At 42.1% G+C, this 144,179-nt stretch overlaps 1 protein-coding gene across 1 annotated transcript; it reads right to left on the reverse strand.

Annotated features, from left to right (window-relative positions):
- Positions 1-27,348: 27,348 nt before the first annotated feature.
- On the reverse strand, positions 27,349-106,448 carry LOC134204860 (twitchin-like). Its single transcript, XM_062679670.1, is given in 28 exon segments — positions 27,349-28,304; positions 28,369-28,671; positions 28,733-40,696; positions 40,755-41,060; positions 41,129-41,410; positions 41,474-44,137; positions 44,338-45,228; positions 45,294-46,187; positions 46,395-46,697; positions 46,873-46,890; positions 46,893-48,281; positions 48,365-49,418; positions 49,485-49,610; positions 49,750-50,078; positions 50,081-50,119; positions 50,289-50,439; positions 70,182-70,220; positions 70,550-70,666; positions 70,734-71,767; positions 71,836-72,243; positions 72,246-72,461; positions 72,984-73,285; positions 88,755-88,958; positions 89,251-89,386; positions 90,443-90,584; positions 90,662-90,824; positions 91,422-91,443; positions 105,981-106,448. Coding segments are annotated over 28 exon segments (24,435 nt in total). The 5' UTR covers positions 106,291-106,448; the 3' UTR covers positions 27,349-27,675.
- Between the last annotated feature and the right edge of the window lie 37,731 nt (positions 106,449-144,179).

A 144,179-nucleotide genomic window follows, 5' to 3' on the forward strand; every position in this document is an offset into this window, starting at 1 on the left:
CGTTAAATATCACGAGCGCGGCGGTAGCAACACCTAATCAGGGAACCAATTCAATCAAACGACCACCTGCCACACAAGGGAGCCAGTCTCCTTCGTTCAGTATCACCACAGACAAACCTACATAATATTTGGGATATGTAAAAATAGACCCTGAGATATGTGCGCGGTTTTTAAACCGAGAAAATTGGTTACGTTACGTCACGTGACGAAGAATGATAAATTCACTTCCCCTTTTCTCGGCAGCACTTCTGGTGGAAAGGCAAATTTACAGTTAATACCGGGATGGAAATGAAATTCACCAGACATTTAATAGAAATACTGTTCATGCAGTGTTCAAACTACTCGATAGTTGATTAAAAATAAGAAAATGATCTGCCATTCAATGTTCAACCATCCTGGTTCAAATAGTTCTCTCAATAAGTATCCGTTGAAATGATGGTGGTTGCAAAAATATCCGGATTAAGATATTGCTGCATGTTCACCTAAACCTAAAATGCTGTGACATTCATTACACGCAGAAAGTTAGTAAGTATATGCCCATGGCCTGAATCATACTTGGAGCTTTAGAAAACTTTGTCCCTGAAAATTGTGGAAACTTATCTAAACCACTACACTAGACTATGATGATTAAATACTTTCCATTTAAGATATGCAGCTTCATAGGTAGAAGGAAAAAAGTTTCATTGAATGAATTTGACGAATTTTATCCAATCAGATGGTGATTGAGAAGTGCCAATGTACGACGACCTTATTCTAGTAGCTACGTCCATTTGCCTGTGCAAAGTGCATGTGCTCATATGGTGTGCGCCTGGTCAGTCATGAATCTTTCGAATAATGGAAGGGGGCTGATTGTTGGCAGCGTTGCTATGCTAATCATGATCATTGAAACCAGTGTTTATGATAAAATAGTAACATGCTACTGCCAAAGCTTCTCCCAAATCAGATCACTCTCAGGTGGGTTTATAGCACATAAATCCATAGTCATACAGTAGCTGCAAGCTGTCATGTTAATACGCGTGGAGCAGTGATGAAGTAGCTTTGAGTTACACCAGCAATGTGATTTAATACAGATATATTAAATAGAACCGTTAGTATAACAACATACAATAAAAGCGACATGATGAATTTTGAATTGTAGATGTGATTGTAGTCTCATTCAATTACTACGTTACTGAAAAAGTAACCAGCTCAATTTTGTATGTACATGAGGATGGCTCAAATTAATTAGCTTAGTTTAGAATGACTGTACACATCAATAGTTACTACTCCGTGATTGATCTGAACTGGTGCAAATTGCACTTTGATGAAGTGCACGTTTTAGCTGCTCGCAAATGTTGATCAATAACGGCACCGGCCAAGTCCTCATAGTCAGTTGGGAAAGTGAGGGAATGCTAGTGTGTGTTTATTGTTGCTACTAGAGATCGAGAATACCTCTGCATCTCCAAAATTACCACGGGAAGGTAGTTTTGTAAGTTACCCAACTTAATCAGTAACATAGATCGGGATTCACCATGGAAAGTAATGTGACCTATGCAACTTCTATACAACAGTATAAGCACTGGCTTATCTTGTTCAATTGTTCATCCTTCGCGAGGATGAACAATCAATCACTCAAAGTAAGCGATTGTTCATTTGAATTTTGGATTAGGAGTTCGCGTCATAATTTCTATAACGTAAGGAAAGTAGAAAAGAACGGAGATTAAAATTCAAAATAAGGAGATATTCACGGCTGTTCAACCACTTTGATGGTAATCGGAAAGCTAATGTCAATCAGCAACTCTTATTTTATCTCAGTTTGAGGTTAAATAAGAAAGCCAGACTAATTTTGTTAATTTACGTTTATTTCACATATCGTTTTTTATTCGTTACATTCTTTTGTGTGTGTATTTATTTATTATTACCATTACCGGAGTGACCTGTGCAATACATAAAGGTCTTCTCCATTCAGCTCGGTCCATGGCTGCACTTCGCCAACCGCGCAGTCTACGGAGGGTCCGCAAATCGTCCTCCACCTGATCGATCCACCTTGCCCGCTGTGCACCTCGCCTTCTTGTTCCCGTCGGATCGTTGTCGAGAACCATTTTTACCGGATTATTGTCCGACATTCTGGCTACGTGCCCGGCCCACCGCAGTCTTCCGATTTTCACTTTGTGAACGATGGATGGTTCTCCCAACAGCTGATGCTACTCGTGGTTCATTCGTCTCCGCCACGTACCGTCCGCCATCTATACCCCACCATATTTGGTACGCAGCACTTTCCTTTCGAAAACTCCCAGTGCACGTTGGTCCTCCATGGGCCACGTCCAGGTCTCGTGTCCGTTGAGAGCTACTGGTCTAATAAGCGTCATGTAGATTGTCAGTTTGGTACGGCGGTGAACTCTATTCGATCGGAGCGTTTTGCGGAGTCCAAAGTACGTACGATTTCCTGCCATGATGCGTCTCCAAATTTCTCTGCTGGTATCGTTATCGGCGGTTACCAGTGAGCCCAAGTACACGAATTCTTCAACCACCTCGATTTCGTCACCACCGATAGAAACTCGTGGTGGGTGGCTTACATTGACCTCTCTTGAGCCTCTTCCCATCATGTACTTCGTCTTCGACGTGTTGATGACTAGTCCAATTCGCTTAGCTTCGCTTTTCAGTCTGATGTAGGCTTCCTCTCAAAGTTACGTGCCATAATATCAATGTCGTCGACGAAACCGAATAACTGGACGGACTTCGTGAATATCGTACCAGTCGTGTCAATCCCTGCCCTTCGTATTACTCTCTCCAAAGCGATGTTGAATAGCAGACACGAAAGACCATCACCTTGCCGTAACCCTCTGCGCGTTTCGAAGGGACTCGAGAATGCCCCTGAAACTCGAACTACGCACATCACCCGATCCATCGTCGCCTTGATCAACCGTATCAGTTTATCCGGAAATCCGTTTTCGTGCATTAGCTGCCATAGCTGGTCCCGATCGATTGTGTCATGTGCGGCTTTGAAGTCGATAAATATATGATGTGTTGGCACACAATTCGCGGCATTTCTGTAATACCTGACGTACGGCGAACACCTGGTCTGTGGTAGAGCGTTCACCCATAAATCCCGCCTGGTACTGCCCCACGAACTCTCTGGTAATTGGTGTTAGTCGGCGGCATAAAATTTGGGAGAGTACCTTGTAGGAGGCGTTCAGCAATGTGATTACCGTGTATGTCCTTACACATATCGGGCTGTGACACGTGGCCCTTACGTGAAGGGTTAAATTCTCATAGAACTTTCGTGCGTTATTAGCGCGGTACAGTTGCTCCGTATCTTGACGGTTCGATCTTGCTGCGGACGTTTTTTCCTCCGAAAAATCGAGTTTTGTCTGTTCCGCGCCCGTTTGTATCGTACCTCGTTCGCCCTCGTGCGGTGTTGCAGCAATCTCGCCCATAATGCATTCTTTTCTTCAACTAACTGCTCACATTCGCTGTCATTCCAGTCGTTTCTTTAATCTAGGGGCCCCGTGCCTAGTGCAGCGCAACGGTTACGGTGCTTCCAATGGTGGATCGAATATCTCTCCAGCCATCTTCAAGAGACGCTGCGCCTAGCTGCTCTTCCGTTGGGAGTGTCACTTCCAGCTTCTGCGCGTATCCTTGATCTAGTCTACCGTTTTGTAGCCGCCCAATGTTAAGCCGCGGCGGATGACTCCGACGCATGTTGTACACCGTCGAGAGTTTTGAGCGCAGACGTACTGCAACGAGGTAGTGGTCGGATTCAATATTCTCACTGCGGTAAGGGTAGCCCAAAAATTATCCATTAAAGCAGATGAAATTATGCTTAAAAATTGAAAAATGTTCCTGAAAAAACTGATCTTTTTTCCTTAAATTATTGAACAAATTACCTTGAAATATATAAAATGCTTCGTAAACATTTGAAAAGTGTACCGTAGAACCGAAAAAATGTACCGAAAACAATTGAAAATGCTCCTTAGAAAAACAAAGATTTGCTATTAATACTACGATTTATTCGCTAAAAAACTTACGCGGATACATTCGTGCAGAAAATCGTTGTAACTAAATTTTCAAATGGCTATACCGTGCAAATTCAAACTTCGGACGCTTAAGCACTTTCTGATATATAATCATCCTGTTTACTTACATTATTAATCACACTGTTTAAACCACCATTGCAATCATAAAGTAAAGTATTCATCTTTGAACTACGTATTTAATATGTACAAGATATTGCGAAGAATATTTGCAATTTATGAAAATGTCCGGCTTCTGTTTGATTCAAACCTCGGACACCGGCGGGGTTAGATTCATATTTCGGACACAAAGATTCAAACTTCGGACACCTGATTACACAGTGACGGGAAGAATAATTGAAAACAATTCTCACTGCACAGCACAGACTGTCTTTTAATTATTTCGTTGCATTGTTTTAACATGTCCTATTAGAATGTAACTATGCTAAAACAAGTTAAAACTATTAGTCCTTCCTACCCACCTTGATGAAACATTTCGATGAAATATTTCAGAAAATTTCCCATACGAATTGAAGCGTCCGAAGTTTGAGTGTGTCCGAAATTTGATTCTCCACGGTATCTCAGTGAGTTTTCAACCGATTTTCCCAGTTTTTTCACCAACCTCTTAGCCATCTCTTCTAGTTTCTGGACATTGCAAAATATTGTATCTAAGGGGTGTTCAAATTTTCACTAGAGCTGTGGGAGTAAAGCAACGGATTTAGAATAATGCGATTTTGGAGATATACTTATATTTCATTACCAAAAATGATATCTATTCATATAGTGATGATGAAAATGATAAAATAACAAATAAAAGACATCACCTGGAACATAAGAACACATTTTGAGCATCCCTACTATACATACGATGATAATTCGGTACCTTTGGGAACCACTTTATACTACAGAATGTATGAAGCTTCAGAAAATGTTTTCAAGCATGTTGTCTACTGTGAACTTGTTAAAATAAATGTAAACTATGTACGAAACATGTGTGATAATAAATTATGATGTTCTAGGATCTCCGAACTGTCCTGGAGTTTGAATCAAATGGTCTACTGAATCAACCAAGGCTTCCATAATGCCCCCAGCCGCAGCATCAACCCAATTATGTCCCCAGTATTTGTCAAATCCAAACATATGAGATGTTGTAAGATCTCCAAATTGTCCTGGAGTTTGAATCAAATGGTCTACCGAATCAACCAAGGCTTCCATGATGTCCCATACCGCGGTATCAACCCAATTATGTCCTCCGAGTATTTATTTTCCACTTTCGTCTCAAATCCAGGCATTTTAGTTGTTGTAAGATCTCCAAATTGTCCTGGAGTTTGAGTAAAATGGTCTATAGAATCAACCATGGTTTCCATGATGTCCTCTGACGTAGTATAAACCCTATTATGTCCTCCGAGTATTTTTCTTTCACTTGCATCTCAAATCCAGGTATTTGAGATGTTGTAAGATCTCCAAATTGCCCTGTAGTTTGAGTAAAATGGTCTATCGAATCAACGAAGGCATCCATGATGTCCCCAGCCGCGGTATCAACCCAATTATGTCCTCCGAGTATTTATCTTTCACTTGTGTCTCAAATCCAGGCATTTGAGTTGTTGGAAGATCTCCAAATTGTCCTGGAGTTTGAATCAAATGTTCTATAGAATCAACCAAGGTTTCCATGATGTCCTCTGCCGTAGTATAAACCCTATTATGTCCTCCGAGTATTTTTCTTTCACTTGCATCTCAAATCCAGGCATTTGAGATGTTGTAAGATCTCCAAATTGTCCTGGAGTTTGAGTAAAATGGTCTATCGAATCAACGAAGGATTCCATGATGTCTTCAGCCGCGGTGTCAACCCAATCATGTCCTTAGAGTATTTGTCTTTCACTTGCGTCTCAAATCCAGGCATTTGAGATGTTGTAAGATCTAGAAATTGTCCTGGAGTTTGAGTAAAATGATCTATCGAATCAACTAAGGCTTCCATGATGTCCTCTGCCGTAGTATAAAACCTACTATGTCCTCCGAGTATTTGTCTTTCACTTGCGTCTCAAATCTAGCCATTTGAGTTGTTGTAAGATCTCCAAATTGTCCTGGAGTTTGAGTAAAATGGTCTATCGAATCAACCAAGGCTTCCATGATGTCCTCTGCCGCGGGATCACCCCAATTATGTACTCCGAGTATTTGTCTTTCACTTGTCTCAAATCCAGGCATTTGAGATGTAAAATATCTTGCAGTTTGAATCAAATGGTCTAACGAATCAACCAAGGCATGTCCCCATGCCATGATGTCCCCAGCCGCGATATCAACTCTTTTATGCCCTTCGAGTATTTGCATTTCACTTGCGCCTCATATCCAGGCATATGAGATGTTGTAAGATCTCCAAATTGTCCTGGAGTTTGAGTAAAATGGTCTACCGAATCAACCAAGGCTCCAATGATGTCTCCTGCCACGGTATTAACCCAATTATGTCCCTCCCTTATTTATTTTTCACTTGCGTCTCAAATCCAGGCATTTGAGATGTTCTAAGATCTCCGAATTGTCCTGGATTTTGAGTAAAATGGTCTATCGAATCAACCAAGGCCTCCATGATGTTCTCAGTCGCAGTATAAACCCTATCATGTCCTCCGAATAATTGTCTTCCACCTGCCTCTCGAATACAGGCATAGGAGATGTTGTAAGATCTCCAAATGGTCCTAGAGTATGAACAAAATGGTCTATTGAATCAACCAAGGCTTCCATGATGTCCTCAGCCGCGATATAAACTCTTTTATGTCCTCCGAGTATTTGCATTTCATTTGCGTTTCAAATCAAGGCATTTGAGATGTTGTAAGATCTCCAAATAATGCTGGAGTTTGAGTGAAATGGTCTATCGAATCAACCAAGGCTTCCATAAATTCTCTAGCTTGTCTTTAACTTGCGTCTCAAATCCAGGCAAATGAGATGTTGTAATATCTCCTAAATGTCCTGGAGTTTGTATCAAATAGTCTAGCAAATCAACCAAGGCTTCCATGCTGTTTCCAGCAGCGGTATCAACCCAATAATGTTCTCCGAGTCTTCAAGTTCCATTTACGTCACAAATCCAGGCATATGAGATGTTGAAAGATATCCAATTTGTCCTGTAGTTTGTAACAAATGGCCCACCGAATCAACGAATGCTTCCATAATATCCCCAGCCGCAGTTTCAACACAATTATTTCTTCCGAGTATTTGTCTTTCACTTGCGTCTCAAATCCAGACATATCATATGTTGGAAGATCGCAAAATTATTCTGGAGTTTAAATCAAATGGTCTATCAAATCAACCAAGGCTTCTATGAAGTCCCTAGCCACGGTATCAACTCAATTGCGTCCCCCGAGTATTTGTCTTTCTCGTGCGTCACAAATCCAGGCATATGAGATGTTGTAAAATCTCCAAATTGTCCTGGAGTTTGAATCAAATGGCCTACCGAATCAACCAAGGCTGCCATGTTGTCTTCAGCCACGATATCAACGCAATTTAGTGGACATAATTGTTTTTAAATTACTTTCCAAATGAACCACGACTTACAAATCAACCCTACCTTGAAATATGTCTCCAGCAGATGTTTTTATCCAATCTTCCGAGTCCATGCACATGTTTGGTATATAAAAATGCGATGTTATTACAGTCAAACCTCCATGAGTCGATGTTCTATGACTCGATATCGACTCATGGAAGCAAATTATTCCATACTAAAAATTATTTTCTGGGTTACTGTGATGGTCCCTGCAAAAAGCTTTTCAAGGATGTTTTATTCCACATCTCGATATTTCCATGAGTCGATGGTCCTCTCAATATCGACTCATGGAGGTTTGACTGTAGTCCCCAAATCGCCCTGGATGTAGATTAAGTAGTCTGTCAACTAAATCAACCTCGCCTGGAACTATGTCTCCAGCGAAGGTATGTATCTAATCATGTCTTCCGAGCTCATGCACACATTTAGTCGAGTCAAGTACGAGACACTAAAGAAGGCCTCACGTATCTGATAAGTTACAATTACAAATTGTCTTATGACAAGTGATTACCCAAATCATGCAGCTAGGGATGACAGTGTACCGGAGTGTGAGATTTCTGCTGCCGTGACTGGTCCTACGTAGTACTTAACGTACTCCTCCCAAAACAACACGCTTTACGATGCCTCTCTAAAATGTTTTCGATTTCGACCGAAATAAACCAGGTAGTAGGTGATCTCTCCTTTCTTCCGTTTAACCAAGACACCAACCTTTTTGGATTGTTTCACCATTCTCTTCATAACTTTTGAAAGCAATGACCGTCGACTAGAGTGTGCCAATTACAGAGGGATCACCCTTCTGAACTCGACGTACACAATTCTTTCGCGTATTCTGTTTAACAGACTGACACCGCTAGAAGAGTCCTTCGTCAGCGAATACCAGGCAGGTTTTCGTGAGGGTCGATTAACGACGGATCAGATGTTCAGCCTGCGGATGATCATTGATGAATTCCGGCACAGTACGAACAAAACCTGTAAATTTCCGTTCAAGTAAATGTAACAAATCTGCTCCGTGCTAAATAACATAAAGTTAAAGGTTGCTTTAAATTTACGCGTGCTGGTATTTTACAGTTTTTTACTTATTTTTATTGGAATACAAAAAATGGAGCAGAGCATAGGAATCGAATTTGGGTCCGCAGAGTGAGAGCCCAACTTGTTAGCCTCTCGGATATTTCCGCTTCATGATTTCGAGTCGATCAAAGTGTAACAGGTAAAGCGTTTGTGTGATTCAATAATTCTTCATCAGACAGCTTGAATTTACATGACACGGAAACTCCTTCGAGACGGAATAGTTTGAGACTCAGTAAGCTGAATGCATCACAGATTTCTCGCCGAAATGTTCGAACACCATTGAGTTATAGCGATGACAAGCTGCAACAGGACTATCATATTATTGGGATATCCGAATATATACATTTGGTAAACGCTTATGTTAATGAATTAGATTCCAGCTGCGGTCCGCAAGAAATCGAATGGGATTTGTTTTGATTTGTTTTGACAGTCACGTGCTCGTTTACCAAGGTTTCCGATAGAATCATGTAAAATTAAGATATATTGAATTGAGACATCAATGATTTTATCATTTACATCACAGACTCTTAAAATTATGATCTGTTACACATTATGTTACCGAATTTTACATTCAATTGTGAATTCCATCGTGCCTAATTTTCATAATATTTTACTGTGGGGAGTAAAACTTGCAGACTTACCAAAGTTCTTGTTGATGTATCGGGTAACCACCCCCTCCCCCTATTTTTTGGCGATAATGGACATCAATATGCTTGCCTATACGTTCCATTCTAGTGTCATTCTACGTTTACCTTGAGGACACCATTACTAGGGCCTGATTGTACCAATTTGATCAATGATGATCGGATTTAACGAGACGTGCCAGAAATTAGACTTCGGCTGACAAAGTGATGTTCTTGAAATTGAGGTTTTAGAGTAAAGATTCATTAAGACAAACATACACTGTCGGATGATTATTATAATAATAATAAACAATAAACATCATAAGTAAAGTACAAAATCTCATATGCCTGGATTTGTAATGCAAGTTAAAGACAAATACTCGGAGGTCATAATTGGGTTGGTAGCGTGGCTGGGGACATCATAAAAGCTTTGGTCGATTCGATAGACCATTTGATTCAAACTTATGGACTATTTGGAGATCTTACAACATCTCAATTGCCTAAAACTGCGACGCAAGTGAAATACAAATATTCAGAGGACATTATTGAGTTGATGCCGCGGCTGAGGACTTCATGGAAGCTTTGGTTGATTCGGTAGACCATTTGATTCAAACTCAAGGACAATTTGGAGATCTTACAACATTTCAATTACCTGAAACTGCGACGCAAGTGAAAGACAAATATTCAGAGGACATAATTGGGTTGATGCCGCAGCTGGGGACTTCATGGATGCCTTGGTGGATTCGTTAGACCATTTGATTCAAACTTCAAGACAATTTGGAGATTTTACAACATCTCATATGCCTAGATTTAAGGCGCGAGTAAAAGACAAATACCCGGAGTAAATAATTGGGGTGATTCCACGGCAGAGGACATCATGGAAGCCTTGGTTGATTCGATAAACCATTTTGCTCAAACTCCAGGGCAATTTGGAGATCTTACAACAAATCTAATGCCTAGATTTCAGACGCAAGTGAAAGATAAATACTCGGAGGACATAGTAGGGTTTTTACAACGGCAGAAGACATCATGGAGGCCTTCGTTGATTCGATATACCATTTTACTCAAACTCCAGGACAATTTGGAGATCTGACAACAACTCAAATGCCTGGATTTGAGACGCAAGTGAAAGATAAATACTCGGAGGACATAATTGGGTTGATACCGCGGCAGAGGACATCATAGAAGCCTTGGCTGATTCTATAGACCATTTTACTCAAACTCCAGGACAATTTGGAGATCTTACAACAACTAGAATGCCTGGATTTGAGACGAGAGTTAAAAATAAATACTCGGAGGACATAATTGGGTTGATACCGCGGTATGGGACATCATGAAGGCCTTGGTTAATTCGGTAGACCATTTGATTCAAACTCCAGGACAATTTGGAGCTCTTACAACATCTCATATGCCTGGATTTGAGACGCAAGTGAAAGACAAATACTGGGGACATAATTGGGTTGATGCTGCGACTGGGGGCATTATGGAAGCCTTGGTTGATTCGGTAGACCATTTGATTCAAATTCCAGTACAGTTCGGAGATCCTAGAACATCATAATTTATTATCACACATGTTTCGTATATAGTTTACATTTATTTTAACAAGTTCACAGTAGACCACATGTTTGAAAACATTTTCTGAAGCTTCATACATTCTGTTGTATAAAGTGGTTCCTATAGGTATCGAATTATCATCGTATGTATAGTAGGGATGCTCAAAATGTGTTCTTATGTTCCAGGTGATGTCTTTTATTTGTTATTTTATCATTTTCATCATCACTATATGAATAGATATCATTTTTGGTAATGAAATATAAGTATATCTCCAAAATCGCATTTTTCTAAATCCGTTGCTTTACTCCCACAGCTCTAGTGAAAATTTGAACACCCCTAGATACAATATTTTGAAATGTCAAGAAACTGGAAGAGATGGCTAAGAGGTTGGTGAAAAAACTGAGAAAATCGGTTGAAAAACCACTGAGATATAGCCATTTGAAAATTTAGTTACAACGATTTTCTGAACGAATGAATCCTAGTGTTAACTAATGATAATTGCGCAGTATATTGATAAAAGAATTATTGTGAAATAGTTGAAAAAGTACCTTTGGAATTGGCTGTCATAAAGTAGAATCTTATGCACCATTGTATAGCCCCTGGAGTATGAAGCTGATTGTTTTGCTTGGTAACCCTATTCAACAGAAAAATGCTCTGAAAACTAAGGAAAATGCTCCCTAAAAAGAATAAATACTCCTTAAGGTGAGTTACGGCGGCGTCCAAAAATGGCAGCCACAATGGCCGTGCTATCTCTCACCTCTCGTTTTTGCTCGCACAAATGTGAATATTTAGGCGGTTAGCACATCTGGAAACCATTTTTTCATGTATGCTGCAAGTGAGCAAAAGTGAAAAAATACTTTTTGCTTTTGACTGTCGTTCACTTTTCAAGTTATGTGCCCTCAAAAGTGCTATGTAGATTTGAAATTGGGCTCCAACGCGATTCACCTTAAACCAATAAAAAAGCTCCTTAGCCTGAGAAAATGCTCCTTGAACTAAAAACAGTGCTCCGTAGAAAACATGAAATGCTCCATAAACTTATACAAAATGTAATCTTAGCCTACAAGCAATTTAAAGCATTGTTAAATAAATTGTGCACCAGACTGCTCACAGACAAACAGACGTCCCATACAACTGCACAACGCATAAATATGCTTGACGATACGAATTTCATTTAAATCACATTGCATAGGATGCTAATAGGTTAATTCATCAATTTCCCTGTATAACCACAAAAACTTTCTGTCAGTTACGCCCGCTCAGTACATTGGACTCTCGCTCAAACTCAGGGTCGGTTCTTTCATACCGGGATAAGCAAGATAAAGGAACTAGTATAAGTAGATGTTTCGACGGCAAATGATTTTATTGAATAAAGTTCCTAACAGCCCTAACTGCCCTAGCTACAACCCTACCAAATACAATCTACTAACGCCGTGTGTGGTGTTAGTGTTTGGGCCCGTTGAACTGGCAGTCACTGGGAAGAAACGTCGTTGACCGGATCACATCCACGTGGTATACACGAGTACCAGCGGCTTGCTGGATCCAATCGTCCTCGGGGTAGCGCTCGTTGATGAGGATTCGTTCCTGCTTCCGTATTCCAAAGGGGGGGGGGTCTTCTGACCGGGCCGTTGCCACGCGGTCGACTTGGATTGGCTCGGTACGTTGAGGTTAACCGGCTCACCGGTTTCGGTCAGCTTATTGCTTATTGCTGTTTTTAGTTTTAGGAGCATTTTCTCAGGTTATGGAGCATTTTTATTGGTTTGTAAGATTTTGTTTTTCTCATTATAATTTCTTTTAATAAATGTCTTGAGTTTGAAATGAATAATGAATTTCCCTTAGTGTCACCATTAGCATACAAGTCATATATGTAAATATACATGTGCTGCCTCCTATCTGTGAGATTGTTTATTTCAAAATATTCGGGCAAGAAATAAAGTACTAAAATAACTTGTTGCGTAACTTAAGGCGAAACACTTGGTTTAAATATAATGAATGCGCAATTTCCATTGACCTCCAAATCAAGGAATCAAAAACGAATATCGATTAAGAAAATCAAAAACTCGCTCTCCAAAGCTGACCAATGCGGAAAGATTACATTATTCTTTGGTACAGCACTGGCGTGAATACACGCTTTATTCTGGTGGAGTATTAAGTTGAGCTCGGACGCATTTTGGCCGAGTTAAAAGTTTTGGAAAGCTTAAAGATTATTAAAACTATTATAATATATTCTAAATTAACTACATTCGGAGTAAGTCTGCGCGAATTATAATTGAACGATCTTTATTAAATGATTATTTATATTACAAAAAAGTTTCAGAAATTGAATTTTAAGAGTTTCTAAGTACTCTGAATAAATATAAAAAGTGAACTATTGGGAAAGGAATTATCAGGTAAGCTAGATTATATTGGTGAACTTATGAAGTGAAGCTAAAAGGATTGCGTTGTTTAGGCGTGTTGCCCAATCAACGTGGGCTGCAAGTTTGAGTTGTTTGAAAACCCTGCGTGGTGCGACGAGGTAGAGATGTCCTCGGGCTTGGTGGAGTCAGAGCTTTTGGTTGCGAAGCTCTATGCCTCACGTCTTGGCTATACGAGCGATCACGGGGCTTTTGAGGACTCGAACCACTCACTGTGTCCGATCGTTTCGTCCAATTTTGGAAACCGTGACTTGATTTCACCACAGGTGTCTTTACTGCCGCCGTGTATATCTTGGTAGCTCGAATAAAATGGAGTTTTGAATTTACTAAGAGTCTCGTTTTGCTTCAACCAGAGACGGTCGTCACATGTGGTTTATATTTAATCTAGGATTAGCTTTTCATTGAGAAACTGTTGTAACCATTCAGTTCTGGAGATTGGCATTTTGAATTAATTACTATTTTTTGTCTTATTGGTTGGATGTTGGTCGAATCGTTTGCGTTCATTTGTGCGGTTAATTCTAAAAAACTGTTCCAACCTGCCTTGAGAAGGGTTGTCTTTTGCCGGGGTATTTAAAAAAATGTTAACGGTCCCCCAGATACGAAGGTGGCGCTTAAGCCGTTGGCTTTAAAGAAAAGAATTGAACGTTTCAGGTTTAAGGAGTATTTCTTCTTTTTAGGTAGCATTTTCCTTAGTTTTCGGAGCATTTTCCTGTTGAATAGGGTTACCAAGCAAAACAATCAGCTTCATACTCCAGGGGCTATACAACGGTGCATAAGATTCTACTTTATGACAGCCAATTTCAAGGTACTTTTTCAACTATTTCACAATAATTCACAATTCTTATATCAATATACTGCGCAATTATCATTAGCTAAATAGCAAATCTTTGTTTTTCTAAGGAGCATTTTCAATTGTTTTCGGTACATTTTTTTCGGTTCTACGGTACACTTTTCAAATGTTTACGGAGCATTTTATATATTTCAAGGTAATTTGTTCAATAATTTAAGGAAAAATGATCAGTTTTTTTAAGGAGCATTTTTCAATTGTTTAAGGATAATCATGATTGTTTCATGATGCATTTACCATTTTCTCGCGTACGTTCGTGATGTCGGAGAAGAATTTACGTCGATTATAACGTGGTCGATTTGGTTTTCCGTTACTCGATTATGGGATTTCCATGTGGCCTTGTGGATATTCTTGCGGGGGAAGAAAGTGCTTCGGACTACCATCCATAACAAATGCAGCTTCAATGCGGTCGATTGAAATTCGTTGACGTTTTCCCGTAATTAGCAAATCGAAAATCTTTTCTCCTCGCTCTAGAGCCTTGAAAGGTCCTTCATATGGCTGCTGCAATGATTTCTTCACCAAGTCCACTTGTACAAACACGTATTAGCAATCCTGTAGTACTTGTTGTTTGAAAATCTTAGGTTTTGCATGATGAGTTACCTGCTTCGGTTTCATATGATCATAAATTCTATGCAATTCCTGAGCGTAATCGCTACGGTCTGGTTCCGTTCTTGCTTCATCGAATAATTCGCCGGGTAAGGGGACCGAAGTTTGTGCAGCACCGAAATCCGTCCACCTCATGAGATATCAATGAATTAAAGATAATCGAAGGTGATTAATATATAAATAATTTATCTTATCTAATTCATTTACTAGTAAGTTAAATTTTTGGCCATTGAAATAGAAAGTAGGCTTAGGAATTAAAATAACAAAAATTAAAAACAGTTCGCCGTCCTGTAAACGCGGAGTTTCAGGCGCCATTTGTTCGCGTGTTGATTACGATTGTACCAAAAGAGCCTATTTTTAAATTGCAATTTGCAATGAATAAATTAAGTTCATCGAATTACAAATCAAAAGGATCTCTGCGCAAGGTGTGTATTATACTATTTACAGTGATAGTCTAGTCAATTGTGGTGCTTTGATTTAAAAATTAAGTGAACAAATAGCTGTACGGATTTTGATCCTTTGATTCGAAATCCGTCCACAGTGGACGGATTTCGATTCAGGAGGTGTTGATTTACTTCATTAATTTATCATGGTTCTCATAGTTTTTTATTGCGTAAAAGTGAAACACTTCAAAAATAGAGATCCTCTTGCAACTGAATCAACGACGAACGTCTCATTCACATTTGATTCAAATTTTCTAGATATTGTAACATATAACGAAGTGCTTAAGTGTACGGATTTTGATGCCCCACTGTATGCGCAGTTGTTGACCATAAACTAGCTCTGCTACTGAACAGTTAAAATCGTCCTTTACCGCAGTCCGTATTCCTAAACGTACCAATGGAAGTCTATCCGACCAATGCTTAGCATCCACACACAGACTTAAGCAGACTTAAGAGTCCGACGAAACCATTCCACAGAAGATGTTTTAGTTACAAGATGTCGATATTGTCGCTTCGGTTCCCTTTGTTCTGCTGTCCGGAACATGTTGGATACCAAGCTGTCAAATCGTATGGATTTTCCCTTCTTTGACATTTAGCTCGCCTATCCTCGCCGGCAAAAGATGTTCCGGACAGCGACGACAGCGACAATCTTTATCTTGTAACTAAAACATCTTTTCATTCCACCATTCCGTTTGACTGTGGGTGATAAGCAGTTGTACGCAGGTGTTCCGTTCTCATAATGATGTTAAGTTCTCCGAATAAAACTGATTCAAATTGTCTTCCTTGATCAGTAGTTATGCGTTGGGGTACTCCAAAACGAGCTGTCCACGAGGAGTTGAATGCTCCGGCAACCGTTTCCGCAGTAATGTCCGCGATATGTACTGCTTCCGGCCAGCGAGTAAATCTGTCGACCATGGTGAGCAAATAACGAAAACCATTTGAAGGCGGAAGTGGGCCAACTATATTTACGTGAACGTGGTCAAATCGAGATTTGGGAACTCGCCAATCGGTGCTGTTGTGTGTCGCAAAACCTTTGAACGTTGATAGTCAATGCAGTGCCTGACAAATTCATTCACGTCTTTGTTCATTCATTCCCAAACAAATCGGTCAGCAACGAGCTTACGAGTGACACGAGCGCCAGGATGTGCCAGTCGGTGCACAGCATTCAGTACAATCTGGCGATGTTGTGGCGGAATATAGGTCGAACTTTACCTTCAATGGATACGTAGCAATAAATCGGAACAGCACAATTTGGAAGCGACCGTTTTTCAAGTTTAAATGACGACGATCGTAGTAATTCTTGTAATTCTACGTCAGTCGATCCCCGATGAACCTGAGTCGACCATTTCCATTTGTGACAACACATCAGCGATCAGGTTATCCTTTCCGCCTATGTGACGATTATCACTCGTAAATTTGGAAATGAATTGCAAATAACGATCTTCATGTGGCAGTCGGGCGGAAGAGTTGGATGACAATGCGTGAGTCACTGGATGATTGTTGCACTGGAACGCAAAGGTGTAACAATAAAATGTTTCATAAAACTATTAACTACCGTGTAAAGCTTATGGTATCTTAGACCCGTTTACACCTTGAGCGCCATCTCTAAAATGGATGAGACATCTGAAGCTTTTTATCAAAGTTTACTGATTGTTTCGCGAGATCCCGTGAGTACCTCCACAAGTAATCTCATTTAGCTGACCACCGAGAGAATTTAAAGAAAAACCTATTTGAACTGGACACTCGATTTTATTTAAGGAACTACTACCTACTCGTATCGAATCTATACCAGCGGTGGTAGAAAAAGATTCATATAGGCAGCAAATAACAAGGCAGAATGAGATGGGGTGTTACCATTGCGTTCACTAATATAGGTACGCAAATTTCGGGGGGTTTTTATAAAACTATTTTTTCGCCTTACGTTTTATTCTTGTTCGAATAAAGACTCGACAGTTAAAATTTCGCCAAAGTTTATGCCGCAGTTTAAAGATTGTAATTTCTATGAATTGTAGTGCCGTTCAGGTGAAACCATATTGTAATAACTAGAAAATTATTATAAATAAAGTAACTGTGTATTTCCCTAATTAACAAGGAGATGTAAGGTAAGAAGATGTTTTAAAACCCTATCCGTTATACTTGATGCTAAAAGTGTGCCAATTCGAATGACCAGGAACATCCCGCTGGTCATCACGGGTGTGAGTTTGGGATGGAGAGGACCGGACGAGTTCTGTGATCTGGGAACCCCTGTGCACTGTTGCAGCACCCCATAGAGCCCCATGTCGACGCTCACGAAAGCTTCCCACCGTCACGCGACATCGTTAACTGTGCAGCCACAACCTAGACAGAGCTTGCTAAGGGATTGCATCGATGTGCTTTACTACAGGTGTGGCCCAAACCCTAAAGTAGTATTTATTCAACGAAAATTCGCTCTTTTGTGAGAGAAACTCTCAGCTGGGTTGCCGAAGATGGCCGAAGGCGACCGAATGTGACGTCACGTCTGGCATACTCAGTACAATTTTTATAACAGACGTGACGTTTCACTCCGCCCGCCCACTGTGGGTGGCGATGTTTACATTATTTTTTCGACTAATACAGATATAGAGGACTTTGGCCCACACCTTTACTGAAGCACATCGGGATTGCATACTACGCGGAGAACCCATCGCACGAACAGTGCAAGGCACCAACGTTTCAAAGTGTGCCCGCTCTACGCTATAAGCAACGATATCATCGCGAAAGTGCTGTGCGAGTACGAACCCAACGCACCTGTAGAGACCCGGAGCGCAAAGGTGCGCGGTGTAGTGCACCTTCTAGAAGCGTGAATTTTACTGCATGGTAACCTGCGCATGCTGAACAAGACCACATGGCCGAAGTCGTCGTGGGATTCGCTGTTCCCAGGATTTTGGGCGTAAGCGGAACCGTCTCATCAAGGAATAAAGGAAAGTGCAACGAACATCAAGGTCAGAGATTTCATTGTAACATTAGCTTTAAGATTCAAAAATTAGCCTAGGAAAACAAATAGTGGTGACGTCACCTTCGACCTAGCGTTAGGCCTCTGTAAATTGAATGAGAGCATTAAACGGGATTTGAAATCCTACACACTTAGTTTTTATTTCTGCAGCTCGGCAAAAATGCGCACAGCCGTGCGCCAGCAAAATAAAAAAGACTGATATTCCGGCAAAAAGGACGTGTGTTAGCTGATTTTCGGCAAATTATTTGCATTTTCAGCAACTTTGACAGTAATTTCAGCAAAAATATGTTTGCCAGGGTACGGCTGTGCGAATCTCGGTAAAAGTTTAACATTCTGCTGATATCCCAGAAAACAATTAAGTGTGTAGGCCACCACCCATTCGAAGGTTGACGAGTTATGCGATTTGAATCGACACTGGTATTTTTCAAAAGTATCTCATTGGGCCTTACCCTTAAGGTAATGTGCTTGCTTGGTCGAATTGGTTCCTAAGTAAGTGATATCAGTTCACTTGGGTATAATTTTGAACCCTTTTTGTGGTTAGCTAAGTGCTTATGAGTGTTTGAGGAAATATTCAACCTGCCCTAGAAAAGAGCCTCTGCCGGGCCATTAACAGCCTCAGCTGCCTTCACCATTGGTGAGTGGCGCTTAAGCTGCTGTAGGTCATAAACCTAAAGCATTCGTTTCAAAAGGTTTGCTGAGCAAACGGAACCTACTGTGTAAGGTGAACGCAAGCTGTAAGACGGAGTAAACGGGACGCTGACATGTTGACTTTGGTTTGCTCATGATTAGCAGAAGATTGTTATTAGGATTATTATTTGATTGAATTCGGAATAGTTAGATAATACTAAATGAGAATACAATAAGTTAATGAATGTTTGAGTTCATCTGATTTGCTTGTTTTAATTAGGTATACTTGTTGATACGGAAAGAAAGGGTAGCGAAAACATTGAACAATAGTCGTGACTTACCGGTGTTTGTAGTAGGGTAGAGGATCAGACGGAGGTCGTGTTTTGAATTGTTGAACCCTAAACTATTTGTAATTCCTGACATTAATTTGAATTACCTAAACTGAATTTAATAAATTTATAGTTTGCCGAACACCATACTTCAAAAAGCGGTTTTACAATTCTTCCCCGAACACCTCCAAACAATACTCAAAAAATACACCGTCAGGATAGACTTCATTATCCTTGCTGCGAGAGAGATGATCAGTATGGTGCAGTGTGGTCGATGTCTGAAATGGCACCACTTTGCATGTGTCGATGTGGACCAGTGTATAGCGGAGCTAGTTTGGTACTGCCGTATACGTGCCTTGGAGAGGACGTATCCGCTCGGGAATCAATAGGACAGCCAGGTGTCAGGCGTGTACAACCCCTTCGAGCAGCAAAAAAAGGAAGTACTAAAGATAATACCGGTAAGTCAAAGGAGAAGTTAGAACAGAAAGCTTCCGCTCAGAAAGTTATGAATAAGCACCAAGAAGTTAGTCAGCCAGGAACATCTACTCCATGGGATGTAAACAATTTCGAAAAACATTTGAAGAACCAACCACCGCGTTTGCTAGCGAATAGTAAGAAATCTCGTTCCGAAAACCACAAAAGTGTCAATAATTCCGTTAAAAGTGATAAAACTAAGTGTTCAAAACACGATTCAGCGTTGATGAAAATTGAATAGATGAAGGAGAGAAGCCGTCCAGAAGCTTTGGAGGAAGAGAACCAGCTTCAGATATTGAAGGTAAAGCAGAAGCAGCCAGCGGCGTGATTTGGAAGAACTACAACAGCTATAAAAACTGATTGAGGATTCCAAAAACGATGAAGAGCTTCAAGATAAGGACGAAATTTGAGGACAACGGTTGAGACAAGCTTCAGAGGACGGTAGGAGTGAATTGTCATCAGTTTTGCCAGAATCTACTGTGCATGATGCCACAGGAGTTGGACGACGATTCAACACACACCGACTGGAAGATGACACGGTGAAACGGTCCTTCGTTGAAGAATTGGAGACGCGTGCTGCAGATATTCCGGAAGCTGGCAGCGTGGAAGACCAATGGACCGCCATCAAGAATGCCTTCATCGCCACCAGCGAGAACAATCTGGGCGAACTACGCACCCAGAAAAAACAAAGGAACCCCGATGAGGCCCGGAAGAAGAAAGAGGAGCGAAGAGAAGCCAAAACCGCGATAGAGGGATCGAAAGCCAGAGGAGCCAAAGTCTTAGCCCGTCAACGATACGCGGCTCTTGAGAAGAAAGGTAAAACGCTCATGTCGACGGGACAAGCGAGCGTGGGCAGACTCTCTGGCCGACGAAGGAGAGAGAGCCGCCGCAACCGGGGACATTCGCCTCCTCTACGGTATCTCACGATGCTTAAGCGGGGCGAATATGAATGCAACGATGCCTGTGAAAGACGCGAATGATCAGTTATTGACCGACCCAACTGACCAGCTGAAACGCTGGTTCGAGCACTTCGAACAACTTTTTCAAGTGCCAGCCAGGCCATCACCACCTCGGCATGATCTGCCTAGGATCCGACGTATAACACGCGTCAATACCGAAGCTCCATCACTGCTAGAGATTCAAACAGCCATCCACAGCATGAAATCGAATAAAGCCCCAGGGGTCGACCGCATATCAGCCGAAATGCTTAAAACTGACCCCATGACATCCGCTCAACTGCTGCATCGTTTGTTTCGTAATATCTGGGACACCGCAACTTTCCCGGTCGACTGGATGCAAGGTATCTTAGTAAAGGTGCCCAAAAAGGGTGACCTGACTGTATGCGATAACTGGCGAGGCATTATGTTGCTGTGTACCGTTCTCAAAGTTCTGTGCAAAATTATCCTAGTCCGGATTCTGGAGATGATCTTTGCGACTCTCCGGCGGCAGCAGGCCGGATTCCGTGCCGGAAGATCCTGTGTGGACCATATTGTCATGCTCCGCATTATTCTGGAGCAGGTCAACGAATTCCAAGAGTTCCTTTACTTGGTAGTCATCGACTACGAAAAAGCTTCCGACCGTCTCAATCACGAGAATATGTGGTGCGCCCTGAGATGCAAGGGGGTTCCTGAGAAAATCATCGGCCTCATCGAAGCACAGTACGAGGCCTTCTCGTGTAGAGTGCTGCACAATGGGGTCCTGTCCGACCATATCCGGGGCGTAGCTGGTGTTGGGCAAGGATGTATTCTATCACCGTTACTGTTCGTCATCGTAATTGATGAGATTCTGGTAGATGCGATTGGCCGTGAACCAAACCGCGGGCTGTTATGGCAGCCTATAACTATGGAGCACCTATAAACGACTTCGAATTGGCTGATGACGTTGCACTCCTCGCGCAACGGCGCTCTGATATGCAGAGTAAGCTCAACGACCTTGCCGAGCGCTTCTCATCGGCAGGTTTAGTCATCAACGTCAACAAAACCAAATCGTTGGATGTAAACACTTCCAGTTTCACAGTAGCCGGGATGATGTGCAAACGGCGACTTTCAGAAGGTGTGTCCACTGTGGCCGCTTGAGTTGGACACCAATCTAGTTTTTTGAACCAGCAAACGAGCATGGTTCACGACACTGGTGCGCATTTCTTCCATATTTTCGGTGATACCAGCAGAACGTTTCATTTGATTCTCGTCGAATCCGTGATGATGAACGGCTACGTGATAGACCGGTCTTCAAACGTCGAACTTCGGCAGTAAGCGCAGCGATCTGATCTTGTAGGAAACTTAGTTCCAGTCCTGGTATTACAGCGCCTGACGTCGAGCGAGGCAGAGGTGATTGTGCCAGAATTTGACAATGCCAACATTTCGTCTGCCATTTCTGCAAATTTCGGAAGGACATCCTCGCTTATTGTCAACACAGGTTTGATTCGTTCGGGTATCCGTTGTAGAAAGAGCACTTTCATGACATCGTTGTTGATGTGCATTCCGCCGGCTAATTCCTGCATTCGGGCCAGCAGATGTGTTGGACGCATATCCCCCAGGTCGCAAATATTCAGTAAGCGTTCCAATCTTCCTTGGGTGGAGATCTCGAAGCGGGCGATGAGATGATCCTTCACTGCTTTATATTTATTCGCTGCCGGAGGGTTTTGAACCAAATCCCCAATGTGGCATATTACGGACTGGTCAATTGGGCTGATAATGTGATAATATTTTGCCTATCAGCACCACCACACGCTTGTGCTTGGACGTCCACCATTTTGTTTTTGCAAAAACCGAAATGAGCGACGAGGATTTTTTATCACAGCCGTTTTTGTTTTTTTTTTTTAACTAATTTTATTTGCTAATTATCTAATACATGCATTCATCTCTTAGACTAGGTGTTCCGTGTTTTCTTAACACTATCATCCTTATTTGCTATGTTATATTTTTAATTATTGTTAATACATTTCAATTGCCTCTGGCAGTTAGAATTTTTCCTCTGGTTGAATTGAACCATGTAGGAATTACAATGTTTTCAACTTAAACTAATCTTAACCTATTTTATACTAAGGGTACAAGGAGTTAATCGTTGAAATAGAAGATTGTATTGCAACGATTTTTATCTAAAATTGGAAATTATTCTATTGAACATTTGTTGCAATGTCTCAATATTAGAAATTCTATGAAGTTCATTGGTACTATACCACGGAGGCAACTTCAGAATCATTTTCAAAATTTTATTTTGAATCCTCTGAAGTGCCTTCTTTCTGGTAGTGCATCAACTAGTCCATATTGGCACAGCATACAACATGGCAGGTCTAAAAATTTGTTTGTAAATCAAAAGTTTGTTCTTAAGACAAAGTTTTGATTTTCTGTTTATAAGTGGATATAGACACTTAATATATTTGTTACATTTGGCTTGAAGGCCTTCAATGTGATTTTTAAAAGTTAATTTTTGATCTAGCAGAAGTCCTAAATATTTAGCTTCGCAAGACCAATTAATTGGAACCCCATTCATAGTGACAATATGTCTGCTAGAAGGTTTCAAATAAGAAGCTCTCGGCTTATGTGGGAAAATTATAAGCTGAGTTTTGGAAGCATTCGGGGAAGTTTTCCATTTTTGCAAGTAAGTGGAGAAAATATCCAAACTTTTTTTGCAATCTACTACAAATGACACGAAGGCTACGCCCTTTGGCTGAGAGACCTGTGTCATCTGCAAACAAAGATTTTTGACACCCTGGTGGTAAATCAGGTAAGTCAGAAGTAAAAATGTTATACAAAATGGGCCCCAGTATGCTGCCTTGGGGAACACCAGCTCTTACAGGTAATCTATCAGATTTAGAGTTCTGATAGTTTATCTGCAGTGAGCGATCTGATAAATAATTTTGGATCAGTTTAATAATGTACAGAGGAAAATTAAAATTCATCAATTTTACAATCAAACCTTCATGCCAAACACTGTCAAATGCTTTCTCTATATCAAGAAGAGCAACTCCAGTCGAATATCCTTCAGACTTGTTGAGCCGAATTAAGTTCGTAACTCTTAATAACTGATGAGTGGTTGAATGCCCATGGCGAAAACCAAATTGCTCATCAGCAAAAATAGAATTGTCATTAATATGAACCATCATTCTATTTAAAATAATCTTTTCAAACAGTTTGCTTATTGAAGAAAGCAAACTGATTGGGCGATAACTAGAAGCCTCAGCTGGATTGTCCGGCTTCAAAATTGGAACAACTTTGGCGTTTTTCCATTTATCTGGGAAGTATGCCAATTGAAAACATTTGTTAAATAAATTAACCAAAAAGGATAAAGAGCTCTCAGGAAGTTTTTTGATAAGTATGTAGAAAATACCATCATCACCTGGGGCTTTCATATTTTTAAATTTTCTAGTAATAGATCTCACTTCATCCAAATTAGTTCCCAACGAAGGGTCAAAAACATTATCTTGGTTGAGAATGTCTTCGAAGCTTCGTGTAACCTGATCCTCAATTGGACTAGTGAGACCTAGACTAAAATTATGGGCACTCTCGAACTGCTGAGCAAGTTTTTGAGCCTTTTAACAAAATTTTGTTTCCCTCTTTAAGCGCTGAAATTAGCTTTTGAGGTTTTTCAGAATTTTCAATACTTTCCAAAAGGGTTTCGAGCTGGAATCCAACTTCGAGACATTCTCAAAATTGGTATTTCTAAGAATAGCGAAACGTTTTAAATTTTAATTTTGCAAATCTTGCCAAATAACTTTCAACGCGGGATCGGGAGTTCTTTGGTATTGCCTACGTCTCACATTTTGGATCAGTAGCTGAAGATCGTCGTCAATGATAATGGAGTTGAATTTAATTTCACATTTAGGAATTGCAATGCCTCTGGCTTCGACAATTAAATTTGTCAAAGATACGAGCGCATTGTCAATATCACTTTTGGTATCCAAAGGAATATTGACATCAAAATTCCTATCGATATATGTTTTATATAAATCCCAATCAGCTCTATGATAATTGAAAGTAGAGCTGATTGGATTATAAATGGCTTCTTGTGAGATTTTAAATGTCACAGGAAGGTGATCAGAGTCAAAGTCAGCATGAGTTACCAATTGGCCACACAGCTGACTTGAATCCGTTAAAACTAAATCAATTGTAGAAGGATTTCGACTGGAAGAAAAACAAGTAGGGCCATTGGGATATTGAATAGTATAATATCCCGCAGAACAATCTTCAAATAAAATTTTGCCGTTGGAATTGCTTTGAGCATTATTCCATGAACGGTGTTTGGCATTAAAGTCACCAATTACGAAGAATTTTGATTTGTTGCGAGTCAGAATTTGAAGACCAGCTTTCAACCAATTCTGTTGCTGCCCATTGCATTGAAAAGGCAAATAGGCTGCAATGAAGGAAAATTGACCAAAATTTGTTTCAACAGAAACACCCAAGGTTTCAAAAACTTTGGTTTCAAACGAAGAAAATAATTTATGTTTGATACGTCTATTAATGACAATGGCGACCCCACCACAGGCGCTGTCAAGACGATCATTTCTGTAGATAAAATAATTTGGATCTCTTTTAATGGAGAGTCCGGGCTTTAAATAAGTTTCTGTTATAATGGCAATATGCACATTATGAACTGTTAGGAAGTTGAATAATTCATCTTCCTTGCCCTTTAGAGAGCGGGCATTCCAATTTAGAACTTTCACAAAATTATTTAGATCCATTAAAACGGAGTCCGATAACAATTTTTTGTGTGTACTTTATACCAACCTGAACAGCTTCTGGAATGGTATTTGCTTTGAACATTGCATCAATCATGTGATGCAATTGTTCAGTTAAAAAATCAAAATCGGAAGCAGTCATGCTACCTGAATCGGCAACATGACCGTTATTTTCCGTTGGGACATGGGTATAAACCTCATTTTGAGAAGAGAAATTTTGACTACCAGCAGCGATGTTTGCATACGTAGGTACATTCGAAAAATTGGAATTTACTGAAGTGCTTGCTACCCGTTGACGAGCGGCAAAATTTGTTTGTGAATTGTGGTGGGTATGAATTGCTCGACCGGTAACTGGTTTTGAAATTTGAGCGTTTGAAAAATTTCTACCCGTCGAATCTGGGATCCGATTGGAATTTCCCGTCATCAATTTTGCACGGGAATTCAAAACTTTTTTGCGTGAAGGGCATTCCCAGAAATTGGATTTATGATTGCCCCCACAATTTGCACATTTAAATTTATTGGAATCTTCTCTCACAGGACATGCGTCCTTGGCGTGAGAGGTTCCACCACAAATCATGCATTTAGCATCCATGTGACAATGTTTGGTTCCATGACCCCACTTTTGGCACTTACGGCACTGGGTGGGGTTTTGGAAATTTCCCCCAGGCCTACGGAAATGTTCCCATGTAACACGGACATGGGACATAATACAGGCCTTTTCCAAACTTTTCATATTATTTAGTTCACTTTTGTTAAAATGAACTAAATAAAATTCTTGAGAAATGCCCCTCTGGGAAGTACCAGAGTGGGATTTCTTTTTCATCTTAATTACTTGGACTGGTGAAAATCCAAGTAATTGAGAAATTTCAATTTTAATCTCATCCAGTGATTTGTCATCACTGGGGAGACCTTTCAAGACGACTTTGAACAATCGCTCAGTTTTGTCGTCGTATGTGAAGAATTTATGGCGCTTCTCAGTTAAATAGTGAAGAAGACGTTTGCGATCGTCAAAGGATCCCGGCAAAACGCGGCAGTCACCCTTCCTAGCAATCTGAAATGAAACCTTGATCCCCTGAAGGTTACTCAAAATCTCATTCCGGAAGCCAGAAAACTCGGCAACAGATACCACAATTGGCGGAATCCTTTGCTTTTTCGCATGAATCGAATCACCTGGGCTAGAGGTATATTCGATTTGCTCAATTTCATCATTAATCAAATCGAACTGATTGGAGAAGAATTATTTCCGATATTAGAGTTAGAAGGAATATCTGAATTCTCCAGCTTCCTTCTATTTTTTCCGCGCTAAGGCAGGACGGTCTTGAAACCTTGTTTCTTTGAAGGAAGTGGAGAATTCAGAGACCCCCCCTTCCTCTTGTTTTTATTAATGCTCATGGCTGAGCGTGGAGACGTGACCTTCTAAGAGGTTTTTTCCCAGAACGGTGTCCCTGCAGGATTACCACCGCTTGTCGGAATTTTACTTCCGCAAACGGGTCCAACGTAAAACGAAGGCACGGGTCCTTGCAAAGATCGTAACGGGATCAGTGGGTACAAATAGCGCTAAGAAGCACCGTTGAAATTAAAATAGCTTCGGGTAGTATTAAAAACTTCTTTCCGCAAAGAGAGAAAGAACCGCACAGCACGAAAGCACGATGCGGTCTGACAGCCGTTTTTGTAATCGTTTTCTTCGACGCTGTTATCGCTTAGCTCATTGCGGTGCATCGACGGTGGTTGTTGGTGGAGTACTCTTCCCTTGACCATGTGACCGTTAGGTTACTGTCACGGCTTGCGATCGACGGGTGGTGACAGGAGTTCCCCCTGAAGTATTGCTTAATTGCGGGCCGGGATGATACAGAAAAGAGAGATGGTTTTTGTTTTGATGGGGCGGTAAACAAAGTCTATTACGATGCTGAAAGCCTCTTTAATAAAGAAGAAAAAAAAAGTCTATTACACCCACCATCCCCACACTACCCGAGATAACCTCTACGTGTGCCTTTTTGCATATTTCCGATTGCCCTTGTTCTAGAAGAAAAATATGTCTTAGTTCATTTGACATGAATGATCGCCCAAATGAACGTATTGCCGTTAACAATGGGTGGAACATCAGTGAGCACAGCACATGCCGTCGCTTCGGATCGTCGGTGCTGACGTAAGCGAATAAGCATTTTTGATTGTGATATTATTGAAAGGTATGAAAAATCCAAACTTATTTACAATTAACTTTTTCGATTTTATTATTTTTATGGATTTTCGTCATTTTTATATCAACAATAAAAAATTCACTGCCTATGTCTCAAAGGGTTCATACGCGGTTCATACGGATTTGAAAGTCAAAAAATAAATAATACTTTACAAAAATATTACTTACAAATGGAGACGCAAAAGACATTCGGTTTGAGCTTATCCAAAAAATATCCATTAGACTCTAACAAAAAATTCAAGTACAAAAAAAATCTTCTCGTTTACGTCTATCTAACTAACTTCCTAACGGCCTTACGAACTAAACTAGAGCTTACGAACTCGTGGAGGTTCCCTACGCACTAACATTGACCGAGAATGAGGCCAGGGCGTCTCCTTGGCGTGTCACCGCCCGCACCTGGTACTGGCCAATGTCCTCGAACGTACACTTGGCAATGGTAAAGGTGTATTTGTTGTCCTTCTTGACAAATCGGTACCGGTTGGAGGATTCGTTGATCGGTTCACCGTCCTTGTACCACTCCAGCTTGGAGGGCGCATCGTACGTCTCGCAGGTAAACACGGACTTCGCCCCATCCAGCACACTCAACGAGGCAGGGAATTTGGCGAAGGTCGGCTGATCTTTCTGCTCGCCCTGGGATAGCACCGTAATGGTACAGGAACTGAAGCTTTCGCCACCTTTGTTGAATGCCTCGCACGTGTACGTGCCGGCATCTTCGGGGAAGATTTCCGGGATGTGCAGCGAGTACGCATCGCCGTCGTTCACGTATTCAAAGTCGGGTGTGTTCTTGATTTCGCGGTTGTCGTGCAGCCAGATCACATTGAATGGATCCGGGCAGGTGATGTTACACTTGATGATGACCTCCGAACCGTCCTTATAGTAGCCGGATTCGGTGTGTTTGTTAATGACTGGGGCCTTCACAAGGGCACCCTTCTTGTCACCAGCACGGCCTGAGCCGGCACCTTCTGCAATAGAATAAATCACATATGGTTAGTTAGCAAATACGGAAATATTGTTCCCAGAACTTACTCTTCACATCGAGCTTGCATTGCGTGGCCGTTTCTCCCATGGAGTTTTTGGCTGTGCACACGTAGGTGCCCGAGTCTTCAGGGAACAATTCGTTGATTCGCAGGCTGGCAATGCCCGATTTGTACTTAATGTCGATGACGTCCGACGACGTCACCTTTTTACCGTTCTTGGTCCATACAATCTGTGGCAGTGGGTCTCCACTGACGTGGCAATTCAATTGTAGAGGTTCACCGTCCGAAGCGATTACGTCCTTCAACTCCTTGGTGAACTTTGGTGGATGCATCAGAGAATCCGATTGCAGAGCTAGAATAAACAAAACAAATTCAGATCGCACGTCAAAAGCGAGATAAAATGATTCGCTTACGCAACAATTCGCGGGTGGATTGCCGGGATCGTGCGTCCGGTGGTCCCAGCGACTTCGTAGCGCTTGGCAATGGTTTAGGTTCCGGCTTCTTCACCGCTGGTTTCTTGGCTTCCGCCTGTGGTACTTCCGTCTGGTTGCGGCGATCTTCAACGATCACGACGCTACTGGTTTCGGCCTTACCCAATGGATTTATTGCCACGCACTTGTACTCGCCAGAGTCTCCAACCTTGGTGTCGATGATCTCCATGGTCACCACGCCATCCGTGTGAGTCATCGAGTATTCGTAGCGGCTAAGTTCTCGTCCGTTCTTGTACCACTTCACGGTGGGGACTGGTTTGCCACTCAGACAACACAACAGCTTGCAAGTATCTCTGGTCTGCATGACACGCGGACGCAGCGCGAAAGTGAACACTGGAGCAGCATCCGATTCCTCCTGCCATAATGGTCGCGGGCTTGGCTCGCGTTTGCGGACTGTGTGGGTTTCTGGTTTGTAGACTGGTACCTGTTTCGACATCGGGTGAACGTTCAAGAAGATGACTTCCTCGCGAGAGCCGTAGTGGTTCTCGGCACGGATGATGTACTCGCCACGATCATCCAGCTTGACGCGATTGATTATGAAGTAGTAGTCATCGCCGGCGTAACGCTTCATGAATTTCACCGACTGCTTCAGCTCCTGGTTGTTATGATACCAGGTTACAACAGGAGTAGCCACACCAATGACACGGCAGTAGAATTTGCAGCTCTGTCCTTCGTAGCAGAAGGCCGATTGTGGACGAATAACGAATCGAGGAGCGGCTTGGCGACGGTCGAATGAAGTCTCGTGGATCTTGTACTTGGTAACCAGAAGCTTACGCAGGGCCGAGTATTCAGACAGTCTACCCAGCGGAAGGACAAATGATGCCCAGTCGTCGTACTTTCTGCGGATGTGATCGCGGATTGTTTTGTACCGTTCGATCGAGATCAACGACGTCGAGCTGTTGTAGCTGTCACTCAACCATGAATGCATCAAACACTCGTGAGCAGTCATACGCTTCTCAGTATTCTTGATCAATAAGCGACGGATGAAGTCCTTACATTCCTCTGACACGTCCTTGAACGCGACTTCGTCAAACTCCCAAGTTCCCTGTTTGATGTTCTTCAAAGTATCAATATCAGTCTCGCCAGCAAACGGCGACAAACCACTGATCAGCACATATGCCAACACACCAACGGCCCACATGTCCGTGTAGAAACCAACTGGTTCGCGTTCGACAATTTCGGGAGCGGCAAACTCGGCTGTGCCAGTTGAAATCTTGACCATTTCGTTGGGATTCAAACGCGTTGCCAGTCCGAAGTCAATCAATTTCACCTGGTTGCTATTTCTGGTCTGGCACATCACATTCTCCGGCTTGATATCCAGATGGATAATGTTCTTCTCGTGCATGTATTTGACGGCTTCGCAGATCTGTTTCATGTATTCGATAATTTCCTGTTCGCACATGCGGTAACCTTCGGTGGTGATTCTCTCGAACAGCTCGCCTCCCGACAAGAACTCATAGATCAGAACAAACTCATCGTCGTCTTCAAAGGCATCGTGCAGGTGGATCAACTTACGGTGATGCAGCTGGTTCATGATATCGATTTCTTTGCGAATCAAATTACGTTCCGAATTCTGTGACACTGGAATGAACTTGGCGGCGAAGACATTTCCAGTCTTACGTTCACGGCAACGATGGACCACACCGAATGCACCCGTTCCAATTTCTTCCAGAATCTCATACAGATCGTATACACTCTTGTTTGAAATCTCCACTGGTTTCGGATGATATTTGCTGTAGATGTCGAACACGTAGGAGTCGTAGTCCGAGATTGGTTCTCGCTTGCCTTGACGCTTCGGTTTGCCGTTTTCGTCCAGTTCGTACTTGACACGCTTGGCAGGCTTGATACCCAGGTCCTTCAGGCTAACCAGTTCAGTCTGATCAGATGGCTCCGATCGTCCGTACACATTCTCTGCAAACGCGCGGAACTCGTACTGATGTCCGGGCGAGAGGTGCGGGATGATGAGCTGATTGAAGCGAGTAGTTCCGGCCCGAATCCATGTAGACAGTGGCACTTCTCGTTTCTCCACAATGTAGTTCGTAATGCTTGCGCCTCCGTCCCAAGATGGTGGCAACCAGCTGAGCGTGACATGATCCAATCCAATTTGGTCCACAGTGAGGTTCCTTGGCTTGTCTGGACAATCGCTGATCTGAATCTTGATATCGGCGGTGTCCTGTCCCAGTTCGTTCTCGATTGTGATCGTGTAGGTACCCGAGTCCAGCTGTGATCCATCGCGAATGGTCAACACAGTGTGACGTTCACGAGTCTCAATGTGATAGTGGCTGCCAGATTCGATCTGTTCTCCCTTGAGGGTCCAGTGACAACGTGGTTTGGGGAAGCCAGTGAACGGAATCTTAATTTCGATGTTTTCGCCATTGTCGAAGAAGGCAGTATCGCGGAATCGTGGTGGAACGTTGAGCTTCGGTGGGGATTTGATGATGAGTGAGGCCTTGGTAGACTTGACTCCTCCCTTGTTGATCGCACGGCAAGTGTACTCATCGGCATCCTCGCCAAATACGTCGTTGATAGCCAGATGGTGCATGTCTCCGTCGCTGTACATGTAGTACCGAGATCCGGAGCAAATTTCGCGAGCACCCTTGTGCCATGTGATCTTTGGACGCGGAACTCCGGTGATTTTGCACACAAACTCTACGTTTCTGTTCTGTACGCAGGTTAGCGTGTTCAGTGGCTTCACGACCTCTGGAGGCTTGCATACATCCGGATCCTCGGCCTTCACCAGTTGCGAAGCCTTCGAGAATTCCGAGCAACCGACTTCGTTCTGAGCGGCAACACGGAACTCGTAGAATCGACCTTCGACAAGATTCGGGCAGTTGATCGTGCAAATAGAGCAGGACACGGTATTGACGCGCTGCCAGGTATCCGTTCCTTGTTCGCGCTTCTCGATCCAGTATCCCAAGATGCGAGTACCACCATCCGAGAATGGTTTCTCCCATTCCAGATTGACGAAATCGCCTCCAACCTCGTGGATGATTGGAATACCAGGTGGCGAAGGCAGATCATATGGTCCGCGTGCCTTGATCGGATCAGATCCTTCCAATGGAGCACCCATTCCGTTCTCGTTAACGGCCGACACACGGAAGAGATATTCCGAGAACTCGATCAATCCCTTGATGATCAGCTGTGTTTCCTTAATGTAGTTCGAAACGATTAGCCAGTGCTGCGATTTGATATCGCGACGCTCAACGACGTAATGCGTGATCTTGCGACCTCCATCGTACTTCGGAGGCTTCCACGAAACGGTGCACATGTTCTTCGTAACGTGACTGATCAGTAGCGGTCCCGTCGGTGGTCCAGGCAATCCAGTGACATGAACATTTACATTGCACGATACACTTCCACTGTCATTCTTGAAGTTAACCAAATACACTCCCTTATCGGCATCTTCGACATCACGGATGTAGATAACTGCGTAGTCATCGAAGACTGTGTATTTGATGTGTTCGGTTTCGATGAGCTTCTCACGATCCTTGGAAATGTTAACCTCCATTGGTTGGTCTCCGCTGAAGCCAAGCTTAATCTTGGCGTTATCTCCCTTAATCAGGTACACATCCGATGGAATATTGACCAATTTCGGTGGAACTCCAATCTTAACAGCAGCCGTAGTGTGGACCGAGCCGACAAAGTTGATAGCCTCGCAAGTGTAGTCGCCTTCGTCGCGGTATGTAACATTCGAGATGTGCAACGAGAATACACCGTTCTTGCTTTCCAGAGCAAACTGTCCACCGTGCGTAATCTCTCTTCCATTGCGCAACCATCTGCAGGTTGGTTCCGGCTTTCCGTGAGCTTCGCAAGTCAGTTGCACAGATTTTCCAAGCGGTACCAAGCTGAACTTCAACCTCTTGACCCATTCCGGTTTCTCGGTATCCAACTGTTCACCAATGCGAACCGATCGAGTTTCAACCGATGGTGGTGAAACTCCATAATTATTGACAGCGTAAACACGGAATTCGTAAACTCCACCCTCAATAAGGTTCGTAACTGTGAGCTCCGTAACAGGAATATTCGACTCGTTACATTTAACCCAGCGTGCTCCTCCAATGTCGCGACGCTCCACATAGTAGCCGGTGATCCTGGAACCACCATCGCTCGCCGGTGGAGTCCAGCTGAGATCGACGAAGCTCTTGCCAACCTTAACGATGGCCGGGGCTCCTGGTGCCGACGGTGGTGTAACCTTTCCATGAATCTTGAACCGCTTCGACGATGCCGACGGTTTGCTCACACCAGCAGCGTTCTGAGCACGGACACGGAACTCGTACTCTCTGCCCGGCATAAGATTGTACACCTGGTAGCTGGTGTCCTTGATGAGGAAGTTGCACACGATCCAGGTGCTGTCGGTGACGTCGCGGTATTCGAAGCGATAGCCCTGAATACGAGATCCACCATCCATGAGCGGTCGTTCCCAGGTGACGGTAACGTAGCTCGTATCCCAATCGGACACACGTGGTGGATTCGGTGGGTCTGGTACCGTAAATGGATACCGAGCAATGATCGGTTCTTCCAAGATAAGTGGATCGCTGATGCCGTACTGATTCTCGGCACGAACCCGGAAGCTGTACTGTTTGTTATTTTCCATACCCATGTTGTCGTAGTGGGTTGATCGGACGAAACTGCTTGCCTTGGTCCAGTATCCCAGTGGTTCGTAACGTTCGACGATGTAGTTCGTAATCGGACTGCCACCGTCGTCCAGAGGGACCTTCCAGGACAGCGTACATGACTCGGGAGTAATTTCCGAAACTTCAAGCGGTCCAATCGGTGGTGTTGGTTTGTCAACCACCAACACGCGGCACGAAGCAGTGTCCTTGCCAACGCAATTGACCAAATGGATTGTGTAGCTGCCACTGTCCAAGCGTTTCGAGTTGTCGTTCTTGAAGACGGCCTCCGTATCGGTGACTTGCAGTTCGATCCTTTCGTTTCTCGACACCTCGTTGCCATTAACCAACCAGAATGCATCGGGTCGTGGTGAGGCTGAGAACGGAACAATGATCTTGAACGGATCGCGAGCAATGACCAGAATGTCGCGCATTCCAATGTCCGAGGTGATCTTCGGAGCGGAGAAGGCAGCCGTGACCATGATCGGGTCCGACGCAGAACTGAACGGAGACTGTCCTGCCGCATTGACGGCAGCAACGCGGAAGATGTATTCGCGATTCTCGCTGAGTCCCGATACCTTGCACATGAGATCCTTGAGCGTGCCCTGTTGAACCTTGGTCCAGGTGCCTTCGGCAGCCGGTCGCTTCTCGACGATGTAGTGCGTGATCGGTGAGCCTCCGTTGCTGGCTGGTTTGGCCCAAGTAATGGTGACGGAGTCTTCGGTGGTCTCGACACGGGTCGGAGTTCCAGGTTGCGTTGGAACATCGAACGGATGCTTGGCGATGATGGTGTCGGATTGAGCCGGCTCTGACATACCGTACTTGTTTTCGGCGTAGACGCGGAATTCGTACTGCTGGTTGACGCGCAGGTTGCGTATCTTGAGATAGGTGGTCGTACAGTAGCTGCTGACCTTGGTCCAGCTGGAGGCGTTCTTTTCCTTCCGTTCGACGACGTAGTTGGTGACGGGAGAGCCACCATCGTCCAGGGGAGTGTTCCAGCACAATGTCAAATGTTCGCCACCGTACGATTCGACGGCAATGTTTTCCGGTTTGGATGGTTTGTCCAGAACCTTGACGTTGCAAGTTCCGATGTCGTAGCCAGATGGATTCTTGAGCATCAGACGGTACTGCTTAGAATCGGAGCGTTTGCTGTTGGTGACGACCATGATAGCGGCTTCATCGGTAAGCTGTTGATGGACGCGAGAATCTGAGTCATCCAGCTGGTCGTCGTTGGCGAACCAGGTGGCAACCGGTTTCGGGAAAGCCGTGTACGGGATGTGAATGTTGAAGTCTTCTCCTGCACGGACCGTAATATCCCGAACGTTGCGCAGATCCATCATTGGTTTGTTGGGCTGTTCCTGTAGAGTGACCGAGATACTTGGACGCGATGGATCTGACGAACCGATATCGTTGACGGCAATCAAACGGAACTGGTATTCCTTGTTCTCTTCCAAGTTTTCGACGCGGTACGATTGGTCGCTGCACAAATCAGCCAAGCTGTTGGAGTCCTTCCAGTTTTCTTCGTCCTTGACACGATACTGAATCAAATAGCCCTTGATCTTTTCCTTGGCATCCTTACGTAGCGTACGCCAGGACAGGGTGACATTGTTGCGGGAGATCTTATCGATCGACGGTGGATCCGGCTGATTTGGTCGCTTGCGTTGGTATTGTGCGGTTATTGGATCGGTCGGTTCACTTGGTTTGCTGACTCCAACGTCATTGACGGATTTCACACGGAACTCGTAGCGGAATCCTTCCATCAGATCAGGGATGGTGTAAGTAGTGTTGACAGTTGGGTAGTTGTTGACCTGCACCCAATCGCCAGTACCACGTTCACGTTTCTCGACGATGTAGCCAACGACAGGGCGAGTTTGCACTCGCGGAGGCTTCCAAGAAATGGTACACGAGCTCGGAGTGTAATCTTCGATCGCTGGTTTATCGACAGCCTGTGGTGGATCAGGGCTCTTCGGCGAAATGGTTTTGCTTTCGGTTGGATCCGATGCTCCGTAAATGTTCTCGGCACGGACACGGAAGATGTACTCATGGTTCTCGGTCAGATGCTTGATAGTATGCGCACATCGAGGAACAGTACCGTAGACCATCTTCCAGTTATCGGATGGGAATTCTTTGTACTCGATACTGTATCCGGTGATATCCGAGCCACCGTCGTCCTTTGGTGGATCCCAGTTGAGGGTAACGGTGTCTTGGGTGGTTTCCAAGGCGAACACATTTCGTGGTGGTTGTGGACGATCGACGACGATGACTTCAAACTCGCGGGTATCTTCTCCGTATTGGTTCGACGCCTTGATCTTGTAGGTGTCCGAATCCTTGCGTTCACTCTTCTCGACGCGGAACACGGTCTGTTCGCTGTTGGTATCGATAGTAGTGCGAGATGTTTCCGGTACCTTAACTCCATTACGGAACCATTCGACAGTCGGAATCGGAGCGCCAACCAACGGAATTGTGATGATGATTGGTTCTCCAGCGCGCACCTTGATCGTACGTTTGCCAAAACTGTCAAGATTGAGTTTGGGAGCCTGTTGCATTGGTCTGGCCCAGCACTTGCTTGATGGATCGCTAGGTTGGCCCTGTCCGGCAGCATTGACGGCCGAAACACGATAGTCGTACTGATGGCCCTTGATGACTCCTGTATCTGTGAATTCGATATTCGGAACCGGGTACTTGTTGGCCTGAATCCATCTTCCAGTAGCCGTATCTCGTCGTTCAATGTTGTATCCACTGATTCTTGAACCGCCATCACTGATTGGAGGCTTCCAACTGAGCGTGACAAAGTCATAATTGCTATCTGTAATATCCGGTTTCGTGGGAGGTCCAGGAGCGACGAACTGATCCTTGGCTACAACTGGGTGCTTGCTCATCAAACCATCCGAGCGTCCCTGAAGGTTCTCGGCCATAACACGGAACTCGTACTTGTTGCCCTTGTTGAGGCGAGGCACAACAGTGTGGGTGTACTTTGGACTGACATAGGCCACAGCCGGTACCCAACCTCCTCCATGGGTAAGATCCTTCTTTTCCACCACATATCCAGTAATTTCCGAACCACCATTGTCCTTTGGAGGCTTCCAGGAGATTGTAACACTCTTCTCCGTGATTTCCTCGTAGTTCATAGGACCCTCTGGTGGATCTGGACGGTCCAGCACAGTCAGGCGCAGGCTTCCTTCATCGGTTCCGCTGGAGTTGCTGATCTTCAACTTGTACTCCCCAGAATCGCCGCGATTGCAGTTCACGGTGTGAACAATGGTGTGGTGTCCAACGGCGGTCATCGTCGTGCGCTTGTCACTTTCAACAGGCTTTCCGTTCAACGTCCAAACAACTTCCGGTGCCGGTTCTCCCGTGAAGGTCACATCCAAGTGGAAGATTAGACCAGCCTTGACGACCATATCTCGCAGAGGAGTAACGATCTTGGGGGCAATGAAGCGCGATCGCGTAAGCACAGCATCCGAGGCATCGGATGGTTCGGATTCTCCAGCGGCGTTAACAGCAATGACACGGAACTCCCATTCGGTTTCGGTGGCCAGATCTGGAACCTTGAGGTTGCGCTGAATTCCGGGCACACGACCAGCGGTACTCCAGTACGGACTGTCCTTCTCTTTCTTCTGCACAATGTATTCGGTGATTGGAGCACCGCCATCGGACTTGGGTGCATTCCATTCCAAGCTGACCGAATTTGCATCCCAATCGACAACCTGTGGTTTTGGTGGTTGCGATGGCTCTTCGAAGTCGTTCTTCGCCACAATTGGATTGGACGAATCCAGAGGTTCCGATTCACCAATTTCGTTCACGGCCTTAACTCTGAACGAGTAACGCTTGTTGTGAATCAATCGAGAAATTTCGTTCACCAGCGAAGTGCTCATACCGGCAGCAGACCAGGTGCCACGGGACATGTCCATCTTTTCGATAACGTAGTGCGTGATCGGGCTGCCGCCATCGTCCTTGGGCAGCTTCCATTCCAGATGGCATCCTTCGGTAGTGATGTTCGTAATTCTGAGTGGTCCTTCCGGTGGCGATGGCTTATCCAAAACGGTCACATGTCCTGAAGCCGAGTACTCACCACATTCGTTCTTCACAATCAGCGTGTACATACCGCAGTCTTCACGGATCGAGAATGGAATTTCCAAGGAAACCTCATTGTTGTACGCTTCTCGGATAACTCTCTGCGATTCCGGAATTACGACACCATCGCGCTTCCAAACGGCCGTCACATTCGGCGAAGCTTCAACTGTCACGTTGTAAGCAATCTTCTTACCCACCGGAACGATCAGATCCTTCAGAGCATTCTTATCGAAGTGCGGTGGTACGAAGCGAGACTTGCAGACCACTGGATCCGAAGATTCGCTTGGATCGCTAACACCAGCCTTGTTGACTGCGCAAATACGGAACTCATACTCCTCGTCCTTAACCAAATCGGTAATTTTAGCAGATGGCTTGAACAGCTCAGTGAACTCTCCAGCGAATTTCCAGTCACCATAGCGAGGCTTCTTCTCCACGACGTAGCTTGTGATCGGAGCTCCACCGTCCTTCTTGGGTATGCTCCATTCCAAGCTTACGTAGTTATCGCTCCAGTCCACAACCACCGGCTTGCCAGGTTTGTCTGGTTTGGCGTACGGATCCTTGGCTGTGATAGGTTGAGATGTGGTCAATGGAATAGATTCACCCTGTTTGTTAACGGCGCGGACACGGAACTGGTACGAGTGACCCTCGATCAAATTGTCCGGACGGATCTTGGTGGAAATCGTTTCTCCAACCGGAATCCAACGCAGTTGATCAGTATCCAACTTTTCAACGACATAATGCAAAATTTCCGAACCGCCATCGTCTTTCGGTGGACGCCACATAAGCGTGACTCCAGTCTTCGACAGGTTTTCGTGACGAATGGGGCCCTCTGGTGGGGCCGGGACGTCCAACACAACCACATTCACATCAGCAATGTCAATGCCGTTCTTGTTCTTGGCGGTAAGTGTGTAGACTCCACTGTCGGCTCGCTTGACATCCATAACACGCAGCTTGGTTTTGTAGTCTTCGTAAACGACCTTAATGCGATCCGTGTTGATGATCATATTGTCCTTGTGGGTCCATTCCTTAGCAGGGACTGGTTCACCCTGAACCGGAACATCGAATTCGAACGTGAGTCCCGCTCGGATTTTAACATTGTTAAGAGAGTAACGATCGATCTTCGGCGGTTGGTTCTTGCTGCGGGCAATATGCGAATCTGTCGGCTTACTTGCTTCTCCTTCTCCAGCACGATTGATCGCCTTAACACGGAATTGATAGGCGGTTCCTTCGATAAGATCGGGAACCTTTGCCGTGACGGCGTCACCGTCAACTTCAGCGCACTTTTCCCAATCTCCCGAGTACTTGCTCAGCTTCTCAACCACGTAGCCGGTGATCGGAGCTCCTCCGTCGTTTTCCGGTGCCTTCCATTCCAGTTCGACGTAATCCTTGTCGTAGTCCGTGATGACGAGGTCCTCTGGACGCTGTGGAGCACGGAATGGATTCTTCGCGACCACGGCATTGGCCATCGACAGTGGCTCGGATTTACCCATTTTGTTCTGGGCTCTGACACGGAACTTGTACGAGTGTCCTTCGATGAGACCGTCGATTTCCGCCTTGCACTTGTTGCTGCCCGAGTCACCAGCGTACACCCAGGTTCCCTTAGCTTCGTCCAGCTTTTCGACGATATAGTTATCGATCGGTAGACCACCGTCGTCCTCCGGAGCACGCCATTCCAGGATTGCTCCATTGGCAGTGATCTCCTGTACCTTGAGTGGTCCTCCTGGTGGGCTCGGAACGTCCAAAACAGTGACGAACACATTGGCCGTATCTTTGCCATTTTCGTTTTCAGCCTCGATCGTGTAGGTACCCGACTCGCCGCGTGTAGCCGAACGAATGGTTATCTTGGTGTTGTATTCGTAGTCCTGAATCTTGAAGCGTTCGTTCTGTTTCAATTCGCGTTTGTTTAGCAGCCATCTTGTCGTCGGCACAGGCTCTCCAGTAACCTTGACGTCGAACACCACATTATTACCCGCCTTGATACGTACATCGATCAGGTTGGTACGGTCGATCTTCGGTGGTTGATTCTTCGGTTTGCAGATGATTGGTGGAGTGGCGTTGCTTGGATCACCTGGACCAGCTTTGTTGACAGCACGAACACGGAATTCGTATTTCTGTCCTTCCATCAGATCCGGAACATCAGCATTGGTAGCATCGGCAGGAACTTGCATCTTCTTTTCCCACTCTCCGTACTTGTCCTTAACTTCAACGACATAGCCGGTGATCGGAGATCCACCGTCACTGACCGGCGGCAACCAGGCCAGTTTGACAAAATCTGGACCCCAATCGGTTGCTTTGCAATTCTGCGGAGGCGATGGTTCGTCGAACGGATTCTTCGCAATGAAGTCTCCAACTTGTTCCAAAGGCTTGGACTCTCCTTCAGCGTTGATTGCACTGACACGGAACTTGTATTTCTTTCCATTTTGCAGTCCACTGATGTCAGCATTGGTTTCTACGCTACGAGCATGTGGAACCCATGCGTTCGCGTCCTCATCGAAACGTTCGATCTGGTAGTATTCGATGTCGCAACCACCATCGTCGCGTGGTCGCTTCCATTTCAACTTGCAGGACTCCTTTGTGACGTCCGATACTTGGAGGGGACCCTCGGGAGTGCCTGGCTTGTCAGTAACAACCACCTGGACACAGACCTGATCGCGTCCGGAAGAATTGGTGGCAGTGATTTCGTAATCTCCAGAATCATTGCGGTTGGCTGGGCGCAGAATAAATTTGGAATTGTAATCCGTATTGAGGATCTCGAGACGTCTATCACTGGAAACGGTTGCTTTGTTGATGCGCCATTCACACTTGGGTGCTGGCTCACCGGACACATGGACGTCAAACTTGAGCATCGATCCAGCGGATATGGAAATATCCCGAATCGTTCTGCGGTCAATCTTCGGTGGAGCGAACCGTGGTTTGGCGATGAACGTGCGACTGGCATCCGATGGATCCGAGTGTCCTGCCTTATTGACTGCAATGACACGGAACTGGTATTCGTTTCCTTCAACCAATCCTCCGACGGTAGCGGTTGGGGTTGAAGAAGTGGTTTCGCAGGCTTTCTCCCAGATTGGGCTGTACTTGTCCTTCTTTTCGATGATATATCCGGTAATCGGACTGCCACCATTGTCTGGTTCTGGCCACTTGAGTACGGCGTGGTTCTCAGACCAATCAACGACCGTCGGAGCGCTGGGCGTATCGGGAACGGCTGTAATAAAATCGAATCATCAATATCTCCGCCTTGATAGCACAAAAATTAAACTTACAGAAGCTATCCTTCGCCAAATAGGTTCCAGCCGACTCCAACGGGTCGGATTCACCTTCGGCGTTGACGGCCTTGACACGGAATTTGTATCGATGGCCAGGAACCAGACCCTCAACCGGGAACTCAGTGAAAGGCCACTCGACCTTACCGGCCGTCATCCAGATACCGTTGTCCGGATCGAACTTCTCGATTACGTAGTGATCGATCGGAACACCACCATCGTCCTTCGGTTTCTGCCACTCCAGTCTGCAGCTGTCCTTTGTCATGTCCTTAACCTCCAGTGGGCCTTCCGGTGCGCTTGGTTTTGCTGTGGATTTTCAATTCACAGAGTTACAATCAATAATTAAACAGCGAAATAGTAAAAAAAATACTCACATCTCACAGTCACCGTGATTTCCACTTGGTCGGTACCGAACTTATTGGTTGCCTTAATTATGTATTTGCCAGAGTCACGACGATCCGGATTCGAGTTGGCAAACTTGCTGTTGTACGGCACGTTGTCAATGGTACGCGTGGTCGTAACTGTGACCATGCGATCATTGATCGTCCAGTCCACATCTGGTGCGGGCTCACCGGAAATTTTGACATCAAAGCCGAACGGCTCGCCGATAGCCACGCTGAGGTTCTTCAAGTTGCGACGATCGATCTTCGGAGGTACTGTTCAAAAAGATATGAAAAATAATGACAGACTGTTCCAAGAGTCTGAACCATAATACTTACGCTTCCTTGGTTTGGCAGTGATCGGTTTGCTGTGGTCGCTCCAAACGCCGGGACCAGCCTCATTGACGGCGCGAACCTTGAACTCGTACACCTCGCCTTCGTTCAGCTCCGTAACCTTGGCTTCGCACTTGTTGCCAATGACCTCGGCAGCCCTGATCCACTTGATCGTTCCGTGCTCGCGTTTCTCCACGATGTATTTGGTGATCGGAGAGCCACCATCGCATACCGGCGGAGTCCAGCGGAGTTCGATAAAGTTGCGGTCCCAATCGTAGGCTTCCGGTGTGCCTGGTTTTCCAGGTTCGTCGAAGGGGTTCTTTGCCACCATGAACTGTTCCGTGGACAGTGGCTCCGAGACGCCTTCATCGTTAACGGCGGACACTCGGAACAAGTATTCTTGTCCTGGTTCCAGGTTGGTGACGTCCATATGAGTGTCGGGAGTGCGTCCGACAGGAACCCATCGTCCGGTTTCCTTATCGAACTTCTCCACGTTGTAGTGATCGATTGGCACTCCGCCGTCGTCTAGTGGTGGGTTCCATTTGAGCGAGCAGCCTTCCTTGTGCACGTTGGAAACCTTGAGAGGTCCTTCGGGAGCGGTTGGTTTGTCCAACACAGTAACGGTGAACTGATGCTCGTCGAAGCCGGATGAGTTCTCAGCCTTGATCTCGTAGGTACCGTTGTGGGCACGAGTTACGGCTCCGATCGTCAGCTTGGCACGGTAGTCTTCAAATTCAACCCGGACTTCAGCGTTATCCTTCTCAACACGAGCCTTGTTCAGCAACCAGTACTTGGTCGGGGCTGGTTCACCACTAATCTTACAAGCAAGACGCAGTGATGGACCTCCCTTCAGTGTCATGTTCTGGAGCGTAGAACGATCAATGCTTGGTGGAGCAAAGCGATCCTTCACCAGAACTGGATCCGACAAAGGTGAGTACGGACTTTGTCCGCCTTTGTTTACGGCCTTCACACGGAACTGATAAGTGGTGCCTTCAAACAGATCCTGAACCTTGGCCTTAGCGACTGGTCCATCGGTTTCCATTGCTTTCTGCCATTTGGTACTGTTAACGTCCTTCTTCTCGATAATGTACTTTGTGATGGGAGCACCTCCATCGCTTTCTGGTTCAGCCCATTCCAGAAGGACGTGCTTTCTTGACCAATCGGTGGCCTTTGGTTTTCCAGGGGCGCTTGGTGGGTCATACGGATTCTTAGCCCGGGTGCTGGTATCGGTTTCCAATGGTTCGGATTCACCCTCGCTGTTGACAGCCTTTACGCGGAACATGTAGTCCTTGCCTTCTTGCAGTCCGCTAACATCTGCCTCAGGGAATCGAGACTCACAAACCTGGATCCACCGGCCACTGTCGACATCCATGCGTTCGACGATGTAGGCCTGGATTGGCTCACCGCCATCATCTTCAGGTGGCAGCCAAGACAGTTTGCAGGTCTCTGCCGTGACATCCGACACCTTCAGTGGGCCCGTACACTTCGAAGGTTTTGCCAGCACCACCAATTCCATCTCAACAGTGTCTGTGCCATTTTTGTTCTTAGCAGTAACTTTATAAATGCCTGAATCGGAACGTTTCAAGTTTCTAATAATCAAGTTAGTCTTGTAGTCTTCGTTATCTAGCCGGATGCGTTCTTCCTCCTTTCCGGTGATGGGCTTGCCCTTGAGCTCCCACGTGATCGTTGGTGCTGGTTCACCAGTGACGTCCGCTTCCACGTTCAGAAGCTGGCCGCTGCGGAGGAGCTTCTTGTCCAGATTCTTGCGATCGATTCTTGGAGCCAAGTTGCGCGGCTTAGCAACCACGCTATCGGAGATATCGCTCGGTTCTGAGGGTCCAGCTTTGTTGACTGCAACCACCCGGAACTCGTACTCGTGGCCCTCTTCGACATCTTCAACAGTGCCACGAGTTCGATCACCGCTAACGGTAGCTGCGTCCTGCCACTTACGGCTCGACTTGTCACGCTTTTGGATGATGTACTCCGTAATCGGAGCGCCACCATCTGACTTCGGTTTGGTCCACTCCAAATCGACAAAGTCTTTACCCCAGTCAGTAGGCGTAGGACGGCCCGGCTTACTTGGCTCGCTGAATGGATCCTTGGCAATCACCACGGTCTCCATCTCCAGAGGCTCACTGTCACCTTCTTTGTTGAACGCTTTAACCCGGAACTTGTACTGCTTGCCTTCCTGCAAGCCGGAAATGTTTGCCTCCGGAGTACTGCTCTGGCCACAAGGGATCCATTGTCCCGTCAGTGGGTCCAGCTTCTCGATTTCGTAGCCTTCGATCGGCATACCACCGTCGTCCAGTGGAGGCTTCCACTTGAGCTTGCAGCCATGCTTGTGAACGTCCGTGGCTTCCAGTGGCCCTTCGGGTGTTCCCGGTTTGCTAAGAATTGTAATCTCCACTTCAGCACGGTCCTCACCCTGCGAGTTGGTGGCCACTATCGTATACTTTCCAGTCAGATTGCGGCGACCACGTACAATGAAAAATTTGGTATTGTAATCGATGTTGTCGATCTTGTAATCCGCATCGGTGACGACTTCCTTATCTCCGTGGAACCATTTGACGGTCGGGGCAGGCTCACCCTCGATGTCGATATCGAACTGTACCGACAATCCAGCCTTGACGGTGATTGGCGTGAGATTCGTACGATCGATGCGTGGGCGCACTAAACAATAAAAGAGAGATTAGAATACAGATATGTCGATCCAACGCAATCGGTTGAAGGTTACACCAGAACCGATTGGTTCGAACCACACAAACAAAGATCTAAGTCTAACGAGTTCAGTAAATAGTAGACTGATATTAATATCTCTTTATTGAAAAATATAAAAAGTAAAAATAAATTTAATTCAGATTTATACTCACGGTAACGGTGCTTTACAGTATGGAAACCAGTTGGATCAGACGCCTCACCAGTACCAGCCTTATTGATGGCACTGACGCGGAACTGATAAGTACGCTTCTCCGGCAGATCAGTAACCTTAGCTTGACACTCCGGACTGTACGTCGTCAGCGCTGGCTCCCATTTCGTATCACCACGCTCCTTCTTCTCAATGAAGTATCCACTGATGGGAGCACCACCATCCGAGATAGGGCGTTTCCATTGAAGCACAACACTGGAGTTATCCCAATCGTTGATAACCACATCGGTGGGAGCTTTCGGCTTATCGAACGGATTCTTCGCCACCGTGTATTCCTCAGTTTCCAGCGGCTCGGATTCGCCTTCATCGTTGATGGCCTTGACGCGGAACTTGTAGTGCTGTCCTTCCTGCAGTCCGGTCACATCAAACTCTTCGGCATCTCCCGGAGCCTTTCCGATCGGGACCCAGCGGCCAACCTTTTGATCGAACTTCTCCAACTGATACGCGGTGATTGGTTTGCCGCCGTCGTCGTCCGGTTTCTTCCACTTGAGTTTGCATCCGTCCTTGGTGACGTTCTTCACCTCCAGAGGTCCCTTCGGTCTACCCGGACTGGAAAGTACTGTGATTTCGACCTTCTCCTTGTCCATACCGTGCTCGTTCTTCGCGATGATCTCGTACACGCCACTATGCTTACGCATGCTGTCCTTGATGGTGAACTTGGTGTTGTAGTCTTTGTTGATGATTTCGTAATGGTCGTCACCAAGGATTGGTTTCTCCTTGAGCACCCAAGTGATCTCCGGCTCTGGCTCACCTTTCACATTGACGTCGTAGTGAACCATCTTGCCTCCGCGGACCACAATCGGTTTCAAGTTCGTGCGATCGATACGTGGTTTCACTGGAGATGAAAAGTAGTTTGATGAAAACCTTCCGAGGACACCTGTAAACAAAACAAATACTTACACGAACGGTGCTTGACCTTGTGGGTGGCCGTTGGATCCGATTCGGGAGAACGTCCAGCCTTGTTGACCGCAACGATACGGAACTGGAGCTCGGTGTTCTCCTTCAGATCCTCAACCGTAGCCGTTGTTTCATGTCCGGGAACTTCCTTGACGTCTTCCCAATCCTTGAAGCGTTCCTTCTTCTGAACGATGTATTGAACAATTGGAGCACCACCATCGGACTTCGGAGGTGCCCACTTCAGCTTCACGGATTTGTTATCGAAGTCCACAATCTCCGGTTGACCCGGTTTCCACGGTTCGTCGAATGGATTCTTGGCAACGACCTCGTCCGACTCCAGTGGTTCGGATTCACCTTCGTCGTTCACACCGAACACACGGAACTTGTACGTGGCTCCCTCATCCAGACCGGTAATATCGGCTTCGAGAATTTCCGGTCCACCCTTGACCGTACCGCAGCGCACCCACTTGCCATTGCGGTTCTTCAACTTCTCGATCTTGTACTCCTTGATTGGGCAACCGCCGTCGTCCAGCGGTTTCTTCCATTTCAGCTTCAGACCCTTCTTGGTAACGTTGGAAATCTCGAGCTTGCCCTGGCACTTACCAGGAGCACCCAAGACCACCAGCTCTATCTCAACCTCATCCTTACCGGAGGCGTTCTGAGCCAAAACTTTGTACTTGCCAGTGTCGGCACGCTTTGCTTCCTTGATCGAGAACTTGGTGTGGTAGTTGGCCGACTCCACCTTGATGTTCTCGCTCACGGTAAGCGGAATGTTATCACGCCAGCTCCAGATGATCTCCGGTTCGGGCTCACCCTTGACGTCGGCTTCCCAGCTCATAGACTTGCCCGCCTTGATGGTGAGGTTCTTCAGGTTGGTTCGATCGATGCGAGGTTTCACTGTGGAACAAGTCAACGATTTAGAATACGGCACCACCTATTTCACGACACTCTTTCGCGGCAAAACTTTAGAACCGTTTTGTTTATTCCATCAATGCTACTTACGTGGATTCGTTTATCAAAGCAAAACCCGATTGACTGATATTGACAGCTTAATACTAAAGGTACAAATTGGACAGTTCGACACAAAATTCCCCCCTGACTTACGGTTCTTGTGTTTGACGGTGTGGTTCTCGCTCGGCTCGGAAGGCTTGGAAGTGCCACCCTTGTTGACCGCGCGGACACGGAACTGGTAGACCACCTTCTCCTTCAGGCCGTGAACCTTGAAGACGGTGTCGGGAGTAGAGGTTTTCGCACATTCGCCCCAATCCGTCATGAACTTGTTCTTGCACTCGATAATGTAGTGCGTGATGGGCCGTCCGCCGTCCTTCTCCGGAGCCGCCCACTTGAGCTCGACAAAGTCCACGCCGTAGTCATCGACGGCCGGTTTGCCTGGTGCTTCTGGAGGATCTGTTTACGTTTCGTTCATGGGTTAGAAGAAAGGGTTAACATATGCACACAGTCCGACAAGCTGGCAAGCTAGTCTCACAACTATATCAATGAATGGTTTCTAACAGATGGCACACAGATAGATTTAAGATTTCATCATTGAATGGACGTTGATCGAACAGCTCAGTGCACTTACCATAGGGATTGACCGTTTTACCGCAAGCAACGTCTCCAAAGGCGTTGATTCACCCTCCTTGTTGTAGGCCTTAACCCGGAACTCGAACTTCCTTCCTTTCTGTAAATGCTGGAAGTCGAAGGTGAGTTGATCGGGGCCGCATTCGCCGGCCTGTAGCCAAGTGCCGTTCTCGACGTCCATCTTTTCCAGCAGGTATCCAGTCAATGGACAACCTCCCGTATCTACCGGTGGTTGCCAGCTGATAACCACGTGGTTGGCTCTTGCCTTTTCAATCTTAATCGGACCAATGGGCTGCGTTGGAACGTCCAGCACCAAAACCTTAGCTGCCGTTACAAATTCTCCGCTACTGTTCTTGAGCTTCAGCTTGTACGTGCCAGAATCGGCACGTACGGAATGTCGAACGTTAAGAGTGGTAGCGTACGCTTCTACATCGATTGTCTTGCGTTTCTCCGAATCGCAAATGATGAGAATGTCGTCCTTCTCCCAGACGACTTCGGGTTCCGGTTCGCCTCCGTACTGTACATAGTACCGGATGGTCTGGCCCTTTTTCAAAGTGATCGGCTGGATGCCGTCACCTTCAATGAAGGGTTTGACGTAGCGATCCCTGATCTTCAGTGGTTCGGTGTTATTGCTTGGTTTGCTCTCGCCACCCTGATTGGTGGCCTTCACGCGGAACTCGAAGGTCTCTCCAACCGGCAGGTTGCGAAGCGTAGTCGTCAGCTGAGTGGGACCAACAGTTTCGAATTGCTTCCAATTGGCAGCCGTGTACGGTTTGTACTCGACAATGTAGCTCTGAATTGGTGCCCCACCGTCCGACTTGGGCACCTTCCAAGCGAGATCTACAAACTCCTTGTCCCAATTGGAGATCACCAGGTCCCTCGGTGGATCTGGTTCGTTCCATGGGTCCTTGGCTATGATGTCCTCCTCCATGCTGCAGTAGTCCGATTCGCCCATTTTGTTAACAGCCTTGACACGGAATTTGTAGTGTCGAGTAGGCGTAAGATCCGTAACGGCAAATTTGGTCTGATCCCCGGGCACATCTTCGAGTTTGTCCCAGCCGGATCGTTTGAATACATCCTGCCGTTCGAGAACGTACTTGGTCAACGGAGCACCACCATCGTTGACGGGGGCCTTCCATTTGACCACACACCTCGTCTGGAAAATGTTGGTACACTCGATGTCTTGCGGTGGTTGCGGTTTGTCCTGAAATACAACATTGGTGGTATGCTCCTCAGCGCCGGTAGCATTTTCCAGCACAATTTTAAACTCGCCCGAGTCCTTGAACTCGGTCTTTTTGAACTTGAGCACGACCTTGTCATTCTCTACAACTATATCAACCTCGGCCGGTGAAACCGGCTTACCATCTTTGAACACCTTAGCGGTGACCTTAGACTGACGCGATTCACCGGCTAAATAAAAAATACAATAGATATAAGACGGCAATTGAGATATTGCAGTGGTGTTTCCATTGTTGCGGTTTTGCGGTACTTACTCGTGAATGGAACCTCTATGACCTTCTCCTTCTTGGCCGGTGTTTCCACTTTGGGTGGTACCTCGAATTTCGGTTTCGTTTCCTTCTTGTTGACCTTCAATGTGCACTTGCTGGTAAGCGGTCCACAGACGCAGGTGATCTCACCGGCGTCATCCAGTTCCAGCTTTTTGTAGATCAGCTTCCACGTTCCGTCACCGGTGGCGACAATGTCGATGCGATCGCTCTTGACAATTTCCTTTTCGCCGAGGAAGAACTGTACGTCAGCCTCCTCGTCTTGAACTTGCATTTCGAGCACGCACTCGGTCGTTTCGTCCCCGGTGGTATCCTGCAGCTTCTTCATGAACTTGTTTGGTCGTTTAACAAAGATTTCTGCTTCGGTTTTGTCGGCATTGCTAACACATCGGTACATGCCACTGTCGGTCTTTGCAACGTCCTTCAGCACCAACTTGTGCTTGCGACCATCCTTGATGATCTGAACCTTGTCATTTTCCACGATTTTCTCGTCTCCCTTGAACCATTCAACCGTGCCGAGTACGTGGTCTAACTCGCAAGCCAACGTAACCGTATCCTTGACGAACAGCTGTTGGCTCTTGAGCACTTTGGTGAACTTGTAGTTGTACTCCAGGATCTTCAGCTTGGTTTCGGTTTTGTCGGTCTGCTTCTCGATCTTACAAGTGTAGGTTTCGGCATCATCCAGAGTGGAGTTCTTGATAATTAGAGTAACCGTACCGTTCAGGTCCTTACCGATGACGTACTTTTCGCCATCATTTTCCAGCTTGGTTTCGCCCTTCCACCAGGAGATAGGAGCCAACGAGTTATCAACGGCACACTCCAAATGAGTGTCGTGCGTGATGAAGCCCTTCTCGTTTTTCTTCAACGTTTTGGTGAATTTGTACACTGGATCTGCTTCCTCAACGGTCAGATAGGCCATGCAGGAGATTCCGGCAATTTCGATTGTGTACTTTCCGCTGTCTTCAACCTTGGGATTCAACACAACACAAGTGTACACATCACCCTCATTCTTGAACTTGTACTTGGCACCGGTGAAGATTTCCTGCGAAATGAGAAGCGAAAGATTAAGTCTCTTAAGACAGGAACTTATTGAACGATTTAAACTTACGTCTTTTCGCAGCATCCATTTGGCCTTGGCATTCGGTTTAGTGAAGGCACATTCGAAAACGACCTTCTTTTCGCGGCCTTCCTTGCAAGTGATGTCCACCAGTGGCCTAGAGAAGGTATCTTGTTTCTGAAATTCACAAACATTAGCTTAATTGACGATCAACAAATACACAGAACCACAACACAAAACAAAGACAACGAGTCGTCGGATTAGTCACAGTGTTTCCCGCAGTCCTTGTTCCTGTTTTGCGGCAGCAAACACCTACTCGTTCCACTTTCTTCAGCTGCGGCTTCGGTTTTTCAACCTCCTTCAGGTCGATGACCATCTCTTCCTTCTCCTTGGCCCACTTGGCATACTTTCGCTTCTTCAACATGGCGCGGAAGTCCATGCCGCTGGAGTCGGACACGTACAGCTGCACCTCGGCCGAATCCTCGCCGTGCGGGTTGGAAACCACGACCTTATACTTGCCTTCGTCGTTCGGTTTGACCTTTCGAATGCACAGCGTGATGGTGTTGCTTTCGCCATCGGTGTGATGCTTGTAGCGACCTCCATCGATGAGCTCGGTGATGCCCTTGAAGAACTTCCACGTCGGGCGGGATTGCCCTCGACCTGAACCGAGATGTAGCCGGTTTGATCTACAGGGTATGCAAAACGGAAGTGTTGTGATCGCTGAAGATCTGACATGCGAAAAGTAGCGATTCGAATTTGCAAAAGTTAGCAGCGGCGATAGCTATCAGACTTGGGAAGCACTAAGCACACTAAGCAATAAGCGAAGAAGCGGAGCACTGTTCGAAGGGAACCGACCTTCAACGGCGGAGTAGCTTTCCTGGAAGTCGACGATGGCTGCTGCTTTGCCTTCTTCGCCGATGGCTCGCAACGGTGTCGAAGGTAGATTGATCTTCTCGTCCATATCTTGAATGCTCGGGCGTCGTACATCGATTGATGGTCGTCGTTTCTATTGGACGCGCAGGGCAACCGCAGAGCGAACACCATGATGTTGTGCCAGGTTTTATTTCAAAAATTGATATTTATAAAGATCGGATATTCCAAGCCAAAATAAAATTCCCAGATCGATGGCGATCGGAGATGGTGGCAACGCAGACGAGCGCGGCATTGGAACCGAACCGATCAAAATGATTGTGATGAGCGTCGGATTGGTGAAAAGGAAGAGGAGAAGACATTTGATTTAATACACATTTTTTACGACGTACATCGAATTGCTACTTCTAATCAAGAAATTCTTTCATCTTCGAGTAGGATCATAAAAGCAATTGGTTTCTTCCGCACCATTTCAGAAGCGTGCAATTTTTCGAACGATTGACTTCAAATTAACCTTTCAGCGTGTAAAACAGAAGCGGTCCATCCCATTCGTGATAGACGTTTTGTGGAACTTTCCCTGGACGAGCCCCGCCTGTGCAACAACCGACCAGCTGTAGTCAGCCTTGAATTGGCACCAATAATGCACACCTTGTCAACTATTCAAACACATATCGCTGCAAAACTCATCGCTCAGAATCGGTAGCCAAAATACCTCTTCAGGGAAAATAAATCATACCCGATCTATGCGCCACCCCGCTTGACCAGACCACTTTCTCGCGGCGAATTTTAACGAACGTCTTGATTCAAACGCGAGGGTATGCGAATTAATTTATTTTTTGTATTACACGAAAAAAAAGGGATTTTGTGGGGGGTTGGTGATGATTTATTGATAATTCACTTTTGGCAATAAAGAGTCATTTGCCATTAGCTATAATTGATTTTATCTTCTGGAAAAATGGTCGTCATTATCTTCGCGTGATTCATTTTTCAGAACCGACCTGGGATCCCATTGATCTAGATTCAACCGGTCCTTGCCAAAAGAGTGCCATATGCAATCAGGAAACAAAACGAATCAAAATACCGCACACCCTCAGTTATTAGCGCATTTGTTAGGGAAATTTTGCGCTAATTTTAACCTACCGCGTCCAGATGGGCAACCAATCGAGGAGATCATGGGGAGCGGCGTAATGCTGCGCTGCAGTGCGGTAGAAGGGATCGATTTTTGGCAGCGACCAATGCGCTGCAAAACGGCGCTCCCTAATGATGATGGGAGTTCGGGATCGGAAAGAAAAATGATCGGTCGGCAGTTTACATCGTCGAACGATTATGTGCACTCTGTGGAACATTGCGCCGTCTTCGGAGTGAGTGGTTGATTGACCGCGCCGCAGGACAAAGTGAAGTGAGCGAGGTGAAAGTGCAGAAAGTTCCAATTGATTCGGAGTTCATTTTTGGGAAGGTGCTAGTTTAATGGAAATTCCAGGAAGAAAGTAGTGCAAACGAAGGAGCCGTGCATCATTATTGGTGAGTATTCAATCGCTTAGATAGGTCATATTTTTAAAAGATGTTTTGACAGCTATTTCACACTGTGCAATTTAAAAAAAAACGAGAAAAATGTTGTACATAATGTCCGGAGCTCATTGTTGTACATAATGCCTTCCGGGAACTTTTTCCAAAAAAGTTTCCAATTTTAAACTTTTGTTAAACTTATCATGATTTAAAATGAACTACAGCTTAGTAAAACAAAACATTTTTGTATATTTGAAATTTGCAGCGTGAAAGTCTAAGTATTTTAAAAACCTCCGTCACCATGCGTTACTGATTTGTTATATTTTACGTATCATGTAATTATCGATTACTTGAAACCATATTGGACTTTTTTATCGAAGCTGGTTAAAAACCGGAAATACGTATAGAGATGTGCGTCAACACATTTTGTAACATTTTAATTTACAATAAGTTGTCGTGAATATTCAGAAAAACAAAATGAAAGAATTTTCTAATAATGTATAACGTACTTTGTGGGTGGTCCCTTTTTTGCTGGCGTCTGTCATTCTACTGTTTAGCCCATGGCCAGATCGTAGCCAGAATGCCCTGCACACTATTTTTTGTTTCATACTGCGTTTCAGTGACAGCGGCCTATATTGACGATGATGACGCGCTTGTCGCAGGCTCGCTTTTCTGCGGGTCCGCGACGTTAGGCATAAGTACGTTAGGTATAAGGACGTTAAACATAAGTACGTTAGGCATAATGGACGCTAGGCATAACGAACGTTAGGCATAACGTCCATTATGCCTAACGTACATTATGTCTAACGTTCATTATACCTAACGTACTTATGCCTAACATACTTGTGCCTAACGTACTTATACCTAACGGTGTATACCCCTTTTTTGCAACCCAAAATATTCCATTGCAGATGATCAAAGATTTATTTAGAGCAACTGGTAGCAACCCAGCATGAATTGATTTGGGACCAGTTCTGGGTTGCTACCTTGGGTGCCGAATCCGTACAGCACCGAAATCCGTCCACTTCGTGTGATATCAACGAATTAAAGGGGGTTTGAAGGAATTAATTTTTGAATCACTTGTCTTATCCTGATCTTATACTTGACAGTTAGCTTTCTGTCCATTGAAATGGAAAGTAGGCTCTGAAATTAAAATAATATAATTGAAAAACAAATCCCCACCCCGCAAACGTGAAGTTTCAGGTCCCATTTTGTTAATGTGACCAGCAAGCGTCCTGCGAAACGCGGGACGCCTACCTGGATTGCGTCACTGGCTTGAAGATGGATCCTACAAAAGTGCATTTCGCATAGATTTTGGCCCAAAAAAAATGAAAAAATATTTGTAAGGCGGTATGAATTGTAATAAATTTGTAAAACGAAGTTGAAAAATGCAGCGTCCCGCGACGTCTGGTCACATTATATTTTGTTCGAGTATTAGACATGACTGTACCGAAAAAGACTGTGTTTAAATTGCAAATCGCAATTACTAGAGTTAGATCAGCAACATAAATATCAAAGGGATCGCTACTCAAGGTGCGTATTGCGCTATGAACAGTGGCAATCAGATCAATAGGTCTGCTTAGGGAAGATCGGGTAACCAACCCCGGTGGGAACTATGGTCGTATGCTGACAGGGAAGGGGGGGTTTGCTCCTCTCTGGAGGTGCAAATCTTATTGGGCGTCTGTTCTCCATGTCAGGATCGGCTCACAACAGAGTCTGTTCTCCATGTTAGGGGCGGCTGATCATCGTCCTAGTGCCAGCGAGGGACTCTAAGTGAAACTGTGCACCATGGTCCACCGGAAATAAGGAGGAATGGTCCTCCGGAAATTTAGGGGGTTTGGTGTCAGGCCCTGCAAGCCAGCCTTTAAAAAATCTTAAGCAACGAACAATCAACAAGAGAGTACGGACCGGAACCATCGGCGAAGACCACTGCGACGAAAAGGGACTAGCGATTGGAAACTCGGTTCGTGGAACTGCAAATCTCTCAACTTCATCGGGAGCACACGCATACTCGCCGATGTGCTCAATGACCGTGGATTCGGCATCGTAGCGCTGCAGGAGGTTTGTTGGAAAGGATCAATGGTGCGAACGTTTAGAGGTAATCATACCATCTACCAGAGCTGCGGCAACACACACGAGCTGGGAACAGCTTTCATAGTGATGGGCGATATGCAAAGGCGCGTGATCGGGTGGTGGCCGATTAATGAAAGAATGTGCAGGTTGAGGATCAAAGGCCGGTTCTTCAACTTCAGCATAATCAACGTCCATAGCCCACACTCCGGAAGCACTGATGATGATAAGGACGCATTCTACGCGCAGCTGGAACGTGAGTACGACAGCTGCCCAAGCCACGACGTCAAAATCATCATAGGAGATTTGAACGCTCAGGTTGGCCAAGAGGAGGAGTTTAGACCGACTATTGGAAAGTTCAGCGCTCACCGGCTGACGAACGAAAACGGCCTACGACTAATTGATTTCGCCGCCTCCAAGAATATGGCCATTCGTAGCACCTACTTCCAACACAGCCTCCCGTATCGGTACACCTGGAGATCACCACTGCAGACAGAATCACAAATCGACCACGTTCTGATTGATGGACGGCACTTCTCCGACATTATCGACGTCAGGACATATCGTGGCGCCAACATCGACTCTGACCACTATCTGGTGATGGTTAAACTGCGCCCAAAACTATCCGTCATCAACAATGTTCGGTACCGACGACCGCCGCGGTACGACCTAGAGCGACTGAAGCAACCTGATGTCACCACTGCATACGCGCAGCATCTCGAGGCAGCGTTGCCGGAAGAGGGTGAGCTCGATGGGGCCCCTCTTGAGGACTGCTGGAGTACAGTTAAAGCAGCCATTAACGACGCAGCGGAGAACAACGTCGGGTATATGGGCCGAAGTCGACGGAACGATTGGTTCGACGAAGAGTGCAGACAGATTCTGGAGGAGAAGGACGCAGCGCGGGCGGTCGCGCTGCAGCAAGGTACCCGGCAGAACGTGGAACGTTATAGACGGAAGCGGAGACAGCAGACCCGCCTTTTTCAGGAGAAGAAACGCCGCCTGGAAGAAGCGGAGTGCGAGGAGATGGAACAGCTGTGCCGTTCTCAAGATACACGCAAGTTCTATCAGAAGCTCAACGCATCTCGCAAAGGCTTCGTGCCGCGAGCCGAAACGTGCCGGGATAAGGATGGGAGCATCTTGACGGACGAACGTGTGGTGATCGAAAGGTGGAAGCAGCACTACGAGGAACATCTGAATGGCGCTGAGAGTACAGGCAGTGAAAGTTTAGGCAGCGGAGGAGATGACTACGTCAGTTCAGCGGACGATGTAAGCCCCCACCTTGAGGGAAGTTAAGGATGCCATTCAACAGCTGAAGACCAATAAAGCAGCTGGTAAGGATGGTATCGGAGCTGAGCTCATCAAGATGGGCCCGGAAAAGCTGGCCACCTGCCTGCACAAACTGATAGTCAGAATCTGGGAAACCGAACAGCTACCGGAGGAGTGGAAGGAAGGGTTATATGCCCCATCTACAAGAAAGGCGACAAACTGGAGTGTGAGAACTTTCGAGCGATCACCATCCTTAATGCCGCCTACAAAGTGATATCCCAGATCATCTTCCGTCGTCTGTCACCATTAGTGAACGAGTTCGTGGGAATTTATCAAGCCGGCTTCGTTGACGGCCGCTCGACAACGGACCAGATCTTTACTGTACGGCAAATCCTTCAAAAATGCCGTGAATACCAGGTCCCAACGCACCATCTGTTCGTTGATTTCAAGGCGGCATACGACAGTATAGACCGCGTAGAGCTATGGAAAATTATGGACGAGAACAGCTTCCTGGGAAGCTTACCAGACTGATCAAAGCAACGGTGGATGGTGTGCAAAACTGTGTGAAGATTTCGGGCGAACACTCCAGTTCGTTCGAATCGCGCCGGGACTAAGACAAGGTGATGGACTTTCGTGCCTGTTGTTCAACATTGCGCTAGAAGGTGTCATGCGGAGAGCCGGGTGTAACAGCCGGGGTACGATTTTCAACAGATCCAGTCAATTTATTTGCTTCGCGGATGACATGGACATTGTCGGCCGAACATTTGCAAAGGTGGCAGAACTGTACACCCGCCTGAAACGTGAAGCAACAAAAGTTGGACTGGTGGTGAATGCGTCAAAGACAAAGTACATGCTTGTGGGCGGAACCGAGCGCGACAGGGCCCGTCTGGGAAGCAGTGTTACGATAGACGGGGATACCTTCGAGGTGGTCGAGGAATTCGTCTACCTCGGATCCTTGCTAACGGCTGACAACAACGTTAGTCGTGAAATACGAAGGCGCATCATCAGTGGAAGTCGGGCCTACTACGGGCTCCAGAAGAAACTGCGGTCGAAAAAGATTCGCCACCGCACCAAATGTGTCATGTACAAGACGCTTATAAGACCGGTTGTCCTCTACGGACATGAAACATGGACAATGCTCGAGGAGGACTTGCAAGCACTCGGAGTATTCGAGAGACGGGTGCTTAGGACCATCTTTGGCGGTGTGCAAGAAGACGGTGTGTGGCGGCGAAGAATGAACCATGAGCTCGCCCAACTCTACGGCGAACCCAGTATCCAGAAGGTAGCTAAAGCCGGAAGGGTACGATGGGCAGGACATGTTGCAAGAATGCCGGACAGCAACCCTGCAAAGATGGTGTTCGCTTCCGATCCGGCAGGTACGAGACGGCGTGGAGCGCAGCGAGCGAGATGGGCAGACCAGGTGCAAAACGACTTGGCGAGCGTGGGGCGTATCCGAGGATGGAGAGATGCGGCCTCGAACCGTGTATTGTGGCGTCAAATTGTTGATTCAGTGTTATCTGTTTAGATGTTAACTAAATAAATGAAATGATATTTGAAAACAATTTATGAATCAATTTGATGTCAAAATCAAAATATGTTTTTTATATGCTCTCGTTCTTTATCTGAGAATGTCATTTGGTCCAACAGTTTCTTTGGTTGAAAAACAACGGTTCGCCAGAAAAGCTCAATTGGCTAAAATAGTCGTTTGGTCGAAATGGCCATTTGACCGAAATGGACATTCAGTCGAAAGTGTCGTTTGGCTGAATCTCTAATTTTGGATATTTTTAAGACACTAACGGGATATTTTTTTTTAAATTTCGCCAGCAAATTCTTCAGGTTTTTCCAGAATATTCACTTGTAAATTATTTTCAAGTTTCTAGAACTGTTTGGCATTATCAAGAGAAGCTCTTTGAATTTACTAATGAAAATTGTTTGAACTTTACATGAGAATCTCTTTAGAGTTTTCACGGGAATTCGTTCCAAATTTTTTCAGGAAAATATTCAGAATATCCACGGAAAGTTCCTTTTGATTTTCTGTTGAGTATTCTTCGAAATTTAGACAGAAAATCCTTCATAATGGTAGGAGGTTGCGATTGGTGAAAAAGATGCGTTAACGTTGTCTTCCTCAATCAAGATTTCTTAACCATTTCCCGCCCACGACTTTTTTCAAAGATTTTAATAGGAAGAAATCATCTTTGAGAAAAATGCTAGAACAAAAGTTATTTGGCATAGCCAAAATTAGTGGAAAACAAAAAAAAAAAGTTTTTGATTGTAAATCAATAGTTAATTGATTGTTTTCAATAGTTTCACTATTTGTACTCAAAATTGATTATATTTCCAGTCTGATGGAACCATAAAAATGTATCCAATATTCCTTTTTGTTGTTAAAACAATTCGATGAAGGTTAGAAGGTGCAAAATTTGATGGTGCACCACAGACACCATGGGCGGGAGAGGGTTAATTAATCTAGTCTTTTTTATCCTTTATAAGAGCGTTTTATTTTTTTGCAGGGCGAAGCTAAACGGCTAGTTTGGCATAGCCAACTTTAAAACAGAAAATTCTTCGGAATCTCCGCGGGAGACTCTGGAATTTTCACGAAAAATTCTTCGGCATTTCCACGGAAAATTCTTCAAAGTTTCCGTAGAAGATTGCTCAAAATGTAGATTTCAACAAACAACAAAAATGGGAAATTCTATTGACCAAAAGTGACAGACGGCCGAGCTGGTAATTTGACCAAAAAAGTCATTTGCCCTTACAAGTCGTCTGGCCGAAAATGCCGTTTGGTCGAAATGGTTCTTGACGGAATGGGCCATTAAAACGAAAATGTAATTTGATCATTGAACAAAGTTCGGTAGCCTCTCTACTTTCAAGTGGATACTGAATTTTTGTCCAAAAGTCATCTAGCCAAGTACCATAAAGCAGAACTAAGCGTGTAACTGTTATTAGGTTGAAACAGGTTTGACCGATTTAGTTTGGTCGAAAGCAACGTACAGCCAGGAGGAACATTTCTCGCTTAACATTTCAAAAGGTCCTAAGTAACATTTTTTTCATGAATTAATTTGAGTAGTGCAATCAAAAGCTTTCATATTGATCTGTTGATTGCGCTATTCAAATTAATTCATGAAAAAAAATGTTACATAGGACCTTTTGAAAAGTTAAGCGAGATTTGATTTTTTTTGTCTTTATTCTAGAAGCTTGCAGCCCTGGGCTCGCTCACCTCTAATGACCAGACTTGAAATTAGACCGAAAAAGTTATTTGTTTGACCGAATACCCAGCAAGCAATTTAAGCGAATAAGACTATGTTTGGTTGAATAACCCGGGCAGCATAAGCCATACAAAAATGGTTGCAACAACATGAATGTGACTAAATCTGGTCAAAAATGAGATGCAGTAGCCTATGTGAAACTTATGTGCCGCTAGGGAAGCGATCAATCAGCTTCCAATGTTTATTGGGTAGACCATTTGAAAAAGATGCTGTAATGACTGGTATTTGGCAAAAAGAGCTATTTGGCCCAAAAATGTCATTTCTGCAAAACAATCTTCTTCGAAAAGTACCTGAAAGCTACTACCTGAATTGATAATTTTGCTACAAAAAAAGTGTGCCCAAAAAGGTCATTTGGCAGAAAATGCCAAAGGTTTGTTTTGCAGAAAGGACATTTTCGGCCCAAATGATCATTTCTACCAAACGGGATTTTCGGTCAAATGATCTATTCGGTTAAATGATTTTTTCGGCCAAATTACCTATTTGATCGAATGTCCCTTTCGGCTGTAAGTCGCTTTCGGCCAAATTACATTTTTGGTCGAACTATTTTCGACCTGATAACAGTTTCGGATAAATGTTCAATTCGGCTTAATCAGATTTGGTTAGATGAAGTCGATTTTGTGTGTATTAACGTCAAGTGCGTTAGCATAGGCGTGAGCGTTTTCAATAGTCCCCCTGATGTATTGCTTAATTGCGGGCCGAGGGTACGGACTGGCGAAAGGGTTTTGGTTTTAGTGGGTCGGGTAAGTGTTACATGACATATCCATCCCCACACTACCTGAGTTGACCTCCTCAGGTGTCTGGATGCAGATTTCCGTTTACCCTTGTACAAGAAAAAAAAGATTTGGTTAGATGACTTTTGGCTTAGAGGCCAGTATCGACTTAAAAAGTAGAGAAGTTACGAAATTTCGTTCACTGGGTGTTTCACAAAAAGGTATTTACGCCGTAAATGTCATTTAGTCAAACGTATGGACATTTTTGACTAAATTACCCTTACGGTAATTGATATTTGGCAATATGTCCTGTTGGCTCAAACGACATTTTCGGCCAAATGGCCCATTCTCTTAAACGACCATTTCGGCTAAACGACATTTTCCTGTTAGGGCAAGTGACTTTTTCGGCCAAATTATCAGTTCAGTCGTGTGTCGTTTTCTGCCAAAGAAATTTCCCAAGAATTTCTCATAGACAATAATTTAGTTGTTCGATAGTTGCAACGCATTCTTAACGTCAAGCGATTGTCAGACAACGTCAGATGCAATACATAGAATTGCATCTGATTGTGCAGCGCAATGCTATCATCTACTATCATCCACTATCATCGACTTTGACATCGTTTCGAAATTCAGCGGTCCGATAACTGAAAAACTGATGTAACTATCGAATTGAAGTTAAATTACTTTCAGTTATCGAACGTCTATTGTACATACAAAGAATTACCCGTAGAAATCCAAAAAAGACATCAAAAATTTTCCGTTGAATTTTTTCTATTAAAAATCTAGATTTTGAGCAATCTTCCGCGGAAGTTCTAAAAGCTTCCGTTAAAATTCCGGAGAATTTCTCATAAAAATTCCAGAAAATTTTCTTGAAATATCCTTAGAGTCTCCCTCGGAAATTCTTGAGAATTTACTGTTTTAACGTTGGCCATGTCAAACTTGCCGCCATAATTATTCTAGACTGAGAAAGCCAGCGTTTGAATACCCATTCTATTCTACCAGCAGCACTCTCCTACAATTATCAAGAGAAGATATTTTGTTTAAATTTTGAAAAATACTCAACAAAAACTCAACAGCAACTTGCATATTCCGAAGAAATTTAGTAGAAATTTAGAGCAATTTCTCGTAAACATTCTGGAGAGTTTCTCATATAAATTGTGACTATTTTTTTTTGCTGAAATTCCAAACTATGTAATTTGGGAATTCCAAAAAGCTTCTCTTGGTAATTCCATAGAATTCTCGAAACTTCAAAGTAGTTCTCAAGAAAAATCCGAAAACGATTTCCAAATGACTATGATTTTTTGGAGAAGTTCATTAGCTTTTTCAGGCGAAATTCAAAAGATTCTCCCGCTGATGTCTTGGAAATATCCCGAAAAATTCTCTATCTGGGAGACCAACTCCCGGACAATTTGAAGAAGCTGAGTTGGAGTTATTTGAATGGTTAAATATTTCCAAGAGTTATAGAGACTTATATGGACATGTTGGATTACTTTAGGTTCATGCTTCACCGCTTTAGGTTCATGCTTTTCCCGATCAAAAGTTATAACAGTTTTTCTGTAAAAATTACGTTTAGAAGGACAACTCATATTATTGAAAAATTGAAGATACGTAATTTCTTTATTTCAACTCGGTAAGGGAAGAGGTACAGACGATATTTTTATAGAAAAACACGCGTTTAGGAAAGCCCCAGAAGTCTTCAGAAGATGATATTCGGAAAAACTAAAAATAATTGGAGTAGATTAATATTCGTCGGCATTTCTAAATAATGTGTGCCAAATTTAATCATGGATGCCTTGTATTGTGCAACCTTCGACAGCCGATTCCCTTCGCTCAAAATATTTTCCCTTGTTTAAATTTTGTGAACATAAAAACGGATTCAATAAAACTGCAGTGTAACGGAATCTTATGCGGTAAATATCAGACCACCGCAGTTGTTTATTTAATCCGTCTCCCTCGCTTCTATTTTTCACCATCTAGGGAGAATCGGTCAAAACGGACATCTGAAGAAGACTGCACAATATTGAATCTTTAAAAATCAATTTGAAAATCCGTGCATCTCGAAAGTTTTGAAATGTGTTTTTGGAACTTTTATTAAAATCAAAGGGAATAATTATACTTTTATGTACATGAAAACCCTCCCCTTAGCACCCTCTCCTTTCAATGCTTGGGAAAACTAGCGTAATTTCAGGCAGTGATATAGAAGATGTTCATATTTGACGATTTTGTAGTCCTGGGATGAGCACCTATGTCAATTACTATCCAATATAATGCGATTGTACTAGGCACTATTTTAAGGCCTTCATCTGGAAGTCGGTGCTGCATTTGCTTAAAATACATGAATATTTTATGTTCATGAAGTGCTCTAGAATAATTTACAGGATTTATACAGATCCTCGAAAGTTAGATGGACAAATAGTGATACTGCATGGGTACAGTAGACCATCTAAAATATTCTGGAATTGATGTCCTTAATAACTACATATATGAATTTTTGCAAACCTATGGCATCTTCTGCACTTGATTCCTAATCATACCCACTGAAATCCAGCACGTTCATATAAGTCTTCAGCACCCTAGTGAATGCATCACTATTAAAATAAGTCCATAGCAGATGTTCCAGGTTCTTCAAATTATGTTTAAGCTTAGATCAATCAGTCCACTATGGGACTGGCGTGCACATTAGAGTGACTCAAATTTTGACTTTTTCGCTCCCATATGCTTGAATGATGACAAAAATTTTAGCTAATTTGGATGTAACTAGATTTTCTTCGTAAATTAATTAATCGAAGAAATACAAAATACTTCCTGGAATTATTAGAGAAAAAATATTTGAACAGGAATATCAAACTCATATGAAAGTACATTTGGAATTCATCGAAAATACCTACCAAAATTAACTTCCACTGGAAATACTGCTGTGATTTATTCAGAAATGATGCAAAATTACTCCGGGAATTCTTGCGGAATCATGGACGGCTCTTGTTATTGAAAACAATCTACAGATATTTCACTAGCAGTTGTCTATCATGCTAGGGTCTTGTGTTCAAAACTCCTCAAATCACAGTAGTTACATCTAACACGTTTTTAATTAAATCTTTTACGTCTCGTGCATTTACATATGTCGAGTTTCCAAACATAGTAATTGATATCTACTTGATATCTACTTCAGAAATATGGGAAAACACTTTGAAAGAGCCCCATCAATTGATTTCGATATTATATCACGATTTGATTTATACACATTTTGTAAACTCACCTAAACGAAAAAAAGTTGAACATGGTGATCTGTTCAAATTTCAAACAGTTTCTTGAAATCGACTGGTATTTACAATTTGTATGCTAACATCATGCGGCAACCAGAGTCCATATTTAGAAGTGCTCGCGTTTTCAAGGGCACACTACTCAATACGGAAGCAACAGTTGTTTATTACTCCCGTATTGAGTGGTGTCCCTTGAAAACGCGAATACTTTTGAGTTTGGATTCCGTGATGATTGTACTTAAATTGATTATCAGTGATAATCAAGTTGATCTGGTATCGCACAGAAATTATTTTGCCTTTTTAATACCTTGTCTAGAGAAATTGTTTGTAACAGTCTTCCTAAACGAACGTCAAATACGCTTATTAATACTAGTGTACATACACATGCATCGGCTATGATCCTCGCGTTCTAAACGCAACACAAAAGAGTGTACTCGAATTCGTACAGGCGATCAATGTTTTTTTGAATTTTGTAGTGCATTGTGCAGCCGCCACTAAACAGAAAAGTTTAGAACTGCATCTCTTTAGGCTGCATCACAGCCTTCATGGGACTCATGAATAAGAACAACATTTAACTCGAAGTCGAGTCAAGTACGAGGCACTGAAGACGGCCTCACTGCTGACATCAAAATACGTATCTGGCTAAAGTACAATAAAGTAGTGGAATTAATTGAAATAGTACAAACTCGTCTTATGACAAGTAAATACATTGCACTAGAAGCTTAAAATAATTTTTGTAACTGTATTTTTTGTTCTACAAAACAATTTCAAAAACTCCTGATATAAATTACTGTTTTGTAAGACTAATTAAGATGAAGCGAATATCTCAAACATAAGAGAACTCAGAAGAGCAGGTCCAGGAACTTATGCTAGTCATTTATGCTAATTAGATTTTCCAACAGAATTACAAACAAAACGTTGTTCAATTTCTATGCGAATCGATATTAGGACATTTTTGATTATAAATCGATCGCCCTATCAACTTACTCAGACACGCTAGCCATTGTCTCATGATGCAATGATTTAAACAATTCTACCAAGGCAATCTACAATTCAAAATTGCCTTGGAGGAAATTTGAAGGGCAGGGCTTGACATGAATGGAACGATTTCCACAGTCCATACCGTTCAGCTGATTGGTTTCTACGACGGTATTATGGCACATAACTTTGAGGAGATGGAGGCAGCCTACATCAGACTGAAGGAAAAGCTAAGCGGATTAGCTATAAACACGTCGTAGACGAAGTATAAGATATGCAGGGGCTCAAGAGAAAACAACGCGATCCACCCAAATCGAGATTGTATCGGTGGTGACGAAATCAAAGTACTCGACAAATTCAGATTACACAAGACGCAATCGAATAGAGTTCGCCGCCATACCAAACTGACTATCTACAAAACGCTCATTAGACCGGTAGCCCTCTACGCATTTGGACCTGGAAGATGCTCGAGGAGGACCAATGCGCTGTTGGAGTTTTCGAAAGAAAAGTGCTGCGTGGTGGGTGCAGATGGTGGCAAGGCGAAACATATAGTCGATCAGTTTGAACTGATTAACAATCCTGAGTAGCACAGATGTTTCAAGTAATTGTCGCAACTTATATGCGACTGAATTTGGTCACAATAAAGTTGCTGCCATTTCATTTTAAGGGTAAAATCATGCCAATTTGAAGCAAACTTGAATTTAAAAAATGAGCTCTTCTTAGCATAATAATTGTATATACCAGATGACTGATCGATTTAAAGACACTTTACGAAGTTTGAACAGTATAGCAGCAAGTCAATTGATGAATTCTTTTGCCTTATCAAAACGTCATGTTATTTATTTCCGAACGAACTTATGAAGGAATTTCCGAAAAATCTTCACCGAGATTTCCAAAACATTTTCGCTAGTTTTTTTTTTTTTCAATAATTTAAACATTTTGTTTCTCGGGAGAACGAGTCCTCTCTTGAACAATGCAGTCAAACCTTCGTGAGTCGGTATGGAAGGGACCATCGAATCATGGAAATATCGAGATATGGAAGGGACCATCACAGTAACCCGGAAAACATTTTTTTTATATATCATAATTTGCTTCCATGAGCCGATATCAAGTCATAGAATATTGACTCATGGATGATTGACTCCAATAAAACTAAACAAAAAAGCACAAGGATAAGATTCCCCAAGAAATTTCCCGAATGAGTTTCAGAAACAGAAATTTCCCGGAGAACTTTTCGCATTTTCTGGAGAAATTTTCATCAGGTGCTCTTTTTTCTGCCTATTTTTCTTTGACAACTCTGAGAGGATTAACTGAAGGAATTTTTGAGGGAATCTCACAAAAAATCTACCCAGAATCCAGGAGGCATTTTTGTGAAAATTTTCCAGCGGATACATTAAGAGGAATTTATAGAGAAATTCTATAGGAATCTTTGTGCATAAATTACATTATTTGCATAATTTGCATTTTTCCGAAACATCTCTTCAATTAGGTGCATGGTAAATTGTCATAACGGATGTTTATCATAATTGTATGTTTTTAGTTATTTGAATTTCGAAAGGCGCTAGAAGAAGTATAGTATTGAAAAATAGTTATAAGCTAACACCTAAAAGTGTTAACTTGTTACAATATGTTATCACTCTAGCTTTGTTCGCAAAAAAAGCGATCTTAGAAAAGATCCATTAATTACGTAACGCAAAAATGGGCATCTTTAACCCCCTCCCCCTATGTCAAACTGTTTGTATGATGCATCTGCAAATTTTGGTGATGGAAATACTCGCTTCACGAGTAAGAAAATATTGTAATTGGTTCTACCAAAAACATCGCATTCGCACGTACCCACTGCCTGCAATTTTCTGGTGCCTGCTTTGTTTGCGAGTATGAATAGAGCAAAGACAAAAAGTATGGCACTATTTTGTTCGCCAGTAAAATTCACGGTCCCGAGTTTTTGTAATTTCTTCGAATAGAATGAATAATTTTCACTTGAGATAAACATAATAACAATAAACAAGTGTGTTCTTACTCAAACAACCGTGAGAAGCATATCTCGAAGTTGTTTTATGCCATTTTGCAAATTAACCCGAATGACTCAAGCTTCACGAACATTTCTCAGTGTTTATTATCTGTTTTCTTCGTGAGTAGTAGGTAGGCAAGAAAAGACAAAACAAATGTTCGCGAATATTTTACATTGCCTACTTCTCGTTTTGCAAACAAGGCTCACAGACAGAGCTGCCCTATATAGTTGACTAAAAATCAGCTCTCTTATGTTTCACAATTTTTAACAATTTATTAAAATTAATTCTCCTAGCGCTAAAATTTTTAGACAGATCGAAGTGGCATGTTGAAAACTCAAACATCCATCTATTAGTTGCACTCACTGAATGAAAATTGTGAAAAATAAAACAACATTGCCAACTGTGTAGGACAAGTCTGCTCACAAATTTCCACCACTTATGATAACACAAGGAGAAAGGCCGTTCGGCCGAAAGTTGTTTGGGCAAAAATACCATTTGGCCGACCTGACCATTATGCCGAAAATAAGTTGACCGAATAGCTATAGGGTCGAAAAGGTCATCTGGCCGAATAGGTCATTTGGTCGAAAAGGTCATTTGCCGAAAAAGCCATTTGGCCAACTAAATCATTTGACCGAATAGGTTTTATTTTATCATCAGACTAAGGCCGGAGTGGCCTGTGCTGCACATAAAAGACTTCTCCATTCAGCTCGGTTCATGGCTGCACTTCGCCAACCACGCAGTCTGCGGAGGGTCCGCAAGTCGTCCTCCACCTGATCGATCCACCTTGCCCGCTGTGCACCTCGCCTTCTTGTTCCCGTCGGATCGTTGTCGAGAACCATTTTCACCGGATTACTGTCCGACATTCTGGCTACGTGCCCGGCCCACCGCAGTCTTCCGATTTTCACGGTGTGAACGATGGATGGTTCTCCCAACAGCTGATGCAACTCGTGGTTCATTCGCCTCCTCCACGTACCGTCCGCCATCTGCAACCCACCATAGATGGTACGCAACACTTTCCTTTCGAAAACTCCCAGTGCGCGTTGGTCCTCCACGAGCATCGTCCAGGTCTCGTGTCCGTAGAGAACTACCGGTCTTATAAGCGTTTTGTAGATAGTCAGTTTGGTACGGCGGCGAACTCTATTCGATCGGAGCGTCTTGCGGAGTCCAAAGTACGTACGATTTCCAGCCACTATGCGTCTCCGAATTTCTCTGCTGGTATCGTTATCGGCGGTCACCAGTGAGCCCAAGTACACGAATTCTTCAACCACCTCGATTTCGTCACCACCGATACAAACTCGTGGTGGGTGGCTCACATTGACCTCTCTTGAGCCTCTTCCTATCATGTACTTCGTCTTCGACGTGTTGATGACTAGTCCAATCCGTTTAGCTTCGCTTTTCAGTCTGATGTAGGCTTCCTCCATCCTCTCAAAGTTACGTGCCATGATATCAATGTCGTCGGCGAAACCAAATAACTGGACGGACTTCGTGAAAATCGTACCACTCGTGTCAATCCCTGCCCTTCGTATTACTCCCTCCAAAGCGATGTTGAATAGCAGACACGAAAGACCATCACCTTGCCGTAACCCTCTACGGGTTTCGAAGGGACTCGAGAATGCCCCTGAAACTCGAACTACGCACATCACCCGATCCATCGTCGCCTTGATCAACCGTATCAGTTTATCCGGAAATCCGTTTTCGTGCATTAGCTGCCATAGCTGGTCCCGATCGATTGTATCATATGCGGCTTTGAAGTCGATAAATAGATGATGTGTGGGCACGTTGTATTCGCGGCATTTCTGCAATACCTGACGTATGGCGAACACCTGGTCTGTGGTAGAGCGTTCACCCATAAATCCCGCCTGGTACTGCCCCACGAACTCTCTTGCAATTGGTGTTAGTCGACGGCATAAAATTTGGGAGAGTACCTTGTAGGCGGCGTTCAGCAATGTGATTGCGCGGTAGTTGCTACAATCCTGCTTATCGCCCTTTTTGTAGATGGGACACGACACCTTCCATCCACTCATGCGGCAGAACCTCATCCTCCCAAACCTTGGTAATCAACCAGTGCAGCGCTCTCGCCAGTGCCTCACCACCGTGTTTATACAGCTCTCCTGGTAGTTGGTCAACTCCAGGGGCTTTGTTGTTTTTCAGCCGACCGATCTCCTTCTGGATTTCCTGGAGATTCAGAGCCGGAAGTCGTATGTCCTGCGCGCGCACTCCTAGGTTCATTACCATACCGCCACCGTTGACCGAATAGGTCATTTGGCCGAATAGCCATTTGGTCGAAAAGGTTATTTACCCGAATAGGTTATTTACCCGAATAGGTTATTTGGCCGAATAGGTCATTCGGCTGAACGTGAATCTCACATCTCACTTCTTTCTGTGAAAAGTTAGAAGTGATGAGCGAGAAGAGGCGTCCCCCTTCTCACTTTCCTCGTCTCATTTTACGCAGAAGAAGCTATAAGTTAGAAATGAGCGATGAGAAGTGAGACGTCTCGTCTCATACTTCTCACTTGAGCTTGAGCTTGATTGACTGCTCGTAGTTGCTACTCCATTATGACCAGATCAGCTGTTCTTGCACAGGGAACCAACAGATGTTTGCTTGGGACTAGCACACATCTTCAATGTACAAGTACTGGTGATCTCATTTGTTAGGTCATACTGGCGCCTGCCACGTCAGAATGCAAGTCAATGTAGGGAAGGGGGAGGAAATGATGATGCAATCACTCGCCCACTGCAAGCCGAATATACCTCTGCACTTGCCACGAGTTCATGCGGAATTTGTTGGAATTTTTGGATTAGGTTCGAGAGACAGAGGTCCGTCTTGGTTAACGAGCTGCCAATGTGATAGATAGGAGAAGGCAAATTATGGAATTTCTAATTGGATGTAGGAAACGAGCTCTATAGTTCATTTCCAATTCTAGCAGATTACTGTTAGAATACTGAAGTTGAAGGTATAGGAATAGTAATGGAAACGGTATGGAAGTCCATTTCCAGTTCTAGCGATTGCTAGAACATGAGAAATATAGAGAAAGATACAAAGTAAGATAATGGAACGGACCTGGGATTGAACCCACGACCTCCTGCGTATGAGGCAGAAGCAGTAGCCATATGACTACCAAGCCCGCTTCCTCATCTCATACTTCTCACTGTGAAAAATGAGTGGTTCGAACTGAGTAGTGAGATGTTCAACTTCTCATTTTTCACAGTGGGTAGTGAGTGATGAGACGAAATAAGGCGAAATAAGAAGTGAGGCGTCTCATTACTTTCTTCGCGCTTCTCACTTCTTACAGTAAAAAGTGAGAAATGAGGAGTGAGCAGTAAGACGTCTCACTTCTGTCTCCTTATTTCTCACTTCACACTGTAAAAAATGAGTAGTGAGACGTCTCACTTCTCACTTCGTAATACTCGCTTTTTACTGTGAGAAGTGAGAAATAAGCATTGCAAAGTGAGACGTTTCACTTTTCACACCTCATTTCTCACTTTTCAAATGACCTATTCGGCCCAATGACATTTTCGGCCAAATGTCCTATTCGACTGGATAACCCGTTCGGCCAAATGGCTTTTCGCCATATAGGGTTCGGCCTAGTGGAATTCGGGCAAATGGCTTTAGGGCGAATTAGTTCCGTCCAAACGACCCTTCTCTATTGAATGTAGTCCCTTCTTTAAAAATATGCATAGCTATGAATAGTTCGAAGTTATGTTCAATGTCCATCATATCAAATGACCTACACTTTAAAAAAAGACAGAATCACCGTTTTCGTCGCACAGAATGAACACTTAACAACTAGCATGAGACAACGGACAGGACATTCACATAACACCCACTGGACCAGTGGAGAACTTTTCGCTTTATGAAAAGTTTTCTCCTTACCGGGGCGGGAATCGAACCCACACTCCACAGCACATGCGTTTAGACGATTGACGTCGCTAACCGCACGGCCACGAAGACCAAATTAAAATAATGCCAAATATCTGCTAAGCTGAATGATATTTACGATAAATGACCTTATGCCGAATGGCGTTACGCCAAACAACCCAGAACTTCCCAGAGCAATAATAGAAGAATTCTCAAAGGTATTCTCGAAAAAAGATTCTTGTAGTGAACCCCAAATGACTCCCAGGTTTTCATTTCGCGCCATTAGTGTACAAAAAGAAGATGAAACAAGTTGGAAAAATAGCATAATGAGTCAATTGAGAAAAAATAGAATATTAGAATAATTATTTGCTCTGGGTTTGATAAATAAGGAAATTTTATCAAATTGAGTCACTCGGACAAGGTAATTCAACAAATAAGAAAAATAGAAAAAAAAATATATAAAGGAGTCGATGATGATTGAGCTAAAAAAACTCAGAAAATAGTGAAAAATAATCAAAACCGAAAACAGCAAATCCATATCGAATAAAAATAATGGCAATTGTATGAACTTTTTCAAACGGGCGTAATTGTTTTTGACTTTGAAATGTCCAACTGAATTAACATTGAACTATTCAGTTCATCTGGCAATGCTATCAAAATCAAAACCTATTGCGCCCATTTAACAAAAAGTTTATAGAAATCACATAAAGCATAGACAATTTTCCAACGACGCACTGAAAAAATGCACTTCCAATTGCTGAACATAACCTACAATCAATTGATCCATTCAGTAGTGTGTTCGCGTGTACTGTGTATAACGTTAGCATTTGGGTGAATAACCTGGCCTCGATGCTGTTGCCGCTGACCTGCTGCCGATCACTGCAGAATGCTTCAATGGCTGCCTCTAGCCAGCTTCAAAGCAGGCGCGAATCGTGCGCACCAGATATTCACCTTTCGTTCGTCGATAACCTCTCCGGGTCGTAGCTTCGTCTAGCGTCGCCACAGCCATCATGCGCAGCGTCCGGGAACCAGGTTATTGACCGACAGTTGAGTGTTTGTATGTGAAAAAATCCCATATGTGTATGTGTATAAAAGTGTTAGAAAAACAAGAAACAGTGAGGTTAGATTCACCAATGTAAGATCGCTGCGAGACAAGTTGGCGTTTGAGTAAATAGTTCAGAAAAGAACACTGCAATATTTTGCTTTTCGGAGATCTCCTTTTGTGAATAAATATTCATATACAGATAGAAATTTTCCACCATTGGGAATGCTAGATACGAACACAGGAATGTATTTATCACCACGAGACGAATACTCACATCATCACCCATCAACAAACTTGGACGGCGATCGTCCAAGAATGAACCACGTCGACTGCCACCCTTGTCACGAACGATTTCGATGCTGGGAGCTTCCAGACCCTTCTTGGTCTCGGGCTGTTACAAATGAAAGACAAAAAAACATCAGTAACTCTTCAGAATCGAAATTATTAAGACCACTTACTTCTTTGGTTTCCATGATCTTCGGCACTTCCGGTTTCTTCGGCTCCTCAACCTTGATTTCGATCTTCTCTTCCTTCTTGGCTTCTTCAACCTTGATTTCGATCTTTTCTTCCTTCTTGGCAGCGACCTTTTTCTTGACTTCCTTCTTTTCCTCCACCTTTTTCTCCTCTACCTTCTTCTCTTCCACCTTCACCTCTGCCTTCTTCTCTTCAACCTTCTTCTCCACCTTAAGCTCAGCCTTCTTCTCCTCCACCTTCAGTTCGGCCTTCTTCTGCTCCACCTTAATCTCAGCCTTCTTCTCCTCGACCTTGATCTCAGCCTTCTTCTCTTCGACCTTAATTTCCACCTTCTTCTCCTCAACCTTCTTTTCTTCGACCTTCTCCTCCTTCTTCACGACCTTCTTCTTCTTTTCTTCTTCCTTTGGCTTCGGTTTTTCTATGATTTTAACCTTGGCCTCGGACTCGTCACTCTGGAGTTCGTTGCTGATCGATATCTTATAGGTACCGGCATCCTCCACGGTGCAGTTTTTGACCGTCAGCTTAGCCATGCGTCCGGTGAAATCCTGAATAACCGTCTCGCTGGCCTTCAGGATGGTCTTGTTCTTATACCAGTACACCTTGAAGTGACGATCCGGATGGACCAGGCCGACAGCCAACGTCAGATTGCCGCCCTCATCCACCTCCACGTCCTTCAGTTTCGGCTCGATGATCGGCTTGGTCGGTGGTGGCTTCTCGAACACGATGTCCTTGATCTCGATAACCTGCGAAGTTGCCTGGCCCTTGTCGTTCTTCGCCACCAGTTTGTACGCACCAAAGTCAGCTTCGCTCAGATCGGTGATGTTGAGCTTGACGGAGAACTCGCCTTCGCGAGTTTCCTCGATCTTGATGGTATGACGGTGCGTCTCCTTGATCACCGTCGTCTCCTTCATCCAAATGCACTCCGGCTTGAAGCGGGATGCGACCGCACACTCGATCGATGCCGTTCGCTTCTTGACGTTCGTCACCAGTTTCGGTTTTTCCTTGATGACTGGAACAACTGAAAATGCAAAAAAAAAATGATGTTAAAATCCAACGTTTTGTGCGAAAATAAAACTTCATACTCACTCTCAATGTTAAGAATTAAATTGGCATTTAATTCACCGAGAATGTTCTTAATGTTACACTTGTACGTGCCGGAGTCTTCCGTCTGTGGATCTTTCAGCACCAGGGAGATGTGGTATACATCCTTTTCGGCCGTCATCGTAATCTTCAGCTTGCTGGTTTCCTTAATGATTTTGCCCTCGCGTGTCCACGTAATGTCCGGTTTGATGTCGGTTTTGACTTTGCATTCCATGCGGACCAGCTTACCATTGTCCAGCGATATGATGTGCGGCTTCTCAACAAAGATAGGAGCATTCTTTGTCGATTCCTGTTCGGATTCGATGTTCAAATTCAGCGTCGCACTGCTCTCCCCAAACTCGCCGCTCACCCCACACGAATCACTGCCACCGTCCTCCGAGCTGGGGTCCTGATGTTTAACGTCAGCTCGTACGTGTCCTCGTCGACGGTCTTCACTTCCAGGGCAACCCTGTTGGACGATTTGACTTCCTGTTTTTTGCGCATCCACTTGACGGTCGGTTTCGGTTTCGATCTACATCTACACTTCATCGTTATCAGCGTGCCCAGTTTGTTCGGGATGATCTTCGGTTTCTCCACAAACGACGGAGCAAAGCCTCGATCGTTTTCGTTCGCTAGCAGGTGCAAAAAGTAAAACAGTATCAGTAAACGATTCCTTCCAAGCAACCATTAAGCTATTCAGTTGGCTGAATGTGTTGAACTGCAGTTCACGTCAGTTGTCTACGCCTAATAGCTTCTACGCTCCGAAGGCCACCAATCACATCAGAGAGGCCGTATGAGAAAGAAGTCAACTGTTAGTGCGAAGCTCGTCAGCTTTAATCGTTAATACAAGCTACTTGGGAAACGAAAAAAGAACTAAAGAAAAATATTGAATTGATGAAGATGCTGTATAGATTATAGGCTCGCGGGACCTCGCAGTAGGTTAATAACTCAAAGTTGTTCACTGCGGGAACCTTGTGCGCGCAAGTGAAATGATGAATGACCCTCTCGGAGAAGTTTGCTATCGTAAGAACATATTTTCCTCTAATTGGACGATTTGCTTTCTGATCACGTGAAAAACAGACTACAGTTACAGCCATCCAGCAACTGGAAGCAGCTTAATCGGTTTCTGTGTATGGTTCGGCAAGGTCTATTACCTTTGAAGTTAAGCGTAATGTGTGCGTTACTTTCCCCAAACGGGTTGAAAGCATGGCACCGGTAGATGCCCCCATCGTTGGCGGTTGGTTGTGAAATTTGGAGTGTTAGCAGGTAGGTATCGTTTGAGATCGCTTTGCGCAAGATTTTGAACCGCTCGCCATCGGTAATGGATTCGGTACCGTGGAACCAGGTAATGTCGGCCACCGGTAAGGCCTCCAGGATGCACTCCATCGAGAGCACATCGCCCTTCTGGGAAATGGTGGGCTTTTGTGGAAAACGGGGTGGTTTACCCTCCGGGTTTCTGTGAACAGTACGTGACGGGAGAACAGTTAAAAGCTATTGGATTTTTTTTTTCAGGTTTAAGACTCGATATTCGTTTGATTGTCTTGGCATATCATTCTGTATGCTGACTATACCTGTTCTGAAAAGGATTGCAATTGATTGAGCTTTGACTAATTGATGATGATAGCATTATTGTACCCTACAATCTAGATGGGAATAATAAGGCAGTGGCCATTATAGTGGCATTTTGGATGGCAAATATGTATGGCACCTTACTTACTTAACCCGTATCGGCCTGAGTAGCTTGAGCTTGAGCTTGATTGACTGCTCGTAGATGCTACTCCATTATGACCAGATCAGCTGTTCTTGCACAGGGAACCAACAGATGTTTGCTTGGGACTAGCACACATCTTCAATGTACAAGTACTGGTGATCTCATTTGTTAGGTCATACTGGCGCCTGCCACGTCAGAATGCAAGTCAATGTAGGGAAGGGAAGGAAATGATGATGCAATCACTCGCCCACTGCAAGCCGAATATACCTCTGCACTTGCCACGAGTTCATGCGGAATTTGTTGGAATTTCTGGGTTAGGTTGGAGAGGCAGAGGTCCGTTTTGGTTAACGAGCTGCCAATGTGATAGATAGGAGAAGGTAACTGATGGAATTTCTAATTGGATGTAGGAAACGAGCTCTATAGTTCATTTCCAATTCTAGCAGATTACTGTTAGAATACTCAAGTTGAAGGTATAGGAATAAAAATGGAAACGGTATGAAAGTCCATTTCCAGTTCTAGCGATTGCTAGAACATGAGAAATATAGAGGAAGATACAAAGTAGGAGAATGGAACGGACCTGGGATTGAACCCACGACCTCCTGCGTATGAGGCAGAAGCAGTAGCCATATGACTACCAAGTCCGCTTCGAAACAAGAGAGATCACGCACAGAACTGATAAATTTTATTACCGGCCGCGCAATGCAGATCACAATAATTCGTTCCACCGCGCGATCGTTCTGCGGTCCGAAACAAGAGAGATCACGCACAAAACTCCTTAACCCGTATCGGCCTGAGTAAAAGAAAAAAAAAAAACAAATTGCTGCCGTTTCGTCATTTTAAGTCCTATAGACCTGGTTTTATCACTATTCTGCTCGTACGGTTCCCAGAGTCCAGAATACATTTTGAGACTTGCGATATGGTCCTCCTATCCGGAGTTATTCTGGTGGATCACTGGGTCAGATGCAGTAATTTTGACTACAACTTTTTTTTGGCGATATAAGTCCAGCAAAATGACGTTTATTTCGTTCCTATTTATACCTTTTTAAGTAGATTTAAATACAAGGATAAGGTCAGAACCAAAAATCATGGTGACACCTGTTCTAGAAATGACCAACAACAGGTTTCTATGAAGTTACCCTTTGGGAACCGGCCCCAAAACGGCCAGTTCAATGTTTTCGCTCCATATCATATTCGCTCCATACAATATGGATATCGCACTTCAGCATTTTGCAAGACAAGTAGAGTTATAACATCCAGATATGATTCTGGGAAATTTAGCCACCCTGGGGTCAGTTCCGAAGCCCTTGAGGAAGCCTCCGGAGGCATTCAAATCAGCAATTTTTGAAATGTCACAAACTATGGCAATATGTGTATCAAACTTCAGCATTGATCAAGACAAGTGGGATTATGACAAACGGATTTGATTTTTTTTCTGCCCTTGCGAATTCAGACATATCTAGGAAAACATGCAGATAAGTGAACGCACCAAAATACGAATTTTCAACCAACTCTAACGTGAAATCTGTGCTGTCATACGCTAGCGAAACATGGTATGTATCAGTGGAGATATCTCAATGGCTGCAGGTGCTCATCAACAGATGCCTGCGGTATAGTTCGGGCCTGGTGGCCTCACAACTGGATCTCAAACAACGAGCTCCATCGTCGTTGTCGCCAGAGGCTGATAGCAACCCGAGCAGCACAACTTAGACAAAAAATAGTTGCAGCCACTTGATTGTGACTAAATCTGGTCATATATAAGTTGCAGTAAACCATGTTGAACATGTGTGCTGCTGGGGAACAGAAATTCGGGATCGAAAGTAGGGCTGGGCCGGCCACACTCTACGTAAGGACAGAAACGAAATCTGTAAACAAGCATTAGACTGAAACCCAGCGGGACATCGCAGCAAAGGCAGACCCAGGGGATCATGGTGGCGAAACCCAATAAAGAAATAAAAGAGGTCGACTGAAATCTAATCTGACAGGTTTAAGCGATAGCTGGACATCGCTCAGGATGGAATTCTTTGAAGTCGGCCTTTTTTACCACTGAAGGTGTACTTGACCTATACGTAAGTAAGATATGATTCTTGGGACATTGACTTCCCTAAGAATTAGTTCTGAGGCCCCTGGGTGTATCTTCCGGAGGCTATGGCAACTACGGCAATGTGATCGAATTTCAGCATTTTGCAAGACAAGTAGGACTACACAGATAAAAATATGTTGTGATTTTAAATGTATTTTCATGCACATATTTTGAGCATGCAAATAAACGTAACATTCAATCGATCTCACTATTCGTTTAAATCGAAATAAATTTAAACGGTGCTTGCTTGTAAAATTCAATCAAATTTAATTGAATATCGAATGTTAATTCGATTGATGGGGTAACCAGCAGTTTTACACGTCGTTGAATTTTCAAAATTATTTGCTGTGTATGACATCGTGACGTGCTTCTGGAGATATTGGCCATCCTTAGGTCGGTAGCGAGGCCCTTGAGGTATCCGGAAGCAACAAAATAATCCATTTTCAAAATACCACAAATTATGCCAATAAGAGTATCAAACTTCAGCATTTTTCAAAACAAGTTAAATTGTGACATCCAAATATATTTCTGGGAATATTAGCCACACTAAGAGAGTCCAAAATGGGTATCAAACTGATCTCATTGTGATATTTTGAAATTGGTCGATTTTGATGCTTCCTGAAGCGTCCCAACCAGCATTGTGAATTCAGGGATCCGTACGAGCATAACAGTGATGAGACCAGGCTAATGCGACATAAAATGACGAAATGGCAGCAATTTGATTTTTTTTCCTTCACTCAGGCCGATACGGGTCAAGTAAGTATGTATGGCATCACGAAGCATTTTCGACTTGGATTGATGTCAGCACCTCAATTGTGTAGGTCGTATTCAATGATTTCATTAACCAAATAATTCAATTGGTGTAGGCAAACCTTTTTGTTCTGAAACTATCATTGTTGGTATCAAATAGAGTAAAGAATGAATTTTGAACCACCAGTTCCAGGACTCATATTTTGGACCACCGAGTGCAAATGCTATAATCCAACATTTATAAACATTCAAAATTACAACTTTTTAATATATTTTACTAATGCATGTAATTTATCAAACCAAACTAAACTTACATATTATTGGCATGTTTGTTTAATCTAGAATATTTTGTCCATTTAGTACGTTGTCCATATGAGAAATGCAACGATTTCTTAGGGAATCCGTTTTACCCCCCAGCGAATGGTTTTTCAACTTTGGCCATCCCACAAACATTCTGCATTTCATATTTTTATCCGAAACGAGTGAAAGTCTCTTCAATTTTTACCCCCACGAAGGAAATTGCTTTGCTACACGAAAAAAGTTCGAAGAAGCAAATCCATCCCCTCTTTAAGCCTTTCCGGCCTACGGAGTCATATACGACTCCAACAGAAAAATGGATGTATAAAATCGCACGATGGATAAAAGTGAACACTATCTTCAGCAAAATTGCTTGAAATTAACCTACCCTATCAAGGAAAAATAGAAACCAATGGGCGATCATGGCATCGGCAAGGCATGGGCGATCAAGCCCTAACGACAACCTAGAACGTCATGAACATGGTGAAGTAACGAATTAGAAAGTATTAGGTGTATTGTCAGCGGATTGTACTGTTTCAAAATTAGATTTTTATGCAATCGTTTCCGTAGAGTTACTGTGATGTACAATAAACTATTTTTTAACTTCCTTCGACGTCCTAGGCCATGCAAACTATCCATGAGTTCAGGACCTGAAATCTACAGTTGAAATTAAAATTTTAAGCTTTTTTTTCGTTACTTAAAGTTTATTTGAGTATTTAACCGTATACATCTTATAGAAGGTGACAAAAATACCTCAAGGTTGTTCTGAGATATTCTGGGTTATCCAAACTATTCTTGAGTTCGGGGCTACTCAAAGCTTCGATATGCACTTAGTCGTATTCATTACAACTCCTGAGAGATCAACAGATATCGTAAGATTGGTTTGAGATATTCTGCGTCATCTAAACTGTCCTTGAGTTTGGAACTTGAGATCAACAGCTGCAAGAAAATCGTTTTTTCAGCACTCAATGTTCCAATATGCATTCAATTATATCCATTACACCTTCTGGGAGGCCTACGGACACCGTTAGATATTTTTGAGATATTCTGAGTCATACAAACTACCCTTGATTTCGAGACAAAATCTAAATTTTCTAAAGTAGCTCTTACGTCACTCAAAGTTTCTAAATATATTTAACCATGTGCAGTACAGCTCCTTGATGGTCAATATATATCGTAAGCTAGTTTTTATATTTTCTGCATCTGCAGCATCATCGACTTCAGATCTACTGCAACTACTGCAAACATGTTTCTCAATGTTTCGAAATATAGTCAAACTTGTTCATCTCATCTGCTGCGAAACTGTTGAAAACAAGATCTTCTCACGTCGCTAGTGGGCTAATTTGTCCCCACCCATGCAATCCAGCGCAATTTAATAAAAGAAGGGGGTTTTCTGCTTCCATCAGTGGTGTTGGATTGCGTGGGTGGGCTCATATTTGCTTACCAGCGACGTGAGCAGCAGCCAGGACATCCCAAAACCATCTTACCATGTCCCTTGATCTTAAGGAATGTATTATGGACATGGTTGAATACATGTCCAAGCTGAAGCGACGAAAAAAGCTAAAGTAGTGGCTGTAGATCGCAAGTTCTAAACTCAAGGATGGTTTGGATAACGTGACGGTTTCGATGACCCAGGATATCCTAAAACCATCTGACCATGTCTCCTGATCTTCATGAATACGTTATGGATATTAGAGTGGGCGCAGTTGTATGGAAAAACGCAAACTTCATCCAATCAAGTGAGATCAAAGTTTTTCTGAATCGTTTTGGGGCCCCAATCAACTGTGCAAAATATGGGCTCGATTGGTTGCGTCCTCGCTTTCCGCATCGCGTTTTAAATTTATATGGAGATTATTATGGGAGAACGCACTTTTTTACATTTTTGCTCTTAGCGGCTTCAATTTATCGTCAATCACGTGACTCAATACGTGAGCATATAGTCTGAAAGATGCCGAAAGACTTTGCCGAAGAAGGTACATAGCTGGAAGGCTTGCAAAAAATGTTATTACGAAATGTTCAAACCATATGCAATAAATCAATGTTTCTGCCAGCACTACCGGACAACCATCACTAACAGATGGGCAAACTGAATCTTCCTTTTTTTTCGGATTTTTTACTTTGTGAATTGATTCCGAATAACTCCCATCAGCTGTATAAGCCTTATAAGATCAATAATTTTGAAATAACACTCAGTTAAATTATTGCTCCACGTAGTTCGGCAGTGCTGGCAGAATAAACGATTTTTTGGACATGGTTTGAATAATCAATCTTCGAAGCTTTTTTCATGGACATTCCAGCAACGTACCTTCTCCAGCAAAGCTTTTCGGCATATTTTGGGTTATACTTTAACGCAATGTGCCACTTGGTTTACGATGAACTGGAATCTTTAGAAATAAAAATGCAAAAATATACGTTTTCCCATACTAATTTCCATAGAAACTTCAAACGCGAAGCGGAAAGCGAGGAAGCAACCAATCGGGCCCAAATTCTGCACAGTTGTTTGGGACTCAGAATGGTTTCGAAAAACCATTGATTTTCCCACTCTAATGGATATACTTGAATACATGTCCAAGCTTGGAGTGACGAAAAAGCTCGCATGGCAACTTGTAGATTGCAAGTATTGGACTCAAGGACAGTTCGATGATCTAGTACATCCCGAAAAAATATGTTTCAAATTGTTTTGTCATTTCTACATTATTAATCAAGATGGAATAGAACACATCAAATTTACTAGGTAATACAGCTTAGACAAATTTGGGCCTGAAAGGGTTAAGATACAGTGTATGGACAAATATTTCGCTGGTCTCTGAAAATGAACATCCACAAGACGCGAACATTGATACATGGACTAGGTACTACAAATATAAAATGCGTTCAAGCCTTTCCAGTCTTAGCATACCAATAGTTTTACTAATATTTCTGGAAATGAAGGATGTGGCATCCAACGCAAGTGAATAGGGCATTTGATCAAATAGGTCATTTGGCCGAATATGCCATTTAGTCGAACAGGTCGATCAGGTCGTACTTTGTAACTTCGCATTTCTCATATTTAATAATGAGAAGTAAAACGAGATTTGAGAAGTGAGAATTTAGAAGTAAGATATCCCACATTTCACTCATCATGTCTCGTTTCACACTGCGAAAAATGAGAAGTAAGAAATGATGAGTGAGAAGTGAAACGTATCACTTCTCACTATGCACTATTCAATTTTCACAGCGAGAAGTGAGAAGTGAAAAATGAGTAGTGAAACGTCTCACTTATCATTTCCTCATATTTTACTTCTCATTTCTCACTTCTCATTTCGAACACCTCATTTTGAGCTTCTCATATTTGCATGAAGCAGTGAGAAATGAAAATCAATGAGTCAAGGCATCTCATATCTCACTTCGCTTTTCTCACTTTTAACTGAAAGAATTTAGTAGTGAAAAATAAGTAGTGAAAAGCGAGACTTCTCATTTCCCATTAATCATTTCTCACTTCTCACTTCCCGCTTCTCACTTTTCATAGTGACAAGTGAGATAAGAGGAGTAAATTCTCACTTCTCACTCCTTATTTCTTCTCATTTCTTTTTCTCGCGGTAAGATGTGAGAAATAATGAGTGAGAAGTAAACCTATTCGGCCGAACGACTTATTCGACTGAATGATATATTATTAAAACCCTTTCAGCCCGACTTTTTCTACGGCAGTTTAACGTACGAATATGTTTTTTTTTTTCTAGTTGGTTCTAGTTTTAACTAGTAGGGAACGGTTCGCCACTTCATCTCATAGCTTCTATTTCCATCCCATCAAAAACAAAGCAATGGTAAAACATTTGGTTTGTTTATTATTTTTCTGATTTTTGTCAGCAGTGAGCACGCATGTTGACAAAAAGAAGCGACGAATTTGGTGCCGTATTCCTTTGTTTGGCGATGAGATGGATATTAGTACAGTGAGATGGAGATCGGAACATTTCCCTATATATATATATATCACTAAATAAGTGTTGAAAAATTTGTATCGGATGTCCTAGGCTGTCCAAACCGTTCTGAAGTATATAACCCTTGAATGTATTGAGGAATACATCTAGAAACAAAATGTCTCAAGCTGAAGTATATGTCCAAAAATGTCTTTAAGATCAAAAGACATAAATTGATCGAGTTTTTAATAAACATCCCAGCAGTTACATCGAGCTGGTAGGATTTCACTAATTTCTTTTACTAGCTTTATTGAACCCTCGTGGAAACAAATGATGCCATATTAATATACATATTTCTCGAATACTCTGATAGTTCTTTCGAAAATTTTATCAAGAAACTTCTGTTTCACATCACGATATCGATTGTATGACGTCTCAAGGGTCGACTGTGTTACCTAACTTTTATGGTTTATTGCAGACCTTTATTGCTCGCTACAATATCCTGGAAGTCGTATTGTTTGCTGTTATCATGCAAGTCCGTTCTACGCCTCAAGAAAAAAAAATCACCGCCACATTCGAATGGACATTGCTTGACACAAACATCTCCTTAGTTATTGTGCATCTGGTAGATATCTTGATCTTAGCTCAAGATCATTTTGGAGGACCTAGGACAACTTATGTTCATGGAAATTAGAATCATGTACTCTTCGAACTGGATTGGGTTCATACTAACGATGAGGACATTGAAAAAGTCATTATTGATCTGGCAGATACTATGAAATTAACTCGATAATGTTTTGGAGTATCATGAACACCTTGTTTTAATTGCAATAGGGTTTACATTATATGTATATGCCTATTGGACCGAATAGGACGTGTATGCTTGTTGAACCATATTGAATGCACATCGATGTTGCGAACATTGCAAAAGCTTTGGTTGATCTGGTAGTTACTTTGGGTTGAACTGGGTAGCATTCTGGAGTTCCTTGAACATCTCGCATTTAAGAAAATGTTGTTAACATGATGTGCATATGCCTTTTTGACCGGATTGAGTATATGCCGATGATGAGTACTTTGCGTAAGCCTTGGTTGATCTGGTAGCTACCGTGAGCTGCAGTGTTACGCAGCATGATATAAAACTGTAACAGTTATTCTCTCAAGCTTGGTATTGCTTGTAGAAAAAACTATAAATCGGGTAATAGTTGTACCAATTTTCATTATGTGATTTTTGGAACAGTTCTTTACTATTTTGAGAATTCCGTGCTCCAATTTCGGGTGGTTCTGCATTTGAAGTTGTTTTACACAGCTGTTTGACAAAACTTTGATCGGAAAATGGTCAAGAATGAAGCGTTATAATAACTTCTACGTGATGAATTTATAAATAATCCAGGTTAACGCTAGCGGTAATGGCCGCCAGGTTGCCTGCGGGTTAGTCTCTGACTTGACATTTCTGGAGGTCAACTGCACCCACCGCTACGAGCATCCTGAACAATGTGGCTTAAAAGAAGGTGCTGATGAAGTGAATTCAAGCCTTCTTATATACCACATTGATCAAAATGCTCGGAACAGTTGGTGCAGCTGACCTCCAGAAATGTCAAATCAGAAACTAACCCGCAGGCAAGTGGGCGGCCATTACCGCTTACGGAAAACTTAATAACATAAGAAGTTAAGTTTCACAGTTTTGAACGAAATTTTAGTTGCTCTAACAACAATCTGAACCAATTTTATAACTGCCTTTGTTGAGAAAACTATTGAACTCAGCCACACAGCATGATAAAAAAACTGTTACAATTATTCACTCATGCTGGGGATTGCTTGTAGTAGAGAAAAACTATAGAAAGCGGTAAATGGTTGTATCATTGTTCATTTATGTGATTTTTGGCACAGTTCTTCACTATTCTGAGCAGGGATTGAATTCAAAGCGTATTGTAAAAATCCTCACTTCCTATAAGCACACATGTTCCACATTGTCTTCTGCAACTGATATGTGACCAGATTCAGTCGCAATCAAGTTGCTGTATCCATTTTGTCTGACTTGTGCTGATCAGGTTATCAACTCTGTATGCACCCATAATATGCAATCATGAATGCATTCATGATATGCTGGCAAAATGCCCTTTGGCCGAAGGCCACTAGGCCGAAAGTTGTTTGGCCGAATATACCAATAGTCCGAAAGGTCATTTGGCCGAAAGGATCATTTGAAACATGAAGAATGAGGAGTGAGAAGTGAGACGTCTCACTACTCACATCTCATTTTTACTGCTCTCTGTAAAAAGTGAGAAGTGACAAGTGAGTAATGAGACGTTTCACTTATCACTCCGCACTACTCACTTTCCACAGAGAGAAGTTAAAAATTATGAGTGAGAAGTGAGACGTCTCAATTGTCACTCACTTCGCGCATCTCACTTTTTACAGGGAGAAGTAAAAAATGAGGAGTGAGAAGTGAGACGTCTCACTTCTCACTCCTAACTTCTCACTTCTCACTGTGGGAAGTGAGTAGGGAGACGTCTCACCACTCACTTCGCGCTTCTCACTTTTTACAGGGAGAAGTAAAAAATGAGGAGTGAGAAGTGAGACGTCTCACTTCTCACTCCTAATTTCTCACTTCTCACTGTGGGAAGTGAGTAGAGAGACGTCTCACTTGTCACTCACTTCGCGCTTCTCACTTTTTTCAGGGAGAAGTGAAAAATTAGGTGTGAGAAGTGAGACGTCTCACTTCTCACTCCTAATTTCTCACTTCTCACTGTGGGAAGTGAGTAGGGAGACGTCTCACTTTTCACTTCTCACTGTGAAAAGTGAGTAGTGTGAAGTGGGTAGTGAGAAATGAGAAGTGAGTATGAGACGTCTCACTTCTCATTCCTCCTTTCTCACGTTTCAAATGGCATGTTCGATCAAATGTCCTATTCGAACAAATTTCCCTTTCAGCCAAATGACCTTTTCTGCTAAATGAAACTTTCAACAAAATTACCCTTTTGGCCAAATGACCCTTTCGGCCAGATGGGTTTCGGCCTAACCCATGACCCGTATGACCCTTCCTCGTAGCATATCGTGCTCCAATTACTGGCGATTCTGACGATACATTAGAAGTTGTTTGTTGCATACTGCTGTTTGACAAAAATATGATCGGAGAATGTTCAAAAATGAAGCGTTGTATAATAACTTCTCGCTGGAGGCGGTCTAGTTCTTTTTTTTCGATCCAGTTTTTTTGCACTTGTAATGATTCGAAAAGGCGTTTGACTCTCTTTTATCATTGTTTGTTATCTATTGAGAGCGATCTGTGCAAACCCTGATCCCGAGATAGAATTTAAAAAAATTAGTTAGGATTATAACTAGGGGAACGGTTCGGCACTTCATCTCATAGCTCCTTTTTCCATCTCATCGAAAACAAAGCAATGGAAAGGAATTCGGTTTGTTTCTTACTTTTGTAATTTTTTTTTACCAGTGAGCAAGCGTGTTAGCAAAAAGAAGCGACGAGATTAGTACTGTATTTCTTTGTTTTGTGATAAGATTAATATTTGTACAGTAAGATGGAAAACGGAACAGTTCCCCTAATTGTTAATTTTAATTTTATAACTATAACCATATTATCGATTTGTCAATTGAGGGTGCACATAACAGAATTTAGTAACCTTTTCGTATAGTGAAGTAAAAAATGTTCATTCTAAAACTTTGCTAGCTGGACTATCGAAATTTATAATAAGCGCCATATCCTTCCTACTTTCGACTGATTATGCCACTAGCAGTTCATCATATACGCAGTTACTTCACCAAGTTTTCAAGCGTCGATGAGCATGTGGTCTACCTATCGGCCTCCTAAGCCCGACGTCCATGGTTTGAATCCAGTCTGCCGCACTTGTTAAACAAATTTATCTTTCATAAGGCAACCTTTTTAATTTCATACCCTTGATATGGAAATGCTAATATCATCTTCCAAACTTGGACGTACATGTTCATGATAGCATTAGAGGCGAATTGAGTTCTGTTAGGATGCGACGGCACGCAATGAGAAAACAGAACTGTTTTATTCGACTAAATGCTGATGTCATATTAGAAATTTGGGGACAGTATCGTCGATAGGCAAATCCTTCCGCACGCGATGGCATATGTCAAACCACCTTCCTTTATGCCAGTGGAAGAATATCAGCTTCCACACTGATATTCTTCTCCTTCATACGGGAGCATAGAAGGAAGGTGCGATATGTGCCATCAAATATTGCCATCGCGTGCTTTCAAATCGACTTCTATAAAAACATTCTTCATGCCTGCCGTATCCTAACGGAACTATCAATTCTATACTTTCGCCTCTAATGCTATCATGAACATGTACGTCCAAGTTTGGAAGATGATATTAGCATTTCCATATCATTGTAAATCGTTTAACTTCACGTAGAAGTAACACACACGAAATCATTAATTTAGTTCATACCCTTGCCAAATTTCCATAAGGCGAAATTTTTATGTCCCTATGTCTTACTTTTTCCATTTAAGTCTCTTCACTTTATGACACTTCTAAAGAGATAAAACAAATGTTGTAAAGTTAAGTAAAGTTGGGCAAAGATGATCCGCCTAAACTGATTCTGAATGATGTTGATGTTATTATGTTGGCAGTTTTCATTGTTGTTCAACCCTTCAAAAGCTTTTAATTTCGATATCCAAGTTACCCACCGAGTGAAAATAAATAAGTTGCTTGATGATACTTTACTGGGGGTGTATTGTAGTAATTTTGAGTTGTTTCTAAAACAAATCTAATACATTTTAGGCCTTGCGTTTTAATTCGCCTTAACAATCATTAGTGATAACAATACTTCCCACAAGCATCCGAACAAACATTGGAGGTGGATAAAGCGCTTATATCATGACCAAAATTAGTCTTCTTCGACTAAAAAACTAGCTTATTCAGCTAAAATGGGCTTCGTGGCCGTGCGGTTAGCGACATCATTCGTCTAGGTGCATGTGCTGTGGAGTGTGGGTTCGATTCCCACAGTTCTCCACTGGTCCACTGGATATTGTGTGATTGTCCTGTCCGTTGTCTCATGCTAGATGTTTAGGTGTTCAATCTTTGCGACCTCTGGTCAAAGACGGTGATTCTGTCTTTTTCAACAACAAAAACTATTTGTTGGAATTTATTTACTTTGTTCAATGGGTAGACGGTCTGACAGTTCAATAGGCAGATTTCACCTCACTTTTTGCGCAATCATATATATAATAGCCCTGTTTGTCTGTCCGGTGACTAGCCAACCAGACGCAGCAAGCGGGGAAATTCTCACAAAAAATAAAATATTTGACACTTCAATTCTTTTTTACTATCAGATGCAGAAAACAAAACCAGTGACAACCAGACACGGCATTTGATGAAAAAAAATTACAGACAACAGACGTTGAAAATTTTGATTTTTTTTAATGCAGAAAAGAATCTTGCCACGGGCGCTACTGCGTCCACAAATAAACTAGTTCTATATAATACACTCTGGTACAAGGTATAAATGTCTCTCCGCTTTGTTATTGAGCGCAAAACACCGTCGAAGAAAAATTCTTCACACAACCAATAATAAACGTTACTTAGGATCTTTTGAAATATTAAACGAGAATTCTTTATGTCTTTTACAGTGGAGCAACAGAGAAGAGCAGATGGTGGCCTTGTTTTACTCAAACTCTGATAGATAGCAATGTGTTTTCCCATAGGAAGGAAGTGCAGAATTTACTTCGACCACGCGAATAGCAATCAAAGGATGGTTGTCAGAATGACAGCATCTGTTATCTGTCAAATGATACGTAAGGGTGTCCACAAACAAACCTCTTCGCCCACTATCTAGAACCATGTTGTTATACTACTGAATAGCCTCCTTTAAGTATCCTTAGCAAACTTCTCATTTCCAAAGCTTCGGAAAGATGGAATTTTACGGATTCTGACGAAAAGTAAGGCCCAATACTCGGGTGATACTCCTTCAAATAAACGGTGCCGCCTACGTAAGCGGATGAAAACCCATTAAGGTGAAGGTGGGTTGAGTACCAAAACAAAGCTTTGAAAGTATTAGTAGGGTGGTGCAAAAAACGACCCAGCTCCACCACGCTCACTTGATTCCGTCCCATGCTCCGACTGTCCTCCAAAAGCCGATTTGAACAAAAACTGATTGAGAACAAGCCGGTTCAAGTTTGTATGAAAACTATTATGGGAAACTAAACCTTTCATTACACTGGCTACAGCGCCTCCCCTCCAAACGCTGGCGAAAAGAGAACCCACATAGCTGAAAGCAACATTCCAGAGACTTCACTGAACTGACTTCACCTTAGGAAAGATCCGTTGAAATAGAATTTTATACTCCGCTCACCCCCATGTCACACTTTTTGTATGAAGTATCTGCTCCTGGTGTGATAGATATCACAGAAAAATTCTGGATATTTTGTTGTTTGTAATTTGACAGAAAATATATGGGCTAACTGTCAAATTTGCCGTTTCCGTTTCTGTACCGCCGACATTGTATTTGGGGCTTTATTATCATGCTAAAGATTTGCAACCTCGATTAAAATCGACTCCCAACTATTGGAACGCTCATTCAATATGCATTGTCTAAGGAGTTAAAGCTCTTGAATTTCACCCAGTCATATGGTCTTCCCCTCGCCAGCGCCCAATCACGGAGTGCCATAATCAGAATAATGTAAAATTCAACCTCGTCATATCAACTGCCATACAAACCTGAAACGACCTGTGCACGGTAAGCCCCTATTCAAGCCGACCGAAACCAGCGAACGACACCCAAAATATGAAACATAATCGACTGAGCGTGGCGGAGCAAAATCAGTTTTGAACCACTCTGTTTATTAGTTTGCTGCTATCGGTACCGGTGTTACACATTCGCTCCGCGATCAGTTTTTAATCGTTTTCTTCGGGCAAAAATTGCAGTTTATATTAAGTTTTCGCTTCAAACAAGTGACTTATTCCAAAAAGTGAAGTTTAATTTGCATTCCATCAACATTTCGGGCTGCTCATGTGCGGAGAAGTATGCTATGCTATGTTTCGAGCCGAAATACATAGTACTCTTTGAAGAAACATGTTAATCATCACGGGAAGTACATAAATATACTGTGAACAGGTTAGTAATCTGAATATTAAACTTTTTTTTCGATGCTGTTCGATGAATTCGAATGTTGGTGGGAGATGAGTGCGGGAGGTGTGGGATTGACCCGTGGAAGGTCCGGTGACATATTGACTGCCATCGTGGTACTCTTCCAACTATGTCCTTAAACGAAAGGCGTTTCCAACCCGAGCAAAGTTTGAAATCAAATTGAAATCAAAATTTGCTGTTATGATGTCAATTATTTGATTACTTCAGTTGATCTCGTTTTGTATGGATTAACGATTAACACAGCAGAAATGAGAGCATATTTTGACACTGTGAAATCATACTGAAAACAAATCTTGCTATCAATGAAATCAACATGATTACTAAATTTGTTATCATGAGATTTTTAATTTGATAACAAAATGAGTATTCAATTAGATTTTTTATGAGCATTCATAACAACAACAGCATATTTTGTTTGCAGATTTCTTTTAATCTTCGTTAAACACACTTGAGATAATCGACAGCATAATTTGATGTAAAGCTACTATCATTATGATAACTGAGGAATGCATATTGACAACATGTTGCGATATCAATTTGTATTAACTAACAATTGACATCAAATTTTGTTTTCAATATAATCTCAACAGCAGAGCTTAATATTAATTTGCTCTCATTTTGTTAACCGACTTTGCCTGGGAATATATCAAATTAAATGTCCTACTATCATTATACCGAAGAATAGTAGTCATACAAAACACATATGAAATCAAAAAGATTTACTGTCTATTACGTTAATGCTAGCAACCCTATAACCAGAGACGGAGTGAAAAACTGTTGAAACGCATGAATATGCATGAAATCGTGAAAATAATACTGGCATCACTTGAACTTTTGCTTGCTTTTTATGGGTGTGAAATGCAAGCAAGTCGAATTGGAATCGCCTTTGACAGTTCGATTGGATAAAATATAGCGTCTTCGCCGAACTCTTATTGTAGTATTTCTAGTTAATGCGATTAAAATATCTGAAAGCTCAACCATTTGCAATCCTTAACCTAAAATTCATACTATTAACCCGCCTATCAGGTTGTTCCTACGTTTTAAAATAAAATCGACAAAACACTTACACAATCTTCGCACTGGAGTCGAAGTTCAGATTAATGATGGCGGACGAGTCGCCGTGTTTGTTCTTCGCCGAGACGTTGTACACGCCCCGGTCCAACTGTTTCACGTCCCGGATCGTAAACCGTATCAGATAGCAATGGTTTTGGTCTTCCTCGGTTTCGCTACTAAACCTGCCACCCATCTGAATTTCGTTCTTTTCGTGGAACCTGGATGTTGTGGATAACGAGGACGTTTTTGAATCGACCGAAAAGTGTGTTATTAGCGATATTGTCGCACTAATCGGGAAATTTGGTTTTGGGAGTATTCAAACTGTTTTCAAAGAACACTTCAAAAGGTCAATATTGATATTGATCTTAAATTTTGAAGTGGTCTATTCTATTCAAAAGTCTAGTTCAAAACCAATTTCGCCCCAGATCTATCAACTCGATTTCGTCTTAAGAATGAATTAAAAAAGTGAACAAAAAAATAAAAGGAATTAAACTGAGAGGTAACACTTGCCATGTGTATGTTGGTTTCGGATCACCGATACATCTACACTCAAATACAATATTCTTTCCGTCGTCCGATTGTCGTGTGACAGGTCGTTCTGTAAAGGCAGGCTTGAACCCGTCTGCTGGCACTGGGACTTCCTCACCTAGATCGCGGGAAAAGAGAGATAGAGATAAAGCGGAACGAAAGGGGAACGGGAATCAGGGTTAAGGAACAGGGATGGTACATGTGGATTAGATCAGTCTCTCACATTTACGTTTTTTATTGTATGGGATACCGGCAACTTGGTACATAATCTCTCTCAATACATTTATTTTAGGAGGAATTCAAAAGAGCGCTTTTTCTTCAACACTGTCACCCTATATCTGCTCAATAACAGTCTTTAATTGATTTATTTTAATTCATAAGATCATTGCTTGGCCACATCAGTGTGATTAAAACACCCACCCCCATCTACCGGTTGAAAGCGACTTTTCATTTGCTTTGTTTTCTACATACAACAATTTGGCCGATATTGTTGTTACGATAGCAATTACAGTAGTATACAGAAAGTTGGAACAAAAAATACATGAAACTATGAAAACAGCAGGTAAAATGCAACACAACTTATGTACAAATTATAAATAAGTGAAAACAAAATAATGGGATTAAGATGAACATTTCTAAGTGAAAGAAAAACTAAATACTTCACGAAGTAGAAAAAAATAGAAGGATCACAGATTTCGCAGTCGACGAAGGGTACAAAACGTGTCATAACATTGCGTAATTTACTTTATCTCGTAATAAGGAATTATGTTCGGTTAAGAATAAATTTATAAAAGGTTTGAGTTGAATCCTTCCTGAATAAAAGAGGATATTGCATCAGAGCGGCAAAATTTTAAAATTATTATGGAACATCTGTTTGCTTGTATCTAGGGTTTATATCAAGTGAACACGTAGACGTAGACGGAGGTTCATTGAACAGATTTTACATGTAGGATTGTACATTTTAAATACGTCTGCTTAATCTGTGATCATCGTTGGAAAATAAATAAAAATAGAAGAATCTAAAAAAAATAAGATAAAATATAGAGAAGGGCAGTATATTTTCATGGCAACAATTGTTTTGTAGAATAATTCCAGGGTAGATGAATAGAACACCCAATCAAAAATTTAATTAGGAAAAACAGTGGCGCACATTCACTCGACTCAGAATACTCACTGTCGAAGTTCAAACTGATTGTCGCGCTCGATTCGCCCAGCTCGTTTTTGGCCGTCACCTTGTACTTGCCGGAATCCTCGAACGACACGTTGTCCACCTCCAGCGTCGCGAAGTACAGCTTGCCATCGTTTTGTACTTTGAACTGACGAACCAAAAAGTTATGAAGATTGAAAAATCGACAACACTCGTAGTGCGCATGTGGGTCCGAATAGCACCTACCTTATGCCTTGGGGTGTTATCGATCACTTTGCTGTTGTGGGACCACCTGATCTGTGGTTTCGGATCGGCCTGAATCTGGCACTCGAATATTAACCGCTTGCCGTCGTTCTCCTGCTGGATCGAGGGCTTCTTGATGAAGGTCGGTGCGAGTCCGTCGATTTGTCTGCGAGCGAAAATTTACAGAATTAGTATTTAAGAATTCACAAGTTTGTATAAAACAAGGCATGGACAGTGCATAAGAATTAGTTTAAACTCAATTTAAAAATATTTCTTTAATAGCGGACAAGATTTCCCAAATAGTCTCAGTATTTCATGTTTCTGTGTAGAATACTTTATCAGAAATCATAAAATGAAATAAACAATGTAAGTGTAGTTACAATCGACTTTTCAAGAAATTCTGAGACCATTCGACAATAAATAAAATGCAAGCACTTACCGCTCTCGCTTATCTATCCTCTCTGCGAATATGGCATTATTTGTTTTCCGTATGGTGTAGCGTTGTTGGAAAAGCGGCATTCGAGCGAGCAGTTTTGGCATTATTGTTGCAAACGTGGCGATGCAGCGAAAGCGTGAGCAATTTCGTTACGTTCGGGGGTTCATAAAAGCGTTGAAAATAAGCAATCATTGAAATTGATTCGATGGCACTTGGGTAGGATATCAAACATTAGTTGCATACATTGTACGGAAACCACATAAATGAAGACACACATCAAACATAAAATGTTAACGGGAATCACCGTAGCGTGGGGATATTACTTACTTTTCTACGGGCTCATCGACGGCTGTGGGGAGGATGGATGTGCACGATCACAGGTTGGTAGACACAGCGTGATTACGACAATTGGAACACAGATGAGGTTTTCGTTAACCACGTTGGACACAGTACATGAAATAGAAACAAAAGAACAATATTGAGTTAGTAAAGTTTTGGTTGTCTTCATAGGTCCACTATTAAATGCAGTAAGCTAATTCAATGTTATTATTTTCTGTTTTTCCATTACAGCTGGCATATTTTAAACTAGTTCTTCATTGGATCCCGTTAGGAATATATTCGACAGTTCCAGATACTTCAACACAAATGCTTGGACAAAGGAGACCTCAGCAGACATAAAACATGTTACATGAAGATTTATCTGAAACATTTCGTTGCATAGATAAACGAATTTTCTCGGTAGGCGTACTGATCAAGGGCATAATAATTTTTCAACAATATACCGATACCGATGAAAATTTTAAGTGCACTTTACTGCACTTAAAGTAATGTTTGGAATTTGAATCTAACTGTTCGGAATTTGAGACAATTTTTAAAATGCGTGTTTCGGATTTGAGACAAAGTTTGGAAGAATGAAATCCTTCAGTATCGTAATCCGGGGAAACATTGATTTTTTTATTGCTTTGTAAATATTTCCTTCGTAAGCTTTTTTTCATACATTCAAAACGAGTACTGCTACGTATAACGCTGTTGTTCTTGATTATTTTTTAATTATAAACTTGTTTTAAAAATCTTTCAAGTCAAGTTTTTTGATTTTCAATTTGGGATAACTTTGTAACATTCATCTATAAAGTAAGCGTAAACGCAACGTAAACGTAAGCAATTAAAGTTGGTATCCTTTACACTGAGGCGAAATGAATGGATTGTTTCGAGCAGGCTTCGGCTTTGCAGGCTTTGTACACAATGTGTAGCCTAGGAATCACTTCGAAGACGAATTTTCAAAGTATATTTTTTTCGAGAAAATCGCTAAGCTCCAATACTTTCGTCGGAGCCGTCAACTATGCCGATCGAAATTTCCAAGCGTTAGGTTAGCTGATTGAATGTTCCCGGAAACGAAGATCTCGTCATTGGTAGCGAAACGAACTGAGAACTCCACACGGGACGGTTGGACGGTCAAAGATTCCGCATATCGCTCAGCTGAAATAATCCCACGGTTCTGCTAACTTTCAACTGCCGATGATCGACTGGTTGGTAGTCACAATTACGGAACGGGGAAGGGTCATTTGGCCATTCGGCCGAAAATCATCATTTGGCCGGGGAAGGGTCATTTGGCCGAAACCCATTCGGCCGAAAGCCATTTGGCCGAATGCCACAAGGCCGAACAGACAATTAGGCCGAAACCCATCTGGCCGAAAATCATTTGGCCGAAAGGGTCGTTTGGCCGAAAGGGTTGTTTGGTCGAAAGCGTCATTTGGCCGAAAGTCATTATGCCGAAAGGGTCGTTTGGCCGAATGGGTCGTTTGGAAGAATGGATCATTTGGAAGAAAGGGTCGTTTGGCCGAAAGGGTCGTTTGGCCGAAATTGTCGTCTGGCCTAATGGGTCTTTTGGCCGAATGGGGCATTTGGCTGAATGCGTCGTTTGGCCGAAAGGGTCTTTTGGTCGAAAGGGGCATTTGGCCGAAAGGGTCGTTTGGCCGAAAGAGTCGTTTGGGCGAAAAGGTCATTTGGCCGAAAGGGTCATTTGGCCGAAAGGGTCGTTTTACCGAAAGGGTCGTTTGGCCGAAAAGATCACTTAGCCGAAAGGATCTTTTGGCCGAAAGGGTAATTTGGCCGAACGGGTCGTTTGACCGAAAGGGTCGTTTGGCCGAAAAGATCACTTAGCCAAAAGGATCATTTGGCCAAAAGGGTAATTTGGTCTAAAGGGTCATTCGGCCGAAAGAGTCATTTGGCCGAATAGGACATTTAACTGAATAGTTCATTTGAAAAGTAAGAATTAGCAATGGAAAGAGAGACGTCTTACTTCTCACTCTTCATTTTTCTTTTCTCACTGTAAAAAGTGAGAAGCGCGAAATGAGTAGTGAGATGTCTCACTACTCACTTTGCGCTTCTCACTTATAACAGAGTGAAGTGATAAATGGGGAGTTAGAAGTGAGACGTCTCACTTCTCACTCCTCGTTTATCACTTCACGCTGTAAAAAGTGAGAAGCGCGAAGTGAGTAGTGAGACGTTTAACAGAGTTAAGTGATAAATGGGGAGTTATAAGTAAGACGTCTCACTTATCACTCCTCATTTATCACTTCACGCTTCTTCATTTCTCTCTTCTCACTGTTAAAAGTGAAAAGCGCGACGTGAGTAGTTGGACGTCTCACTACTCACTTTGTGTTTCTCACTTTTGACAGCGAGAAGTGAGAAGTGAGACGTCTGCGAAGTTGGTAGTGCGACGTCTCACTACTCATTTCGCGTTCTCACTTTTTACAGTGTAAAGAGAAATTTCGGCCAAATGACCCATTCGGCTAAATGACCCTTTCGGCCAAATGACCCTTTTGGCCAAACGATCCTTTCGGCCAAACGTCCCTTGCAGCTAAATGACCCTTTTGGCCAAACGACTCTTTCGGCCAAACGACTCTTTCGGCCAAACGACCCATTCAGCCAAATGACACATTTGTCCAAACTACCCATTCGGCCAAACAACCCATATGGCCAAACAACCCATATGGCCAAACGACCCATTCGGCCAAACGACCCATTCAGCCAAACGACCCATTCGGCCAAACGACCAATATGGCCAAACGACCCATTCGGCCAAACGACCCATTCGTCCAAACAACCCATTCGGCCAAACGACCCTTTCGGCCAAACGACCGAATCGGCCAAACGACCGAATCGGCCAAACGACCCATTCGGCCAAATGACTTTCGGCCTGATGAACATTTCGGCCAAACGACCCATTCGGCCAAATGACTTTCGGCCTGATGAACATTTCGGCCAAACGACCGTTTCGGCCAAATGACCCATTCTGCCAAATGACTTTCGACCTAATGGTCTGTTCGGCCAAATGGTATTATATTCGGCCAAACAACTTTCGGCCTAGTGGCAATCGGCCAAATGGCTTTCGGCCGAATGAGTTTCGGCCAAATGACCCTTCCCCATTTGGCCGAATGCCACTAGGCCGAAAGTGTCATATGGTGAAAGGGTCATTTGGTCGAAAGGGTCGTTTGGCCGAATGGGTAATTTGGCCGAAAGGGTTGTTTGGCCGAAAGGGTCGTTTGGCCGAATGGGTCATTTGGCCAAAAAAGTTATTCAGCCGATAAGGTCATTTGGCCGAAAAGGTCGTTTGGCCAAAAAGGTCGTTTGGCCGAAAGGTTTGTTTGGCCGAAATGGTCGTTTGGCCGAATGGGTCATTTGGCCACAAGAGTCATTTAGCCGATAAGGTAATTTGGCCAAAAGGATCATTTGGCCGAAAAGGTCGTTTGGCCAAAAAGGTCGTTTGGCCGAAAGGGTTGTTTGGCCGAAAGGGTCGTTTGGCCAAAAGGGTCGTTTGACCGAAAGAGTCATTTGGCCGAAAGGGTATTTTGGCCGAAAGGGTCATTTGGCCGAAAGAGTCGTTTGGCCGAATTGGTCATTTGGCCGAATAGGTCATTTGGCCGAAAGGGTCGTTTGACCGAAAGGGTCTTTTAGACGAAAGGGTCATTCTGCCGAATAGGTCATTTAGCCGAATAGGTCATTTAGTCACATAGTTTATTGAAAAGTTAGAAGCGCGAAGTGAGTAGTGAGACGTCTCATTACTCACTCTGCACTGTTCACTTTACACAGTGAGTAATGTGAAATGAGGAATGTTAAATGAGACGTCTTACTTCTCACTCCTAATTTCTAACTTCTCGCTGTTAAAAGTGAGAAGCGCAAAGTGAGTAGTGAGACGTCTTACTTCTCACTCCTTATTTCTCACTTCTCACAGAGGAGCACAAAGTGAGTAGTGAGACGTCTGTCTTCTCATTCCCAATTTCTCACTTTTCAATAAACTATTCGGCAAAATGTCCTATTCGGCCAAATGACCCATTCGTCCAAACGACCCTTTCGGCCAAATGACCCTTTCGGCTAAACGACTCTTTCGGCCAAACGACCCTGTAGGTCAAATGACCCTTTCGGCCAAATGACCCTTTCGGCTAAATGACCCATTCCACCAAAAGCAATTCGTACAACGAATCATTTGGCAGAGTTGTATCAAAACCTTCGCAGTCCACCACACAACACATTTTGAAATTCAGCCTTTAAAAAGAGGCATTGACAAATTACCTAATGATCGAACCTAGATTACCAAATTATCGAGAACGTCCTTGGACCAAACGACATTCCACAGAAAGCCACTTGAAAAATGGTCACTAGGCCGAAAGTTGTTTGGTCCACCCAACCAGAAAATACAGGATTCTATGACAATATAGCATGAATTCCATGCACAGATTGCATTAAACTAAGGCCCATACACAGAATGCATTTAGTTAATATAGCAAGCCATTGCATTAGGTCTCTGATCACAAAAAAAAGAACTAGGTACAGGCATACCTCGATTATATGGACTTTTTCGATGCAAAAAAGTCCATACAATCGAATTTTCCATATAATCGAAGCAAAAAAAATCTCAAAATGATTTTTAAACTATGAAAATAGTTTTAATGTAATAAAAGAAAATATCTATTCATTGCATTACAGTGTAATCCGCATGTTTGGGCCCATTTTATGATGATTCAGAAAATTTTGATTTTTTATGAGATCGTAACCGTTTTCCAGTCGCTAGTTTGCACACCGTTCTAAGATTACGTTAGTAATGAAAACTTTTTTCAACCAGTTAATTGATTTGGTAGGCTCAGTCGTGTGGGACAATTTGCGGAGCCACAATTCTCAAGTATGCTCATCCGGGCGTTTGACGTTGAAAACGGTTTTGCGTGGCGTCACGCTCGATTTTGGTTTGTCAGGAAACATCTTTCGGATGGCCAGAGTTTCGTGGTACACGGTACAGAGAAACAGGAGTAATGAAGACTTCATCAAGCTTAATGTGGACACAAAATTACACTTGTTTGAAAATTCTAAATACAGTGCCTTCCTGTTCTAGCAAACGAAGTAAACACTAAACGTACGGAAAGCTATATGTTCGCTTCAAAAACAAACTTTATATGGAAGCCTTGGCACTTATCCATACTCGTTTTGATCACAGCAAATTGAATTCGACGGAGATTTTCTCCTATTGTCTCCTATTGGAAATTGGACGGATCGGACTATGGGCTCTGATGTTATGGCCTAAATATTCTATATGCAAAACAAGCTTATAAACAATCACTCTTGTCTGACACTTTTGAACGGATCCGCTTGCAACAAGTTGCGGTTGATGGGGATTCTTACAATTAATTTAAATGCATGTAAATAAAGATTCTCATTCGCCTATCAGTGACATTTTTTCCCAGTGTTAATTTGCACCCCCGGGGCAAAACGACCTTTTGACATTTTTGGTGATGTTTCAGACATATTTTCAAAAATTGTTACTGCTGGACTGGTAGTTCGAGATCCGAACTACATGCGCTGCAGCAAATACTCTCGAAAGATTGCCGAAAATTTCCTCAAAAACGTCATAGGGTCGTTTTGCCCCGGGGGTACATATTACCCCAGATTCCCCTCACGTGGGTGCTTTTATTATTGGCAGTCAATTTCTAACTGAACAACGGAATGAACAACTGGACACCGTAACCATAAATCACGGTTAAAATGATTGGAAAATCGAACTGAGCATATTCTTGATTATGTTGTCGCAATTGAATCCTTCTTATCAATGTAAATTCATCATTAAATTAAAATAATTCTTGTTGCCTGCACCATTGGTAATCTTCTTTAAACAGCAATTCATTCAAGAACTGCTAACTTACGTTTCCGATATTCAATTTCTCTGCCTGTCGTTAAGCATCAGTTTGATCCGCAAGCTTTGTGCTGAACGAACATAAATACAGGGATATTCGATAACTTTTTTTGAAAGTCTTCTTGTAGATTTTCGCGGCACAGACATGGGGGAAAAAATAGTAATCTCTCACCAGGCTTTTTTTTCTTTCCCGCAAAATAATTTCTCGGCGAAAATAAGCATGTGAGTGAGCATCTTCTGCTCGTGAGTGTAAGTGAGCATCACGATCGCTGGTAGCAGTCATTAAAAAACTCTTTCAGTTTCCTGGACATACTGCTAAAAAAATCAGTCTCAGTGGATCAGATTTACTGGATGGTAATGCGTCATTCGTTTTTCTACACTCAATTCCACGCACCAAAAGCAGAAAAAGGTTGGAAGTAAAGGTTTAACAGCTCAATACGGCAATCTCATCTCATCACTTGCTTCCCATACTGTCAGACTGACAAGCCGGTTCATGTTTTCTTATATCAGAGATCACCTAAAATACGTGTTATCTTTCCCCACAGATTTGTAAAGACGTATTACGTATTACGTATAGATGTATTACAATTCAAATATAAACTTATTGATAAGGATTTGATAGTTATTGTTTTTTTTTTTTATTTTGAAACTTTGTATTTTACATAATATGCATGGCGATGAGTATATCAAAGCCTATTGAATACTGGCAACCACTACCAGCACAGTGTATGAGCGTATGAGACATAAGATCAAAAATACCAAACGTCGAGAGACTAAAATCTAGAATCTAAAGGTTAGGAAGGTTCCACTTTAGAAGAACGAAGACTTTTTCTAAAAATCTCAGTAGTTTCGTTGCAAGAGGCTTGAGCCGTCCTATAAGCGCCTTGACAGCCTACTTCCAACCAGCTTGTAAGCTTTATTTCGAGAGTTTCCAGAGCCTCCTTTCAAGAGGCTCGGAAGCATTCTATCAACAGGCTTCCCGGGCAAACCTTGAGATCAAATCGATAACATGTTTTGATGTTGAGGTTGGATTACTCAGTTTGGTATCATTTTAATCTTTTTTACGGTTAAAATAACAAAATTTCAAGCAGAAAAATCTTATTGTTACATCAAATTGTAAACTATTGCTGCTGTCGATGAGATCAAATTGAAAAATGATTTTGAGGTTGGTTCTTGATCATGAAATAAGTAATCAGTTTATGTTAGTTTATATAATTGAGAAATCAACAACAAACTGAAATCAAGATAAGTAATCAATCATAGAGACTAACATTTTAAAACAGTTTAGGGGGTGGGGGTATGATGAATGTCTACGATCCATACACATTTTGGAAAATTTATATGATCAGTTCTCCACACTGGGGGAGGGGGTTATCTGAAACTGACCAAAACTTGTCCACGTAGTATAAGGACAGCCCCTTATAATTTTAATTTTTATTTCTACCTACAAACAATTAATGCTGAACAAGCTAGTTTTTAACCTGTAAAAAGCTGTTTTTAGATAAATAAGCACTCTATCAGCTTCCAATGTTTGTAAAGTTGATACCAAAATATCTTTTCTATTTGCCCTCATTACGATGTCAAACTTTGCTCGGGTTAAAAACCACCTTTCAAGAGGCTCGGAAGCCTTCTTTCAAGAGGCTCGGAAGCCTCCTTTCAAGAGGCTCGGAAGCCTCCTTTCAAGAGGCTCGGAAGCCTCCTTTCAAGAGGCTCGGAAGCCTCCTTTCAAGAGGCTCGGAAGCCTCCTCTCAAGAGGCTCGGAAGCCTCCTTTCAAGAAGCTCGGAAGCCTCCTTTTAAGAAGCTCGGAAGCCTCCTTTCAAGAGGCTCGGAAGCCTCCTTTCAAGAGGCTCGGAAGCCTCCTTTCAATAGGAAGCCTCCGTTTTTCATATATCTCATGAGCTTTGCTTATTTTCATTCACAGCGAAAAAAATTGGGGGTACCTCAATGAATGTAAAAGTTCGAAAGGGTACCTCATAAGAAAAAGGTTGAGAACCGCTGCAATACAGCATGCATAAAATAGCAAACAACCATATTTCTAGTAATAATGTTGTTCATTTTCTAATCATTACGAGGTGTAGAGAATAAAAACCACAATTTTCAAGAAAACTTTGATTGCAGCGTTCTCGTAAAAGCGCAAATATGCGCAACTAAACTAAAAGGTAGTACTAGAATTATATTTCAATCCCCCATGTACAGATGCGGGGACATTTGGGGACATTAGGTTTGCGGGACCATTTTATCGCGAAGTATTATGATAATTAAAGTTTTTCTTCTACAACTTTTTAATATTAATCTTCGCGTGCAAAACAAACCAAACTATCAAAAAGCTAAGGTTTTAAGCTTTGAAATGCTATTTAAAACTTTATATTTGGATAAAATTTGACTTCATAACATACATTTCAAAGTAAGGAACGGTTTTTTTTATTTTTATCAGCTTTTTTCACTTCGCCAGCCCATATCTTTTGACAGAGTAAACCTAGCGCTTCAATATTTCCCGATTCTCTTATCTTGGGTATATACTTTCACATGATATATAAATTAGACAAATTGGAGATAGTAAATTTTTCGATTAATGCCACCCCTTTCCCCATAGTGGGCTGGTCCCCCAGAAGAAGGCTGCCAAACACAGCCGAAACGTCGGGCAGTTAAAACATTATTGTTTGGACAATTTTGAGACTGTAAAGCCGAATCCCATCACATAATAGAGAATACTGTATAGCTGCCATACCATTTTTTTTGGGAAACGACTGTGGGGTTCAATCATAGATCATTAATTAACGGCTACGCAGTCTCATATGATTAAAACGAGTTTTTATTCGTCCGACGTTTCGACACGGGATTAGTGTCTTCTTCAGGGGAAGAATGATTTGTTCGTTTTTTGTCTTATGTTTTGTCTAACTTTAACGACTATGTACCGACACCATAATAACCAGACAGTTAAAGTTAGACAAAACATAAGACAAAAAACGAACAAATCATTCTTCCCCTGAAGAAGACACTAATCCCGTGTCGAAACGTCGGACGAATAAAAACTCGTTTTAATCATATGAGACTGCGTAGCCGTTAATGAATGATCTATGATAATAGAGAATAAATGTAAAATATGACGTGGAATATTCAACAGCTTTTCCAACTCCCAAAACACGAAGTTGAAAAAATGTCCATATAATCGAAGTCCATATAATCGAGGGTCCATATAATCGAGGTATATCTGTATGTGTTTGTGTCTACAATGTACTCTACATAGACTCTATTTTTCAACTACCGTCGTGAAATGATTCTCATTAAATACTTCGCCAATCTTATTCGCTTACCAAAAAATTGCCTGAAGACGAGAATTGAACCGAAGCCCTCCAAGTGCCATTCGACTGATGGGCCAGCCATCTGGACTATACACCAGATGAGAAAAGCGGTGATAGAAGACTATCATAATCCGCGTTCTGTATTGTGTGATTTTGATAATTATTAGAATGTGATGGTAATAGAGATAGAAAAGGGTGATGTAAGTGGAATTGGCACTGGCTTATCCGCGTTCTTGTCCGTTATAAAGTTAAACGGAGTCTGGAATATTGCGTGAGTCGAAGTTATACTGCTGTACACGATGCTTATATTTGTTGCAGGAGGAACCAACGAGAGTCGTTTAGCTGAATTGATCAAAACCAAATAAACCGATTTAATGCAATAAGCTGGTGTAACAATTATAACGTTCTCTGAGCGGTTTTCATGCAAAATTTGATACAAAACGCTTTATGCAAAGAATGTCACAACTTTTTGTTTTGGGTGTCAAAAATGTTACTTGGCGATTAAGCCTAAACCCATCTGGCCAAAAATCATTTGGCCGAAAATGTCGTTCGGAGGAAGCCTAGTAGGTCATTAAGCCGAAAATGCCGTTTGGCCGAAATTGTCGTATACTGCCGTAATCTGGAAAAGTTACGTAACAGCCATTTTACAACATGCATGTTTTCCATTTTTCTGTTAAAGAGCTCGATGAGTAGTACTCGTTAACACTATTTTTGGAAAATGACGTATACGTCACTTTTTCAGATTTAGTAGTGGAAAAATCATTGCTTATGATTAATGCGTTCGTGATTGTTTATGTTTTGTATTGGCCGCGGAATCGCGATCCGGAATATTATGTTCTGTGCGCACCGTTCCATAATAAAACTAATTAGGTGCATGATTGTACATGATTGTGATGTGCAGTACGCTCTCGAGACTTGCGTAATTTTCCTGCTTTGTGCGATCAAATGGTATTTCGTGTAAGTGCAGGTGACTAGTCGACTACTATTAAAGCAAGTATCACGGCAACATATTCCTACGCATTACTTAATTGACCAGCAATCGGACACGGCCGGCGTGCCGGTATTGCTTAATTTTGGGTCATCAGCTGGCCTGGCAATAACGGAGTAGCAACCGTTGGCGTCCAATCTTACTCATGTTCACGCAAGGGCCATTCAGACCGAAGTTTCAGTTGGTGGAAAATGTCGTTTGGCAGAAAAGGCCATTTGACCGAAGATGTTATTTATCAAAACGGTCGTTTGACCGAACAAAAGTGAATGTAACAGTGTGTAGTGATTAACGATAACTGAGAAGTATTTAAAGTTATCAAGGGTACACCACTCAATACGGAAGCAACGCACAACTGTCATTTTTCATTATTCCACGCATGCTGCGACCCAGCAAAGCTGAAATAATAAAAATAACAGTTGTGCGTTGCTTCCGTATTGAGTGGTTTGCCTTTGAAAACGCGAACACTTCTAAATCTGGATTTCGTGAGGATTGTCCTTAAACATAGCGTCTCGCATCTCATATCTCATTACACACTTGTCACAGTTAGAAAAAGAGAGAAGTGAAAAGTGAGAAACCGTACCTTACTTCTCATTTCTTACTTCTTATTTCTCGCTTATCATTTCTTACCTTTCACATCGCACATTTCATTGAAAATTGAGAAGTGACAACCGGGAAACGAGAAATGAGTAGTGATAAGTGAAATGAAAGGCTTCTCATTTTTCTCTTCTTATACTTTTCACCGTGAGAAGTGATAAATTAGGTATGAGAAGTGAGAACTGAGACGACTCATTTCTCACTACTTATTGATCACTTACCATTGGAAACTTATTACTTTCCACAGTTAAATGTGAGAAGTGCGAAATGGGCAATAATTTGAGTAAAAGTGAGATATCCCATTTCTCACTTCTGATTTATCATTTCATATTTCTCACATTTCAAATATGACATATCGCGGCGAGAAGACGTTTTAATTCTCACTTTCCATTTCTCATAATTAATACAATTGGTGTGTACCGGTCCGAAAATTGTCAGCGTCTACGTTTGGCTGCGTGAATCGGCGTGGCGATTTTTATATTGCGTTCGTTTTCAATTTTTTTCTGGATTTTATCGGGATACTTTCTAGACAATAATAGGAAATTCTACTGAACTTCCACTGGAAGCTCTTCTAAGTTTTTTTCAAAACATTAAAAAACAAAAAGAAATACTTTGAAGTCTTGAGCATGAGCATGAACATGATGACAACCATGCATTTCGTAGTTTTTACTCCGTGATCGACCAGAACAATCGCAATTGCACAAGAAACCAAAGGATGGAAGCATGTGATTTGCTCTCCAACCTCAATGTGCACAATCCGAGAGCTCTAGTATTTTAGACGGTCGATAATGGCGCTGACCACGCCTAACAGTGACCTGCTAGAACTAGTCAAGTTAGTAGATATAGGATGGAAGATGAAAACGATATGAAAGTCTGTTTCCAGTTCTAGCGATTGCTAGAACTTGAGTAGGATGAACGGAACGGGCCTGGGATTGAACTCATGAGCTCCTGCGTATGAGACAGAAGCGGTAGCCATATGACCACCAAGCCCATCTGAAGAGAAATACTTTGAAGTCCTCACGAGGAACTCGTTGGTATATTGGAAAAGCTTACTGGAATTCCCTAGGAACATTGTATGAAATGTCCATGGGAAATAATTCAGAGTTTCTAAGGAAAGTTGTTACCATTTCTCGTTGGAAATTGTTCACCATTTCTACTGGAAGTACTTCGGAATTTCCATAAAGATTCTTCTGAACTTTCATTATTCTTCGGGATTACCACAGAAAATTATATGGAATTTCCAAAGAAAAACTGTTTTTTTTTTTTTGAAGCAAGACACAATGTCTTGTGAAATGTAAATTTCAATTAGAAATTATTTTGTTTTCAATGCAAAGTTGCCCAAAATTAACAAAGAAAATTCGATTTTTTTAAATTTCGACATTTTTTTTTAAATTTCTACGAGAAATATTTCCGAGAATTGTTTGGTGACATACGGCCGGGAAAGCCATTTGCACAAACAGGTTATTTGGCCGAAAATGTCATTTTTTGAATGGATAATATTGCCACAAATGTCGACCCGTTCAGCCAAATGACATTAGGGGCCGTATACATATTACGTAAGCACTAATAGGGGGGGGAGGGTCAGTCAATATCTTACACTCCATAAAAATAAATATTTATTGTATGAAAAAAAACCTTACATGAGGGGAGGGGGGTCGAAAAACTCGGAAAAATTGCTTACGTAATAATTGTACGACCCCTTATTGGGCAAAAGGCCGTTCCTACCAAACGATTTTTTTTTTGGACGTATGTTCATTTTGATCAAATTCAACCAAATGGCTTTTTCTGCCAAATGACCATTTCGGATAAACGGCATTTTCGGTCAAGCAATATGTTTGCCCGTATGCCCAATACGACCAAATGACATATTCGGCTAGACAATTTTCGGCCAAACGGCTCTTTCCGTTGGTGGACCGAAAGACTTTCGGAGGAAAATCGTTTGCTCGAATGACATTTGGCCGAATCACACATTAGGCCTAAAGTCATCTAGCCGAATTTCCTTTGTCGGAAACGGTTATTAGGTCGAAAATGTTTTGGCCGAAAATATCATTTGGATGAAAGTAACATACGGTCAAACTGGTAATTTCGTTGAAAAGTCGTTTGTTCTAGCGTTTTGGTCGAAAACGCCGTTCAGTGGTAATGGTTTTTTGGCCGAAAATTTCATTCAATCGTAAAGGTTATTTGGCAGAAAGAACCGTTTGGCCGAATAGGTCATTTGCAGTAGAACCGTTCGGCCAAATTGCCCCTTTTTTGTCAAACGACCATTTTGGCCGAACGGCATTTTTAGCCAAACGATTTTTTTTCCGAAAATGATCAGTTCAGCCAATATCGAACAAATGATATTTTCGGCAAAATTTCCCTTTCTGCCAAACGACCATTTCAACCAAAACGGCATTTTTGGCCAAATAGCTTTTGATCAATTGGATTTTGGCCTGATGGTTTGTTCGGTGATATGACATATTCGGCCTGACACCTTTCGGCTTTGGGCTTCGGCCCTTCTTTCGAATAAATGACTTTCGGCGGTTCCTATTTTAAAAGGTAATTTAAACAAGAAATTCTTTGGATTTTACAGAGAAATCCTTCGAAATTTCCACAGGAAGTTCTTCTTAGTTTTCGAGGAACGCGTTTCGAAATTTCAACGAAAAATTATATGCAGTTTTCATGGAAATCTTTGATATTTTCAAGATTTTTTTAAATTTCGATGATATGTTTCAGCAGATTTCTGCAGACCAAGCAGTGAGACAGATTTTTAAAGGTGGCGCACTAATTCAAAGAATGTCGGCAGCTGCGAACACCTCTACTAATAGTGAGAAGCTTCTTACTTCACATTTCTTATTATTAAGTTCTCGATTAAAAAGAATCATCACAAACTTTTCACATTTACTATTGTTCGACCTAATGGCATTTTTAATCAATTTTGGCTCGTTCAGCAAATGACATTCAAGGTCGTATGATCCATTCGGATCAATAACATGTTTGGTCATACTACCCGTTCGGACAAACGACATTTTGGGTGTACCAGCGAGCAGGAAAAAATAGCTGAATAATACCTAAGTCTGTTATTGATACTTTACGATGTTATAAACTCGACTTGTATGAAGGGTAAAATATTTAAAATTAATACGGCATAATATACTCTGTTATTTTTATTACAATGCCGAGTGCGTAGTAAATTAGTAATCGTTTGGTATTAACATACCTGAGTATGTAATGCTTAAAAGATTTTGCACATGAATTTTCGGTAGTTCATACCAACTACTGTTATAGAGGTCATCGAATCTGCTCGGTATGACCCATTTGTACAAATAATATTAGCAGCCAAATCGGCCCTTTCTGCTGAACAACAAATCGAGTCAATTGCGAGACACTGAAGACGGCCGACAGTTGAGGTCGAAATATGTATCTCAAAATAATACAAATCAAAAATGAAATCTTATTCCATTAGATTTACTAAACTCGTCTTCGGACAGAAGAAGACATCCCACTAAAAGAGAATAATAATTTTTGAAAACAACAAAAAGAAGAGCGAATTTACGATGCTAGTTGAAATTGATCTTGAAGGTGCATTTTCGGCTTTAGAGAGGTGTGCCGAAGCGCGATGTCCTGCCTGGAATACCCGCCTATTCCCTATATTCATCAGATGCTGAGAATAGGTAGGGTGATAATGTACAAACACTTAGTTTCAGACTTGCATGTCCGTTTAATGAAAAATAGTGCTATATGTGTTCAGAGGATATCGTTCTCATTCAGCGTGGACATATCCACATGATTGACGACAAGCGAAACACAAAACAAGAATACCATATTCCAGACTACTTACGACTGAAGTTCAGGTTGATCGACGCCGACACCTCGCCCATCCGGTTCTTCGCCTTGACCTTGTACAGGCCCGCATCCGTATCGATCACATCGTCCAGCTCCAGCACCACAAAGTACTTGTTCTCGCCGAACGACTGGATCTTAAACTTGGTGCGGGCATTCTGTGACAGGAGCTCTTCACTACGGTACCACTCGATCGCCGGTTTCGGCTTCGCGATCAACTGACACTCGAACACTAACCGATTGCCGTCGTCCTCCTGGCGCAGCTGGGGCTTCTGCGTGAAGCTTGGTGCGAAATCATGGTCCGCCATGATTTACGCCGTTTTAGGAACGAATTCACTTGCTGCTCTGAATTTTGCTATCTTTTTGCTTCACTTCCGAACACGACCAACGAAATGCGGTAGTACAAACATTTACACACTGACTTCCGGTGATGCTTGGATAATATTACCCTCACGAGTGGGACTTTTATCTTCCTGATGGGGCGATGATCCCTTTGATGCACTGCACTGCTTCGATACACTGTAACTTCTTTCTGAATATTTATTTACTTTGATCTAAGTCCACTTTTGTTTGTGTAATCTTGTACCTAATAGCTATATTCGTTGATTTGCGTTGATTCAAATGCTGCGGTTCCACTCTGTGTTTGGAGAGATCGAGAAAAAAGACATCAGAAAATAAGCAATTAATTTATGACTTCCGGTTAAATTCATGTGTTTCATATTTCAATTCGCACGTGGTGGATGAAAATCGGTTTTGCTGGTGCAGGATGAGAGCTCGGCATAGCTTTCATGGCTGGAAATAAGTTTTGATTACCGGATGTCTTTTATTTGCCGTTTTATTAAAAATCATAACTTCTGTTAAGATCGCCATAACGCCCACGAAAAATAAATAACATTGGAAAGCCACTATATAGAAGAAATCGCTAAATGTCTCTTATTCCAGAAAAAGTTTCAATTTCATTGAGTAAATTTTCATAAGTCATAATTCTTCCCTTGATATTATTTTTCAATTTTAGAGATTATGTAGGACCAACGATTCATCATATCACATCACTCAAATTGCCTTGTAGTTCATTACCAAAAACCCACATCTTCCTATACTATTTATCACCCACTACCAACCAATCTTAGTCTCGCGTGACCATTTCACTAGTCATTACACCACCTACTAGTAGAGCAGCTACTTGAGTCACAAACGCTCATCAAAGATTTGTCACCACTCACCGACATTTTCCCGGCATCATCTGCTAATGGTTCGGACTCTCTTTGCCGGTTCATTAGATTTGCCTGCCTTACCGAATTATCAAGGCTCATCGATGAAGCAATCCACTTACGTGCTGTAATGCTAATCGGCGCCGTTGAAAGGATTTTTCTTAGCCCCCGCTTTCGTCAAACCGCACATTCTTTTTCGTATATACTATTTTTGGTCGCCACACCGAGCCACTCCAGTCTACCGCGCATTTTTAAACCGTATATGTAGTGAGGTGTGGAATTTTATGCATTATTTTTTCCCAGTCTTGGGATAAATTTAGCAGTATGAGTCGTGAAACCGGGTATGCCTTTGCTTGCTAAGGAAAAGTTCTGGCAGTCAGTCACGGTCGTTTGACGTACATGCAGATTCAGTTGAGGTGCCAATCATCGTCATCGTTTTCGTCCCGTCTCCCAAAGTGGGCAATTCGGGATCGAGAGGAGGGGAAAAGCAAGACGATATTGTCTGTGTTTTGAGACTATCGAGAGAAAAAATAGGTCTATTTTAGGAACTCAGATTCATCGCTTAGTCAGGTGCCCATAATCCTGACTGAAATCCGGTGGGCGAGCAAGTGTAAACAAATCTGTTCGGCTTTCACACTGAATGGTTGGCGATCGTTCTGACTAGGTTGAAGTTGGCGGATGCAGTTAAGTTGAAATGTTTTGCTTTCTTGTGCGGATTGTGCTATTTTTGAAGTCTTGTCGGCGGAGAATATGTGGAATGATCACTTTCATATGGTTTCCGACACCTTCGTGGAGTATTAGATTTATGAACATGATAAGCTTAGCTTTCACAATGAAGATTTCAAATGGAATTTGAGAAAATAATTGAAAATCTAATCTGCAGAGATTTAGAACGCAATTTGTTGTTTTGTCCTTTCAACCTTTTGTCATTTCGACCTTTTGTCTTTCGATCTTTTGTCCTTTCGACCTTTTGTCATAGATTCGCCTAACCAAAGGTAGTTCGAATGGTTTCAAAAGTGTAACATGCTGTTTGTAGTCCTTAGAATAAAATGTGATCACAACATGTGTTCTGCGTTATCCAAGAAATTTTTCGAGTAAGGCCCTAGGATCTACACACGTTAGAACATAATGTGACAGTGTCATTTCTTGGACGAATCAGAAAATATTCCCTGAACACATCCTGTTCCAAGTACTGGTAGATCTTCAGTTACGAGTTTAAAATTTGAACTCTTGGACATCATGGATTTCTTGAATAGCCTTGTGAACATTAAAGTCTCATTAAAGTTTTAAATTACTTTTCAGGTTCAGAAACAGGTTTTATTTTCGTTCCTTTGACGATGCATCGCAAATGACTTCTTGGATAATTATTATGGGTTGTTGCATGTCAGAAACAAAACAAATAAGTTGCAGAAAAAAATATTTGGTTAAATGCTGTTTGCCAAAAGGTTTATGATCGGTGGCAAAACACTTTGTGCTCTACTGAGCAGCATTTTATATTTGGCAGTCCCTGTATGTTCCCTAAAAGGCATGGTTTGCAGAAATCGCTCTCAGTAGATAACGAACAGCGATAAGGCAAAACCTGTTCCGAATCATAACAAGCATGATAACAAATTTATCAAACTTATATATAAGTACGAAAAACAGATTCGGATCCGCAGCCCCTCACAGAGAAGTGATGATTCTCGCTTTGTTTTCGTCCATTTTGTGTTGGGGACCGCACAGTGTAGAACAAGTTGAAATGCATTATCCCATTATCAGAACCAGTGTTCCCCGCGTTTGGAGCTTTTTAAAAGAAATTTATCATGAGGTATAGCCTCCCGAATCAGTTCTTTATCATGGCAGCTTGAGAAAAAAAGTCTCTCGCGGTATGCTGTGTATCGTATATGTATCGAGAGATGATAAGCGAGAGACTTTTTCATTCTCTTTTGGATTCAATCCCTGCTAAAAGGCATTGTGAATAGAGGTGTGCGCCGCCGCTGACAGTTTTTGTACGCCGCCGACATTTTGCATCGCAGCTGATCTATAATTGTTCACGCAAGTCATAGAAGTCCGCAAGACCGTGGAAAATCCAAAGATCGAATAGAATTCCGGGAAGCACTACTCCCGATTGATATCCCAACATCAGCATACAAGTTTCCGTTGAAACTTCAAAAGCGCGCCATAAAACAAAGACGAGCTTTCAGTGGAAATTACCGTTGCAACTCAAACAAATTCTTATTAGATAAAAAGTACCGTCTTGCAGAAAGCCATTTGAGCGAAAGCCAAAGGTCAAATATATCATATGACTGAAAAACCATTTGGCCATGTCGTTCGACCGAACTCTTTGCTAGCTTAGCTGAGCTTTGGCTTTGACTGACTAGTGACTACACATATCCAAGGGCGTAGCCAGAGGAGGACAGGGGTCCGTCAACCCCCCCCTAAATGGTAGAATGATTGAACGGGTACTGAAATGAATTCGCTTAAACATGTGCACTTTACAATCCAATCATATTCAGAAATAGGTTTTGAAATTCAAAAGATTCCCAAAAAAACTTATAAGGGTATCCAGGATCCATACTATATGAAAGTTTTCAAAACAACTCGAAACATTTCGGGCTCAAGAATTCTCCTAGAAATCCTTCTAGACGCTCCCCTGGAACTTCTAAATTTCTCCGGAAAGTTATCCACAAATTCCTTTGAAAATCGTTTGCAAATCCTTCTTCTGTAATTGTAATTTCTCCTTATCTAGAAACCCCAACTAAATTTTCTGTAGGAAATTCATGAGGAAGTTTCTTGAAGATTTCTTTTCTTCCCTTCAAGATTTATTTCTAGACATTTCTTCGGCTATTCCTCCAGGAAAATCTCTGGCATTTCCTTCAGGAATGCAATCTAGAGTTCCTCCAAGAATAAATACGGAATTTCCTCCGGTATTCCATCGGCTGTTCCTCAAATATCTCCGGGATTTACACTGGTAGTTCTTCCGGAAATTCATTCGGACTTTTCTTGCAGGAATTCATTTAGGCTTTCTTTAGGAATTTATCTATAAATTCCTTCAGAAGTTCCTCGAAAAATTTCTCTGGGAGCTCCTCCGGGAGGTCATTTAAGAATTGTTCCAGGAGTTTCTCTTGGAATTCTTACAGAAGTTCATCCGGAAGTTCTTACAGAGTTTCTCCAGGATTTCCTCCAGAAATTCTTCCTGTAGTTCTTCATTAAATTCTTCTAGAAGTTCCTCCGGAAGTTCTTACGAAAATTCATCTGATAATTTCTACTCTGAATTCCTACAGAAATTCCTCTGGGAGTTCCTTCTCAAAGGAACACCCGGAGGAACTTCCGGTGAAACTCGGAGAAAAGCTCATAAAACTGCTGGTGGATCTCCTGGAAGAATTCACGTAGGAACTGCCGGAGGAGCTCCTGTAAGAACTCCCGGAGGAATTTCAGGAGAATCTCCTAGGAAAATTCCTAGAGGACCTCCCGGAGGAACTCCCAGAAAAACTATCGGATGAACTTCGGGAGGAATTTCCGGCTAATTTTCGGAAGAAAGCCTAAATGATTTCCTGAAAAAGCCTGAATGATCTCCTGGAAGAGCTACTGGCGGAACACCTGGAGGAATTTCTGAAGAAACTCCCGGGAGAATTTTTAAATGAACCCCGGAGGAACTGCCAGTGAATCTACCAGAAGACTTCTCGGAAAAAATATTGAGAATTAATCTTATATACAAATCTGATCTAGCTGAAACCTTTGTAGGGGTATGTAGCAGGACCATCATCATCATCATCATCAGAGGACCTCCCGGAGAATTCCTTGAGGAGCTTTTGGAGGAATTTCTGTATAATTCCCGGAGGAAATTCTGGAGAAATTCCCGGCAGAATTTTCAAAGAGCTCCCGTAGGAACTGCCGATAGAACTACCGGAATAATTCTCGGAGGTAATCTTGGAAGGATTCTTGGAGGATCTGCCGGTTGAACTCCTGGAAGAATTCCCGGAGGAACTCCGGGAGGAATTTTCGAAGAAACTTCTGGAAGATGTCCAGTGGAAATCTTGAAGTTTCCACCGGAATTCTTTCAGGATTTCTTTAGGAATTAATCTAGAAATTCCTCCAAAAAATCCATTGTTGATTTTATGTTCGGTGGAATTCCTGGAGAAATTCTTTGAAATTTTCACAAGAAATTATTTGAAACTTTCACGGAAATAATATGGAATTTACACAGGAAGTTCGAAGATTTTTCGCGAAATTCTCAGGAATGTTTATTGGCAATTCTGCGGAATTTCCACGGAATATTCTTAGGAATTCCAAGGTACAATTTTTCAGATTTTTTTATGAGAAACATCACGAAAGTATTATCTGAAGGATTCCCTTATAAAGGAATTCGTGGAGGATTTCTTGGAGTAAATAATGGTGGAATTTTTCCCGGCGAAATTGATGGTGGAATTCCTGAAGACATTGCCGAAGAAATTTCTGGAGAAAATCCTGAAGAATCCGGGCGTGAATGCGTCACGTTTATTGGCATTACGTTTTAGTACGAAACGCTGACTTCAACGCTGACGCGCAACGCGCTCTTGTGATTCAGCCTTTACTGTTGGTTGTGGATTTGGTTTCAAAGTGTTTGAGCTTAGAAGGGAAAAGTACCAAGCACTAATATTCAGGTGTTTTTATAATACTACTATAAAACTACGATTCAAATGACGTAAAAAGTTGCCCCCCAACTAATCGAAATCCTGGCTACGCCCATGCACATATCTATGGTTGATATTCTCTGATTGACGAGAATTAGTGAAATTGCACAAAATGATTGATTGAGATTGTTCATTCTCAGTGTGCAAATAACGGCACCGGCCACGTCTTTGTAGTCCGTAAGGAAGAGAAAAGGAATATTAGGGTAAAAGACCCAATAGTGGAGGAACTAAACACGTTCCAACACTTATTTCTCGATTACTTCTAATCTATATTTCATTTCCCTTACCTTGAGAGTGCATCCGAAAACTCGTTATTTCAATTTTATCAAGAGCGTGCTATAATTGTATCAAAATCCTTTTTTGTTACCTGAAAGCAATCCTCCAATTATTGGTGCAGTATTCCAATAGCTGCGGTATTTTGTTATCCGTGTTCATATAGTTGTGAATTCCATAGGTTTTATATGGGACTAGTAACTACTGGAAGACTACCACAACTATTGGTGCAAGGGAGAGAAAAAAATAAAGTATTTCAAAGATACTTTACCAGTTTAAATGGAATTCCAATGTTTTTTTTGTTTCTATCGTGTTATGACAGGTAAACTTGACTGATAGTGTGGGTTACTGCGTTTAATTTGTTGATTCCCTGCAAACCGTACTACCGCAACTATAGGAACACCCACGACTATCGGAACTTTTACCCTAGTAGGTGATTATTGTTATTCGAAGACCGTGTTTATTTTTTGCGTCTCCACAAGAGCCACAGAATTTTTTTCAGTCAGTAGGTAGGGCATAGGGGCAATATGCCCTAGCTAAACAAACACTGCTTTATTGTCTTATTTGTAACGCTATTCATGGGTATTTTTACATTATGCATCAGTTAAACAAGATATCTAGTTGATGCCATCAAAAATGTCAAAAATCTCAATCATATTGATAATATTCACATTTAAAAAAGTGGAGATATTCTGTTGCCGGAAAACTCTTTAGGCAAAACGCCTTTTAGCTGGCAGCTCATGGAGAACAATGCACCACGCGTCGGCGAACCGGCATTCTGGTATGAATAGTGGGTGGAGACGCAAGACATTGTAAGTTAGTGCCACTACACTACCAAAAATCCACACATTTTGATTGGCAATAATCCATAGATTTAAGTTATGATGTATATAAGCGCACACATAACCATTTTTTGAGGCCTCTTCCTATTATTCGTACGTACACAAATAACTACCTGCATACAGAGCAGAAGCATGATCAAACGCAATTGATTTGCTTATCGACCGCACAAAGCATAAGAATAACGGAGCGCGTAATGTGTCTGTGAACCGAGCATGAACACGATCAAATGAGTACCCCATATCACGCACACTAACACGCCATTTTCCAAATACTAATCATTTAACTTCGCTGCCCTCAATGGGAGAAAAATTACACCATGCGCGCCTGGTGGCATATGTAAACTGTCGACAAACGTGTCCTATATTACACTAATTTATTTATTCTTCTACCGCATAATGCACAAACCCGTATCTCGCGATTATTTTGCTTCTTAATACGAACGCGTCCAATCCGGCACTTTGGCAGAACACTTTGGCTGAAAAAGTTGGTTTGCCGAATATCTGATTTGGCCGAAACAGTCGTTTAGCAAAAAGGGTCATTTGGGCGAAATATACAGTCGACCATTTGGTCGGAAAAGTCGTTTGTCCGAAAACGTCATTTCGCCGAATGGTTTTTTTGGCAGAAAAAAAACATTTTGGGGCCAAGTGGTTCTTTCTGCCAAAAGACCATATCTACCAAACGGGATTTTCGGCTGAATGATTTATACGGTTAAACGATATTTTCAGCCAAATGACCATTTTGGCCAGACTGCATTTTAAGCCAAATGACCAAGGACAAACTATTCTGTGGGACAAATTACTAGTTTGGCTAAATGTTTCTTTCGGCTGAATGTTGCTTTCGGCTAAATGACATTTACTATCTAATCGTTTTGGACAAATGTATTATTCAGCCAAATAAAGTTCATCGAGATGTGTTTCGGCTTAACGCTTTATTTAGCTAAGTGGCATTCGAACGAATGGCTTTCCGCCGAACGACTTTTGTGCGGAGACCACAAGGCCGAACACTGTTTGGCCGAATTTATCATAAACAAAAGCCCATCTGGCAGAAGATGTCGTTTGGCCGAAATGGAAATAAGGCCGAAATGTCGTTCGCTGAGCTAGTTATTTTTTTTTTAATATTTGTTTGGCTAAATAGGTTATTTGATCGGAAACGCCGAGCATTCCATTTGAACGGATTACTTATTCGGTCAACCAAACGACCTCCCGAGTTGCACACATGTTCCAAGTCAGTTGCCGTAGCTTAGATTGGGTTGAATTTGGTCACAATTAAGTGGCTGTAACCAGACTTTAAAGAAATGTGTTATTTGGGCTGATGGGCAGACGCTTGGGCCAAAAGAAATTTCCAGCCAAACGAGGAGAGCCTGTCCAGATTTCTCCCTACCACAAGGAGCTCCTGAGGACAAATAGAAGAGAGACGCCTTTTCATCCTACAAGCGAATTATCAAGGTATTAAGCCGCTGCTTCTTCCGCGGAGGAAGTCGTGGGAGTCAAACGTTTCCCGTTAGGCGTACTCGAGATGCTTAATTTTCTCTGACGGACAACGTGGGAGTCAAGATATCGAGGAGCAATGTTTCAACCATGCAGTAAAACTGTCATTATGTTGAAGCTTCCGACGCTGTGACTATTACTAGCCTTCCTTGGCACCCCGAAAGCTGGTTTTCGGAGGGCAAGCCTTACCCCTTGAGTCCGTTTTTCGGGTACTACGGGGACACCAACCCGGGCAATAAGTTCCAACAGATACAACGTCATAAGCCTCCCAGGCACTTAGCCCTGGGTTGTAAGTCCTACCTGGGGTGATTCTAAATCTGATTCTCAAAGTACCGCCTGAATCGATCGAGACTGCGGACCTTGTGCCACTCACATTCTTCTCCTTTCTTCCTCCTTCCTTTCTTTTTACACACCATTTTAAACGGCTACTTCGCGCAATTGCGTTTGACGTGAGCGCTGCAAGTCGATCTATTCCTATCGCTCTCAGTTCTGTTGACTAATTCGGGAGCAACCACATTACGGTTTCGATCACCGTCAACGCTTCGCCCCTTGACAAGAAGCCAAGATAGCGCTTCGATGCCGCCGAATGGGAGGCATATGATCCCCACCTCCGACGCACACTTCAACGAAACACGCCCATAACCCAAACCAAGATGAATACACCACTAGGTGTTCCAATCTGTCAAATTCACGATTCAGCCATCTTGGATTTTAGTATGGGAGAGCATCCTAGGGGAGAGCCAGCCGGTTTGTTTATGTTTTGCATCGAAAATGAATTTTTCACCCCCGCCTTCTCCTCGTCCATAAATTGGGCACATTGAAACACCTAGCTGTGTATTCATCTTGACCCAAACCGTCTACAATGACGCCGTTGCCTGCAGCCCACAAACCAGATTGTCGGATGAAGAGCGTTGGTTGGTTAAAGCGAGAAGGAAGACCATTCAAGTGCTACGGAGACTTTCCGCTGGTTATCCTGATAAGGTTAGTGCCCTTCAGGTATACAATGAAGGGTACTACTAATCTGCTGCCGAACTCTGAGAGAAAATCAACGCGCTTAGAGGAAAACGAGGATTTCCCCCCACCCACCTCGATCCACTTGGTCACCATGATCGATCCTCTCTAGGTACCCAACACGCTTGGGGAGTACTTTACCGTTCTAGCGTCGGTAAACCACCACTCCGCCGAGTTCCAGCGAACAATCATTGGTAACATTTCGTCCCTCACAACCTCTCAGGTCCCTCCGGATTTACAAAATTTCTGCTACAATCTACGGTTTTCTCCTGCCGAGCCGTCATTTGCCCTCTTTAACAGCAATGGGAAGTCCTCCGGTCTCGACTGGGGTATCGGGTACACTATGCTAAAAAACTACCACCTTCCGCCAAAATACGGATCCTAGAGTTGGTCAACCAAATTGTTGGTTGGTTGGTCCGATCAAATCGTCCCGAATGAATGGCAAAACAGTTTGGTCATCCCCATTCCTAAGAAAATCATCTCCTTGCGCGATGGTACGAAGTACCGGCCCCATCTTAATGAACTCTTCTGTGTCCAAGGTCGTTGATAAACCAGCGGTTGAGTGACAAACTAGAAACATGGGCTGGATTTTAATCCTGCAGCACGCGACCGTCCAGGCTACGGAAAGGGGACATGTTTTGCAAACTTAGGAGGGCTTTAACAGAACTTGAACCCCCTTCGTCCTTCAACAGTTGAGCGAGTGAAGATTTACCGATAACTTCCTTTCATCCGGAAATTCCTCACAGAGCGCTTATTTGAAGTCCTAATCGAGAAACAGGACTCGAGTACTTTACCGAAAGAGACTTGGGTACCCGAGGATTCCGTTTAACGGTGACATTGTTCCTTGGCGTCATGAACGGCGTGTTTTATTCATTTTCCTCGAACATTGATATTTTCGTCTATGCTGACGACATATTGCTGGTAATCGTTGGTGACAATCCGCCGTCAGTGCTGTTCCTCGCTGGGCCAGCTCTGTGGGCTTCACCATGACCGCCAGTAAGAGCGTCTAAAAACACTTCTGCCGTTAGAGGCTCCAGTTGCCTAGGCCAAGCGTCATGTTGGGAGTGCACCCAATCCCCAACAAGAAAATCGTAGAAGTTCTTGCAGTGTCCATCGACCGGAGCCTATCATTGATAGTCGTCTGCTCTATGGCCTGGCACTTATATGTATAGCCTACCGTAAACTTATCGAGTTTCTGTCTCCGACCTTCAACTCATACGTTCGAGCCGCTTTGCTGCTAATACGTTCGAGCCGAGATTGCTAACCTCTACACTAGCCGGGCTGCATGTGCCAAGACACGCATATTGTCAAAAACCTGAGCTGGAGGGGCGATCACGGTAACTGCAGTTGGTATGAACTTGGTGAGCATAAGAGGTCCCAAAGTCCTAAAAAATATATATGTTATGTATGAATTAATTTTTTGTATAATTTTTAGGTATTTTACGCACATCTAGTTTATACTCTGGCATAAGATATCAATAACAGAATAAAATATTATTGAGTTATTTCTTCCTGCTCAGGAAGCCATCGTGTGCCAGCGGAAGACTGTCCCAAAGGCGCATCTTTTTCCATCGTAATATCCGGAGAATACAACTCTTTTGTTATATCGGAATCACCGGGACCACCATGACTATCCCGGATAGTATTCAGGACATCTGTACAATATCTCCGCACTTCAAGACGAAACGCCGTTACACCCCTGGGCATCCTAGCCAACATGCTCCCGAATATTGACCTTTGCTTGAAACCCGGGGAGTGTCTGGTAACACCATGATCGATCACCTTGCCCAAGCCGGTAGTAGAAACCTTGACAAGAAAGATAGTGCGAGACAACTGAGAAATGTCCTGGAGAACTTCCACTGCTGAACAGCTATGGCAAATTAATGGTACTACATCGGCCTGAACGGACTTAAGCAACCTAAAGAATCAGCAAGTTGTCTCTCGGATCCGAACCGGACACACGCGGCGCTCTCACAACTTTGGGAGCCCCTATCGAATATTTTGCGACGTTTGCGAGGTCCACAATAATGTGGAACTATACGTACGCCGAGACTTGTGGTTTTTGAGAGGGACTTAGCAGAGCCCACTATTAAACCCCGCCACATCCTAGGCAGCCCCCTTTACTCGTAGTCACTTTGGGGTGTGTTGTAAAACGTGTAAAGTTTTGATGATGTGAAGACGACGAAGTACCCACAAGATCCCGGATATTTAAGATCGGACGCTGATGAGACATTGGTTAACAACATTCAATACTATATCATAGTCTCGTCTGTGCACTACTGTACATAGCTATGAATACAAAACCAGACATAGAATCAGGTACCTCGATTCTTAGCCAAAACACCAACCAGCCTGCGCAACGAGACTGGATATAATTAAAGCGTGAGGTTCGCTGTCTTGTGACCACATGGAACCATCAGCTAAGATTGAACAAGGAACGTACTACATTCGACTCTCTACATCTCGATGTTCTATATCTCGATATATCTTCCTATGTCGATGGATTTCTGGGTCTCTTCAATCCACATACATTTTTGATTTCTACATCTCGATAACCTCCCTATCTCGATAACCTCCCTATCTCGATAACCTCCCTATCTCGATGTGTTTTAATCGTATTTTGTTCTGGATTTACTCTCCTTATGTCGATATGTTCAACTTTTCAGGCTACTAGACCATCTTTGTACAACAACAATCAATATCAACAACAAGATATGACATTTGTTTTGTTGTCGTTTTTCATAGCGACGAGCTTTTTTGGATCTAGTACCCATTTCAATTTTCCTTCCATTTCTCGATCCCTCCCTATCTCTATGGTCCCTTCAATATCGAGATGTGAAGAGGCGACTGTAACAACCTTTCACTAATTGGGTACAGCGATGACTGGACATAATCTCGCAGTTGCCAATGAAAATAATCAAAGCTGTTTTGGCTTCGTGTCACTGGAAAAACAGAATAAAAGGAATAATATCGACTTATGCATATGGAAAATAATCAACCGTAAACTTTAGCTAGATTGGAAGAAATTAGTGTCATTTGGGCCTTCTATGTTGGTGCGTTCTCCTTTCTTTCCAAATTTAGAAAGTTACCTAATCGATATGAAGCGCCAAGCGCGTGTTGAAAAAATAGAAAATAATGATTTTACGGCTAAGCAAAACATGGTTTTTGTGTAGAGACATACAAAAACAAAAACACGGTCTCCAATTAGATAAAATTAGTTACGGACATCTCCCTACACCACCCCACCCCCCTAAGTGAGTCGCTGCAGCTTACGCAGTGAGAATGATTTCTTAAACCAAGACGTTCATTGTGCAATTTGACGGATTCTGGCCAATCATGAAAATGCAATCATGCATGTGTGCGAACAACCTAAGCTCAGCTAAACTTGCCAGTAGTGTAGACCACATTGTAGTTTATCACCGGATACTTTCACCACCGAGTTCATCGCTCCTAAATTCTACACTTTATTCGTTTCGAATATAAAAATACTCGCTTTACAACACACCCCAAAAATGATCGTAAATTCCGAGCAACAAATTGACGAGCGGACCATTAAAACGTTACTTCATTTCCTACATATAACGCAACACAGCTTTTCGGATTCGGCAACCGAATAACGTTCCTGGTGCCGCCGGCCGCGCCATCCGTTCAGCCCGTGACGCAAGTAGTTGAATAATTGTTATTTTTAAAATCGAAATCCGCTCACACGGGCTGATCCGACCAGATCCTACCTAGCCGAGCGTGATTAAGTGGTGCTTCGAAGGTGGCCCGCGGACGAAAGCGAAAAACCAAAGTCTGGCGCGGCGCGGGAAATATTTCGAATAACACTCGAACGCGGGAGATCAACCAACAACGACGACACGGTTCCGTTGAAGCGGACTCGGGTTGGTGCAGTTGGTTGCAGTTCGTGGGATTTGGTTTTCGTGTAAATATTTTCATCATTATTCCTCGAAGCTGGCTGGGTGGGATATTGGACGCGATGAGGGATGTTTATCATTCGTCTTGAAATAGGTAGCTGATTCATTTCAGGTTCTGATTTTAAAGAATGAAGCAAGGGGTGCTTCATGAGTTCAAAAAGTGCTATATGTTTATTTTTCTTTAACACATATTATTTAGCTTTTTTGTGTTTTTGCCTTTCAAAATTTCAACTGTATACAAATGTACCTATTGGTAGCCCTTAGTCTGTGCCGTTGACACCGTCGGATGATTCAGTCCTTAAAAAAAATCATGTTGACTCAAACAATCCGTTTTAAGCCACTACTTCTATTCCACTCAATTATAACAATTTTCATGCATAAAAAATCTCAATAATATTGAAATCATTATCATTTCAAAACGGTTCTGATGTTGTGGTGCTGAGAAATAAGTTGTAAAATGCTAAAAAATTGAAAGGGATTGGATCTAGTTCCTTGAATGTAATTAGTTTAACAAATGTAAAACCAATTGCATTTAAGCGCGCATGCAGTCTCGGCCGTGCTGTGTTCCCCAAGCGATCTTCTGGTTTAATTATAAGCAGTGCGTGAAGGTATATAATATATATGCGTGGAGGCGCGTGGTAGGATCGGGGAAATTAACTATCGTGAAGATAAGGAATCACAGTCATATGGTGCACAAGAGATCATTATACTTTACTGTAATCTTTTAGCTATTGCAATGAAAAGTAGGCTTTGAAATTGAAAAAAAGGCTACAATATATCTCTCTAAATATGTTGCTGATCACAATGCCTGAGAAAGAACTGCATTGCCATCTCTTTTTGTCTGTACTCAATATATGTTCATTGAGATGGAAAACGGAACAGTTTCTCTAGCGAGGTTGCCCGGTTGAATTACGTACTTGATACTTTTTGTATACCTACTTGAGGTCTAGTATGGAGGCGCGTAGTACATTTATCGTCATGAAGGCGACCTGCCAGACAAATCGTTAGATGTTGAGCTGAAATATACAAAAATGAAGCCTTTTATACCTTCCTATTTGTTATGGCTATACTTTCTCGCCAAACCTGCATAATCTTTGTATTTTCCCGCGAACTTTAAAAACAATAAATTAGAGGAAATACCAACAATATTCTTTTTTTGGAAAATATGTGAAATAATGCGATTTTGCATGAAAAAATATCCGTGATGCATTACTTTTAATTTGCAAACAAGTTAGCTCGCACGGGAATGCTCGAAGATTGAGATTTGTAAATCGTTTTACGAACACTGCCATCCTGACGACCAAGGATTGCAGCATAGTTATAACATTTGGTGATTACAATTAGAGGGACGGATCTTCCGAACGCGAACAAGAGCTAGCTCTACTGAAAGTCTAATCTTCTCTGTGCTGCTACAAATATGTATATATTGATTATTGTTAACGGTGGAGTAATAGACTTGGCAATTTGAATTATTTACCAACGTTAAGGAAGTAGTACACTTTGCATGTTTAATGAATTGGTTTTACTTGTTTTGCTTGTTGCTCATCATATTTTTTGAGTATTTGCTTTATTGTAAGCATTACCCGTCCGGTTCATGAGACACTCCGTTCCAAAGTTCAAGGCCGCAAAGCGAAGCTCGGAGCGAAACGCTATCATCTGAAAATTATGTTTTCAACGTTGGCGTACATCATAACTCAGAAACGGTTCATCTGATTTGAACAATTTGAAATCTACACCTTTTTTACTTTCATCGTATGGAGCCGTTTTTCTTTATCTTAAAAAAAAATAATTTTATGTCTAATTTTCGTGTTCAAAACTTGATTTTCAACTTAACGTTATTAAGCTTCCATTGATCAAGACAGTACTTTCCGTGATCGTAAAAGCGAAAAGTGAGGTATTTTCATTTTCAAGAGACCAAATGAAAATGCTGCGAACTCCCAGTCACCTGCCACATTACAAGCACTCACTATTGGAATGCTGCTTTGTTTTGAAATCCTTATTAAATAATATATATTACTTATTATATTACTTATATATTACTTATAATGATATTACTTCCAACTCGAAATCATTTATCATTTTATAATCATTTTTTCGACTAGTTATCGTTGTTTGCTCAAATCTATTTGAATGATTTAGAAATTTTCTAAATAGTTTAAATAGGTTTTATTTTAAATAGAAATTTTCTAAATAGTTTAAATAGATTTGAGCAAACAACGATGACTTGTCGATAAAATGATTATAAAATGATAAATGATTTCAAGTTGGAGGTAATATCAATAATAACATCATGAGCATGACGACAGTTCATTTCGTAGTTGCTAGTTCATGATTGACCAGAACAATCGTAATCGCACAGGGAACCAATGGATGGAAGCATGGGAGTTGCTCTCCAACCTCTATGAGCAGAGTGCGAGAGCTCTAATATTTTAAATGGTCGCTAACGGCGCTGGTCCCGTCCGATCTATCGGAGATGGAAGGAATTCATCATGCAATAGCTTACCCACTGCAAACCGAGAACACCTCTGCACTCGCCACGAATTCATGCGGAATTTGAATGGTATTATTATGGTTAGTCGGAGTCGTCCGCCGCGGCTTAACATTGGGCGGCTACAAGACGGTAGACTAGCCCAAGACTACGCGCAGCAGCTGGAAGTGGCACTCCCAACGGAAGAGCAGCTAGGCGCAGCATCTCGTGAAGATGGCTGGAGAGATATTCGATCCGCCATTGGAAGCACCGCAACCGCTGCACTAGGCACGGTGGCTCCGGATCAGAGAAACGACTGGTATGACGGCGAATGTGAGCAGTTAGTTGAGGAGAAGAATGCAGCATGGGCGAGATTGCTGCAACACCGCACGAGGGCGAACGAGGCACGATACACACGGGCGCGGAACAGACAAAACTCGATTTTCCGGAGGAAAAAGCGCCAGCAGGAAGATCGAGACCGTGAAGAGACGGAGGAACTGTACCGCGCTAATAACGCACGAAAGTTCTATGAGAAGTTGAACCGTTCACGTAAGGGCCACGTGCCACAGCCCGATATGTGTAAGGACATAAACGGTAACCTTCTTACGAACGAGCGTGAGGTGATCCAAAGGTGGTGGCAGCACTACGAAGAGCACCTGAATGGCGATATGGCAGACAGACGAGGTGTTCGCCATACGTCAGGTATTGCAGAAATGCCGCGAATACAACGTGCCCACACATCATCTATTTATCGACTTCAAAGCCGCATATGATACAATGGCAGCTAATGCACGAAAACGGATTTCCGGATAAACTGATACGGTTGATCAAGGCGACGGTTCGGTAGGTTCGATCAACTTGTTTTCATGGTTTGTAATGAATTCAAACAGTCTTTGCCTTTTTTTATCGGTGTTCGTTATCCATTGAGAGTGATTTCTGCCTCTGGTAGAGGTTCGTCTTGTAAACGGGTTGCCACAATGTGATGGTAATAAAAGGGTGGTATATTCTTATTTGACGCCGAAATGGGCTTTTTTGCTCATTTTAAATTCTAACAGTCACCTGCTAGAACTAGTCAAATTGTAGCTATATAGGATAAAGGATGAGAAACGGTATGCTAGAAAACCAAAAATCATGTTAAGCATGCTTTTGTTTATAAGCCCTTATCATATGTTACGCGAGAATTGTATTATTTTTGTGGATGGTCCTATTCTCCTGCAAAAGAGCATACTTCTCCTCGAAAGAGCATACTTTTAGTTTGCCGGTATGGTTCTTGTCAATTTGATTCTGTAACATGATGTTGCGAATTAATTTGATCCTCGACGAATGAACCTTTTTGACAGATCAGTAGTACAGAGTATTGTTTATCAGCTATGCAGTTTGATGACTAGTTAAAACATAATATTAATTCTGATCCGACTTTTCAGTATTTAAATTTGCTAGACAATAACCCACAGTTCAGTTGTGCCCAGGGCCGGATTTAGCGGGGGGCCGGGGGGCCGTGGCCCCGGGCCCCCACAAATCTTATGTACCAAAACCAATGTTTTTTGTACATTTTGGGGCCCCCACAAGCTGTCGGCCCCGGGGCCCCCTTCCGGCTAAATCCGGCCCTGGTTGTGCCATAGATAACTTTCTGGTGTAACAAAAATCCGGTGTTAACATTAAAAGTTGAAATATTCAAAAAGATACCGTAAGTTGAAATATAAAAAAACGACATAGAAACGAAAATATTTAAAATAATCAAATGCTTAATAGGGATCATATAATCAGGAAAGTTTTGATCACCGCGTGACTTTATCGAAAATAATTTATTGGCTTTTGTCGGGAGGATCGCAACAAGCATTGAACGAATGCGATCGTGTTTTCGTTTCTGGTTGTCTGATTTTTCTGTCTCTTTTTTTATTCGGCTGGGAAAATGCCTGTTTAGAAAAAAAAGTTTAGTGGAAGAATAAAAGTGTTATTTTTTTTTCTAAAGTGAATCGTGTTTAGTGAAGATTTCAAACGCACACAATAGCGAAACGACGGCTCCCTGGAATACCAGTGGTAGCAGGTGTTGTCTTCTGCTTTCGTGGACAACGAGCAACGAGCACGCGAAAATTTGGTGAGATCTTTTAGTAATATCCGTACCATCCTGGGCCGGACCACGATTTAAACTAGCCGTCTCCAGACTGGGAGGTGGGAAGTCTCTTATTGACGCACAGGATATATTTAATATATTGTTTATCATTACGTTTATTGGGAAGGAGTTTGGAACAAAATTAGCTCTTGGAGTAGGTTGCTCGACACGTTCAAAACTGTCATTGAATACTAGCGCTAATTCAATAGGTCTAGCACACAAATAAACCAACCTCATCCCACTTTTATAACACTAAACATCATGAACCTCGGCCACATATTGTGTTCTCAAACAAATTGACACTATATCACGGTTGGACTGTAGCTACTGTCCAAGCTATTGTAACGATCGTGCAAGTTATAGTCTAAATTTCATACCAACCAATAACCATCATATTATTCGGATAGTTTTCAGCAGCAAACTAGAACATTCTATTATTTCATGAAACTCAAACAATATGGCATCGTCCCCTGTTTAAGTTCAAACTAGTGAAATATCTTTAAAACAATCTTATCCTACGGAAGATGGCACACGAAATGCACCAGCGCATCAATGTTAATTAAATCTAGTAAATGCACTGTATAATAGCTGTGCTAGCCTCATGATATACGAATGCAAAAATGGTAACCTGGCTTAGAAACCTCGCAGTTAATAACTGTGGAAGTACTTAATGAACACTAAGCTGTGAGGCGGCTCTGTCCCAGTGTGGGGATGTAATGCCAATAAGAAGAAGAAGAATAATAGCTATGCACATTATATACATAGGGTATACAATTCATAACCATCTTTACAACGCCATAAATCGATACTCTGTCAGTTCAATGTATCGGCTATCAGAATCCTCATCTATCTTTAGGAACTGAACGTAAAGGAACGGATGTGGCATTATAATATTATAATATATAAAAGCGTCATTTCGGCACTTATAACCTATTCACCTTTCTGTACTATTTGAAACCATTCTAATGGGTTTATTATCTATTTTGTAATGCACGAGAGGGACACCGTCGCCGCTGGGTGGATTGGTAGGAGTTAACCGAACGAGAATTAGTGAGTATTTAATTCCAAAATTCTAAATCTTTCGATGCTTGGTCATATGCAGTGTTTTGTTAACTATCAATGCAGCAGCATGAATGGGACATTAGACAATCATCAAGTAACACTTCAAAAACGTGCAAAAACTGTTATTAAATGGAAAGGGTGGAATTAACATTTGCTGTCACTTTCCAAATATTGGAGCAGGACTCATGCGAAATTATTCTATTGGTGATGGTTGATCCCATGATGTTGGTTGTTACTAATTGATTTTTTAGTACTTTAAGAGGTCTGCATTCATTATTATTTAATGTGGGGATACGCATGGAACGCATGTTCGCCGTGTGACTCTAATCGGGCTAATCAAGTATTATCTTGTTTATAGTTGTAAACGATAGTGCATCGGTCAATATTACATGAACCTATATTTCAATTCGGTTTGTAGTCTATGTCAGTAAAAATTACATGTTTTGGAATGCGCGTCTAATCTTGTTTCCTTTTGCATGCAGAACGGTCGCGCGATCATCGAAATATTTTGTTCTGCGTTGTGCGAATGAGTAAATTAATTAGCAAGTTTAGTGCGCGTCCGATTCGCAGAACGATCGCGCGATTATCGTACTATTGTGTTCTGCTTTGTGCGGTCGATAAGTCAATTAATTAGTGCGCGTTCGATTGTGATTTTGTTCCACCTCGATAAAACTACACGCTACACCCGGCATACCGTTTACCAAAACGAACCCCGCCACACTTCCTTCCCAATATATCCAACATCCCAGTGATTTCTCGTAGAAGTGCAGATGACTCGTCGGCTTCTACCAAAGCGAGTATCACGTCATCATTTTCCTACCCATTCCCTAATTGACCTGCATTCGGACACGGCCGGCGCTGGTATTGCTTAATTTGGGGTCACCAGTTCTTACACATTGAAGATGAAGTTAGTCCCAAACTTCATCTGTTGGTTCTCTGTGTAATTACAGCTGACCTGGCAATAACGGAGGAGCAACCGTGGGCGGTCAATCATGCTCATGCTCATACTCAATAATTTATTGGCTTTTTTCGGTGATAATTATACTCCTCAAAGCGAAAAGGGGGTAGATTAAAGTAATGAAGATACAGATTCGATTGACACCGCAAGCGAGCGGCAAGTGTGAAATTAATAGAAACTAAAGATTAGCAGAGGGCCATATGAGAGAACAAGCATTGTTGAAATCGCTGTTATTCTGCCTAACATCCACCCAGGAACGGCTTGGACAGTGACGTGCTGATCAATGTACCGCCTGTCTTGGTAAAGACTTGAAATATTTTTCCAACAGCCAGTCACCGCAAATTAAAAAAAAAAAAAAACGCTTACTCGAATGGTGAATTTTAAAACGCTTTGTAAGACTAGTTGTACATATGTACATCAGTATAAGCGATTCATAGTCGACTTTCTAGAAACAAATTAGTGTGTAATTTAGAAGATGACGAGTTCTTCTCGTCCTCCTTAGCCGTGCGGTAAGACGCGCGGCTACAAAGCAATACCATGCTGAGGGTGGCTGGGTTCGATTCCCGGTGCCGGTCTAGGCAGTTTTCGGATTGGAAATTGTCTCGACTTCCCTGGGCATAAAAGTATCATCGTTGTTAGCCTCATGATATACGAATGCAAAAATGGTAGCTGCGAGGCGGCTCTGTCCCAGTGTGGGGATGTAATGCCAATAAGAAGAAGAAGAAGAAGAAGATGTGATGACCCGATTTTTAACATGTTCAAATTTTGTCTGCTCTAGATTTGGTCTACACCCGATTATATGACAGTTTTGATGTGATTTATTCACAATCCTATTTTGCCACATTTTTTTCTCAGAAAACAAATAATAATTGTCATCGTCTGTTGCTTATGATGAATTATTTAAAAAATTTGAAAGTCTTAAGAATAATAATATGAATGAAGTATGAATGTAGTAGGTCACTATCCTACAGCTATAGTCTTACTCTGCATGCGGTTCTAAAATATATTTTTATAATAAAATTTGATCAGAAAATTGATCGGCCAAAAACATCGCCGGAACCTGTTACATGGTAATTTACGGAAATAGGAGACTACCATCAGGCGACACATAAAACTTGATGATTTCAAAAGTTATGGCATTAAACCGATTGGAATCGGTGGAAGGGTTGACCGAGTACCGGTTCAAGGGTCAGTATTGACAAATAAACAAACCGATACAAAGTAAATTCATCGACAGGTTTCAATCGGGCCGAATATGGTACATAGAGTACAAAAAAAACCAACATAGAATGCCATGACATTTGAAATCATTAAGTTTTATGTGTCGCATGATGGTATTCTCCTATTTCCGATATGCCGCATGATAATGTTTGCATATTTTATATTTTTCAAAATTGTCTTTTGAACCGATACCCGATTCATTGATGGAGTTTGTTTATTTTCCAAATATGACCCTTGAACCGGTTATCGGTAAACACTTGTATGTACAAAACTGCCATAACTTTTGGAATTATAAAGTTTTATATGACACTCGTTGGGGTTGCTTATATAAATATAATTTATGGTCTAAATCATGGAAATAGTTTAGCGGGACAGTTATGCCAAGAAATATATACCGTGTTTGCAGATTTCTATGCATATTACTCCCGTTGAACGGTCGATTTCTTTAATGACTACTATGATCGACATATCTTGCCTCATGCTTTGTTTTTGAAATTCTACTCTCCACGTGGTTGAATGTGTTAGATTACAGTTCTATCACTTAGTATGAAGATCCTTAAAACTGGTCATTTTCACCACTGAAAGTGGCCAAGTAATCTACATGATAATGGCAGCAATCCATTTAGCCTATCAATTTATTGACCTATCATGGAACGAAATAAAAACAATCTGTTTTTTTTATTAAATTGCAAAAACGGTTAAGTATCTTTAAAATACCTTATACCCTTTCGATAGTTTTCCTATAGTTGCGAATGAAAACAATGGGATTCGAAACTATGGGAACACAAATAAAAAAATACCACAGCTATCATTTTAGGCAAAAACGATGGATTCTGTTAAGATTGGATCAATCTTCGTTTGAAACATACGATCCCAGGTGAGGCTGAAGTACCCCCCCCCCCCCTAGCCCATCTGTAGTTACGCCATTGATAGCAATTACCCGAATGGATGATTTCCATGAATGGAACGTTTTTCTTATATATGTAGGGTTAAGGCAGATATTTTCGTCTTTTCGTCATAGTCTTGAAAACCTATATAAGAGACGCTTTTTCCCAAACTCATCCGTACCAAATCATAGGCTCAGGAGAAATATTTTGCTGTAGTGGAGTTCCAGCAAATGGACGTTGCTTTCGTTGGTTTTAGTCCCTACGACGATGAACTTAAATACCTTCCCTGTCCCTATTATTTGGTGTTACTCTTTTTGAACGAGTGCCAATCGAGCGTTTGTTATACAACTTTTAATCAGAACATTTGCATCCGTATTAAAATGCAATGCGTCTCCATATATTTGTAAATCAGTTTATGAGACTTCAAATAAGTCACAGAAACTGTTTAACAAATGTGTTGCTCGGGAAATCGTATTGAAAGCACATATTTTCTTTATTTGCATCACATTCCAATAAACCTCTCGGCTTAGTGTTCTTTATACTTCCACAGTAATTAATTGACAGGTTTCTACGCCATGTTACCATTTTTGCATTCGTATATCATAAGACAAACACGATGATAATCTATGTCCAGAGAAGTGAAGAAAATTTCACAGATCGAATGGGAATCTAACCCAGCCTCAGCATTTTGTAGCCTTACTTACTGGGTCTTACTTACTGCTAGGATAAATAATGCCCAAAATTACTTTACCGAACGTATTTCAGATATTTATAATTTGCAATTTTGTAGTAAGTGCTTTGGTAGTGGTCGTGCGGGTAAAATGAACACCCTACAAACTGCTGCTGGTTATCATGTTGCTATAAAAAAATTGCATTGTTCAATCCAGATGTGTCCAAGCTTATCTTATTAGTTATCAAAGCAGGTTGGAAAAAAAATTGAAAAAAAAATCATATATTAAAAATTAGTCCAAATAATTCAATTTTGTTTTGTTTAATTTTCTATAGTGTCTTCCAAATAGTTTCACATATTTCAAATTGTAGCTATATATACAAAATGATCACACTACCAGCCGAACCGATTCAGGTTGAAATTTGAGCTAATTTGTTTCCATTTCTCTGTTAAACATTGCTCACTTTACCCCCAGGCGACATGACCATTTTATTCCGATAGTTACCTATTTTTTAATCACTCCTAAACTATCTTAAAACAACCAGTACCGCTTCAGAGCCAGCAACATAAACGATATTTTGGTTCAGAACTACTAAATGGCTTAAATGCCGCAGTGCCAAAATTACATCAAACTAGCATTTTGGGAAAGCGCGCAGAATTTGGCTAAAATCTAGCTGTTAAATAGTTATTTCATGATTTAAAATAGCTCGGACAGCGAAAAATTAACTCGCCTTAGACGGTTGAATACATTCCACTAGAAAGAGCTTAAAATATTTTTTTTTACATAAATATGGAATAAACAAGCCGTTACCCACTTTACCCTGACTGTTCTGCATGCACTCAAAAAAATCTACACGTTTCAAGCAAGTAGACTACCCTTTATTTGCTAAGTATTTGGAACCAAGACGTAAAACAAAAAACGTTTATCTAATTCAGATTGCGCAAAATGAGGTGAAATTAGCATTTTATACGGTCTTTATTAAAGTTTTTTTTAAATTTTGTTATAAGCTCATCAAAATATTATATTCGTCATTGATTATATCTTCTCAAACTAATATTAGGAGAAGATCTATCAGAATAGTACCACTTCCTCGTCACTAAAAGTTTTTATTCGGACGCATTCCAACCAAATTGCTTAATTTTTAACTAGTAATATACAAAATCATTTGCAAAATTCGACTGAGGCCAATATAAATGAAGATGCTGCCCAAGAAGAGCTTCTCATCATAAGTTATTTTCATGAATATGGTAGAAATAGTAATTTCAGTTTCAGTTAATTTCAGTCAGTAGGGGAAACCGCCAAATGTTGAACGGCTAATTTTGTCGCCTATTGTTGAACTCCCATAAGAAATGCATGTGCGTTCAACAATAGGCGAAGAAATTAACCGTTAGACATTTGGCGAATTACCCTATTTCAAATCTCCTTGACCAGTACTAACCTAATAAGTGCATTATATATCACAAGTGAATTGATGAATAAATATTCTAGAAATACGTATTTTAAATAATTTTAATAATGATGCATAACGAAACGATGCATATTATATTCTTTATCGATTGAATCAAAATCAATTGGATTATTGCGCAGTTCCAATTTCGAATTTTCCAAATCCAGTACAGAAGATTCATCGTGAAAATTGACGGGATTGTAGAACAGTTAAGAGCCGAAATTGGATCCAAAAGAAAATGAGGAAGTCTCTCACTTATCATCTCTGTATACCGTATACGATTTATGTGTTCATTTGTATAATAACAAGTGTAAATGCATCATACAAATATTATACAAATTAGTTCGAACGCAAAAAGTCTTGTCATAAAGTTAGTTCATAATGTTTCCTTCATTATTACTACATAATTAAATTAAATAGTTCTAAATCATCCCATGACAAGTAGAAACATATTTATCTAAACATGACTTTTTATTTAGGTCTGCTCTATTATCCTAATGGTCCAGTTTGTTGAACCTTGAATTAAAAAAAATATCATTTTTAAGGAATTTAGTCTAAAGTATATGTATTGAAATTCTCAATCAGCGTTTGTTAGTTTTTCTTGCAGTTCTATATGAGAACGTACCAAAAGCTGTTTTAGAATTTGGCATATGCAAAAATGTCATATTTGTTGTTCTATTATTTTGGAACCTACAATTTTGTAAGTTCAAGGTATAAGGCTTGCTTGTGTTGAACAATCATTGGAAAAATATTTGTGGGAGACGAGCCAGCATTGGGCTGAAAGTCTCCATAATAGACATAAAAAAATGTGTACTGTATGTCAAATGATTGACTTAGTTGTAACGCCGCGGTTAGCCCATGGGAAAAATCTTTTTATCCAAACTTGATAAAAAACACTTATTCCAAAATTAAAAATTCTAACGCTTGTTAACCTCAAAAGCGCTACCCCTACTCATTAGTGACAACATTAACCATCCTACTTGTTCAGCGCCACTCTGAGACGCAACCTTGTTCGGTTCATTAGATCTGCCGCAACCCACGCAAACAATGTTCTAAATCTGTCAGCACCGCACGCATAGACTCTTGTCTACACCGCCAAAATCCCAGAGACAGCGCTGCTGAGGAAAATCTTGACACAGTTTTTTGTTTCACAGTCAGTGCACCGCCACTTTTCGCGCCACGCATTTTCCTACTTGTTCCTTTTTCTTGATGTCTTGAGCACCGCGCGCCGAATGTCAACATACAAACGCACAAGGTTTTGTCCACGTCCGATGCCACAACATACTGCCGAATCGAGCAACTCCCACGCTCCAATGTTGGTCGGCTTACACAAGATTCACGATTCACGCACCCTTCGGCTTCGGTTTATCCCCACCCACGAGTGCGCGTTCGTGCCGATGATGGGTTTACGGCTTTCCTTCGGGTTCTTGCGACAATGGCGGCACCAAGCGGCAAAAATGTTCACTTCCTGTGCAGAGGATTTTCTTCGTTAGCATGCATGGTTTGTTTCACGATTCACGATCTTCACATGACGATTTCGTCCTTTCGTGCACTTCGGCGGGCAATGTTATGTAAATGTCAGCGTGACAATGGCACTTTTGATCTTTTGCGCTTGACCTACGGTGTAAAAACATTCGCACTTTACCTACTGGTCACGTCGTTCAACAATCGATCGCGGATCAAATCGGTTCAGCAGGTTCAATCACTTGGTAACAAATGCTCGCTCAGCACTCCACAAACACCGACTGGCGATCAATCGTCGCTGTTGCAGCCGGATCGGCGGAGAGAGAGCAAAATTCTACGAGCGGGAAAAATCTTCTATTCTTTTATTTTTAGACTTTTTTCGAAAATTTCTATTTATATCGTTTTAATAGTATTACATTCAGTCTCGAATTTCCTCCCAATGTTTACACACTGTCTGTTCGCACCAGTTTTATTTGAATAGATTTCGCACTGCGGTATTATATAATCATATATATTTTCAACCGTCTTTTTTTCAATCAGGTCCGAAGCTATTTTCTGTTCCAAAATTCGATGAAAATTAGAAATCCTAGCAAATATTTTTCTGTCTTGATCACGCGCGTCATCTGCCACAGTTGTTCCTCCCACATACAATGCTCACACCTTAAGTAGATCAAGGTAACGAATTCACCTCGCCAAATGATAAGTGGGATTAATTATGTTATTTTTCACTGTCCTCACTAGTAATATTCTTCATATTCAATTGCTCTAAAGTAAGCCCATCGTCGAAAAATATAAATGATTCATGCTGAGAATATTTTCAAATGCTGCTGATCTCTTCTTTTTAGCAGCCTGTACAACCACATGTTAGGTAACCATCCAAAAGAATGGTGCAAATCCTTGAAAATCTTCAGTATCCAGCTCCATCCACCTGCAATAACCGATTTCCAGCCACCACACTGCCTAAAAGGAATAAATTCCACTCTTACTTTCACTTCACACCCACTGAAGGGGCAAATTTTTCACAACTGCTGCTGGCTCTGAGCTCTGGGGCTGAGAGAGATTTTCACACCGATTTTCCACCACACACGATTTCTTCGGGAGACTTTCACACGCATCCGATGAGCTAAACTTGCCGACTGAGCCGTGCCCGGTCGTGACACGGCGGTATAATTCAGTTTTGCGACCAGCGCAGCATCAGACGATCGTCGGCTCGGCTTCGGTTATCGCCACCCGCCGTCATCCCTCTCCGATCGCTAAAAATAGCCTTCTACTAGATCTAGATTAAGTAACGAGCGGGCGGGTAAAAATAGGCTCCATCATTTTTCGCGGTTTCCGCTGCTCCTGCTTCTGGTTCACACGGCGGAGAACGAGAGAACATTCACGATCGTCGATCCTCAGCATATTATAACGAAAGCGGTGCAGGTGGTGTTGCATTGTTCGGAAAAAGGATGATGTTATTGTGGTGCACCTATAGGCTGTTACCCGAAGACGATTGGATGAAAACACTAAGACATATGACTGCAGACGTAATGTCTTTCAAATTGGATGCAAACATCTCGAATGAGCACAGTTAAAATAAATCAAACCAAACGACAAATAAAATAGTAACTAATGTAAAATAAACTAATTCAATATAATCTTCAACCCACACGATTATGGTTTACATTTATTTTATTATTTCAAACAAATTCATTTTGTTTTGGAATGCCCGTATAATCTGAATAATTTTTGATATCCACACAATTAAATAATATACTTTTGTGCTCATTTTTATCCTTGAAATAAAAAAACAACGTAGAATGATAAAATATTTCTAAGTGTGTACATTTCAGAACAAATTCGACACGAATAACCATAGATCATTATAGTAAACCACGAATTACAAGAAGAAATGAATGCATGTCTGTATCAAAGGTTTTTTTAGTTTTGGAACAGGTTCTTGCATATGTATTGAAGAGATCTACAGTTGAACAGCAACGGCAGCAAGGTATGTTCAAGAGGAAGAAGGATTGCAACTCCGTTGTTTGACATTGGCTAAACTTTTATAAATAGTTCTGAAGGAGACCGTCTGAAAAAACATTTTACTGGACAATATTGGAAAAGATATACTTGACCCATTGACAGGATTAAACTAATCAGACGTCTCACATTTTTGCAGGTACTCAGTATCCCATCAGGTATGGTCGTGGTATGGCTACTATTTCGATAGTATGGAAATGGTCAAAACTGGATGTAACAGCATTTGAATTAATTTAAGTTAATCATTAAAACTCAGCTTGTCCATTTACAATAATAGAAAATCAACAACACGGTATCACTGTTTATAAAAGCCAAAAACCGCAATGTCGCAACAACCGCACTGAGCACCGGAAACCGCCTCCATATTAGAGAATTACGTTTTCGAACACATATATACATATATACTCATACGTACATATGTCACATGCTACATTCACCTCCCAGGCCTAAGAAAATACGGGAATAAAATTACGCTCCTTTTACGCAAAACTTGATAGAAGATTTACGAGTTAATTGTCTCAAATCTGTTACTTAATGATCCTTTTCCTGCTGTTGATTTGCCTTAGATACTCGATGGCGCGATAAGTTTATGGTTGTAACTCGTGTAGCGAACATCAAACATTATAAATTTTATGCTTGAATAAATTTAATCGAAATAAAGCTATAATTTGTTAGTCGGTTTTTCGTCTATTATCGTACCCAGGATACCACATTAGAGTTCTATATCCTCAGACACGGAATCAGTTTCATTCATCTCGAAGGATTTTTTTAATTTTTAATGCATTAAAACTCTTGTTTGTTGACAATTTATCTCTCACTGGAGCATAGCCAACACGATGCCAGAGGAAGTCAAGAAAATTTCCAAGATAGCACCGAAATCGAACCCATCAAACTTTATCATGATCTTGCTTGCGCATCTTACCGCTAGGCTAAGGAAGGCCAAATTTGCTTTCAAAATGAGGAGCTGATATTCTACTTCGTAGAACAGAGAACAAAGATTTTCACGAAAATGCGTAGTTTTGTGGATTCAAACCCGTTTTTCTAAAAAAAACGGGACTTGTTGCAGAAAATCTGAATACGTATCTGAACTAGGGTGGTCGGTATTGGCAATATAAAAAAATACTGGTATTCGGTATTTGGTGGAGTCAATACCGGTATTACAGGTAAAATACTAGTACAGTCGACTCTCTACATCTCGATGTTCTGTATCTCGATATCTCTCCCTATGTCGATGGTTTCCTCGGTCCCTTCAATCTACATATATTTGGGCATTCCACGTCTCGATAACATCCCTATCTCGATATCTATCTATCTCGATGTGATCTGATCATATTTTGTTCTGGATCCACTCTATTTATATATAGATTATCTTCGGAAAATAACAAACATATCAACAACAGGAAATGACATTTGTTTTGTTGACGTTTTTCATAGCAACGAGCTTTTTTGGTTCTAGTATCCATTTCAGTTTTCCTTCCGTTCCTCGATATATCCCTATCTCGATGGTCCCTTCAATATCGAGATGTGGAGAGGCGACTGTATTTGTAATTTCGTTTCGTTTCGTTTCGTTAAGAAAAAGTGTGTTATCGCATACCCTTAGTGCACATTATATTTACACCCATATCAGCTCACAAAGAGGCGGGGCTTACGGGTTTAATTTATTAAATACAAGAAAGCTGCTGTTCGGCGCGCGCGAGCCATTTTGATCGGGATTCCACAGAAGGCGGTTCGACATTCGATGCAGCGGAGCGGACGCAGCAGCACGAAGCGGGTGGCATTGTGGCAGTGCTGCAAATTTATTTCAACCTTTGGAGGCTTAGCGAAAAATCATCAACTGGCGGTCGGACAGTTGCAACGCAAGGTGTCGACAAGCGCTTGGATGCAGTTAGTTATTGGAATGGGAATTGGGAAAAGTAGCTTGGTTGCTGTTAGTGATCCCATCCATTCAAATTTACTGCATTATCTCCCTCCGGTGCGTTATCGCTATTTACGATTGAGTTTTGTACTTTGAAGAAAGATTATTTCGGATAGTCGGATCAACCTTCTTTTGTACGAAAACCTTTTTGGAGGACACCATCCTCAAAAATGGCCGAAATAAAGGAGAAATAAGCAGAATCAGAAGTGGCGTGAAACCAAACGCAAATATATTTATTTGCAACGTTTGGTTTTCGCCCGCGATGTAAGCGTACGTGGCAAAGCTAGGATTGTGATATCCCCGACTGAAAGCCAGTCGAGTGACGGTTAGAGACTCAAATTCCATCCAACTGGGAACAACTATTCGACTTCTTGATTCAGTTGGCCTCCGAGCAGTTTGCTCAATGTTAATAAAACGACACACATTGTTATGGCAAATACCATCAATTTCGAATAGCTACGTAGTCCTACGTCACCTTTGCGTACAACCCGATTGGGCTGCACCTTGGAGTTTTTCTTTTTGGAAAGGGCTGGTTAGTATGAAGTATGTATGAAAGTATGTAACTCAAGTCAAGTATGAAACGCAAACTGGTTGAATCAATAGGGGCAATGGACAGACGGACTTCTGAAATCACAGATGTGTTATTTCAACACAGTTGTTTCATGACGTAGTGGAGGACACCATTGCCTAGACCACCGCCCAACGTTGACTGGCTTTGGTTTTCGACCTTCTTCACTATTTGTCCGGCTACCGTGGAGTTGGAGTTGTTCACATCCAATGATTCGGTGTTGTTGATATTGATGAGGGGAGCGTTCAACCAGGTCATTCAGTTTACTCCACTGTTGGGTTAGTTCTGCAGTATCGTCATCTAGGTCGAGGTAGTACGATTGCTCTATAGTGGTGGGCTGCTAGAGCGGCCCATGATGGCGTCGATTACCATGAGCAACAGCAACAGAGATATCCAGCCTTGCCTACTTTAGCGATTATATTGTGCTGGACTCTGGATTTTGTCTAGACCTTGTTACCATTTTGGCTACTTTACCCTATAGGATCCAAATCTGAGCAAAGTATTGGTAATTAAGAGAAATTAAAAGCGTATAGTACTGTTCACCATGAGCAGAATTTATTTAGGTAACTCACTTATTGTAAGCAATGTTGAATGCAATTATTTAAATTAAAAACCTATAGGAAAAGAAAATAGATAATCCACTCCCATCACCAACTGTTAGTTTAAATGAAAAGTGTAGTCTAATACCCTAAGCACACTTAATACACTACACACACAAATAGACACTGAGATGGAATAAATGAGTGGGTTTTTGGATGGAAATACAAAGGAATGGGCGTTAAAGGAGGAAAATTGGACAAGGAAGGGAGGTATGGTGCAATGATGGGTTAGCTAGAACTGAACTAGGCTCGAGCTACTTCTTTCCACTTAGGACAGTGAACTATTCAGTCGCCTAAAGTCAAAGCTCCAAATTTGTAAAAGTTTGCAAGAAGTGCCAGTTCATTTCAATAGTTGCAGTGACATTGTACAAGTGCAAAAGCTATTTGATTATTATCCTAAATAAAGTGGAAGGTTTCTTTAAAGGATACTCTAGCAAGTCAGGTAACATAACCTGAAAAACAACCCAGTGGCATTACAGCACCCTCATACCTCCCCATATTTCCCAATAGGACCCATTAGGTGTCGACTGGAGATTTGCGTGGTTCTCAAGCCCACCAATCACCGTCGCCAGCTTGACCGAGATCGCAATCCGGGTTAATACCGACCTGCGGTCAAACCCGATAGCTGCCCCTAACGGAAATCAGGGCCACGTGGAAGCAACTGTGAGCCCCTGAGTCCCTCTCCGACGCCATACGGTTGGAAACACGCCCACCGTTGCTAAGGAAAGCAAGGCCACGTGGAAGCCACGTCCCATTATTTCGAATTGACGCAGTACGGCAGAAGGACTTCTATCGCTAACAGCCTCCCAGGACCACGAGAAAGCCAACACAAGTCCCGGTAGCCATCCCACCGAAAATCGTCGTTCTACATCGAGTAAACGCCATTTGCAGCAGTGAACGTCTATATCCAGTGTCCCACCAGTGCCGGCCGGCCCCCATACACACCTACACGCATACCCCTACACACGAAGTAAGTGAATAAAGCTATTTAAACCGACCGATTAGTGTTTCGAACGTTTGATCAGTGCTTAGAGCTGACCCTGTGAAAAAAAGTTTGGGAACCCCTGGTGGCGAGGCCTGGTAGGTTTTGTCTCCAGCGTCCGCCTTGAGTTGGTCCCCGTAGTGAGAGTACCCGCGGTAATAACCTCCCTTGCTTCTAGAGACGCCCCTCAGTTTTGCGTGATTCAGACGATCGAAGGTTTTTCCGTGGTCAATCCGAACCAAATGGAGATACAGTATGGTTCTCACATGATCAACCGGGCGGAATCTTGCCTGCTGCCGTCGGAGAATTGTCAACTTTTCCCCATATCTGAATTAGGATAAGTCGTCAAAACTCGAAGATAATCAACCGTCTAAGACGAATTAAGTACTCTCCAATTAATTTCACCAATTAATTTTCGATATCTTTGCAGATACGTATTTCGACCACAACTGTGTGGTCGTCTTCAGTGTCTCGTACTTGACTCGACTTGTCGAGTAAGTCGAGTCAAGTACGAGACACTGAAGACAACCACACAGTTGTGGTCGAAATACGTATCTGAAAAGAGATCGAAAGTTAATTGGTGGAATTAAATGGAGAGTACTTAATTCGTCTTAGACGGTTGAATACATTCCACTAAAAGAGCTAAATATATTTTTCTCGAAGATAATGTTCTAAATGGTTCTAAACGTTTCACCTGATCAGTTGGTGACTGACATGTCGCGCCTTTCTCTGGCACCCACGGATTTGTCCTTGCTCCAATCAGGCGGCGTGAATTATTGTAGAGTAGGCCATTATCGCCAGTTGTTGACCGGGGAGTCTGCAGCCAACAGCTTTTGACTTACTTCTCTAGAACCGCTTCTAGTTGTGAGGACTAGTATTTGGCTGTTCTAGAAATGGATAACCTGAAAATGAAGAAGATGCCTTCTTGAGTCCGTAATGAACGCTAGTGATGACATCGCGTTGGACTATCATCTTTTAAATAGGCAAGATCCGACCACACATTTCCAGAATTCAGCGGCAGGAGAATTCACTCGGATGTCGATTCACCATAGATCGACTAGAAGATCCAGCTGCGAAGAGATCGTTCGTTGAAGAATATGGAACTCGAGTAGTGGATGTTCTGGAAGGTGGCAGCGTAGAATAGAAGTGGGCGGCGAAGAATAATTTTATCGAAACCGGCGACATCAACTTGAATGAGCTGCGCACTCAGTGAATAGAATCGATTATAAATGTAACCCGACTGGAGATTGAGAAGCGAATGAAATCAAAGGCTGAGCAACGGGAAGAATCAGATGAGTAAAGTACGAGTCCCGTCTACGGTATGTATCTCTGTAAGTGGGAGTCAGGCGTTGCTGCAGACAGGACAGGCTTGCGTGGATGGACATCCTGGTCGATGAAGAAAAGATGGCTGCAACAACCGAATTTGGCGCCACAATAACTCACTGACTTAGAAAGCTGAAATGTTGGTTCGATCACTTCGAACAGCTTCTTATAGTCTCTGCTGCGTTCTTCGAAAAGCACCTATCCGATGCAGGAAATCTAAAGGGGCTCCAAGGTCGATCGGCAGTTGGCGGAGGTGACCTTATGCTGTCTGTTTTGTCTGTCTGAATCACAAAGATCTGTTTGGCACCCAGGGATGCAAGGGATTTTCAAATAGGGTCAGAGCTTTGTCTGACCTCATTCTGGTAGTCGTTGATGTGAGGCAATGATGCATTTAATCTGGTCTGTTACTTCTCAGATCTTGGTGGGTGCGATTGACCGTGTATCATAACTTGAGCTGCTTTGGTTGTTATTGTTGTGGATATCTAGACGACTCTGATTTGCTAATGAACACGAAACGCTATATTAGTATTGCGATGCTCTTTTGTGTGTGCTTAACGAGCTGACCGTATGTTTTTTTGCAGCGGGTCCACCATCAACGCCCGGAATTGGGATTGGCATGGAACCACGGTTTTCCGGATAAACTGACACGGTTGATCAAACCGACGATGAGATTTCGTGTTTGCTATTCAACATCGCTTTGGAAGGTGTAATACGAAGAGCAGGGATTAACACGAGTGGTACAATTTTCAATAAGTCCGTCCAGCTATTTGGTTTCGCTGACGACATAGATATTATGGCACGTAACTTTGAGAAGATGGAGGAAGCCTACATCAGACTGAAGAAGGAAGCTAAGCGGATCGGACTAGTCATCAACACGTCGAAGACGAAGTACATGATATGAAGAGGTTCAAGAGAAGACAATGTGAGCCACCCACCGCGAGTTTGCATCATGGTGCCGAAATCGAGGTGGCAGAAGAATTTGTGTACTTGGGCTCACTGGTGAGTGCCGAAAATGATACCAGCAGAGAAATTCTGAGACGCATAGTAGCTGGAAATTCTAAGTACTTTGGACTCCGCAAGACGCTCCCATCGATAGAGTTCGCCGCCGTACCAAACTGAAATCTACAAAACGCTCATACGGACACGAGACCTGGACGATGCTCCAACGCGCACTTGGAGTTTTCGAAAGGAAAGTGCTGCGTACCATCTATGGTGAGGTGCAGATGGCGGACGGTACGTGGAGGAGGCGAATGAACCACGAATTGCATCAGCTGTTGGGAGAACCATCCATCGTTCACACCGCGAAAATCGGACGACTGCGATGGGCCGGGCACGTAGCCAGAATGTCGGACAGTAACCCGGTGAAAATGGTTCTCGACAACGATCCGACGGGCACAAGAAGGCGAGGTGCGCAGCGGGCAAGGTGGATCGATCAGGTGGAAGATGACTTACGGACCCTCCGTAGACTGCGTGGTTGGCGACGCGTAGCCATGGACCGATCCGAATGGAGAAGACTCTTATATATCGCACATGCCACTTCGGCCTTAGTCTGAATAAATAATTAATGGAACCATGAGACAGAAAGGCTGGGGCCACCTTCGCAAGTTTTCGAAATATTTAGAGACCCAACCGGATTGATTCACGCACCAAAATTTGAATGTACTACTCTATCGTGAAGCGTGTTGTGATTAGGCAAAGATAACGCAGATTATGTTTAAAACTCATAGTTCAAACTGACTTACAGTGCCGAGTCAAAAAGCCAACAAATATCGATAACAATAGTTGTTCGTCGACAATTGTTTATCTTCAGAAAGATTGTAAGGTAAGTCATTTACATTAATTATTGTGTTATATTTGTTATTGTTATGGATTTTGTCTCGTTTCAGGTATGCTATGCAATGCTCCAAAGGTGGAGTAAGGTATGCGAAAAAGGGGTAAGTATTCAATGATATTTGACCAGTATTTATAGTGAATTGTTGGGGCCTCAGCATGAGGCATGTCATCCACCAGTGCGGTGGGATGGAAACACCCCGGTGACTTGCTGATGGCCTTAACAAGACCTTTTTGAACGATTTTGCTCTATGACTTCCAGACTGCCAGTGAGAGCGATGTCCCAATCTCACCCCCAAACCCATTGTTACCCCCATAAGTAGTTAATAAATTTGAAAATATATGTATGACAGCTAATAAAAAAAAAAATATGTAATATTTGAAAAATATGTATGTAGTATCCTTATTAGCAAAACAAAAACAAATCAAATAACGCTTTACATTTTGAATTGAATGAATGCACTGATCCCCGCTATTTGGAACAAGGGTATTGTGGTAAATGATATTATTTTCGTAGAAACAAGATAAAGACAACAAGTCATTAGGCGAGATTAAGCAAGGATCCCGCTGTCAATGCTGTTGCACAAGTAATTATAATTAATTGAAATTATTCGTTCACAGACCAGATGCCAAAAACCTTCTAAGTATTACACAACTATTGAATCAAACGTTCAGGCACGTAAAAACAGAATCGAATGTTTAATCTTTGAATAAACACAGATCTGGCCTGAGTAAGACGGGACAATTTTTATGCATAACTTCCATCCGTGAATAATATACACAATTGCAAATACTATACAAATAAAAGATACCTCTATGATAGAACTGGACCTTCAATTCACGGCATAATTATGCTGTACTGTGGACTATGGGTACTAGACTGGCCCAGCTTAGTATGAGGAGAAAAAAAATGTTGCCGAATTCCACGGGGCAACCCCCAGAATTGTGTCTTTGGGTGAGGAAATCAATCTCTGAAAATGTCAGCTCAATCGCTTATTACATAAGCTGGCGCATTTGATTTGAAATTTGTATGGGGATTTCAGCCAAAATGTATAGGAAAATACACCTCCGTCACTCATTCGATCTGGAAATTGGTTCTGAATGCTCGATTGACCTCAGAATTGCAAAAACGGCAGTTGGTATGCAACAGAACAATTTCACAGAACATTGTATGATGATTAAATGAACTTTTATATAAGTTTCGGCTGATGCGATTCGATCAATAAATCCAAAAATACACAATTCAGCTACCAATAAATCAGCATCATCCACAACCTTTTTATAACATTCTCAAATCTCTTTTCTTTTCGAGTAAAACGCCACGTTTAAGGAAACTGCAAAAATTGGACGGAGGAGTACGACTGGATGTATTGAAGAAAATGTCAAAAAAAAAATCTGATCGATTGCTTCACGGCAGGATTACTCAAAAAAGCTCAAAGATCGGCGTATTCTGATCGTCTCTCTTGAATTAATTCTTAGATAGCATCAAATGAGTTGGCGGCAATTTCTGTGGCTTGATTTGCTATTTTTTTCAACTTCCAATACAAATTAGAGCGCCACGTGGGCTCCATATAGAGCGCTGAGCTCGCGGCAGTTTGAACATGTTCGAGGGTTTGAAAAATTTCACCAACCCACAATAGGACAGCCCGATATAAAGGAGTGGTCAAAACTACCAAAAGGCGAATTATCGATTTGGACGTGTAAAATGGCATAAGCTGTGTATAACCTATATTTTTATAATCTGGTCGGTTTTGATTTTTTAGATTTTTCAGGGAGGGGTGCGGGGCGTTCAAACTAGCCCCCCTAGAAATGACAATTTTACGTTTTTTGGGAAAACGTGCAGTTTTGCCATATTTCCGTCTCAAAAGTAATATATTTATATAACGTTGCAAAGCCCTTAAACGGATCTATGCAATAGGCTTAATAATGTAATAATAGATCCGTCCAGAATTTAGTTTTTAGTAGTTTTGATAAAGCATATTTTACGCAATATTTAACGAACAACAGTTTGGTACCCCGCAGTAAAACATCATGCACCACAGTGCTAAACTCTCAAACTTTGAGGACAATGAATAAAATTCTGCCCAAATTTTCCATTTTGTGAGATACATGAATTTGAAAAATTGCTCATATTGTTTTTTTTTTCGTATACAAAGCATACGTAGAAGCTATATAATCGCAAACATTGAAATAAAATCACGAACAAAGTGTATACCGATCGACTCAGTTTGATGAATTGAGTCGATGAAAGTGTATGTTAGTGTCTGTATGTGTGTGAGCAAAAATGATTTTAACTCTTTTTCAGGCACTTACCCTAAACCGATTTACTCGCAACAAGTTTTATTCGTCAGAGAATATTGTTCCATTGTTCCTTATCAAAAATGCGCTGGATCGGACTGTGGGCTCAAAAGTTAAAACCAAAATACATTTCTTTATAATGAGCGAGAAGGACAACATTACAGCTAGGGGATTAATCAGATTTTTTGGTAAACTTCTTTTTTTTTCAAATTTTATCTGAGTATTCAATAAAAATGGGAAGTTCAGTACCGCGATCACTTCAATAATGCCACTTAAATTGAATTCGGGGTAGAACACAATTTACGTAACATTTTGAGGAAGAGGGTTATGTCTCAACGTTGCGTCTGAATCATCTTTCATACAAAAAGCGTTACGCAGTGAGAACGGAAAATGTTCAAAATTTACAATTTTAGCATTACTACATAATAGAAGCGAATTATAGATTTAACCATAACGTGTTGGATGAATCTTAACGAAATATCAAATAAATGAAATTCTGCAGGTTCTTGCAATGGAATCAAATCAGTACAAATACTCTGAAAGCTACCCCTCTATTAGTGCTATGATGGTCTTTCCTTATATGCTATGCAATTAGAAACAAAATTGTTTCTTTTTCCTAATAATATTATTTTTAATAAAATAATGAAGGCTCAGAATCGATCCAATTCTTTCCTGTTTATTAGATAACAGTAAAAGTCATTCAGCTCCCTTAAGCTTGATACTGTACAAAGCAGACAGAAATCGACCGGCCCTCAAACGAACAGATGCGAGAAACGAAGCATATTCTAACGCACAATTGATTATGACATCTGCTATCCGAGACTGTTTCTCTGCCAACTGATTCACATATTATTTAATGTTCACCGATGAATACCTACATATAATATGATCTACTGTCATCGATCAACGTTTGTCGTCGCTTCGTCATTGTTTGGTTGGCATCCGCATACCTACCAACATCTGTTCAACGGATCACGCA

Source organism: Armigeres subalbatus, unplaced genomic scaffold (assembly GCF_024139115.2).
Source record: "Armigeres subalbatus isolate Guangzhou_Male unplaced genomic scaffold, GZ_Asu_2 Contig937, whole genome shotgun sequence".
NCBI lineage: Eukaryota > Metazoa > Arthropoda > Insecta > Diptera > Culicidae > Armigeres > Armigeres subalbatus.